This window comes from Cyprinus carpio, chromosome A8 (assembly GCF_018340385.1).
Source record: "Cyprinus carpio isolate SPL01 chromosome A8, ASM1834038v1, whole genome shotgun sequence".
In the NCBI taxonomy this organism is placed as follows: domain Eukaryota; kingdom Metazoa; phylum Chordata; class Actinopteri; order Cypriniformes; family Cyprinidae; genus Cyprinus; species Cyprinus carpio.
Window position 1 is genome coordinate 11,417,975 of NC_056579.1, and position 101,436 is coordinate 11,519,410.

Sequence of the window (101,436 nt, forward strand, 5' to 3'; positions counted from 1 at the left end):
GAGCATATGGGTCAGTATTTAGCATCCATATGAAAAATGTTTTTTTAATCAGATTTTAAAGTGACAGCTCAGAAGATCGCTGTGAAATTTACTTTTCATATTACCTTATACATTTTACAATTTGAATATATATTTAATGAAGCCATATTTATGTGAATTTGTTTTTTGTTGTTTAATGTTCTGCAGGTTGTTCAGTGTGGTATTGGAGACAGTTACCCATAAGTCTGGTGAAACAACATTCCCACATGCCAGGCGAGGGAAAACCTACTGGAGGTCTGGATGTGTCAAAGCTCTCCGAGCCTCAGAGTCTTACGGACCCCTCAGACTGGTTTCAGGAGTGCCCAGTGAGTTTGTGTTTGTAATAGAAATAAAATGAACACAAGTTAGTTAAATTTGATGCCTGATTTAATCTGGTTTACATTGCTTATGAACTATTCAGTAATGGATTTTAATAGAAAACAGTCATGGAGATTTTGTATGGAGTGATGCACCAGTGTTTTGAACAGTTAATAGTTAATAACAGTTAATCAGAGGGGCTGATGTAGATCAAGCTCTCTAGCGTCATGATAATTTAGGCCTGCAGATACATTCAGCATCCTCAGTAGTTTAGCTTGACTCATGATTGCAACCTGAGGCTGTGCTGTTCTGCAGTCATTTCAAAATCAGACCCACTGCCACACACTCCTGAATCACTAAAAAAACCAACTAAATTGCTTGTCTTTACAATATTAAGATGATTATTTTCTAAGAGCACTGTCCATGGTGCTGAAAACCCCCACAGTTCCATTTGCTACTGTAACAACTAGGCTGGTCAAGATGGCAGAAAAAAAACAAGATCATGTAAACCATTGACTTATTCCAACTACAGTACATTTAGAAAGCTGTGGTGTGGATCTTTCCTGCCCTACCGGCATTGAATGATGGTATTTCTCCCTCATTGTGTTCGCCTGCACGTTTAATAACTGGCAGTTCTCCCAGTGAGGGCAAAGATTGACATTGGAAAACGAGGACACTTCTTCTTCATTGTTCAAAATACCCATTACATTTACTGGGGGGAAAACACCATTAAAAAAAAATTCCTCAACTATTCGGAACGGAAATGCTGTTAGGTTCTTGCTGTCATTGTCTTGATCAAGATAATCAAAATGACAAGACAACACATTTTGCATTTTTAACATTATTTTCAAATAAAAAAAATGTTTTTGTTTGATGTTTGGAATCAGTAAAAATAATTTTTTGAAGCGAAATTAATATTTTTATATTCAGCAAGGCTGCATTCAAATTGCTAAAAAGTGTGACAAAAGCAACTTTTACATTGTTACAAAAAATGTTCTGTTTTCAAAATCTCTTTTTGGAACTTTTATTCATTCAAATATTTTAAACATTGTTTTTAATAAATCTGAAGATGTTACAATGATTTCTGAAGGATCATGTGACTCTTAAGACAGTAGTAATAGCTGCATAAAAAACAGCATTGCATAACATGAATAAGTTTTAGATTTTAAATATATTAAAATAGACAAAATATTTAAAATTGTAATAATATTTCACAATATTACTGTTTGTATTTTTGATCAAATGAATGCAGTCTGAGTAAACTAAGGTGACAGGGAAAAATCTTACCGATCCCTGACTTTTTGAACATATAATAGTATGCCATGTTAGTATTAGAAAAAATTGGCCTAAAACGTAAAATAAACAAAATGTCTTACTGAAAATGCTGACTATTTTAAAATAAATTATTTGCAAAAAAAAAAAAAATAAAAATACTAAATTGATATAATGGACATAAAAAACAGTCAGAATGGGAATGTTTCGTTTCTTATGCCCAAAAAGTACAACGTTTTTTATATAAAGTTTTGGGTTTACAGATTGTGCTCCATTATGATCATTCTATGCTCTGTGTGTGTGGCAGGCCTGGCAGATGTGTTTAAAACAAAACTCCATCATGAAGGCATGGTTACCCCCTGTTGCACATTTCTCTGCTTGTCCTCTTTGTTCATCATCAATCTATGCCATCATTGGAACTGGAGCTCTTCATCGGACACGAATGCAATCGCACCTGTGTATTATATAGGCACCAGTAACCACACATACTCTCATAAAATATTTATGTGCATTTCTTGTCACTCTCTTTCTTATTCCATCGGGTCTCTCTCTTATCTTTCTCAGATAATTATTGCAGACGATGATCCAGTCTCCATGTGCGTTTGCTGGTCACGGTCGCGCCAGTGCACTGCCAAATGGCTCAGAGGTGCAGGGGGGGGGGGGAAAATGGGGGGAGGGACCAAACGGGCGGGCATCACTAACTTTGATAAACTTCTTATTTGCCATGTTAACAGTGTTCCAGTGCATCCAAATTGGGGGGCTGGGACAGACGTTTTGTACTGGGTAACTACGGTAAGCTGTGTCTTCAGATGGGGGGGGGGGGGACTGTAAATGGTTCATAACTTTCTCTTTTAAGGACATGATTGTGGTTTGTGACACTGAGACAGTTGCTTTGCCTGTGTGTTTTTCATCTCTGTAGATGGGGAATGATTGCAATTGGTTTTTTGAGCTGCCCGTGGGTTTACTTTGTCAGTCTGGTCATTTTTGGATCCTTCTGCTTGTTCTCAACCTTGTGTTGGGGGTGTTGATGCGGGGTGAGTTATAGGATAGATGGGTGTTTGGTGGGCAAGTAGTTTGGCCATGCCTGATTTGTCCCTACCACTTTATTTACCATTCTACCACTTTTTGTAATGTTTAATGTTATTGTGTTTACATTTCAGTTTTGGGACTTTGATACCATGATACTGTAGATACATCATGTGACAATTCATGTAATTAAAACATTTAGTACATAATGCAATTAAAACAATTATGAGCTAAGACTTTGTCATTTCATGACCTGTGCATTCTAATTTGTTGCATGTCTGTGTGTGAGTGATTGTTTAACAGAGGACAGCAGTAGATGAGCAAGGATAGCAGATATTTTACAATCCCCAGTTGCTGATTAGTAGCAGTTTTGATTTTCCTGCAGACTGTATGATTCCCCAAAGATTCTTTTCCTCGTGCTGCTTACCTCTCTGTGAAAAAACAGAGTATGAAAGTCCACAGTGTGTGTTTGCCTCTGTATTGTGCGTGTGTGCTTTTGTTGTTTAGCTGGTCCTACACAGGCCATTACTTGTGTGGTAGAGAATTCTCTAAGGAGAGAGAGCAAGGCGAAAGCTCGCGGAGATTTCCAGAAGCTTCGTGAGAAACAGCAGATGCAGGAGGATCTGTGTGGATATATGGACTGGATCACTCAGGCTGAGGACATTGATGAGTTTGATGAGGGGATGGGAACAGACGTGAGATCTCTTCCTCTGTTTAATCATCTAGACCACCCTTTGTCCTTGATATCACTTGTTAATTTTTAATCACACGTTTCTCCTATACTAGTTTACCATACAGAGACAATTAATTATAGACAGGGTTTTTGCAAACGTTTTGATCCCAAGGGCCCCAAATATGTTGAACCCTTTCTGAGGGCCCCCTAACTAAAATGTAATGGCATGTAATGGTTATATAAAATGTAATGGTTATATAATTTATAATTACTCATTCACATCAAATGAGAGAAGGATTAAGCATCTTTTTATAAAGACTAAGACAAAAGCAAGTTATTAAAATATTATCTGTAGAATATTTACTTTGCAACATATTTTAACCACTATTAATGTTAGATATAATATTTTTTCTTGCTGTTTAAAACTATGGTTGTCAATAAAATAAAATAATTGTGATTAATCTCATGATTTCTGACCAGAGTTTTGAAAGCAAAATGAGCAATAATAGAAATATTCTAGATATGAAAAAAATTTGTGCATGTTTAATTAAAATGTAAAGTAAAAATGTTAACCTACGTTTTTTAATTTTTATCACCTCAAAAATGTAATTAAAAATGTAATGTAAAGTAAAAATGTTAACTACGTTTTAAATTTTTCAGCACATCAAAGAACCCTCTTACAAATAGTTTTTTGTTAATAGAAATAAAGCTGAAATAATTTAAAATAAAATGTAAATATTAAATGAAAAAACTTAAACTTAAAAACATTTGGAAAACAGAATTTAAAAAAAACTAATAAAAATGATAAAAGTAAATAACAAAACGACTGAAACTTAAAGTAAAATAAAAATAAAAATTGAAAAATGTAAAACAAAAAAAAAACTATTTAAAATAATAAATAAATACTATTGTATTAGATAAAAATACTACTAAAATAACTCTGCCATGGACCCCAAAAAGATGAATCATTATTTTTTTGCAGTTCAGTTTGGAGTCGTTAGTGGCAGAAAATGACACATTTTACCTTCAACAGAGTACTCTATATACTATTAATAAATTAAACATCTCATCTCACTATTGACGTTTGAGGTAAAGATTTCCCCCCAACCACATGTATGTGTAATATAAGATGTAAGACATGTACAAACATCTTCAGACAGAACCATGGCCATTTTTCTCCCTAACCTGCTTTTCCATCTGTTCTCATTTTGTTCTATTCTGTGTCTTTCACTCTTTTTATCTCTCCATCTTTCAATCTCCCCTCAGGTGTGACCTTGCGTGACCTAGCTGATAAGAAGAGGGGGAAATTCGGGGCTGGTTCAGCCACTCAAACGAAACCCATGGTACGGCCAATCAGAACGAGACACATGACCCCTTCACTCCCCCACTATTCTATATATAGCCCCCACAACTTAGTCTGGTCTGATTGTGTAATTTACATCTGGGGCTAGAAATTACATCTCTCAGCTGGACCCATATTAAGTGCTTTGACCCTATTTCAAAAAGATTGCGTTTCTGCAAAACTGTGTCAATGTGTGGCCGACATTTTCCTTTCTCTTTGTCTCTCTTATACCTATCTTTTTTACTGTCCTTTCCTGTCTCTGTGTGTATTTTTTGCTCTCTTTCCTCCTGTTTTTCACTCGCTATAGCAAGTCTTCCAGCCAGTGAAACAGCTTCCGTGAACACTGAAAACATAGATGAGGAGCACACAGATTGTTGTGCTGCTTGCTGGTAATAATATACGCACACATACATACCCATTATAATTAGAAACAGCATAAGACACTACAGTACATTTGTCATTGTGTTGTCCTGCCGGCTTACTAATGAAAGTTGTTATCAGCTATAATGGAGAGTCATCCTTTAATTTCTCAGTTGCAGCTCCTTATGTTCTCTTTTCTTTATATTCTTTGTGCTCTTACAAGTCAGTTTATTACTCTGAGTTCTTTGGCTGTCTCTGTTTCAGTATCTGAACAGGATCTTTTCATTTTGCCATAATTTTGCCAATTGCTCTGTGTTGTGATTGTCTTTGAGCTCACTGTCATTTTGTTATGTTTTGTTCACTGTCCTTTGACTTCAGTGCTCGCATTATGAAGATCCCGTGCTGGTGAGTCACTGTGAGGAAAAACTAGTAGTTCAGGGTCCACCAACTGGATATATAAACTTTGCTTTTTGTTTAAAGCATAAATCTAGCAAAATTTACCCTTGCTTAAAGGTTTATGCTTAAAACAAAACAAGAAATTTGTCATTGGGGCAGTAAAAATTTAAATGATTAGTTCACCTAAAAATTGAAATTAGCTAGAAATGTATTCATCCTCAGGTCATCCAGGATGTAAATGAGCTTGTTTCTTCATCACAACAGATTTGGAGAAATGTATCAAGTAACTTTATATCATTTGCTCACCCATAAATCCTCTGAGGTGAATGGGTGCCGTCAGAATAAGACTTGAAAATTTCTATAAATTTGTTCCAATGAAGAAACAAACTTATCTACATCTTGGATGACCTGAAGTTGAGTAACATTTCAGCAAATTTTCATTTTTGTGGGGAAGTATTCCTTCAATAAACTTAAGATATACTCTCTGAAATAATTCTTATCTTATGCAGTTTTGCTTTTCAAGTACATTTCTTTTGTTTTAAAGATATTTAGATATTTTTACCAAAATAAAATATCTGTATGTACGATACATCGCCTCAAGACGATGTATCTTACAGATAATTTATTCAGGCATAAAGGACAAAAATACAGATTATGTAAATCATTTTTTGCAGTACATGTCCTTTATAACAGCTTTGATCACTCGGTTCATGACATATTGTTCTGGACTTTATGTATATCCATAACATATATTTTGGTAAATATACATACATATCATTTACAATAATATATACATGTGTATAATGGAATTTTTTATTTAACTGTAAAAAAAAAAATCTATACAGTGATTAGTACTTTTGTGTGTGTTTGCTTAGTCGTGCCCTGCGCCGCTGGAACCGTTGCATCCGTAGAAACTGTCGTACAGCAGTGAAATCTGTGACATTCTATTGGTTGGTCCTGATCCTGGTCTTCCTCAATACGGCTCTCAGTGCTTCAGAACATTATAACCAACCAGACTGGCTCACAGATGTTCAGGGTATGTAGGGTGTTTCCAAACATCACTTTTTACTGACATGGCATGTGTACTGTCTCACAGCATCGGCCACACTTTTATTTATAAAACTCTATTAGCTGATGTTTTCTTACTGCTGTGTCTCTCCTGAGGTTTAAAGAAGGAGTCCATTATGGTGTTACCAATTACATACATGTTGACAAAAAGGTTGGGCTGTGATCACGTCTATATACTATATCCGCCTCTTTCTTTTTCTGTCTCTCTCATAGATATTGCCAATAAGGTTCTTCTCTCGTTGTTCACGGTGGAGATGTTGTTGAAAATGTACAGTCTGGGGTTGCAGGGATATTTTGTGGCATTTTTCAACCGTTTTGACTGTTTTGTCGTGTGCGGTGGGATTCTGGAGACAGTTCTTGTGGAGATGGAGATCATGCCACCTCTCGGCATCTCAGTGTTGCGCTGCGTCCGCCTGCTTCGGATCTTCAAAGTCACACGGTACTCAGGCCTCCTAAACAATTTTGCCACTTCCTTTAATAGGGTGCAAATAAGCTAACTCTTTAAAATGCCTTTTTTCTTTTTCAGGAAACTGAATATCATATAAGCTGTTTTATTTTCTATTGATTTTTTTTTTAGGTTTCTAATGTTTGCAACTCTGTCAAATATAGAGCATGTCTAAAAACTATGTGTGATTTTGTTATTTTCTAGAAGAAAAAATTAATTCCGCTTTTCTTCTGGTGACTTTTTGTGTTGTTCCTGTTGTTTCTCTCCTTCCCTATCACATTTCCACCCTGCTAATTCTTGCCCCTCTTGTCCTCCTCAGCCATTGGACGGCTTTGTCCAATCTGGTGGCCTCGCTACTGAATTCAATGAAGTCCATTGCCTCCCTGCTGCTGTTGCTTTTCCTCTTCCTCATCATCTTCGCTTTGCTTGGCATGCAGTTATTTGGAGGGAAGTTCAACTTTGATGAGACACAAACCAAGAGAAGTACCTTTGATTCCTTCCCTCAGGCCCTGCTCACCTGCTTTCAGGTAATAAACTCCCCTACAATTGTGAAAACATCATGTTGTGTTATTTAATAATCAGAAAAATAATTAAAAATCTGTAATGTACAATGCTTTTTAAAGAAGCATGATGCATTTAAAGTATAAAGTTAAGGAAGTCTTTTGTTATTAAGGTTTTTATGCTAAATGTAGGTCTTTTTTTCTCTACAGATATTAACAGGTGAAGACTGGAATGTAGTAATGTATGATGGTATCATGGCATACGGCGGCCCAGTTTTCCCTGGAATGATCGTCTGTCTTTACTTTGTGATTTTGTTCATTTGTGGTAATTGTATCCTTTTCTATCTGAAACCAGTTTCACTTGCTTATTTATTAGGCTTTCATTTTGTTTATCTGATATTATCAATGAAACACCAACAGTTTTATTCATTTAAATTTATTACATTCATCATATACATTGGATTGATTAAAGCATTCCCCGGGAATCAAACCCACAGCCTTTGCATCATTAGTTTCATGCTTTACTGTTTGAGTTACCAAAATGCAGTTATCTACTAGGTTTCCAACTTAACACTATTTCAACAACGTTGTTCTTTGATTGAAAAGCAAACATATCTTTCCATCCTTAGTGCAAATGCTGATTTCTGTTTTTGTTGTTGATGTTGGTCTTGGTTTGTTATCTTTCTGTTTGTATGGTTGTTGGATCTTAACCTCTGCTTTCTAAGATATCCTGCTGAACGTCTTCTTGGCCATTGCTGTCGACAACTTAGCAGGAGGGGATGGAGACAATAAGAAGATTGAGTGTGTTTTTAAACCATCTCAGATCATATTAAATCTCACCTCATCTATCTTTCTAAATATAACAGAATATGCATTTATCATTCTTAAACATACACTATGGGGTACAAAGGTACACACTCAAAATCTAAGATACTAAAATCCCATTTAAACATAGAAAAAGAAAAAAAGAAAAGGTTTAAAAGAAAAAAAATCTATAACAGACACCTTACGAACTTTCATTAAAGCAAAAGGGAGATAAACCAAATGCTAAGACATTCTGACATTCATGTTAAATTTTCATTTCAACATTTTACTGAAATTGTTATGCTGATAATGTTTTTTGCAAAAGTGCAAAATAGAAGCATTTTCACCCACTGTACTGTATATGCAAAAACCAACTAAAATTATGACATGCGGTTCTGTTGATCCTGACAGAGAAAAAAAAGAGGGACAGGGTGAAGGTGAAATAGAGAACAAAGAGGTGAAGGTATGGAAATCAAACTCCTCCGTCTTTGTTGTTGTTGAAGAATTGTCACACTGAGGTCTTTCTTGAATTCTGCTTTCAACAGGTGGACATAGATGATGAGTATGAGGAAGAGGAGGAGCCTAAAGAGGGAGATGATGGAGGTAAAGTCCACAGACATTAGTCAGCATATTGCATTGGAACAGTTTGTTCATTCTGAAAAGTTTTGTAATGATTTAGAAGACATTTGTGACCATGGTTACTCATCTTACAGCACATACTCATTGCACTAACAGTCCCTCTTGTTGAGTGTTCTGTTCTTCTCTGCTAGAAGAAGGGATAACTCAGCTCAATGTTGCTGACTTTGCTCCTCCTAAAGAGAAAGTTCTACCAATCCCAGAGGGCAGTGCATTCTTCTGCCTCAGCAAGACCAACAAGTGGTTGGTGTGCACTTTGAACCACTCACACACTATTACAAGACAATGCTTGTCCATTATCCCCCCAAAAATAAATTCTGTCATAATTTACTTGTGTCATTCCAAACCTGTAGATTTTCTTTTCTTCAGAACACAAAAAGAAATATTTTTTTGTTTCTGTTTTTCGTCCATACAATGGAAGTCAGTGGTTATCAAAACTGTTTGGTTACATTCTTCAAAATGTCTTCTTTAGTGCTGAAGAAAGTAGGTCATACAGGTTTGGAATGACTTGAGGGTGAGTAAACAAAATACATTTTGGGTGAACTCTGATTAAATCTTTGTTACTATGTTATATAAATATATATTTGTGTAAATATTTTCTTTATGTAAAATACTTTATGCAAGGATTCCAGGTATTCCACAACTATTCCAAAATACTTTTGGGGGGAAAAAACACTTCTTTTTTTTTTTAAACCAGTCATATAACAGGATTTTGCGTTATGGCACAGAAATTACTTTGCCTTTTTTCCCATATAGACTACTATATTTTTGCCACTCACTCCACCTTAAACATATAAATAGTATTTCCACATATTTTCACCAGGAATGTGTCAGGACAAAGATCTGGAGTTATTTGTCAATAAAATAAAATGTTTGGCTTCTCAGATAAATTTCACCCTATGTTCAGTAAACAAGTCAAATCTCTTTAACTTTGTTAAGATAAATAGTAAAATCATATCTTATTCAAATCTGTTTTATTTTTGTAGTTTAAACAGCAAGAATACAAGTTTTCCCTCTGTTTACAAACTCAATTGCAAAATCTGGAATTATTTGGGATGCAACACATATGTACCATAATTCAAAATATATGATAATGTATGGAAATGTATCCAAATACACTAATCTTCACTCACTCATATAATGATATTGATATAATATTTACTGAGTGGTTGTGGACACAGCATGTTCATGTTTTATCATTTAAAATTTTGGACCATGTAGACAACACACAGCTAAGCTAACCACAATTCTCTTTGTGCCTTCCTCCAGAATAAGAGTGGGCTGCCATACCGTGATCCATCACCACATCTTCACTAATCTCATCCTGGTCTTCATCATTCTCAGCAGCATTTCTCTGGCTGCAGAGGACCCTATCAGAGCTCACTCCTTCAGGAATAATGTGAGTTTCCTGCTCGCACACAAGCAGCATCGTAAGTATCTATTTACTGCAGCTGTCCCGATTGGCATATTGGACGAGCTCTTTATTGCCAGCTGGGGAACGCTATCCCTAAATCAGCTGACCATCAAACACACACACACACACACACACACACACACACACACACACACACACACACACACGCTTGATTTACCTAAGTAGGAAATGTTCTTTGATCAGCATCCTTGTTAGTCCTGGAACAACACTGGGATCAAGCAATCAGAATTGGGATTTGGGGTCAGGACTGGGGTCAAAGGGCCTGAACAAATGGCTATCAAGCTATTATTTCCCTGAAGGTTTCAGAAGACATTATGGAGAGGGTTCAGACCATGATTGTTTGGTAGGAATCTTCAACAGCAATGGATGCAACAAATCTGTCACCATACATCATACATGCGAGTGATAATTTTTTTATATATATCAGGGGAACTGATTTTTTGCTCTCTACAGGTGTTGGGTTATGCTGATTATGCTTTTACTTCTATATTCACTGTGGAGATCTTACTGAAGGTACCGATCAATCAATCAAATATTTTTGTAAACAACTGAAGTGTTGTAATGCCCTCATGTTTTTTCAAATATCCCTTCCCTTTTCTCTCTGTAGATGACCGTGCATGGCGCTTTCCTCCATCAGGGTTCCTTCTGTAGAAACTGGTTTAATTTGTTGGATCTTTTGGTGGTCAGTGTGTCTCTGGTCTCCTTCTTCTTACAGTAAGTCCACTACACTCATATATCAAAAGTTCCCTATTCATAATTAGTGTGAATCTGTGAGATATCTGATGTATGGATCAGTGTCTCTAAGTGTATGCATCGCCCTCTGGTGGATAAATGAAGATGGCTCCTATATCCAGCTTTGAATGCAATGCAAATGTGAAAATAAATAAATACATAAAAATCTGATGTACAAATGTTTTTAACTATTAATTTAAATATTGATAATATTTACTTTGGCGCATAATTGTATGAAAAAGGTGAAATACCTGTATTCACTCTGACAAGGTGAAAGGGGTAATGACTTGATTGCTTATGAAACCATATGAATCACACTGTTAAGAGACATTGATGAAGATATGAATACCAGTCTATGCTTTATGCGTCCACACATACAAATTTTAAAACCTCTCTTTCATTTTCTCTCTACTAGTTCAAGTGCCATCTCTGTAGTGAAGATCCTAAGGGTGCTCAGAGTTCTGAGGCCTCTTCGAGCGATCAACAGAGCCAAAGGACTCAAGGTACATCTTTTAGTGTGTTTGTGTCTGTGCTTTATCTGCACATGTAGTTGTCGGCAAAGGTTTTAAAGGCAGGAATATATGTAATTATTTGCCAATTATGACAATATTTCATTGGCAGTTGTATTTCTTACCTTTTTCCTTTTCTTTGCCTCCTTTATCTTCATATTTACATACTCTAATCTTTAGTACATGCAAAAGTTTGGGCTCTGTAAGTTTTTTTGTTTTGTGTTTGAAAGTAGTCCCTTATGTTCACTAAGGCTGAATTTATTTGTAAAAATACAGTAAAATATAGCAGTATAAAATACAGTCATATTGTATTATTATTACAGTTTTAAATGTAAATTGAAAAAATTAAAAAAATAAATAAATAAAATAAATTTAAAAAATGCTGATTTGGTGCTCATGAAACATTTGTACGGATTAATATTGCTGTGGAAACCATAATACATTTATTTTAGGATTATTTGATTAATAGATAGTTCAATAGAACAAAATTAATTTGAAATAGAAGTATTTTGTAACATACATCTTTACTGTTACTTTTGATGAATTTAAAACGTCCTTAATTAAACAACAGTCTTACTGACCCCATACTTTTGAATGTTAGTGTAATTCAAATTCACAAAATAGTTTGAGTGTTTCTCTGCCATTGTTATTGTGCAAACTCCATTTCTCTCTCTCTCTCTCTCTCTCTCTCTCTCTCTGTGTGTACTGTATGTAGCATGTGGTACAGTGTGTGTTTGTGGCTATAAGGACCATCGGGAACATCATGATCGTCACCACTCTACTACAGTTCATGTTTGCCTGCATCGGTGTTCAGCTTTTCAAGGTAAAACGCACACAGAAAAAGGCTGTCTACATCCTGTGTTCCCACAAGTTTAACATTAGCATATATATATATACTAATATGTACTAATGTACTTTGTAATGCATTATTACTGTTGTATTTTGTAGGGGAAATTTTATCGTTGCACAGATGAAGCTAAAAACACTCCAGAACAGTGCAAGTATGCCATATTTCTGCATCTATCATTACTGTTTAATTCTGTTCTTACATTAACCACATGTGTGCGCATTTGGGTAACATGTTGTGCCTACAAATTGGTTGTGTGTGTTCGTGTGACACAGGGGCACATTTGTGGTGTATAAAGATGGAGATGTGAGTCATCCAATGGTGAGAGAGAGGATCTGGATCAACAGTGAATTCAACTTCGATAATGTACTGATGGGAATGATGGCCCTGTTTACAGTCTCCACTTTTGAGGGTTGGCCAGCGTGAGTCTGCTCTTCTGACATCTTCCTCCATATGTCACTGAAGGTCACCATGACCATGTTTGTACAATATGCTCCACATCCTGTTTTTCCTTGCTCAGGCTGCTCTACAAAGCCATTGATGCCAATGCAGAGAATCACGGCCCCATTTACAACTACCGTGTGGAGATCTCTATATTCTTCATCGTCTACATCATCATCATCGCCTTCTTCATGATGAACATCTTCGTGGGTTTTGTCATCATCACTTTTCGTGAGCAAGGAGAGGCTGAGTTCAAGAACTGTGAGCTGGACAAAAATCAGGTTGGAAGAAAGGCTATTTTAAAGAATATTTTACATGTTCCAGTATTTTACATTTTGCAGTTAGGTTCACAACCAACTTCACCTCTGTAATAATGTGACATACTATTTTTCAAAGGTTTGGGGTCAGTATGATTTTTTGTAATAATTACTGTAATAAAAATTTTTTTTTTGAGCATCAAATCAGCACATAAGAAGGATTTCTGAAGGATCATGTGACACTGAAGACTAGAGTAATGGCCGCTGAAAATTTAGCTTTGCCACAACAAGAATAAATTACATTTTATAATATATTATAATAGTAATGGTGTAATAATATTTCACAATATGACCATATTTTTGTTTAAAAAAATGCAACTTTGATGAGTGTAAAATACTTTTTTCATAAACATTAAAAATTTTACCAACCCCAAACCTTTAAATAGTATTGTATATCTAAGTAAAATGGATTATTCAATTAAAAAAAAAGGCTTTTATTCATCAGAAACAAACAGTGGGTGTTTCAGACCAGAATGGAGTCAAAACAAATGCATGTTTGAATAAATAGCATTTTGCTATTGCAGTCTAAGTGTTATGATGCACAGATAAATCGTTCATAATATGAACTGAAACTTGTATTAAGAGCAAGTATATAAGATTTCATGTTGACTTTTCATTTTGAATAATAGCCCGTTTGAGATGAGTTGTGCACTATTGCAGTCCAGTGTGTATTTTTCACATTACGTCTGCTTCTTTTTGTTACTTACAGAGACAGTGTGTGGAATATGCCCTAAAGGCCCAGCCACTGAAGCTGTACATCCCCAAAAACCCAGTGCAGTACAAGTTCTGGTCTATAATCAACTCCACAGGGTTTGAGTACATCATGTTTGTGCTGATTCTCCTCAACACTGTTACTCTGGCTGTGCAGGTAAACAGCTGAGTCTGAAAAGTCTTACAAAAGCAGTATAATCAGCATGTAGAACCACAGACAAAGTCATTTTAGTCTATTTTGGTATTGTGAATCTGAGCTTATATGAGCATACTTAAACTCCAACATGAACTCTGAGGCCAGTGCTGAAATAGTATTGAGAATTAAAATAGTATTGAGTAGCACCATTTGAGAAAGAAGTCAGCTGCACTGAAACATTTGAAGAAGGCCTCCATAAATTAACATAAATCTAAACATATAAGTCAAATGCTGAATGTAGTATCACACTCTTTCTGGATTCCTCCACAGCACTATGACCAGTCCAAATTTTTTAGCTATGTGATGGACATCCTCAATATGGTTTTCACCGGCCTTTTCACTGTGGAGATGATTATTAAACTGATGGCTCTCAGACTCAGGGTCAGTCATTTCACTTGCAGATGTGATATGTGTTTACCATTCATTCTGAAGCTTTATTTCATCTTGAACATGTCAAAGTATGTTCTTCTTAATATCTGGTTGATTTTTAATCATTTTTTTCTGTTCTTCAGCATTACTTTGTCGACGCATGGAATTCTTTTGATGCTCTGATTGTGGTGGGAAGTGTGGTGGACATTGTGGTTACAGAGTTCAGTGTGAGTTTCTCTTTTCCTTATGCAACCAACAAGACAGGAATAGATATGGTTCTATAATATACGCTAAATGTGCACAGATTACTTGCCATAGTGTGCAGTTCAAGTTAAAATCAGTGGTAATTTTTTTTCTGTCTCAACTATCATTTCAGTCTTATTAAATTCTAATAATGTGTTTAATGCAGACATTAGTTAACGTATACAGTAGTTCATTTTCTCTTTTCTTTCTCCTTAGAGCTCAGAGGACAGCTCTCGTGTGTCCATTACTTTCTTCCGCCTGTTTCGGGTAATGCGACTGGTGAAGTTGCTCAGCAAGGGAGAGGGCATTCGTACCCTGCTCTGGACTTTTGTGAAATCACTCCAGGTCAGAGGACAATGATTACTAAAACATTTTTTCATATTTTGAGCAAATGTTGTAGTCTAACTGTTCTTGTTGTCCTTCAGGCCCTGCCGTATGTTGCTCTTCTGATCGCTATGATCTTCTTCATCTATGCTGTGATTGGAATGCAGGTAATTGAAGGCTGGGAAAATGTATATATATATTTTTTTTGTTATATTTTTAGTTTATACTATTTCTATTATTGTTAAAGAAACAAGTAAACCATTTAAAATATAATAAATGCTTTATTCATCAGACATTCGGAAAGATCGCCATGCATGACCACACACAAATTAACAGGAACAACAATTTTCAGACTTTTCTTCAGGCTGTACTGCTTCTTTTCAGGTGAGAGAGTGTGCTTTTCTGTCACTCAAAGTCAGAACAGAAGAGCATGGTACTAGCCACATCAAGTTCACGGATTTGATTCCTAGAAAATGTATACCTTGAATGCAATGTAAGTTGTTTTGGATAAAAGCATCTGTGCTCTTCATGTGCAGGTGTGCAACAGGTGAAGCATGGCAGGAGATCATGTTGGCCAGTCTTCCGGGAAAGCGCTGTGACCCAGAGTCAGACTGTGAACCCGGGGAAGAATTCTCCTGCGGCAGCAACATTGCCATTGTCTACTTTATCAGTTTCTTTATGCTCTGCGCCTTCTTGGTAAAACGCTGTTGTTTATTAAATTAACTCTATTCTTCATAACTTTCCCTTTATAACTCCTGTCATGCAGTTACATTGTGGATGTATGATTTCCCAGCTTTATTAAAAATTAAAAACCTAATGAAGTTTTTTTTTTGATCTTAACTTGTTAATTTTTTTTAAGAAAACTCTACATTTTAACTTTTTTTCTAACAAATGAAACTATAAATAAATATTTATACAGAAAAAAAATCATTGTTAATCTCTGTTAGTTATTATTATGCAAGGCACGATAGCCTTTTGTTGGCTGAAATGTTTTCAGTGTGATTTGCATGATGAAATGCAAATGTTTGTCTTTGTTTTGCTTTTTTTCAGATTATTAATCTGTTTGTTGCTGTCATTATGGACAATTTCGACTATCTGACCCGTGATTGGTCAATTCTCGGGCCACATCACCTGGATGAATTTAAAAGAATCTGGTCAGAGTATGACCCTGAAGCCAAGTAAGATTATCAGTCTCTCTCTAATGGTTTTTTATTTATTTTTTAGTTTAATTAAATGTGTGTTTGTTTTCCAGGGGTCGTATAAAACATTTGGATGTAGTGGCTTTGCTCAGGAGAATCCAGCCGCCACTTGGATTTGGAAAGCTGTGTCCTCACCGTGTGGCTTGCAAGGTACAGATACACACACAAAATCCACTTGGTCTGTTCACTTTCCTTTCTTTCTCTCTCGCTATATCTCCCTCTATCTTTCTGTTAGAGGCTGGTTGCCATGAATATGCCCCTGAACAGTGATGGTACGGTGACCTTCAATGCCACCCTGTTTGCCCTGGTCAGAACTGCTCTGAAAATTAAAACTGAGGGTCAGTATGGGTATACACACAAACACACACACCCTTTGCATACTCATCCACTTCACCTCTCTGTTTGAAGTACAGGTGATTCATATGAAGGTGTGCTTTGCATATAAACACTGGAGGTTTTATTTCATTGTCACATTTTTTCCTTTTAAATTAAACATCACTGAATTCAACCACATACAGCCATACAGGTTACCATGCAGAATAACAATATGCAGTTAAACTGTTTGAAAATGAATAAAACAATCTGTGTGTAGAGGGTGATGGTCTTAGGTAGCTGTGTAAGCTGATGTGGCTGTCGTGTTGTTCTCAGGGAACCCTGATCAAGAGAACGAAGAGTTGAGAATCATCATTAAGAAGATTTGGAAGAGAACAAAACCCAAAATTTTGGATGAGGTTATTCCTCCCCCTACTGGTAAATTCTTTCTGGATTACATTTACTTTATCTAGTTCTTTAAATCAGTACAATTACCACAATGCACCAGGGTTTGGCAAAATTCAGAATTTATGAATTGTCTCCCATTTAAGTGTGAATTTGAATTCATTTTCTATAGCCTACAGAATTTTGAATTTTAAATGGAATAAGGAACTTACTAAATTGCAATTCCTATTTAACTGTGATTTAAAAACCATCCTCAATTCAGTTCTGAATGCTGCAAAACCCAAACAACACAGTTACACAAATCAGAAACATTTTTCAACTTTTTGTGCTGTTTTATTTGCAACATTCTTATGTTGGTTATTTTACAGAGGAGGAAGTGACTGTGGGTAAATTCTATGCCACATTCTTGATCCAGGACTATTTCAGGAAGTTCCGGAAAAGGAAAGAGATAGTGGGTCTGGGAGAGTCAGAGAATGGTAACCCTTTAGCTCTACAGGTAGATCTCTATCCCAGCTTCTGCATTTTATTTCTGGAGAGTCTTTATCTGGATACAATAATACCATTGTATTTGTTAAATCACACATTTTAGCAAAATGCCGGAGGCTGATGCCTTGTCCATTAGGCCACTGGGCCCCCTTTAGTTGCTGTAAACTCTGTTGAACTGCTGGGCCAAAATGTAGCCGTGTCTGTTTGTTTTTTTTTATTTATTTATTTATATATATATTTTTTTTACATAAATTGGTGTCTGGAGCCTGATTGTCTGTGCTGTATGTATTGTGCCTGATTGTATGTATTGTATATCTCAGCTGTATGGTGAGCTGCATATATATACTGTGGCATCTGTCTCTTTCCGTGTGCATCTGTGTCAGGCGGGGCTGAGAACTCTGCAGGACCTGGGGCCAGAAATGAGACTGGCCATGAACGAAGATCTGGAGGAGGAAGAGGAGGGCCTGGAGGAGGAGCAAGATGAAGATGATCCCTGTTATAAGGTGCTTATCACTTGGACCATTAATCTTATTTTGGAGCACATTTCTGAAAGTGTAATTAAGCTGTTTTTCAATCAATTAACTGAAGCACACTAAATTCATCTTATAAATGTGCTGAATAGAAAATAGCCCATTATATCCAAATGGTGAGAGACAGAAGGATTAGATCATCATTCAGAGTAATGAGGCACTTGCTCTATTGAGATGGATGGTAATTTGAGTACCAGACAGGAGCAGATATAAGGTAATGTATAGAAGTTTGGACTGAGGATTTTGTGGTGCAGGTGTAGATGTTGTGGTTTGGTTGGATGCATGAAATTAGTATATAAACTATTGCATTCCCTTCCCTTAGACATTGGAGTTGCCAGCATTCATCATATACTGTATCTAGGTGCATAATTTGTTTACACGTCAATCATAGAGTGTTTGATTGATGTAGTTGGTTTATTTAGTAAAAGTTAGACGTCTGTAGTGTAGTTTGAGTGATTTGTGATCTGTGGGGTAATTTGAGTAATTTGTGCTCAAAGGAAAATAATTTTTGCATGAAATTTTAGCAACATCAAAAGGCTGGGGACCCAAGTGGCACTTGAACCCACAATCTCCAGCTCCAGAGACTGATGCCTTATCCATTAGGCCACTGTTTGGTTTTGTTTTTGCATAGGTTCAACCACATTCATTCTAATACGCTGATTTGGTGACCAAGAAACATTTCTTGTTGCAAACAGAATGCAAATAGGATGTTTAAAAAAAAAAACAGCATTTATTTGAAATATTAAGTTTTTTTACATTATAAATGTCTTTGCTGTCACATTTGATTAATTTTATGTAATTTTTTCCAAAACAAATTGTACTGAAACTTTGTACAATTGTATAAACTTTGAACAGTAGTGTAAATATAATTTATAAATATAATTTAAAAAATGTCTCTGATTTGGATATCCATAACAATACAAAATTCTGTTGTTGTTTTTCTCTCTCATATTGCTGGCTTCTTAGAACGAAAATGGCTATGCAGGCCACACTGAGCCCTCAAGCAAAAGCCGGCGCTCCTCTTTGGCCACTACTCCCAGCGGTGCTCCTGTTCCTGTCTCAGGAGATGGCATCCTAAATGGGGGACTGGGACGTAGGAGCTCCTTAGCAAAAACACCAAATGGGAACGGCACTCTGGAGCACGAGAACTTTAGAAGAAGAGACAGCATGCGTTCCTCCTCTCATTACCAACACAAGAATGGTGTGATTGACCAGCTGCCCAGGAGGTAAATCTAGTTGTTTGTACTGTATTTATTTATATTATACCTCATATTAGTTATGGAATTTATTGGTAATTTATTTTACATACTGTTTTTTTGTTTGTTTGTTTGACTGTGTGTGTGTTTGATAGACCATCATACTACAAATACCCAAGGTAAGCATTCAGCACAGTCTGCAGAACCACCCATTACCCTTCTCTGTTCCTGTCTGCTGTTCTCTCAATCTCCTGCTGACGACTGGTTTCCTTTTTTCTCCCTCAGGAGAGACTCCAGGGACAGATTCTCTTCTCCGCTATCTCGGAGAGAGGAAGATGGTGAGTACCCTGGAGAGCAGCGCTTCTATGGAAAAGATGAGGACAGTGAGAGTGTCATCTCCAGAGAAAGGTACTCATAAAGTCTCACCTGTGCCTGAATGAATCAATTCATATTTGGAGGCTGATTAATTTCATGGATTATAATCTATAAAATCTTTTTTGTCCTCAGGCACGGTTATCCAGAGGACAGCACAATGTTCCCGGGACATAGAGACATGTATGATGGACACTCTATGAGGCACCCTGTCTATGGTAATCATTATGGAAACAGTTATGGTGAAGGCAGGAGGACAGCACGGAGACGCCTGCTGCCAGCAACACCTACTGGTAAAATTATCAGTTGTGATTTATTTATTTAATAATTGTTATTTATAATATTGTGTGTTTGTAATAAAGGCTTGTACTGAACTCGTAGAAGTAATCTGTAAATTTCACTGCTTTTCATTATTTTTTGTCTGTGTCTCAGCGAGAAAGGCTTCATTTAACATACAGTGTTTAAGAAGGCAAGGTAGCAGCGATGATCTGCCCATCCCAGGAACGTACCATCAGAACTCCCCACCCTGCAGAGTGCGTTCACAGGTAATATTACTTTATAGCATTTCTTGTCCATGACACACTATCAAATAATTGTGTTTATCTTCTCCAACGTTACATCTTTTCCGTTTTTAAGTTCACACATGGATTTTATTTATTACATTGTATTTATGTTTTATTCGCTGAGTAAGGTGGCATGGATTATAAAATAAAACATTAAAATAAATTACATGAAAATAATTCCGTTTTTGTCAAATGAAGATCACATTAAAACCTTTTTTTTTTTTTTTGATTTTCATTTGATTTTATAGTTTGTTCCCTTTTCCCAGACCCAGGCTTTCAATTGAAATATTAATTAAATAGTAATTATTTTAACAACTATGAAAACAATCAAACTGCTAAATAAATGTACTTATCTTAATATGCATTGTGTAAAAATTATTTTTTATATATTACATATTACATTTCGCATATCAATCTCAAGTATGTGCTTCACTAACACTGCTCAGTAAATACATTTTTGAAAAAAGTTTATTATGGGCTAATTGTTGTGAATATATGTGACCATATGTGAGATGTGTGTGTGAAAATATTAAATTATGTATTTATTTATTTATTATGAAATTAGTCTTAGCAGAAGAATTCAACATGCTTAAAAATGTTCTACAAGGATTTTATTTTCCAGAAGTCCACAGGGTCTAAACTGCCTGTAGATGAAGAAACAACTTATCTTCATACAGTTCTCAGTTCTTGTTTGTCAACTGCTTTTATCAACTGAAGCGACTCCCTTGAATATTAATGAGTCACAACATTATGAAAGTGAGTTTGAACAGAATCTATGTAACTCAGTCTTCCTTTGTTTCTTTCTCTCCCTTTTAGGGATACGGGAGCTACGATTCTCGTCAAAGCAGCGCTAGATCGTCTACGGGTTCAACAGCATCCTGGGCAAACACCAGCCCTCGACGGGGTCATCTCCTCTACGCTCCCCTTATCCTGGTAGAGGAGGAGGGAGCAGGAGAGGCATCTGTGGGCATCTGGGACAAAAAGGCCAGTGCCGTCGGAGTGCCTGCGTCGGTTCGGCATCCCGGTATGGGATGGTACTCGGGACCCTCTACAGGTGGAGGAGGGCAGCCATATAGAGCTTACACTACCCTCAGAGTCCCCACCCAACTCAGTCCTCAATACAGTGAGAAGAGAGGCAGCGCTGACAGTCTGGTGGAAGCGGTATGAGCAGAGAAACACTAAAGCTGAGAGCAACATTACAAAAATATCAAAATAACATTACAGACAAATTACATTTTGACTACATCAATATTACAGTAACATTCTAACATGTTACAACGTCAAGGGAACATTACTTAACAACATCTAAGCAAACACAGGAGCTCCTCATAAAATAAGTAATGCTGCTGTATTAGATGTATAATATAATATAATACAGTATAATGTAATATAATTATGTTATATTAATATATGTGTATGTATGTGTGTGTATATAGATTATATATGGACTTTATATTAAAGAAAATTATCTAGTAAAATAATGGAATGTAATATATTTAATAAAACAATTTTAAAATATAAAATCGAATACAATAACATTCATATATTATGAAATATAATTTATTCCTGTGACGGCAAACCTGAATTTTCAGCAGTCATTATTCCAGATCCTTCAGAAATCATTCTCATATGCTGATATGATATTTGGAACATTATAAATGTCTTTACTGTCACTTTTGATCAATTTGATTAATTTTTGCTTAGTAAACATATTAACCTCTTTAAAAAAAAAACTTACAGACCACAAACGTTTGAACAGTAACATATATGTCCTCTGAGTTTGACATGTATAGGGACATTAGTCACTCCAGATCTTTCTCTTTTTGTCTTCCTCAGGTCTTGATCTCTGAGGGTTTGGGGTTGTATGCCAAGGACCCAAAATTTGTAGCCTTTGCCAAGCGTGAGATTGCAGATGCCTGTCACATGACCATAGATGAGATGGAAAGTGCTGCAAGTGATCTCTTGAGTCGTGGGGGCCCTGGGGAGAGCCAAGGCTTCCTGAACCACACAGACATGTGTAGTTCAGCCATATACAGTGATGAGGAGCCGATCAGGAGCCACGAGGAAGAGGAACTGGCTGACGAGATGACTTGTGTTACATCTTTTTGAATAACATAAAAAGAGCCAATCAGGTCATCAGTAGGTGGAGCAACAGTATCCTGACTGACCAATCAAGCTGTTCTGAGTCACAGAAAGACTGGTGAGAAAAAGAAGGTTTTGCTCTGAAATATTGTGACCAGTTCATGCTCAATATGTGAAAGAGACAAGTTCCAATTTACCCTGTCAACATGGCAGTTTTAAATTCTTTCTTTAAATTCAGATATCTGAAAGGACTTGTTTTATAAACAGCTTATCATGTTGAACATGTTTTATATATGTAAATGTGTTTTTACTCCATCATTCATGTCTATGGTTGTCTGTTTACTTTTAAACATCATTTACAGATGGATTCTCCCACCTAAAACATATAAACAGTATTTTAAATTATTCAAATAAATATTTTAAGAACTGTATTAATAAATAATTGAAATATTAACACTTATAATCATTGTTCAGGTTTGTCTGGCATTTTGTGTAAACAGTATGTGTGTATTTTTTTCCAGTTTTTTTCCATGATAGGCTCCAGGATTGCTTAATCGTCTTTGAACATGGTTTCAGTCTTTAAGTGGTGTTTGCTCCAATTCCAGCTTAATATTACACTTTAAAATAAAAACATGATGTTGTTTTTTAGAAGAAGATTATTTGTTTTGTTTTGTTGAGAACCTGGCCAGAATTTCAAGGACACTTTTTAAGACAGTAAAATAAAAACAAAAAGTTATTTAATTTTCTATTTTGCTACTATTATTTAATAGTTTAATTTTTTTTTTATTCCAGTTTTATACATGTGGTTGATTTTGTCATATTGCTGATATGCCTAGCCACTTTAGTTGGATTCCTTTTACTGATCACAATACCCATATAGGAGAGCCAAAGCAACAGTGATCTTCTCAGAAGGAGAACACTGTGTCCTATCCATGGGTCTCATAAAGTAAAAATGAAAAATTACTGAACATTTTCTAAAAATAAATTACCACAGATTGCAACTGTGAACTTGTCTGTCATACCACATCTCTATGTTATCTCCAGCATTTGCTCCCTTTCCCAACAACTTTATTTCATTAGTTTAAATATGCAGAACATTATTAATATAACCACTTCACATGGAATATTCTATTAACTAAAGATTTATATGTGGGATTGAATGAGAGTTTTATGAAATTCTGAATGATGTTTGTAAACAAATATAAAGATGAAATGTTTCCACACTTTGCACGCTGTCATTTTTATAATATCTGAGAATTGTGGCCATTTTAAATTCGATACTAAGCTATGAAGGCCCAGTGGCCTAATGGAGAAGGCATCAACCTCTGGAGCTGGGGATTATGGGTTCAAGTCCCACCTGGGTCACTTTATACGCTATATGTGTTTATTAAATATGTGCCCAAATTGTTTGAGGAAAAATAATTGCCAGATGTTTCTCTGACCTCAAAAAATTATAGAAGGCACATTTATGTGCAGGCTGTTTATGGTTAGCATTCATAACCTACAGCAGGGATGGGTAACTTTGGTCGTGGAGTGCCACTGTCCTGCAGAGTTTAGCTCCAACCCTATAATCAAATACACCTGTCTGTAGCTTTCTAGTGATCTTGAAGACACTGATTAACTTGTTCAGGTGTGTTTGATTAGGGCTAGGGAGCTAAACTCTTCAGGACAGTGGCCCTCCAGGACCAAAGATGCCCATCACTGACCTACAATTTACATTTTTTCTGTTAAATATAAGCTGTGCTGATGCATTGTATTGTTACTTCTACACTGATTTGAGACAACTTCAGACCACTTTGCAAGCCACAGGCTTGAATTATAGTGGTGCACTGTGGGGGAGGACACTTTAAGCCCAACTGGCCTTCGAGCGCAACTGTCCCACCCCTTCTTCCAGACATCTGGATCTATAAAAAATGTTCTGCATCATTACTTCTTTATCAAAATTAAGCATTTCTCAGTCTCATTTACAATAGTGAGGCTATATTGAAGCACATCGGTTTTGCAATGAGACTCATAACATACATAGAGAACCTTTATTTAGGGTTTTTATTAGCAATCAGTAAAACACAGCTGCAGTGCTTTGGGCTTCAAAAGGAGGAAGTAGGGAGTGAGGAAATGATGCTCACTCTGGAAGCCATGATCTTTACTTTTGTGCTTATGTCACTTTCTAAGACTCTAAAGAGAAAATTTCACAGTTATGTATCACACCAAAAACAATTTGCTCTAGATATTACATACATATACTGTAATTGTGTGCGTGTGTGTATATACACACACACACACACACATATATACACATGTGGTCAAAATTGTTGGTACCCATGGTAAATATGATCAAAGAAGGCTGGTGAAAATAAATCTGCATTTTTAATTATTTTGATCTTTTATTTTAGAAATTCACATACACCTAACCTTTCACTGGAGAATAAGAATTAAAATGGTGGGGAAATATCATTACGAAATATTTTTTTTTCTCTAATACACATTGGACACAATTAACGGTACCCTTTTATTCAATACTTCTTGAAACCTCCATTTGCCAATGTTTATTTTTTGAAACTTCTTTTGTAGTGCCTGATGAGGTTAGAGAACACCTGACAAGAGATCAAAGACGATTCCTTTATCCAGAATCTCTCCAGACCCTTCAGATTCCCAGCTCCATGATGGTAATTCTCCTCTTCAGTTCACCCAACTCATTTTCTATAGGCTTCAAGTCAGGAAAGCTGGGTTTTGTGCCCAGTGACCCACGTTTGTGTTGTTTTTAAGGTTTGTTTTTGGATTATTGTCTGGTTGAAAGATTCAAACACAGCCCATTATAAGATTTCTAACAGTGTCAGTCACTTTTTGATTTTTATCTGTTGGAATTTGATAGAATCAAAGATGCCAGGTATCTAAACAAGATGTCCAGGACCTCCGGCAAAAATATAGGCCCACAACATCAAAAATACCAGTGGCGGATTGTGGTTTTTAAAATAGCATTCTTGGGTCTGGCATATCGCATCTTCCTCTTCATAATAAGGTCAGGCGAGTTTGCTGGCCAATTAAGAACAGGGATACCATGGTCCTTAAACCAGGTACTGGTAGCTTTGGCACTGTGTGCAGGTGCCAAGTCCTGTTGGAAAATGAAATTCTGCAACTCCATAAAGTTGGTCAGCAGCAGGAAGCATGAAGTGCTCTAAAAACTTCCTGGTATACGGCTGCGTTGACCTTGGACCTCAGAAAAACACAGTGGACCATCACCAGCAGATGACATGGCACCCCAAACCATGACTGACTGTGGAAACTTTACACTGGACCTCAAGCAATGTGGATTGTGTGCCTTTCCTCTCTTCCTCCAGACTCTGGGACCCTGTTTTCCAAAGGAAATGCAAAATTTACTTTCATCAGAGAACATAACTTTGGACCACTCAGCAGCAGTCCAGTCATTTTTGTCTTTAGCCCATTCTGAAGCTGTCTGTTGTTCAAGAGTGGCTTGACACAAGGAATGCGACAGCTGAAACCCATGTCTTGCATACGTCTGTGCGCAGTGATTCTTGAAGCACTGACTCCAGCAGCAGTCCACTCTTTGTGAATCTCCCCCACATTTTTGAATGGGTTTTGTTTCACAATCTTCTCTAGGGTGCGGTTATATCCCTATTGCTTGTACACTTTTTTTTCTACCACATCTTTTCCTTCCCTTCGCCTCTCTATTAATGTGCTTGGACACAGAGCTCTGTGAACAGCCAGCCCCTTTTGTAATGACCTTTTGTGTCTTGCCCTCCTTGTGCAAGGTGTCAGTGGTCATCTTTTGGACAACTGTCAAGTCAGCAGTCTTCCCCATGATTGTGTAGCCTACGGAACTAGACTGAGAGACCATTTAAAGGCCTTTGCAGGTGTTTTGAGTTAATTAGCTGATTAGAGCGTGGCACCAGGTGTCTTCAATATTAAACCTTTTCACAATATTCTAATTTTCTGAGATACTGAATTTGGGATTTTCCTTAGTTGTCCGTTATAATCATCAAAATTAAAGGAAATAAACATTTGAAATATATCAGTCTGTTTGTAATAAATGAATGTAATATACAAGATTCACTTTTTGAATGGAATTAGTGAAATCAACTTTTTGATGATATTCTAATTATATGACCAGCACCTGTAATTGTAATGGTCTGGGATCCCTGCCTATTATTATTATTATTTGCTTAACCACTTTAAAATGGCTTTTTGGTTGCTTTTAGTCAGAAAACGTAAAGAAAACGACACACATACAACAATATAATATAATTTCACTGACCTGTCCTATCACTTGAAGCAAACATCCATCCCTTCTTAAAAGTCTGTGTTAAAAGAGAGCTGTCTGTTGTGCAATTTAATTAAGCCGACTGCTGTAGCCTATATCCAGCTTAGACGTGTTTTCCCTTTTTCAAATGTGTATATATACTGTTTGAATGACAGCTTGGCAAATCTGTTGGCGATCAAACATTCAATATCGCTGCTCATCATAATACTTGGTAGCCTACATTATCAGCGCAGCGCGAGACGTTCAAACCTCAAACTAATATCACGTAATTTACGTCTCTATGATGATTGGTTTGGTTGATATACCAGAAGGGAGGCTAGCCGCCTCTACGAGGTTTCTTTTCTCAACACTCTATGCTGATTGGCTACAACGGAGGCAGGAGCGCTCAGCTCTCCCCCGGCCTCCCCCTCCTCTTCTATAACATTAGCGGTTGTAATTAAGTTACATCAGCGAATTCGGCACATTCGCGATAGAAATGCAGCGCTTTCCAACCTCAATAACATTTTATGGTATTACAACTGGGAAATTACAAACAAAAAATCCACATTCTGAGACATGAACTGAAATTTATTGTGAATTTTATTAACATTAAATAGTCCTCCTCCCATTTTCACCTCAAAATTTTGGGGAGACTTTGCCTCTCCTGACGAGCCGCCACTGAAAAATACAGCAGTATATTTCATTGTACACATGGGGTACTTTTTATCCCTGTGTTCACCAAACCATAGAAATCAGTCCCATTTGAAGTTCCAGTCGTGTCTGACAACCGAATATGCTGGGGACTGTTTTTGGATGAGAGCACTGAAACACTCCCAAACAACATGTGGTGTAGGTGCTGTCTGATATATATTTTTTAAGGTTTTCTGACACCGAGACACAACTATTTTCTGCAATTCTCCAGCTGTGGTCCTTGGAGAGTCTTAAACCACTCAAACTCTCTGTCTCACCGCACATTAGGACGATATAGACACACGTCCTTTTCAAGGCAGATTTGTAACATTTTCTGTTGATTGGAAATTATTAATTATTCCCATGATGGCGGAAATGGGAATTTTCACTGCTCTAGCTCTTTTCTTAAAGCCACTTTCTAACTTGTGAAACTCAGTTATCTTTTGCTGCACATCAGAAATATATTTTTTGTTTCTTGTTTTTCATTGTGATGGATGATTCAGGGAATTTGGCCTTTGTTTTCCCTCCTATTTATATTCCTGTGAAACAGGAAGCCATGGCTGGATAATTTCATGTTCATAATCACCCTGGTATGCTCAAAATTGTAAATATGAATGGGAATATACTTCACAGTTATTTTACTAATTTCTCACAGAATTTCTAGGGGTACCAATAATTGTGTCCAACGTGTATTTGAGAAAAACATTTTTTTCATAATGAGATTTTCCCCCATTTTCAGTTGCTTTAGTTCAGTGAAAGGTAAGATATTTGTGATTTTTTTTTTTAAATAAAAGATCAAAAGGATTAATAACGCAGGTTTACCAACATTTCTGACCACGTATATACACTGTATGTGGGTGTTATTTAAATAATAATATTATTCCATATAAAACATAACATAAAATTTAATATATAAAATATATTATGGATATTAAAAAATCTCCAAAACTTTCACAACTGTATCCATAATATATGACATGCTCTTGAGGATCAACCATTTTAATACTTTTAGCTGAGATGTATGATGAAATATTTTCGTGTTTTAGGGGTGTTTATTTTTTTCCATTTCTAAAAATAGTGTATGAGTCATCTTCAACTCTGTATGGTTCACACAAAGAGAACATTCTATTCACAGCTTCCTTAGTCTGTGAAATATCTTAATCAATATAGTATGGGTTCATTGTGAATTTTTTATTTTTTTGAAAAGATATAGTTGAAGATATTAAGTATATACTAAGTACTTAGGCCTACAGCTTGCCATCTTCTTTAGTCCACACTGTAAAAAAAAGTCTGTAGTTTTTACAAAATAATTTTGGCAGCTGTGGTTGCCAGAATACTTTTGTAAAAAATACAGAAAAACTGTAAACACAATTACGGCCAAAAACTGTAAATTTTACAGTGAAATCCTTAGTTAGCAACTGTCGCTCCAGAAACAGTCCTACATCATCTCATGTAGAAGTTATTCATAACTGTGATGTTTTTGTTCTCGTTTAAGACTCTCATGAATAGTTATTATTTCCCAAATGGCATATTAGCGTTCCATCGAACCACTGCAAAATGAAACGATCTAATTCAATCTCAGCACTTAACGTTAATGGATTTTTGTGTGATCAATCACATTCATAATTTACGGCCTCTGCAGCGCGAGCAGACTGCCATCGAAACAACAACTCATTAGAAGGGGAAATATCATATTTGAGAGCATCACTGAAGATAGAGCTAGAAGAAGCACGTAAATTATGACAGGTTAATGATCTCATTGCTCTCTTGCGATCAGCGTCGGTCGATTCATCCGCTCTGGGCGCAACAAAAAAACGCCTTCTCGAAGCGCGTGACGCAACTGAAGCTGTTCTGTCGATTTTCCCTCCCTCCGTGGGCTGTTCCGCCTCCATCGCTCGCCTCCCACCGATTATAGCTGTTTCTCCTATCTACGAGCAGGCGACTAACATGGATATTGTAAATCAGGTAGGGCATTTGGGTACAAAATGATTTTAGTATATTTTTGCCATGTTTATTATCTACATGTTTTTCGTTTGTCTTTCTGTCAGGCATTCAGATAAAGATGCGCTTACAAATGGTGGTGGAAAATTCTTATAGGGAGAGGTGCCCTGCTGATGCTGTCCGTCTGTTCACTGATGCAGTATTTCAAGGGGCTTTCTTTCGTGACTTCCTACATTTTTGTTTTTATAGTATAGTATAGTATTTAAAATAGATCTGATGAAGGGCTAGATTTGTTAGACGTATAGACGTATTCGTAGAGGGTTGTGATACATGCAATTATACATTTACTAAATGCACATTTATTGGTATGATATCAAATTATATTTTGCAATTTAACATTTTGTACAGTGCAAAAGCGTAACATCAATCCAAAGCGAATGCACTAGGCCCTTTATCACATGCAGATGCGCAGATTGCAGTGAATGATTAAATTGCGTAAAGAGGAGCTCTAAATCGTTGTATTGATCGATTTATTTATTTGCATGGTGTTTAAAGGAGGACCATCCTCACGGGCAAACAATGCTGTCGTGTGAAACCGCACCTTCCTACGTCATTCATGTCCGAATAAAATCGGTATCAAATACTACAGGTCTGATGAGCAAATATTTCCCAATATCATAATAATGCCGTCATGAAAAAAAGCTGTCACATTTAAGCGCAACATTTAATATGTTTGCCCTCTATTAAGGGCCTTGCAATTTTCCAACTTGCTAGAATCATTTTCGCCATCATTTTCTTTTTTTCTGTTAGATTTTGGCGTTGAAAATGGTTTGAGAAATCTCTGTCTTGAGCTCGGGTATGGCGGTGACGCGCGCGCAGGCAGTCTGGCCGTGGCTCAAGGTCCTCGCGACTCACCTTCCCTTTTTTTTCTTTATCCTGATGCTGCTTTGATACAGGTTTTTGTACTGTTTTTCGACGATGCTTTACATTAGCGGGCTAGCAGCAGATGCTATGCGTAGGTTTCACTATCAATTCAAAATAAATAGCGAAGAGGCCTGTTTGTGTTATGATTCATCGTGGTGAAGGCACATCATCCACAGCGTCTATCTATCTATCTATCTATCTATCTATCTATCTATCTATCTATCTATCTATCTATCTATCTATCTGCCTAACGTCTTTTAGTTTTTGTTCTTTTGACAGTTGGTTGCCGGTGGACAGTTCAGGGTGCTGAAAGTCCCATTGGGCTTCATCAAAGTCTTAGAATGGGTAAGTTTTTATATATATATATATATATATATATATATAATATATATATATATATATATATATATATATGTATATGTATATGTATATGTGTGTGTGTGTGTGTGTGTGTATGTGTGTGCGTGCTATATAAGATGGTGTGTTAAGTTAATTAGTTTTAGTCCATATATGATTTTCAGCCATTAATTTACTTAGACCTGGATCTAGATGCCACCCGCCCGACGTTTTCCGCTCTTTATTTGCATAAAATTGAGTATTTCTCACGCTCTCAATGCTTTCTGTCCCCGAAGGAATGAGTTGAGAACGCCCACTCTGCGCGACTCTGCGCCAGGGTAAACGCATCGTATACACACCGTGAACGCACCGTTACCTAGATGCACGTGGGAGAACACGCACAATTGCAGAGTATTAGTGCCCTCTATTGGACACACAGTGCTTCTTCACTTTGTACATAGTGGAAAATGGCATCAAATAACAGGCTACTAGTAAAATGCTGAACAAGGGCACATTTGTATCCTGTCTGCACTATTCTAATTATACAAACAAAGCACTTATAATTCTTCAAATTGCTTTCTGTGTATAATAAGCTCACTTAATAAACTTATTTATTTAATAAACTTACGTTTGATACATTTGCTCAGTTTAATTGATTCACTGAATCACAAAACTCAGTTTAGTTTATTTGATAGACAGATCAGTCTTTTCTGGGCTTGGTAATGTGAGCTGATCTAATTTTGTTTGATTTTATCAGATTTGATTTGTTTGGTCTGTCTTGGATGGTGTTTTTTTTTTTTTTTTTTTTTTTTTTTTTTGGTCTGTTGTAGCTTGTGTGGCCTGACTAATTATTTAATAGTCTCGCTTGGACCTTGTCTGGTCTGGTGGTTAGGCTATGCGATTTGTTTTTTCAAATACAGTTTGTTTAGGCCTTTTTGTTTGTTTGTACAATAACTGCATTAGTACGTCTTGTTATGGTTCCTCAGTCTTTGGTTTGTCAGTCTTTGTTGAGATGTTTTTGTTCTCTTTGCCTCATTTGATTTGTTAGGTTTGCCTGTGTTTAGGATGGTTTACTGTGGCTTGATGTGTGTCTATTGTTTTGGTCTCCTGTGATGTTTCCTGGGTTCATAACACAGCCCAGCTCAGCGATATGACAGATGGCAGAGTATCTCAGTGAAATTTAATAGCTTCATTCACCATTCAGTCTTTCACCAGCCATCAGTCTATAAGTAATCTCTATGACTCTAAATCCTGAAAGGAAAAATAATGTGGTTATGTCCATGTCAGGATGTTGGCGTCACATGGTGTAAGATGCTTTCATTTGGTTTATTTAGTCTGTATTTTAATTGCATTCATACACACCTCCTACAGTGAATAATTTTAATATTGAAAATATTTAATATTTTCACCAATCTTCAAAAATTTGTGAATGTGAGTGTTCAGATGAAAATGTATAGAAAGCATTATATTTTAATTCAGTATTTTCTCCAGTCACTAAAATATATGAAACACTTGTTAACCTTCGTGTAGCTCAAATAGAAAAGCATGGTTCAAGCAATGGGAAGTTCATGGGCTTGATTCCTAAATGCAGGAACTGATAAAATGTATAACTTGAATGCTTTTGAACGTCTGCCAAATGCATAAAAATAAACTTTTTTTTTTCTCCAGGTGTTTGCCATCTTTGCATTTTCCACCTGTGGGAGCTACTCCGGCTCCTTCAGGATGAGCGTGGAGTGCAGAAACAGATCAGACAGTGACCTGAAAATAGATGTGGATTTTGAGTATCCCTTCAGGTAGCACTGTCTTTTTAGACCTGTGTGGACATATCAAAGTTGTACTTGTTCATCAGTATGCATTTACTTTTTCAAGAACAGCTTTTAATGCAGTAGGGTAGAATGGGGGGAAAGCCCCCCCCACACACACACACACACACACTGTTTTTCCCAAAATAACCAGTAGGTAAAGTCAAGATAAATTTTTGTTGTAACTATAGACTACGTTGACAAGAGTGATGTAGAAGTATTCACCATGAAGCTTACACTGGTGATGTACCTGAGAGAAAACAGATTTCACAGTAAGTGATCTAATTTTCAGCAGTAAGAAAAAAAGTTTTAAAGCTTGTTGTTTTGTAGAACATCACAGTTACAGTGGGTATAGAAAAGAATCACCCCCTTAAAAATAATTTTAAAAAAAATTGCTTTGCAGCCTGAAATGAAGATGGACACTGTTTATTTTATCACAGTTGTTTTAGTCTGTTGGGATATGTCTCTGCTAACTTTGTACATCCAGACTTTGCAATATTTGCCCACTCTTCTTTGCAGAACTGCTCAAGTTCAGTTAAATTTGATGGAGACTGTTTGTGGACTGCCGTTTTCAAGTCATTCCACAGATTTTCAATAGGGTTTAAGTCTGGGCTCTGACTACAGTAGGTCATGCAAAGACATTCACCTTTTTCTCCTTCAACCACTGTGTGGTCAGTTTTGCTGTGTGTTTTGGGTCATTGTCATGTTGGAAGGTAAACCTTCTTCCCATGGACAAGCAGCTAATTTTCCTCAAGAATTTGATGATATTATGCCACATCCATTTTTCCATCTATCCTGACAAGTGCTCCAGTTCCTGCTGCAGAGGAACACTCCCATAACAGGATATGACCACCTCCATGCTTTACGGTAGCAATGCTGTTATTTGAATGGTGAGCTATATTGGATTTCCACCAGACATATCGTTTGGTGTTGAGGCCAAATAATTCACCTTTAATAACACCTTTTTCCATGTGGCCTCAGAATTTTCAAGCCGCGTTTTGGCAAAGCTCAGTCATGACTGCATGTGCCCTTTCTTGAGGAGTGTTTTTTTTCTTGCAACTCTCCCATACAAGCCACATTTGAGGAGAATTTGTGATATTGTTGTCACATGCACACAATGACCACTCTTTGTCATCAATTCCTGCAGCTGCGTCAGAGTTGTTGTATGCCTCTTGGTCGCCTCTCTGAGCAGTTTCCTCCTGACTCTTTCATCCAGTTTGGAGCCACATCCTGATCCAGGGAGGGTCATACAAAATACCTTCCACTTCTTAATAACAGACTTCACTGTGCTTCTAGGCATTGATAAAGTCTTTTTTTGTATCCATCTCCTGACTTGGGCCTGTCTACAACTTTATCCTGGAGATCTTTTGACAGTGCCTTAGCACCCATAGTTGATTCTTTGGTTCAGTTGCACTACCAAGGACTCAAATGCTCCAGGAGAGCTCTTTTAATGCTGAGCTATTTAAAATGACCACAGCTCATCACAGGTGAGGTGAAGTCAAATGTCTTTGTTTGCCATTGAGAAGGTGATTAGCTACTGTACACCTGTCATTTTTAGGAGGGGGGATCCTTTTTCCAACTCAGTGATTCTGTTTTTTTTATTTTATTATTTTTTTTCTGACATGTTGTTGTTATATCTTTCAATTGGAAGATAAGTTGCACTGAGTAAATACAGCTGGATAAAACAAAAACTCTGTCTGCCTTCAGTTAAGGCAAATGTGATTATTTTAAAGGGTGGTGATTCTTTTCTATAACCACTGTATATATGATATGAGAATAGTAAGGCCTGTAACAAAAACTCTGTCTGTATTGAGTTTGTGGTTATGTGATTAATAATTATATTTTCAGAATTATTATTTTTTTTAAACCTAGTCTATGGGGTAAAATGCCTGCAGGGGACATGGCTTAGTTGCTGTAGTTACTCTGTTCTGAACATCAGATCCTTCATATGTATTTTAACTAGGTGTTTGAATAAACTTAACAATTTTCTTAAATTAGCATCAGGTAGCTAGTTAGCTAGCCAGTTATCATCAGCTAACAATATTTTTCAAATAGGCTATTATAATTTTGTTATTCATAATTATTGATTATATTCTTTTTTAATGTTATGCCCAAACTGCATGTACTCTGATTTTGCTGTAAATATAATAAACAAATTGCTATGTCAGACTGGGGGCATTTTACCCCACCTGTGGGGCAAAATGCTCCCTTGGTTACAAATTAAATTTTTATTAAAAATCTAATAACATGAAAACTCTGGACATTTTTCATACATGGTTTTTAATTTATGTCAAATTTCACTAAAACTATGATAACTATTCTGGACACATTTAACTTTTGTTAAGGGGGGGTGTTTTCCCCCAATCTACTGTACCCTACAAACCCTCTGGTGTTTTACTTGGCAGGGTTTTCAAATGATCAAATGCCAAAGCCCCCCCACTCTATTTTTATTATTATTATTATTATTAAAATATATAGTATTTTTCTCGGAAACCCGTTTTGAAACCTGTTTTATTAAATTCTAGTACTTCTGTGCAATTGTTTGTGATCCCAGGTACCCTAACCCTAACCCTAACCCTAAATATGTAATTTCTCCTTTTCCTTTTGGTTCATAATCCAAGCTCAGCTGTTTCTCTAGCCCACTGAGATGTGGTATAATCACTCTAAATCAGGTTAAGTTATAAATGTGCTGAGATGTTCAACGTTGAAGGTATTATGGTTCTCTCAGTAACCCTGTTCCCCTGTATCTCCTCCAGGCTTCATCAAGTGTATTTTGATGCCCCCACCTGCAAGAATGGCCAAAGTGACCGTTTCTTCCTGATTGGGGATTACTCATCCTCAGCAGAGTTCTTTGTTACCATAGGCGTTTTTGCATTCCTGTATTCCATGGCAGCTCTCAGCATCTATATCTTTGCCTTTGAGAAGTACCGTGAGAACAATAAAGGACCACTGATTGTGAGTTTTCTTCAATGATACATGAGCACTAAGGTAGCAGTTTGTTAAAAGGCTTGGTTCACCCAAAAATTAAAAATCTGCTATTATTTACTCACCTTATACCACCATAGTCTTTGTATAATTAGAAATGGCCAAATTGTCCCCCCAAATATTTGAAGTTTTTGCACTCTGTTTATTTAGAATAAAAGGGTTTAAAAATGATATTTTTAGGCTGGTCTGCCTCAGTGATCTAACAGAGCTCGCCACTGTCAAAATGATTGAGATGGCCAATCAAATCAAAGTAAGCAGTCTTACCTGTTCACAGAAGAAGAGCTTGAATTCTAGAGCGAAGCATCGGTTTTAACGTTGAAAGAGAGCAAGATTAAGATGGAAGTAGTAAAACATTTAATTTTGAACAAATGTTTTACAACAGGAATGTTAAACAACCAACGGTAATATCTAGCGACCCAAACTATTGAATTGTTTATTTTTATTTTTACAAACATGGCAGTTTTGAATTGAAGATATATCATTTACACGATTTATGATATTCCTAACTGAATGTGATGAGACAAGAAATGCATTTTTGACATATTAAGGCATACAAATAAGAGTGAATGTGTATTTTAAAATATTATCAAAATGATTGCTTCCATACTATAATTAGACTTAGCATTTCCTTCACTTTTCTGTTCTATTGTAAAAATCTTCAAGACGTGGTTATGGCCTTGATATGGACCTTTTTTTTATTATCTCGGATCGTATTGGCCCCTGGTCATTATGAACTAATAATAAAAATAATTAGCATGTGTTTTTTTTTTTTAATGGAATGAGGGTGAGTAAATAAAGATAGAATTTTGGTTATTATTGACATACTGTAGCAGCTCAGTGTTTCATACAACACAAGCCTATATATTTTCATATAATTCTAAATAAATAATATCATTGCAGGATTTTGGTGTGACGTGTGTATTCACCTTCATGTGGCTGGTGAGCTCAGCAGCATGGGCGAAGGGTTTGTCTGATGTCAAGACAGCTACAGACCCAAAGGAGGTTCAAGAGCTTATCCCCGCTTGTGACCAGGAAGGCAACCACTGCCGTGAAGTTTACGACCCCGTCATGTCTGGTCTTAATACTTCTGTGGTGAGTCAATTCTACTTGGCCGTACAGGAAATTCTCTTATCTCTATGCAGTTCTTCTAATATCTCTGGAGATTAGAACAAACCTTTACAAAGAATTAACTTTTTTTTTTTCCTCCAGGTCTTTGGCTTCCTCAACATGATTTTGTGGACGGGTAACCTGTGGTTTGTATTCAAGGAGACTGGGATCATCGCACCATTTATGCGTCAACAGCCTGCCCAGGAGAAGCAACCCGCCCCAGATTCCTACGCCCAGGGGGGTTATGAGCAGCGGGACCCATACGCCGGCTCCCAGGGTGGCTACCAGCCCGATTACAGCCAGCAAGGCTACAATCAGGGTGGAGACTACAGTCAGGGCGGATATGAGCAGCAGGGGGCACCCACCTCCTTTTCCAACCAGATGTGAGTGAAGAAATATCTGAGGAAGCAGGAGATGGCAGGTGAGTGGAGATGTGATGCTTTGATATTGATGATTTAGTACTGGCCGATATTAGATATTTAATCGTGCCTGACCCCATTTTTTTGCTTTTGGCTCACCTAAAGTTAATCTTTAAAAACACAACTAATTTGTTTAATTGTTAAATTAAAATTTTGATGTTTTAAATTTAAATACTCCAGTTTTTTATACTGTATATAATAATGTTGTGATGTCTAAAATCACTTGTAGCATTTTAAACATTTGATTTTAGATTTTACTATTTAATTTCCTATTTATTTACACAAAATAGTATATCATTTATCCGTTATTGACCAGGATTTTAATATCAGCATCATCTCAAATGGTGTGTCTCTCTGTCTCCCCACAGAAAGAAGTTGATCGTGTGACTCTAGCAGTGTGGTGCCTGAACCCTACCCACAACCCCACACCTCTCCCAGTTTGTGCGTCTGTGCTTACGTCTGTGAAAGATAAGAGGGGTGGGAGGGAGGGAAAGGGACAGGGTCTAATCTCAAATCACATATAGATGGGAGGGGGATAGAGAGGAGGGATTTTAATGTGCTGTTTATTATTGTGACGTATACAAAAAAAGTTTGACCAAATTTCAAAACACTTGAATACTGTACCAAAACATGAAAAAGAATATGGATCCTATTGCTATATGAATTTTGAATTAATGATGTTGACAATAGTAATGCTAAACTTGAGAGAATGTATTTGTCTGTGCTGTATAGATATCATTATAAATTAATATATACATATATATATAAAATATAAATATCTCCTAAAGATATCAATGAGATTATTCCACTGTAGTCTAATCAAATTTAGAGACCCTAAATAAATATAATAATAATAATAATAATAATAATAATAATGTGAAAAAATTCACAAAGCCCCACATAATTTGTTCCTTGGAATTGTTTACCTCTGGTTGGTCGAGGTTTGGTAGAGTTTGTTCCATTTCTATGTTGACCTCTTTTATTTGGTATTTTGTTGGTTTTTATTTCTTCATGGGTGGGATGGAGTTGGTGGGGGGGCGTCCAGGGCTACATTGGGCAGAATCATTCCCAAACTCATGGAGGGACCACATTATTTCAACCAGCAAGCAAAACGGTCAAGTGTATCTTAAAGCATTTCACATTTCCTGACTGAAAATGTTGACTTTGTTTAGTTCTCTCTCTCAAATCTTTGTCTTTTAAAAAGCACATGCGTTCTCAGTGCAGAAATAGCATGGTTGTTCATGACGCAATGCCTCTGAGTTCTGTGTTGATGTAGTGCTGTTTAAGTTAGAGGATACTAAAAATAGATTCATGAATATATATATATATATATATATATATATATATATATATATATATGGACTGGGGTCCTGTGTGTGGAGATGTCAGTAATGTAGATATACGTGCCAGTTTCAAATGCATCAATATTTTCCTTTTTCCCTCTCTCAAAAGCATATACAATATTACAGGATTTAAGCCTGTGATATCGAGGTATATTTTCAGATGTAAATATAATATATATATATATAAAGTACCTGCACATTCTTTAACGGATATCATGAACTGCTGTAATGTGAACTTTCCATGATTTGCATCAAAACAACACCCAAAAGCCGGTTTAGATTACTTTTCTGCTTGATCAATCATTCAAAATGCAGGTGATCAGAAATATCTGGTGTATATGATAGCTTGACCTCTCGGCCGGAATCAATGGGGTCATTTAAATGAGCTATGAAATTCATATTTATCATTTGAACCGTGTTTATGGCAGGTAACTGATGCAATAAAGTCTTTAAAGTTATTGTTTTGTATAGTATTCAAACAGTATTTATTAAAGTCTAGCACTTTCAGATGCAAGGATGCTGAGTAAACATCTTATTAATCTAGTAAATGCACCAGATTAGTTTTTGCCCTGAGTTGATCATTATTTCATTTAGGGCTGATGCAGCAGATGTTGTTAAGATGAGATCCTTTATATTATTGCATGATCAGATGCTCATAATGCAAGCTTACCCAGACTTATAACTATCTATTTAATATTTTTCAGACTGTTTAATTTGCCTGCGACTTTGAGGAAAACCAGGTTTTGCTTTTGGGTAGAAGGCCGTTGGCCTGCTAAATGTATTAGCGTGTCTCTCCCTCCCTCCCCTCCCTCCCTCATTCTCTCTCTCTTTCTCTCTCTTTCTCTTCCATTCTCTGCTCTGGCCCACTCTTCTCCTCCTCCAAATGAATATGCTACTCAACTTCTCCGTTGTTAGTGGTGTTTGATATGTCTTGTGAAACTCTCGATGCCTTTGGGTTGTGCTGTATTTAATGTGTATGATATATTCTTAGCGTTTATGAAGATATTGATGAAAATGGTTATGACCATGCTGAAAACTCAATCACCAAAATTATCCAGAAATTCTGTTGTATTGTTCTATGGAATCCATGAAGGAAAAATTCAATAAAGAATAAATTATCCTGTTGAAAGAAAGTTTTTAGTTGTTGTTGTTGCTTCTATGATTCAATAATTACAATTAAATAGAATGTTTTCTATTTTACTGAAAAAAAAAATCAACATATTCCTCTCTTGCAGTTTAAATCTAGATTAAAGACCTATCTCTTTAACCTGGCTTACACATAACACATTAATACGCTTCTAATATCCAAATCCATTAAAGGATTTTAGGCTGAATTAATTAGGTAAACCGGAACCGGGAACACTTCCCATAACACCAGATGTACTTGCTACATCATTAGAAGAATGGCATCTACGCTAATATTAGTCTGTTTCTCTCTTATTCCGAGGTCACCGTAGCCACCAGATCCAGTCTGTATCCAGGTCAGATGGTCACTGCAGTCACCCGAATCCAGTACGTATCCAGCCCAGATGGTGGATCAGCACCTAGAAAGGACCTCTAAAGCCCTGAAAGACAGTGGAGACCAGATGAGCCCCAGATACAGATCCCCTGTAAAGACCTTGTCTCAGACGACCACCGAGACAAGACCACAGGAACCAGTTGAGTTCTCTGCACAATCTGACTTTGCTGCAGCCTGGAAAAGAACTGCTGGTTTTGTCTGGCCAGAGGAGAACTGGCCCCCCAACTGAGCCTGGTTTCTCCCAAGGTTTTTTCTCCATTCTGTCACCGATGGAGTTTTGGTTCCTTGCCGCTGTCGCCTCTGGCTTAGTAGGGGACACCTCATTTACAGCGATATCGTTGACTTGATTGCAAATGATAGCACAGATACTATTTAAACTGAACTAAGCTGCATGATGACATCACTGAATTCAATGATGAACTGCCATTAACTGTCATTTTGCATTATTGACACACTGTATTCCTAATTAATGTTGTTCAGTTGCTTTGACACAATCTGTTTTGTATAAAGCGCTATATAAATAAAGGTGACTTGACTTGACTTGACTCTCTTGAAACAAAAATCACACATTCTAATATATAACTATCAAAACAAAAGAGAATCTGTAATATCTTCTGTTTTACTCACGGGATTTGTGTTTTATTTAATTTTATTTATTTTAATTGTTATTTATTTTTTAGTTTTATAGTTGTTGTCTTATCTAGTGGTTGAGAGAACACTTACTGTCACTTACTAGTAGGATTGACAGGTCTGCGTATCAAAACCAGCCCAATTGCTAATCAAAACTAGTTGTGTACACACACCAGGATCATATATCATATATTTATTAGATTTATCTGTATTTTTTTTATGTCAAATACTTAAATATTTAATAAATATTATAAAAATTAACTTAAATCATTCATAATAACAAAAGCTCAACAGAAACGTGTTTAATCGGTTATGATGAAGCTCAAGTACACCAAGTAAAAATAACCTGCAGCAACAGTGTAAAGCAGACCAATTTAGCTGGAAACCGTGGACTTGGCAACAGGAAACACTGCTTACTGGTAGCAAAAGTAGCAGAGATGGGTGTAAGTGTATTATGTTGTACAGTTATGTAGGTTACTGAATGAATGTGATAAGTTTCGCCTCTGCTTGCTGCGGTTGTCAGGGCCATTGTCAAGTTCATCATCTATGTTATGGACCTACCTCCCTATCGTGTGTTATGATTGATTTATTTTGATTTGTTTGTAGTGGATGGTATTAATGTATTAGTTTTTTGGTTATTTGGTTTTTTTGTTTTTTTATTTTTTATTACTTGGCCAACATGTTATATGTGAAGCTTACTTAATATATTTTATTCTCAAATTCTTCCTTTACATTTTTTTTTTTTTTTTACTGAAAAATACATTTAAAAAGGAAAAGAAAAAAGTCATGTTCTCCTTCGTCTTGTAGGACTTATTCAGAGCAACCGCAGACTCGCTCCTCCTTGTTAATTCTCTTGTCTGTCTTAGCTGGGGATGGGCAAGTTCTGGGGAAGTTGCTGGTTAAGTGAGTAAATTAACAAATACTAAGTTTGTGGCTGAAAGGATAATCTTAAAAGATGATATAATAAAGGTTTTCAGTTACTCTGCCCCAAAATGGATATCTAATGGTGTTGCTGTCAAACTCTGTTAACACGCTTTACAAAATGAGATCATGTACTTTTTAGTGATTATAAGATGTGGCATGTATATGAATGATTGCTTTTCTCATTCCCTTTTTTGCATTTTATGACCCTTGTGCTTTCACCACAGTTTCTTTCACACTTTTTTCATTCTTGCTCTTTCTTTTACGATTTTTTGGTTTGCTGGAAGCAGCAGTGCTTGGATATGATGCCTTTTGGCATAATCAAATACATTAAAAAACTGAAACAGCAGGGAGGACTGTTAGTAACTATCAGCACCAACATACCTAAATAATCACTATAAAGTTATATGCTATGGTTTTTAAGTGTCCTTTTCAAATTTACTGTAAATGTTAGAAACCATTAAATAAAGAAATCATCTTAGATGTTGATTAAAAATTACACATTTTCAAATGTGCTTTATGTTATGCCATTAAAGAGTGCAATTATTAGCCTGTTGCCTTTTTGATATATTTCTGTTGGAGATTAAAAATACACAGTAACATGCAAACCTCATAAATGTAAAAAATGAAGTGAGATTTCAACATTTTATTAAGAACCAGCTTTCACAAACCATACATTAAGGTACAAACACACGCACGCATGCACGCACACACACACACACACACACACACACACACACACACACACACACACACACACACACACACACACACAAACGAGTTAAAAAAAAGTTCCAGAAATGTTGAATCACCTATATGAAAACAACAGTCTCTCTAATTTAAAAAGTCCTACAATAAAAAAGACAGGCATCCAACTCATATAAAAATATTTAAAAGAACACAGTGAGACATTTAATACATTTAACCCTAAGTAAAAACACTAAGTAAAAGTTAAAGGTAAAAAACAAACAAAAAAACAAATACAAAGCAGTACCAGTGAATTTCAACACTGATCATAATAGATGTTGGTCAGAAAAGAGTCTCCTCAGAAAGACACTATATAATAGCTTCTGTAATTTAAGACTGTCTGCACATTATAAAGTGCACTTGAATTACTAGTCATCTCATACTTTGTGAGGACTGCAAACTGGTCTCCTCTGGGATGGGTCGGTTCTGTTGTGTGTTATTCTGCCGTTTGTTGTGTTGCAGCTGAATTGTCCCCAGCTAGCCTAGAAGACCCAGATGGTCCAGTGCAGTTCTGGATGCTATCTCTGAGTTCGGACAGCTGGTGAGAATGTTTAACAAGGGTGATATTTACATGAGAAAGATACCCATCAGAGTGTCTCTCCAGCTCTCCACGAATTCTTTCTAGGTCATCAGCCAGGTGCGCCAGGCCTCCACACTGACCCTCCACGCGAGCAACACGACCCCCGAATTCAGTCACCTCCTTCTGGACACCCAGTGCAGTGGAACGACAACCCTGGAGCTCTCCAGCCACTCTGCTCCTCAGATCCTGGAGTTCCCCTTTCAAACGGGTCAACTTTCGCTCCCCAGTACCCAACATAGATGCCTGTCGTCCCACCAGCTGAACCACACCCTTCACCTGCTGTGCAAGCCTTTCTTCTCTTTCTTGCCAGGTGAGGTTGGTTTGGCCAATCTCCCTGATCACAGAGCCAAGAGACTCTTGCAAGCCACAGAGAGACCTGTTAACGGAGTTCACACTAATTTTCAGCAGGGTTACCTCACCCTGAAGACCTACCCCGTCCTGTTTCTCTGCGAACTGGACAAGAAGATTATGTAGAGTGGCACTGAGGTTGTTCAGTCTCTCTACTTGTAAATCAAGTTTCCCAGTCATTTCCTTGTGGCTGTCCTCACTTCCCTCCTCCTCAGTTCCCAAAGGAGCTACATATCCTGTAAGAACAGGCTGTGGAACACAAGATGAAGTACACATGACCTCTATGGATTTGAGCTGTTTCTGTAAACGGTCCAAATCATCCTCCACTCTTCTTCTGAGCGATTCTACGTCTGTCTCCAGTGTGGGCACATCCTGACCCTCTAGCAAAGTTGGTGCTGTGACATTACCTAGCTCCTCCACTGCAGCCAAAAGACGTCTTTCAAGAGCCTTAAGCTTCTCCTCCAAATGCGCCTCCAGGTTGCTAGGCACTCTTTTGTTAATGCTTGCTTCCTCTTGATTTAATGCAATGCTCATCTTAGATTCCACATAGCCCAGCCGACCTTCCAACATGCCCTCAATATGGTCCTTGTGTCCACCAAGTTCGACACGTAGATGTATTTGGGACTCATTCAAGCCACCCACTGACTGCTCCACATGAATTAGCCTTTCAGTTAGACCTGATACGGCCATGCAGCAACCCTCTTCAGGCTCCAGGTCTTGAAGCTGAGCCTGCAGTTTGTGGAGTTCTGTCGTCAATCCTATGGCCCTTATGTCTAGGACTTGCTCAATTTGCTCTTGTCCATCCAAAAGTTCCTCCTTGCACTGGAGCCGCACCTCTGCCATATGACCCTCGCATTGCTCCTCAGCACTCTTCACACGCTTTTCAAAGCCATCTAAGATGGCCACCCGAGCTTCACTCATTTTGGACTCCACCATTGTCTCCAGGGCCTTTTGAAAATCAGTTTGTGTAAGGTTCACTGAACCATTTGACAGTCTTTGAAGGGTGTTGTTGTGACCTGCGACTACTCCTCTCAACTCATCAAGCTCAGATACCTTTGCCATGAGATCTGCTTGTAGCTCTGAAACCTTTTCAGCCAAATCAACCAAGTTTGAGAACTGCCCCACCAAATCTGAACCGTTAATATCCAGTGCACCTCCAGGTAGATCTCCGAAACCCACAGAAGAGTCCCTGGACTGGGAACGAGCAGGGAGAGGGCTGGGTCCTGCAGAAATGAGAGCAGTCAACATTCGATTTGCGTCTTCATAGAGGGAAGCACGCAAGCTGTCCTCCAGGCCTGTCACTGTACCACGGAGATTGTCAAGACCAAGAAAGAGTCGCTGCACATCCTCTTCTATCCTATCCAAACGCTCATCTTCTATACTGTTGTCATCATGATCTGTGAATACATTATATTTATTTATTTAGTTAGTCTCGACACATTTAAAGCTTTATTTTGTACAAAGAAGTGCTGACTCCAAAAAATAATTATATACTAGTGTGTGTAACTGTAACTTATAGCTCATTTACCTTGGTTTGTTTCACTACCACCAGAGGGCACCTGTGCATTGGGAACAGGCTCTGTCTCACTATGTTCTAGTATAGAACTTTGATGATCTGGCTGAGGATCCTGGTAGTCTGTGATTGGCTCATTGTCTTCTGGGATTAAATCATGGCCTAGATCTTGAGGCTCTGGCACCAGTTCAGCATAATCTACTTCGGGTTCCTGTTGGTCTGGATAAGGTTCAACTGAGGTATCTTGGGAAGAGGCCCCAGTATTAGGGCTTGGGTATTCATTCATGCCATTAGATGCTGCTTGAGGTTGATTCCAGGGGATTCCATTGAAGATGGGATGTGGAAACTGGTTTTTAATTAAAGGCACTGGACCCTTTTGAGAGGGATTGGGACCTTTAAATGAAGGCATTGGGCCCTTCTGCATAGGCATGGGACGTTTAAAAGAAGGCACAGGACTCTTCTGTGCAGACATAGGGCCTTTAAAGGAAGGCATAGGACCCTTCTGTGCAGACATGGGCCCTTTAAAAGGAGGCATAGGACCCTTCTGCATTGGCATAGGTCTTTTAAAAGGAGGCATTGGACCCTTCTGGATTGGCATAGGTCTTTTAAAAGGAGGCATTGGACCCTTCTGCATTGGCATGGGCCCTTTAAAATGAGGCATAGGACCCTTCTGCATTGGCACGGGCCCTTTAAAACGAGGCATAGGACCCTTTTGAGGAGACGGTGGTTCTTTGAATAGGGGCCTTGCTTTCATTCCATATGCTGCAGTACAACCAACACCTGCATATCCAGGACAACATTTCCACTCCAGCTCTGTCAGAGTCTTATATGCAACTTTATACATGGGTTTGTAGTACATGCGATACCTTTAAGAACAGACAGGGTGACCAAATGAACTAAAATGTAACAAATGCATTTTTTCAGTTAAACAATTATAAATAGATGTCTTACTTTATAGTTGGGCATTTCTGTCCTCAAGCACACTTGTTGTATTCTGCTTTCATGAATGGAGCTGCTCCATCCTGAACAGTGAATGAAACAGTCTTCTCCACAACATATGCACACTGGTTTCTAAAGATATATATGGGGGGATTTAACTTTCAATAATTGAAGTGGTCAATAGCAAGAAAAACAAATATTCCCTCTCTCTCAACAGATAGAATCAGCCTTTTACTGTGCTGTACTCAATATTTTAACTAAATCTTTATATCAGATACAAACAATAAATAAATAAAAATACAGAATCTTTTAACAATAAAGTTTTACATTTTAACATTAGCCAACCAGTAGTTAAAACAAGCTAGCAATAAACATAATTTTAACAGCATTTATTAATCTTTAACATTTATTTGTACATATACATTTTAACATTAAAAATGCAATACATTACCATTATTTTATAGTTCTAGTAACAGTTATTTACACATGCTGTATAAATGATCTTTTGTTGTTGATGATAAATAATGCATTAACTAATGTTAATATATAAAACCTTGTTGTAAACATTTTATTCTCTATGAATTCACTGAATTTGAGATTGATGAACCACACAGATTAAACCCAACAGTAACACCAAACTAGAAAATGTTAACTCCACATGTATTAAGTGTCTACAGGAAGAGTTGGACAAGTGGTCTTACGTCATATTCTCTAAACTACAATCTTAAACAGTATCTTACTTGATACTGGAATGGAAGTCTTTTTTATTGCTTCCTAGATGTGTCTGAAATTATTTAGTAACATCCAACAGCGTTTTGGCCACCTGTGCCATCAATTAAGAGAATTAACATTTTGCTCATGGATACTCACTTATGCCTGGCTGTCGGTTTTGCTGAGTTGTACTGTGGATGAGATCCAGTGTAGAGGCTGTATCGGTTTGGTGCAGGTTGAAATGCTGCCACAGTCAGAAAATAACTCCAAAAAAGGAGAAAACAGGGAAAGTTTATCTCCAATAACATAATGTTTGTATATTATCAATGCTGGCGGGACAAAAACTATGAAACTAGAGAGGGAAATCACTCTATCCCACCAGAACAGAAGCTGGAAAATTGAGCATAGACCTAAAAACGGACATATGCCTTATATTAGCTAGTGTCACATCTGTCAATTTTGGTCTTCGTCAATATAAAAAAAATCTCAGTGTCTAAAAAGGACACTACGTGCTCCAGTTGTGGTGGTGATGCTGAGATTCCTGCAAACTGCTGGGACTGAGAGTTCTAGGCAACTCATAAAACACAGGACCACCTCATTTACATAGATCCACCTACTATGCCACCTATCACAGTTTACACAAAGGTGCTATTTTTGAGACCTGATCCATTCAGTACAACAGTGATGTTCAGAAGTTTGTTGGCTTAGTTCAAAGACTTAAAGATGGATAATGATAATGAATTGTGACTATAAAGGAAATAATTGTGACTATAAAGGAAATAAAGTCTGGTGTCATGATGTTAACATTTGACTTTGTTGATAATCTAGTTATGGGAATGTGTTTTAAAAACCCTAGGTCTGATGTAAAGTGTCTGATTATTGGCCATTTTCTGAACACTCAATGATACATGAACATACGGCTTTGTACATAAGTTAAGAAAACATATGGACTCACTAGCTGCAGGCTGCAGTCACATGCTCACACACACAAACACAGACACAGCCATGTGGAACAAATACAGTTTTACTCAGATAAACACTGAGAGCCGGACTTTAAATACTAACGATTACTTGGCAATAGCAAAATAGCTCTAGTGAAAAATATATACAATGTGAAAGTGAATCTTTCCTGTTGACCATGCTTGTTGTCCCATATAGGATTAATTGCAAGGCTGAACAAACAATCATTTATGTAACCACTCCTTTCTCTTTATCGCTATGACATCTGTCCACAGTACTTGCATCCATGGCTGTCCCTATGGTAGTGGTTGATGACTGTGACTGTGTTGCAATCCTTGAACTACAGGTCTGGGGATAAAGTGAGAATTCCAAACACTCTTTACTAATCATAGACCTTAAATGTGCACGGCCCAAAAAAGTCACCTATAACACACCACCACAAAACACACACAAACTACCTCAAACCACCCCTCTAAAAAACCACAAGGGCAAAACACACCATGCCTTTGTTTATTTGCAGTGACTAATTAGCCAACAATGATTACTCTGATTCCAAGGGCTGCGCTGCTCTAATGTGGAGGGTCAGGAATCTGTATAAACAGGCATCTTTTTTCACTTTTCCATATTTACAAAGGCCTTGCTGATGTGGTCATACAGGTCTGAAATAATGAAATCTGTAAATCACTGTTAGCATGAAAAGTGTGTAAAAGAAAATTAAATAAACAGAATGGGTTTCTTCAAGTTTTGACACTTTTGACTAAAAAAAATTGCAGATTGATTAAAATTAAGTTTGGAAGTGATATTTAGTTTAGTTTAGTTTAGTTTAGTTTATAATAATGTGGACAGTCTCCTTTCATAAAAAGAACAGCTTTAGCCTCTACGGCTAATTTCCAGCTGTAGTCCCCGGCCAGTTGTTAATAGACATACATCAAATAAATACATTACAATTATATTCATATTTACAGCATAGCTAGACAAGAATGAGTTAGACATATGAGCAAAGTGGCACATAATTAAGAAAAGCACAGACGAGCAAGCACAAATTGCAAAAGCATAAAAGCAGTTCAAGCAATAAAACAGTACAAATCGACACAAAGAATTATCACACAGAGGCCACATTGTAGCACATACAGGACATAACATTGAGGCAGGCAGCAGATATCGAGTGGCAGAAGCATGACCATGTCACATCTAATACACATTACATCTATCAGATTAATGTGTGCAGTTATAATTGTCAGACAGGCAGTTTTTAACGTGTGTAGTAAAAGTAGAGTATGTATGTATGTTTTTGTTTGTAGTGGGCAATGTGTTCCAGTTTTGTATTGCTGTAACAGAAAATGATAATTGGCCAAACGTGCTTTTCCTGAATGGGATTAGAAGGTCGCCTCGTGTGGTGCTTCTGGTATTCTGACTGCTATTATTACGTTGGATTATGAATGAATTAAAAAGAGCAGGAGCAGTATTATGTAAAATTTTGTAGACCAGACAGATGTTTTTGTATTTGATTACATCTTCCCAGCTTAGCAATTTATGGTTATTGAGGATAATACAATGATGTGAACTGTTAGGCTTCTTGTCCAAAACCTTGAGAGTTTTTTTATAAAGAAGCTAATGGCTTTAGTGATGAGCTATTAATTTGTCCCCAGCTTGTCAGACAATATGTTAGATGTGACATAATCATTGCGTCCATAAATAATTTAGCAGCATTAAAAGTAAGTGCATTTCTAATATATCTAAAATTATCAAAGTTAAACTTGACCCTATTGCACACTTTCTTAATATGTGCTTTAAAAGAAAGATTCGAATCAATAATAACGCCCAAATACTTAAATTGTGGCACAATACTAATGTTTTGACCTGAAATCGTTATGTTTGACACAATGTTACATTGGCTTTTTGTGAAAAACATTCCCACAGTTTTATCTACATTTAGTTGAAGGCATGAACGATTTAGCCAACCTGTGATCTGGTCCATAGCTGTAGTCAGTTTGTCAGCAGCCAGATGTTTTGTCTTGGCATGCACATAAATTACAGTGTCATCTGCATACATTATTGGATTGATATCAGGGCAAACTGATGGCAGATCATTGATATATAGGCTAAACAAAAGCGGGCCAAGTATTGATCCTTGTGGCACCCCGGTGCATAAATTAAGAGCTAATGAGCGATGGGTGTTCACAGAAACATATTGAGTTCTACCAGCTAAGTATGACTCAAACCATTTGATTGCAGAATGAGAGAAATTACAAGTAGAGAGTTTGGCAATAAGGACCTGATGGTTGACTGTGTCAAAAGCTTTACGAAGATCTAAAAACACAGCACCAACAACACCTCCCTTGTCCACCATTGCTCGAACAGTCTCTAAAAAGAAACAGTTTGCCGTTTCTGCAGAGTGATGGGCCCTGGAGCCAAACTGCATCGGATGAAGAGTGAATGGACTATTATTAAAAAAGGATAGAAGCTGCTCTGATACACATTTTTCAGCAACCTTAGAGACCACAGGTAAAATACTAATTGGGCGGTAGTTAGATATGTTCAGAGGGTAATTTGACTTAAATATGGGAGTTACAATTGCAGCCTTCCAGGTAGTTGGAAATATCCCCTCAAATACTGACTGATTTACAATTTGTGTAATAGGGTAGGCTAGATGTTCTTTCAGGAATTTAACCATTTTGGAGTCCATTCCATAAATATCTTTTGCTGATGAGATTTTAAGAGAATTAATAATTGCCTGGGTTTTAATTTCAGAGATAGGTTGAATGCTAAAAGAAGGCTTTGCCCTTTTTCTCGGAGAAGGGTTAAACGCTAACATTTATTCATAAGAAAATTTGAAAAGTAGAATTAAAAGCTGCAAGCAGCGTTGAAAGGGCCCTCGCACCCGGGCTCACCACCTCCTGGTGGTTTTAGGAAAACAGCAAACAGTGGGCAATATGCATTTAAAGTGGTAAATATAGGAGAAATATGTCAAAGTCATTAATAAATGCCAAACTTCCTGCTGACAGCTGGAGGCGCTATGACTATAAACTGAATATTGGCATGTATTGGCCAGGATTTTTATCAAAAGTGAAATTTGGTGCAGAATGAACATGGTGAGTTAGTGTAAAACATGACATATCCTGTTGCCAACAGGTGGCGTTGTTATTCTAACTGAATATTGACCGTGTTGAATGAAGGTGGTGTTTTTGTTTTAAATGTGTATTGTCCTATTTTTTTAGATGTAAAATCATTTCCTGTTGCCAACAGTGGCGCTGTAAATTTACCTGAAATCGGCATGCAGAAGTTTTCAGGCAGACTCTTGAACTTTGTATTGACGTGAAGTTTGATGCAGATTGAACTTTGCATGTTTAAGTTAGGGCATGGGCATGTGTTCAGGCCATGACTCTTTTCAAACGTGTTAAGTTTTGGACAGATCGAACATTGTATGTCTGAGTTATAACAACTTCCTGTTTCAAACATCAAAATTTGTCCAGCCACAACGCACATGCCCTACAATGAAGACTCAAGATCTTCGCAATTTAACATCGCAAAGACCTTTAGATAACACTGACCAAATTTAGTGTGCTCTGATTAAAACTCTAGGAGTTTGTTAAAATACAATGCCTGAAAATGGCAAAAATGACAAAAGAATTGCTGAGAAAATTCGAAATAACTGACTTCCTGTTGGGTTTTGGATTTTGCTCCAAAAAACACCAATTTTTGTAGATATTGGTGTGTTACATGTGTCTACCAAAGGTGTATAGGTGGTGCTATCAAACCATTTTGCCACACAGATTTCCGAAAACTATCATCAGACGCAAATTTTCACCACTTCTGGCATGTGTGCAAAGTTTCATGAGTTTTCAAGCATTTTTTGGCCCTCAGTACTATTGGAGAATAATAATAAGAAGAAGAACAATAAACTGATCAATTCCAAGAGGGTCCTCGCACCATGGTGCTCTGGCCCTTAAAATGATAAAGACAGAAAAAAAGTTACCTGTACCATTTATTAATATGACGTTCATATAAAAAGATCATTGAAACCTCTCCTTCACATTGGTGTGCTGATCATCCTGTCTTGGTTTATTATGTGATAGTGACTCTCTGACTGCACAATATCCTTTAAAAATGTACATTTAATGTTTGTGAGTTCTTTTTAAAAGACCACATGCCATAGGTCTGACTTGTTTCAATGACTTTCTAAAGAAATGACTCCCGAATGTTAAGTATGTTTGTCTGTATGACACCACCCTCATATTATTCACAAACTGTTTGACAAAACATGCACAGTATGTTGTCGGCACTGGCTTTCCACTACCACACCGGACACACATACACTATTCTTCTTAACCACCTCCACCCAGGAAGTTCACAGGAGATGACATCACAATGAACCAGCTGTTCAGGCCTCAAACTCTCATAATGCTGTTCTGTATTCAGTAGTGGGCAGAACCTGCGTTCATCAGGTGTAATGATGTGTTACACCTTAAGTAGGGTGGAGCCCTTTTTCATTTCAATCACAATTTGCACTTTGTAGAAGCCAAAACTAGTGAATGATTTAAAGAATGCAAAACATGGTAAATAGGCTATGGGGTGTGTGCGGGGTCAAATGTTCATTATAAAGAGTACAGAAACCATGGCCTGTGACATGGATAAAGATGTGTTATTCCTCTTTCATTCTCTAGAATTTATTCTGTTGACTTTGTCTGTCAAGAAATTAGCACCAACCATCCACATTCAACTCCTAATGGTGAATTAGTCAAGTCAACTGTGTATTTGTCTGCTCAAGACTGTTGTGTTTGTTGTGAAGTGTGGCTGATCCCTGGCACCTTTCCACTACACTGAAACTTACGGAAACAAGACTGAGAATGTTTGTTCTCTTTCCAGAACCAAGAGTGACCATCAGTTTCTTCTCTTTTCACCAAAACTGCAAGAATATATAGAACTCAGTAAAGAGCTTGATGTAAAACTTTCTTAGCACATTACATATAAATTTGGCCTACATTTTATTAAAGATTTCTTTTCAAAGAAACTGCAAGAATATATAGAACTCAGTAAATACAGCCATTATAAAGATCTCCAGTGTGGCAAAATAGAGAGACATACTTTAGTGAAGGGCTTATTTTCAAATCAATTCCTCAGTATGTTACTTCACTTTCATGCATGACCTACGTAGTATGCCATTTATTCCCCATAACCCCCCCCTTTCTTTCTCCACACAAAATATAAATTCAGTATTGGATGACATACTATCACCATTTTCATTTTAACAGTGATTGATGAAATGATTTATATTTGTTTGTGAAGGGAATTTTTTTTTTGTGGTGTTCAGGACCATCACTTGAACTCCCAGGGCCCAGGACAAGCCTTTATAGATGAAACCCCCATGGCCCAGCAAGTAGGCTTATACTGTAACTTCCAATCCCACAAACATAACGTTTCAAGTTTCCCACAGTTTTAGTCAATTATCCTTATTAAATACACTTCAAATGTGTGTACTTCACATGACTTACATTTATTAATTTAGAAGATGGTTTTTATTTAAAGCAAATGTGTCAATGCACAAGTTAGGTACACTGATGGTAAATTTAGATTTTCTGAATTCTATTTTTTGAGAGTCTGATTTAAGCTAATATGTTTTGGAATTTTAACAGTAAGGTGTTTTAAATGCAGTGCCAGTATAGTCTGCAAACAACACATTGATGTCGAATGGTGTCTGAATGGTTTGAGTACTGTATGTACAGTAAAGTACCTACTTCTAGACATTTAGTGCTTTAAGTCCTTTAAGTATTTTCTTCTGGCCCGGATGTTGACGGATAACGTGCAAACAACTGCGAGGCTAATTTACATGTGCGTTATTAATTAATAGTGTAACCACGAGGCACGATTTAGCTGTATTACCTGCACTTGAAAAGAGTTCCGTCTTACAGTTGCCCGCGATTTCTTATATTTTTAAACTTTTCAAATCGAACAGTCCCAGAAAAATATTCACCGGCTGAACACTTCAAAATCTCTCTTCAGAAGCGAATGCAGCTGTTTATGACGTGTGTATTGTTTACTGTTTATTTATTAATGCATATGCTAATGTAATTTAGGCCCTATTCTCACAGGATATACTGTTTTTTGCAAACTCGTAAGCGGATGCGCTCCTCTGCTCAGGACCCGTATTCTAGCAGCAGAATGGAGTTTAGGTGAGGTCTTGTTGAAGATTTTCTGGGAGATTTGAGGTGAAATGCCTCCCTCTGGTGTTTATAATGTAATAAGAAAATATCGTCTATTTGTTAGGATTTTCAAATCTTTTTGTAAACATTATGTAGTAGGCTATAATACAGCCTGTCATTCACTATTAAGTAAATAAAGCTAACGATATAATGATTTTAATGAATTTTCATAACTTTGATGACATTTTTGAAGGGTCACAGAAATACATTCCATAAAGCGCATGCTGCAGTTCACAGACTAATTACAGGCTTCGCGTTCTGCCGCGGGGACGTGAGAGAGAATCAGACGACCGTTTCTCACGAAACACCCCGTTGGTTACAAATATCATGACTGGAAAGAAAGTAGCGAATACACCATGCTAGGGGGTTTCCACATGATTTGCACATTTTAATTACTTTTTAAATATGTAGATTTAAGAGGCAATCATCAAAGCCCATTTCTGTCATTAAACAATCATATATTTTATTTATTTATGATATATATTAGATTTTAATTATTTTATTTAAGAGATAGTACAATTTAAATATATTACATAAATTACTTAATAAAGAGGCGGTTTCTTAACAAATATGAAAAGGCTTCATAACAGAGCTGGTTGAGGTGAGCAGTGTGCGCGGGAGGAGGCGTCAGTCTGAGAATGAGCAGCTCGCGATGTGTGTAGCCTGCTCTCATATTTTACACTGTGACGCGCGTGAGTCGAGCACTACACACTGGATGTACCTGCTAAAGATACAATTTTCAAGTCGCAAAGGGCGGAAAATGGGAGACCTCAGTTTCCAACTTTTAATCTAACAGGAGTAGTGTTGCTTGTTGCAGAGTCTGGATTATTGACATGGCAGTAGACGGTAATTATATTATTTATTTTTTTATTCATAAAGATGATCGTAGTAGTTATTACGTTGCAAGCTTGATGTATCTTTTTTAAAATTCCAATTAGATATTGTTTTCAGTTAAAGACATATCTGCTCAGGATAAAACATCCTTGTACAGAGTGAGATGGTTGGTTTTAAAGAATGAAGTATGTTTATAGTCTCCTAATTAATGTGTGTATGCTGTTATTGAATTTACAGAACTTACAAACAAACAAAAACTCAAACCCTTATAAGCAAGCAATAATGTTTTTATTTTCGCCTTCTCTCCAATATGAGCATAAAGTGCTAAAATACTGGTATACTGATATTTTGTGAGGTCTGAGTAGAATTACTAGCTGTCTGTTTCTTTGAACATTTTATGATTTTCTTTGTGTAAACTGAAAGGTGTTGACATGACTTGTAATCGTGGCTTCTCATTGACAAAACCCTGCACACCATTCCTCGTCTCAACATGTCCTTCAAAACCTCAAAAGAAAGCTCTCTCTTTTTCCTTTTCCCTCACACATTCAAACCTAGAACTGTTTGAAATCACAGGACACAATACAACTATCTCTAATTTCCGTAGTTTTTTAGTGAACCAGTTACCTGTTGAGCGGTTTGTGTGCTACACCACTTTAATAAAGGCTTGCATATTCATTATCACATTCATCAGCATAGCTAATGAGGCCAAACAGATCTGAAGCAGCTTCTGCTCCACATTTCTCTATCTTTCAGTCTGTAGCTCATTACTCCACACAGATGTTGTGTTTCTCTCCCTTCCCAAAGTCCAGACCCCTCATGCTGTTCAGAGATCTCTGGCACACTTGCTTGGTTTCTCACAAGAGACCACATCGTTAGTTCAGTCCAGTGGGTGCAGCAGGTGAGAAAAACACCTTGGTCTGGATTTAATTATGTGCTTCAGGGAATGAAGAGCTGTCATGGATGATGGATATCTAGATATAATATAGATTTAGATTAATTTTTTTTATTGACACATGCAATGAAATGGGCCACATGTGCTTGGCCATGAAGCCTGGCTGTAACCATATATACAAGACTTTCAAATGTAATAGTTTAAAGTAATAGTAAAACCTAAAAGAATTGTGTCATCATGTACTCACACTCGTGTCATTCTGAACTTTTTGCCATTTTATTTCTTCTGTAGACCACAAATGGAGGTGGTGATGCTGCTTTTTTCCATTCACTGAATCAGAATGACACACACATTTTGCTCATTTTGTGTTTTACAAAATAAAAGAAAGTCTTACAAGTTTGGAACTACATGATTGTTTTAATAAATAAATTACTCTTTTTACAAATCAGCCATGGACAAACTTTACTGTTATAATACTATATATATATATTAATCTAAGAATATTATAATTTAAGATGGTTACGGCCTTGAACATAGATACGTTTTTAATACAAGAGACGCATACACTTTTATTCAAAAGTTTGGGGTCAATATATATATATATATAATATATTAATAAATAACATTATTCAGCAAGGAAAATCAGTATTGCCACCACAGGAGTAAATTATATTTAAAATTATATTCAAATAGAAAACAGTTATTTTAAAATTGTAATATTTCACAATATAAAATAAAAATATTTCACATCATATTACAAATATTACTGTTTTACTGTATTTCTGTTCAAATAAATGCAGCCCTGTTGAGCATAAAAACTTCTTTCAAAAAGAAAAAATCACACAAATCTGAAACTTCTGAACACAAATGTACATATAAAACTCTGCTGCCTATAGATATATATATACCTTTCCATTTTCCCTTTAGTGGGTCAAGCATAAGTTTTCAGGAGTATATACTGTTTCTAGATTTAGGAGCACATATTTTTGTGCACAAATAAATACAAAATAAGGGCAACATCTGTCCAGGACTAACAGGCCTTGACGTGTTTTCACCCTCCAGCCACAGTAGTGCCACATCTCTCTAATGTCTGCTTCAGAGGCACTGTGATGAAAGACTGTGTTCATCTATGACTCCATCCCAAATGCATTCATACAGGCAGACATCCCCCATGCACTCTTGATGAGGACAGCCTTTGTAGCCGCCTGTGAGGCTGCAGGGAACGAGAGCAAAAGACATCCCTTTTATTTCATCCAGGCCTCCACCTTCCAACACACACAAACTTATAGTCTCTCCCTCTCATTTGTGCAAAGGCTAAAGTGGTTATTAGAAGTGTGAGGTTTTAATGAGCACAAATGCACACCGTCTCCCTGTCTATGTCTGTTATGCACTGCCCTCTTTTAGCTTCTGGAAAAAAATCTGCTTATGCTGCCCACTGACTCATTTACAGTCACCAGTTGAGTGAAACTATGCTGTGTTGGTCTGCTGTATTGTTTTTAGAAATATGCAAATTTTTTAACAGGTTTACTCTCACAGCTAAATGTATGTATACTGTCTTTTGTGTGTGTGTGTGTGTGTGTGTTTGTGTGTGTGTGTTAAGGGGACAAATGAAAATTCTGTCATCATTTACTCATGTTGTTCCAGACCTGTATGATTCACATTCTTTTGTTGAACACAAAGATATTTAGAAGAATTTCAATGGTTTAGTTCATATAACGAATGACAGTGGGGTCCAAAAACATTTATTATTTTAGTATCACTGAGATTCTTTTATTTCAGTTTTAGTTACTTTTTTAAACTAAAGTGTGAGATATTGCCTTGGCAACCACCTGAAATAAAACTTTTATATTATTAGATTTTTTTTAGTTTTAGTTAACTATAAAACCCTGCCAAAAACAACACTGAAACATTTTTCAAAAATATCTTCTTTGGTGTTCCAAAAAAATTCCTTTAAAGCATATTTTATACCAGGACGATCCTTGAAGATGTCTTTGTTAATTAGTTTTTCTGTTAGCTGTTTCATGAATTGCAAATGCTAGTTTTGTCTAGCTCAGCAAGAACTGATGTTTCTGAGGTGTTCGGTATTTAGGAGCACTTAAAGCTTTCCTTCCTGGAAATCTGGAGCCTCATATGCTTTTTGTTAGATTACCCCACAGGCTACCAATATTCTGCTTTTTTATCACCCTCTGACACGCTAATGCATAATTTTCCCAATTAGTTTTGCTGACTAGCGTCTTTAGGAATTATTCTGGGAAGAATCCAATCCACCCAGTCAGCCGCAGGAGATATGGGTCATTCAGACATTTCTTATTTGCTTTTACTTAAGCCTAAACCTTAAACCTTAAACTCTTTGAACCACCAAAACCCTGATGACAAATGCAGTCCTCAAACTGAATCTCCTACAAGGCTAGGTTGCTGCATGACTGATAACTGACAATGAACAGTGCTGCTGCACATCTTAATAGTCTGTGTCTTTCTGAAGAGGGAAGTGAAAATGTAAGTAAGAAGGATGGAATGTGTGTGTGTGTGTGTTTAAATGAATGAATAAATGCCAAATTTCTCTGTTTCTATCGCAGCGGCCTCTAGTTTTACTTTTTGTCGTCCTGCGGTGGAGTACAGGGCACTTCCAGAGGACTTTAAGTACCAGCTGAGTCGTTGTGCAGGTGGAAACCTTACCTGGCATGAGGGGCACAGCCGCAAAACAGCCGGTGGCCGAACGGTCAAACTACTCCAGCAGCCTGGAACGGAAGGACTGCAGGTGAAACCAAGAAGGAAATCTTTAACAAAACGTCTCAGTCCATCTGAATATGAGCCTTTTCCCATTTCCGGGGATTTCAGAAGCAGAAGTCATCATAGTTGGGTTAGCTTCTTTAGTTGTGAACAGGAGCTTAACAAATATATATAATTTTTTATTCCAATTTGCTCCAATAGCAAAAGAAAACACTTCACAATAGCATTTTCATGACTTTCCAAAAGAGAAAAAAAAAATAGAGATTGATTATGGAAGTCCGAACAGAGAAAGATGTCTTAATTTATGGGCAGTATTTCAGTCATTATTTTAGAAACACACTTGCAACTATTTTTTTGTAATTTGATGCCAATATATGTGTAATTTGGCAATACAATATGTGATTTGATGGTAATATAACATAGAATTATAAATGTATTTTTGAAAAAAATTAACAATATCATCGCAATCTGTGATAAGAGTCTTTTGTCTTTAAAAGTCACATTGATCATAAGAAAGACACACATTACTCTTCTTTAGATCAAATAATAAAGGATAAGAATGAAGCAAAATGGTTTTTTATGTATTCCCTGTATCAGCTTCAAAGGATCATCATTTTGTATCTCATTAACATGACTTAATTATACAAACTAAAGCTCTTTCTAGTGCACTTTCACACTATGTTGAAACTGGTCTTAAGAGGACATTGAGAAAGACCAGTGTTGGGCAAGCTACTCAAAAATGTAGCCAGCTGATTACCATATTCATATATCATATGAAAGGATAAGTAACTAGTAACTTCACTATTTGCAGTGAAAATGTATGTGCTAGCTGTGAAAAATTGCAAAGTAGGCAGTAGAAGCTATAGTTTTGTACAGCAGAGCTAATGGCATGGTGCTTTTAGTTATTCCATACTTTAGTCTTTAAAGATGTCATTTGTGCACTAATATCATGTATGTATGGCTGTCCGTTGTTGCATTATTAATAGTGGGAATTTTTTTTCGCCTTTCAGAAATGCACTTGTATGAAAACCTGTGCATTAAAAAAAGGTGGAGGAGGGGGTCTGGCAACAAAACACTTCCTTTCTCTCTTTAGCCATCCATCTAAAAGCGTGTTTAGTTTGTAGAGAATGAGTAAGATGCTGTTAGGCCAGTGGGTAGAGAAGAGAGAGACCACTCTCCACATGGCTTGTGGGCCTCAGGTCACATGGGCACTGCTGATTTAAGCACTGAAAGCAAAGATATGGGTCGTAATGTGTGTTTTTAACTTCATTTGATCTTCTGCATTAGCATATTAACGAAGTAAGTGCTTCTTGTCGGGTCTGGAGAGCTTTGCGGGTCAAAGCAGTCTCGCCCGCACAATTAGACTAATCTTAGATTTTACAACAGGTTTGCACATACTTCTAAGACCCAAACCTGATTTTGTTAAACTGAGATAGATATTATCTTAATGAGTTTGTGTTCTGCATTTAAATTAATAGTATTCAAAAGTAATTACTTGAGGCAAATCCAGTGTTCTGTGGTCATTTCCATTTACTTTTACATTTCTGTTTTTCTAGTGCTAAATTAGTTTTTATCTTCTCAGTGAAATTAGCAGAGGTACTGTTCATTTGTAAATTTTGTGTTTAGTGGATTAAATAGAGGGTTTAAACATTTTTGCTAAATTAAAATGTTACTAAGACATTAAATAGAAGCTGCCTTTAATTTATTTTATTTAACATATAGCGTAGTATAATTTTTATATAGTATAGTACACAATGTATATACTTTGGGGTCACTAAGTTTTGAAAATATTTTTAAAAGTCTCTTCAGAAATCATTGTAATATGCTGATTTGGAGCTCAAGTAACAATTCTTATTACTATCAATTTTGAAAATGGTTGTGCTGCTTAATAGTTTTGTAAAAAAAAATATTATACTTATGATACAAAGATCAAAATAACATCAACTATATATTATTATATATTATTATTTTGTAATGGATAAGAAATGTCATCTGTTTTTATCATCTCATCTGTTTTATTTCAAGTCTTAAACACCAATATTCAGTAGTTTCTAAATCGTTCACAAATCTTGCTTTTTGCCAGAGTAATTGGAAGAGGAACACCAGACTTAAGGTGAATCTTCTGAACTTGGGTTTAAATTTGTTGCATTTTGCTGAACCGGATCAGAGGGCGAAGGTTCAGACTGTTTGCCTTTGATTTTCCAAAAAGTGAATTTATGATCAAAAGCTTGTGCGATCAGATGTCCATGTTCATTTATTCCTCATGAAAACCCCAAACAGGAGCTGATGAGACCCTAACTAACCTCTGCACTTTTTTGGCCTTATAATTTAAACTATCGTTAATGAATACAGTGACAGGAGAGATAAACAGCTCTGTTTTATCTCTTCCCCTTATGGCTTCATACACAAATCCTTTGTTCAGCCCAGCTACACTTGTTAGTATTTTTCTCAACAATGCAGGTTTGTGTATGTCAGAACATGAAAGGCACACTGACATCTCACCACATACAGAGTGAACAAAGAAGAGAAAACAGAAAACGTCACTTTTATCACATATCTTTTCTCACTTTCATCAGCGCTGTTGTGATTGTCTATAAACTTTGCCAAGACACCACTTTCCACAGACATATCATCGCAGAATGATCAAAGAAGAAATGAGGAACTCAAGTGCCTATTGACTAATTGTAGTCAAAAATGTGACTGTTATGTATGCATTTGTGTAATGGGGAACACTTTTCATGGTTGGTGTTTGTATTTTCTCATTATTGTGCTTACACTGATCCTCTGAGTTCTGTGTGAATGGAACTCATACTGTAAATAATTAATGTTGTACATTTTATTGGTGTGAATTCCTCTCTCACTGACAGATTCTGTAATCTATACCATTGCGTATAGGGACATTGCAGAGTAAGAAGGATTGCATCAGCTTGTCTCCATTTTATATCACAGAGTGCAATCTCAAATATTGGGCATTAAAATAGGGAAAGTTTGACAGCTACTTAGACAGATCCATTTATAAGCCACAAACAAAATGATGTTCATGGTTTATAGTGAGATAAGGTACTTAAAAAGATGTAAATGTGACAGTGACATGCCTAATAATCTCATCTAGAAGGGCTTAAAGGAATAGTTTACCCAATAATGAAAATTTGCTGAAACAATTACTGACCCACAGGCCATCCAAGATGTAGATGAGTTTGTATTTTTCTTTTTGATTTGGATTTGGAAATATATTTTTTCTCAAATGTGTATTTTTTTTTGTGTGTGTGTGGTGTGAGTGTGTGAGCAAAAAGATGTTATAAAATTTTGGATGGAAATCTGTTAATCTGTTCCGAAAAAGAAACAAACTCATCTACATCTTGGATAGGGAGAATACATTTTCAGAAAATTTTCATTTTTTGAATGAACTAGTATTTAAGAGGGGTTCTACAGCCATGGAGGGACCACAGTGTTTTTATGCCCTACAGAGACAGTTGCTGGAGAAATGTGCATCCTGCCCAAGACCAGCTGAGTGGAACAGTCACTTATGCAGCCTATATGTGTGCATGCATGCATGTATGTGCACGTGCAAGAATGTATGTGTGTGATTTCCTGCAGTTGCTGAAGAAAGAATTCCCCACTGCCCTCAAGGGCAAACACAGCAAAGGCATAAAGTAGAAAGCTGCCTTAGGGAGAAAGAGAGAGAGAGAGCAGTAGAGATGGGGCAAAAACTGTGAAGGAGAAAGAAAATTGAAGATGAACTTGAGGGATGTGGTACAGATGGCGGCAAATGGCTTAGAAAAACAAATCAAATAGAGGGAGATGTGGGAAAATGGAGGGTGATTTTGTGAGGATAAATGACTGTTAATGAAATGGAACACCAAAGAAAGGGAAGAAAATATGCAAAGCAGGGAATGAAACTTAGTTATATTATGAGATGAGTTTTGTTTTAGTACCCAGAATTTACAGCGACCTATAGCACATTAGAAAATAGTAAAATATAATATGAAAATAATATATTTATTATATAAGAGTCAGATTGAATACACAGTCTCTGGTGTCAACACTAATGGACAAGGGCACATAATATTTATTAGTAGCACATGGCATTGTTTTCTTTTCCTGCTATCAGACCCCATTTATTGGGTCACTTTGGAAGTTTTATGATACTGCTTTTAATCCTGTACAGTACCATTCAAAAGTTTGAGGTCAGAAAGATTTTTTTTTTAATGTTTTTTAAAAAAGTCTCTGATTTTCATCTCAAGAAACTATTATTATTGTCAATGGTGACAACAGTTGTGCTGCTAAATATTTTTGTAAAAACCAGAATACCTTTTTTCAGGATTCTTTAATGAATCGAAAGCATTTATTTTAAATAAAAATCTTTTGTAATCTTATAAAATCTATTGCAACCCTATAAATGTCTTCACTGTCACTTTTGATCAATTGATTGTGTCCTTGCTAAATAAAAAAATTTATTTCTTTAAAAAAAAAAAAATCTTTCTGACCCCAAACTTCTGAACTGTAGTTTAAATATTAGCAATGCTTTTTTGGTGTCACTGTAAACAAACATAATAATATTATATGTCAAAGATACATTAAACTCAGTTTCATTAGCCCTCATAAACTCTCACTCGCTCTAAATGTGGATGATTTGCTGGAATTATCTTTGCAGGATGATTTTGTGTAATTAGTCTGTGATCATATGAAAGTGTGATGAAGGTCAAGCGAGTGTTATTGTGGCTCATGTCACTAGTGCAGCCATTGTAACGAATGCTAATCATTCTAGAATAGCCTTCATTTATACAGCTCAGTGTGCAGAATCACGGCCGCATCCGTTAGGCAGCCAATCAGGTGGCTGTGTAAGATGAAAGCATCCATCTTAATCACTGCCGGTGCATGACATGGAACACAGTTATTTAAAAAAAAAATAATAATAATTCTTAGCAGGAGGGAGAGCTATTTATCTGTTTATATACTTCTTTTTTTAATTCTGCTAGAGAATGGTTTCAAATTAGAAGTGCTATAAAACGTTGTGCATTCATGCGTGGTAGGACTCCAGAAGGATACATACAGTTCCGTCACAATTTGATATTTGTTTTTCTATGCCACTTCACTGTGAAATGCATATTTAAATTAGTTTCCCTGTCTCTTCCTTTCTCATGCTCTATTTCTTTCTCTTTCAGTTACATTCAGGTGAATCTTACTCTGTTTACCACACCAGCCCCACCTTGCCGTGTCTCTCCAGGCCAGTGGTTCTGTGGTCTCAGCAGGATGTGTGCAGATGGTTGAAGAAGCACTGTCCACACAACTATTTGACCTATGTTGAAGTCTTCTCCCACCACGCCATTACAGGTGTGTTAACCAATGTAAAACAAAAGAACTGTTGTAGTTATTGTATATAATTAAATATATCCCCAATTGATTTTAACCTGTAAGCCATTATTCATATGGAATTGCATTCTGTGTAAAATCTCACATCACAGTGACCTTGCACAAAATCACCTTTATGTACTGCATGCCAACACAGCACAAAAATTCAGCTTTGCCATCACAGGAATACATTATCAAAATATATTAAAATAGAAAAATTTTCAAATTGTAATAATATTTCACAATATTATAATTTTTGCTGTATTTTTGATCAAATTATTGCAACCTTAGTGAGCATAAAAACCTTTCAAAAACATTTTATTTTACTGACACAAACTTTTGAAAGAAATTAGTATTTTCTATTGGCCATCAATGGGGAAAGCTGCAGCCAGGACTCGCTGGCCATAATGATATCCTTCTTTATTATTTTACCATGTTTTTCTAGGGTTTGTAGAATTATAGTGTGAATATACGACTCACACTTGTTCACTAGGGTCTCGTTTGTCTTCACGTCCCCCACAAATTCTCTTTTCTCTCTCGGTGGACACAAAGCATCAAGATCACAGACACCCTGGGTGAGATCCATAGAAAAGGAAATTGAGAAAAAGGAATATAGGTAGATAAAAAAACATATGGCCAAAAGACAGGTGCATTGTTTCATCTGCAAGGCTGTGGACTGAAGTGTTTAGAGTCACAGCACGAGAGGCTCAGTTGGAAACAAAGTGGGAAATGAACCCGGGGCGGCCTATGTCCTCAGGCAGCAGTTCCACACAGCATGTTACCATAGTTACATATGCAAAGATCACTGGGAACATGGAGATAATAACTTAGAGGGATTTGCAATGCTGTAATTTGTTTATAGCTGCCAGCAAAACTGTGCATACATAATGCAGAGACTGCAGAGCTTGTGTGTTTCCAAAGAGCTCATGTCTACTGAAATTGTCTCTCTCTCTGTCACTTTGTCTTTGTCAGGTCGTGCTCTCTTGAGATTGAATGGAGAGAAGTTAGAGCGGATGGGTTTGGTTCAGGAGACTCTGAGACAAGAGCTTCTCCAGCAGGTTCTACAACTACAAGTACAAGAGGAAGGGCGCAACTTACAGCTGCTAAGCAGAGGTGTGTGTGTGTGTGAGAATAAAGCACAAATATGAGGAAGAAATATTCTGCAGCAGGTGACAGGACCTAAAAGCAATAAAGTTTGCATAATGGAAAATGAAAGTTATGAAAGTTGGTGTATTTGTGCCTACTTATGTTTCCCTAGCAGCTTTATTTTATGCTTTAGTGCAGGGGAGTTTACATTTTTTGATAACAGGGATGCCCAAATATGTTGATCCTCTTGCAAGGGACACCCTTTCCAACAACGTAAGACAAAAGAAGTGATTAAAATAATATTTAGGAAACATTTACATTGTGTTTAGTTGACTACATCTTTTTTCTACCCACTATTGGAGTTATGTCAGATGAATAAACCTGAAGGAAAATATAAAACTAGGGCAGTCATTGGAACAAAATAACCATTGTGCTTACAGTATGAAATTTATGTATTTATTTATTTATTTATAAACATTTATGACTGTAATATGATGAACAGTTAGTTGCGACAAATAAAAATTCTAAGAAATTGGTTGCTTGTTGATAGTCTCAAGTTTGGGGTCGGTAAAATTTATATTTTTAATGTTTTTGAAAGAAGTCTCTTATGCTTGCCAAGTCTGCATTTATTTGATCAAAAATATAGCAAAAACAGTAAAATTGTGAAATATTATTGCCATTTAAAACAACTCTTTTCTGTTTTATTATATATTTTAAAAATATTATTTTATTCCTGTAATGGCAAAACAGAAATCATTCCAAGATGCTGATTTTGTGTTCAAGAAACATTTCTTATTATTATCAATGCTGAAACAGTTTTGTTTTGTTTTTTTTTTTTTAATTTTATTTTGATTATTTGTTTTTATTTGGAATTTGTTTTTATTTGAAATAGTTTTTATTTTTATTATTGTATTTGTTTTCTGTCACTTCAGATCAATTCAATGCATCCTTCAAGTATACATTTAAAGACAAAATCTTATTGACCCCAGACTTTTGAAACATGGTGTATATTAAAATCCCAAACCCAGAGAGAAAACTGATTCCTCAATTTTGATGTCCACCATAGCACTGATATGTGTGTAGGTTGCCACTGGAGAGCTACTATGAGACATTTTAGATTCATTCACTCATTCATGCTTTTTCTCTCCATCCCTCACTTTCCTTCTGTTTTCCAGGGCTATCTGGAAACCTGTCATAGCTTCAACCATGCGTAGGGCAGTTCTACCAGACTGACTGCACTGAAGGGACATCAGTGTGTTTGGTCAGGCTGAGGCCAGAGACATTTGACTGGAGCTGTCATGGGCTGGGACACGGGGACAGGTTTCAGTTATACAGCTCAACCCCCACATTCTCACTACGCTTAAAGAAAACACATACCAAAGGAGATCTACACAAGGAGCTTTCATGTTGTGCACCCATGATTTATCAATCCCAAATCTGCTTCGAAATGCAAACAAACTGCAGACGAATCTTGAATCTTTATTCCTGATAAAGGCAGACCCAGCTGGCTGTACCAAAGCTCTATGGATTTTGTAAAAACTCAGTTCCACTTTAAAGTCTACAAGACCTTCTACAATTATGTCTGGTAACACTGTCAGAAATTGCTATATTAAAAGCTATATTGTGAACTTTCAACCACAGAAACAAGCTTGCTAACTATTTTCTGCTGGAATGTGACTTTGCCAGATGTGCCCTCAAACGTGCCGGTCAAGATTGTGGTTCTACGTAAGCAAAATGTGTCCATTTCTTAGGTGTTCCAGGACTCATTTCACGTTAGATGTAAACCTAAATGATTCAAACCTGCATTTGTACTGTGAATCCAACTAGACTGCCTGTTTTAGATTTGTGACAGCTGTTGTTGTTTTTTAACTTAAGATGATTTTGTCTCTGGGAACAAAAGTTAAAATGTGTCCAAACTAGTTCCCCATGTGACAATGACGACAGCATTTACAATGAAATGATAAGTATCTTTGGCCACAAAAGCTGTGTTTATGTTGTGTAAATTATAAAGCTCTTTAAGTGTCTGAGAGAACTGTAGATGACAGATGTAAAAAAAACAAAGATGACATGCTGCATTGGAGCCTAAAAAAGTCTCAAGAGTGGACTTGCCCAAAAGACCATTCAAAAAACCCACAACAAAACATCAAGATGATACGGTGTGAGAACCTGAAAGTGGTTTGGGACATGCAAAACTGCATAAAACTATTCATACATTATTTTGTGAAGAGTTTGATGTATTATTTCAAGTAAAGCAAGGAGTCTGATTCCTTAATTTGGATTAAGTGTTGTGACACCATGACTCAGCTTGTGATATATTAGATTTGAGTATACGTTTTCTGTCAAGGTTAGGCAGAAACATTCTTCTAATACTGTAGGAAGTGCACTGGCATTTAAAATGTTTTAAAAGATACTTTCCAGGCAACAGCTCCGCAGAAAAAGAAGAGCGGGCCGAAACTACATTCCCCATAATTCGTTTCGTGAGGTATTGACCGCTGAGAGTGCAGCTTCATGGCGATCGGATATGAGTGGAGAGTTATGTGTGAGATAAAGTTCAGAAGGAAAAACTCGTGCCGATTGAACAGGTATCACAATACAGCTGTATGCGGTCCACCCATTCTACATAGGCTATGGCCTAGATAAATTATAGGAGAAAGAGTCAATGCGTTTTGACACAGGTGCACCTCTGACATTACTATCTGTTGATCCCACATCGAGCCAATTAATAATCATTTTTGGCATGTTATGGAACGATTATTCATACTGTGGAATGCAACGTTTCATCTTTCTGATGATGAAAAATAAAATCATTATAGGAACTTAAATCATAGTTAACCTCCTTCCTTCTTCCCTCCTGCCCCAGTTTCAGCATGCGGCTGCTGCGCGCTAATGGCGCGTTATTACTATAATGAAATGAACTATAGACTGAGGTCTCCCTCCTGACGCTGACGCTGCATGTGTTCCCATTAGTGCACAATGGGAGAGATCACATCCTAACTGATCACAAACCGAGATTTAAACTTTGAGATGTCTATTTAATAGACTCGGGCATTTAAACATATTGTGGTGTATGTAATAATTCTTTACAATACCAGGTCCTATGACCTATATTTTAATTGATCATACACATTCTTTTTGTAATTAATTGAGTTATATTTTGCTTTTAAAGAGTTTCAGAGAAGAGGTGTCTTGCAGGTGGCCAGCTCAAAGATTGTTTTTTTTCTCTTTCTTAATCTCTCTTTCAAATTGAAAGAAAGTCACAAATGATATCTCTTTAGTTTCTCCTTTACCTCAACAAGAATAGATTTTTTTTAATAACCAAACGCTACTGTAAATTATGACTTGTTGCTTGCATTCAGTAGTATTAGGGAGCGTATGCTCTTTTTCTAAAGCAATTGTACCAAAAATTGGATATGGCCCTGTGGTCAAGGTGATATATTTTGGGTATTTTTTCAGACAGAAATATGAAAACTTTTGTCAGTCAACCTCCTTTGATGTTCAAATATCTTTTGCTATCCACTGGGTTTTGGATCTGTATTTTTTTTTTACTTACAAATTTATTTAACTAAGGAATTTTATGAGAAACACCTAATTAAATGATTCCAATGAATGGAAAAAAATACTATGGAAGTCAATGGCAACCACCAACTGTTTGATTACCAGCAATCTTCAAAATATCTTCTTTTATGTTTAACATATGAAAGCAACTCATATATGTTTTGATTGTGAAGAGGGTGAGTAAATGATGACAGAATTTTCATTTTTGGGTGAACTATCCCTTTAACTAGATTTGGATAAATGTGAATGTTTGAATGAAGTAATCATGTTATTATAGGTTTGTGTGGTGGCAGTGCCTCTGGAAAAACTACTGTAGCCAATAAAATCATTGAAGCTTTGGATGTTCCTTGGGTGGTTTTGCTGTCTATGGACTCATTTTATAAGGTGAGATCTGAAAGAGTGATTGGTCCACCATGTGAAGTTAATCTGGTAAATCGAGTGCTTCTGAAAGTTTTTGTAATCCCTCTCCTTCCTTCTTCAACTCAACAATAAACAAAAACAGCAACAATATAAAGGTTTGATACAACATGAGTAAATAACAGAATTTTCATATTTGGACGAACTGTGTCTTTTTATTTTTATTTTAATTTTATGTAGCCCCTGACATGTTTTCACAAATACTCACATATTAATAACAGCCTCAGATGCCATGATGTATGTGATCAGAATAAAATGGTATCCCTTGCATTGCTGTTAAAGCACATATGGTGATAGGGCAGGATTGTGATCTTTCTGGTGTCTGTGCCGCCCTCACCAGTGATCAGACATGCAACCTTTATGTTCCCCATCTGCAGGTCCTGTCTCCAGAGGAACAAGCTCTGGCTGCCAGCAATGACTATAACTTTGACCATCCAGGAGCTTTCGACTTTGAGCTGCTTGTGACCACGCTGCGGAAACTTAAACAGGGTCAAAGTGTAAAAATCCCAGTCTATGACTTCACTACACATGGACGCCAGAAAGACTGGGTGAGTGTGTGTGGGAGATGTTTCACATACTTTCCAGAAGTATATAAAAAATTTACACCCCAGATACAGTCATAATTTATAATAGTGGCATGGAAAATATTTCAGTTTGTTTGATGGTCTTTGCTTTTTCATTTCAAACTCTTCCAGAAAAATGTCTATGGTGCTAGCGTCATTATCTTTGAAGGCATCTTGTCCTTTGCAGACAAAGAGCTCTTGCAGGTATGATGAAATGTTGCGGTTTCTGAATGTTTCGTAAATACTGATAAAAATTAAAAGCAAAGTAAGTGATAAAAATTTTTTGGCGATGAAGTAAGGGAGATATTGAGGAGGGACCATTTATCACAGATTTATCTTAAAGGGATCACATGAAATTAAAATTTGGCTTTTGTGGCTTTTAGTCCAATATAGAATAGAATAGGGATAGGATCTATATGCTAATGTGCTCCTAAAAGTTGACTAAATTAAAAAATTTTCTAGTAAATGCATTTAAAATGTACACATTTCTTATTTTGTTTATATTGACTATTAAAGTAATATTGATTACTTACACTTTGATCTTGGTCTGAGTGTAAAAATATCTGTCACTATATCCTACAACTGAAAGCATAATATTTCTTCAGCCTTAAACTTTCTGTTGGTAAGTCATCTCTCTCTCTCTCTCTCTCTCTCTCTCTCTCTCTCTTTTTTGCAGCTGATGGACATGAAGATTTTTGTAGATACAGATTCATATATTCGGCTGGTACGGCGGCTGAGGAGGGACATCACAGAGAGAGGATGCGACATTGAGGGTGTCATTATACAATGAATTTGTAAAACCAGCCTTTGAGCAGTATATCGAACCCACCATGAGACTTGCAGACATTGTAGTGCCACGTGTTGAGTTCAGCATATATGCATTTCTGCAGTGAATAATTGCAGTTCGCAGATGTTACAATTATTAATTTCTCTCCTTCACACACAGGTGGAGGCAACATGGTGGCCATTGACCTGATCGTACAGCATGTTCACAGCCAGCTAGAAGAGGTGAGTGAAAAAGGGCATTACGTTGAGTATGTTCACAGCCAGCTAGAAGAGGTGAGTGAAAAAGGGCATTACGGTATGTCCTGTGAAATAATCTTATACATTTTTCCAGCCCTTTATTTACTGGTTAGTTCTTTCTTTTCATAAGGACTCAAAGTCTCTGACAAAAACTCATTTACATTTAGTTCTTAAAATATTACAATATAAGCATTCCAGTCAAGTCCAATTAATGCAATATGCCAAACTCTTTGTGGCATGTTGAATAGACTTCAGCATCCTTCATATTTTTGCACACTACACATCAAAACGGCGCCCTCTGCCTGTGAATTTACGGAAAATGTAAGTAAATGGTTCTCCTTGTGGTACTTACTCAAGACAGATCATTTCTCTCACACTCTCAGCCTTCTCACTCGTTCTCTTTCACTGGTTTTCACTGATCAATCATCTCTGTTCTGTTGCATGCATTCTCTCTGCAGCGTGAGATTAGTGTCAGATAGAGAAGCCTATCCTCTTTCTCTCACACACCCTCATATATAAACACATTTACGCTCTATGAAGAAATGTACTTTTTTAAAAATATAAAAATATTCTCTGGGCTAGTCTTTTTATAGAGTACTATAACCCATGATTATGTTTTCAAATGAAGACAAACTGCCCACGTAGATCCTTTAGTGACAGTGTTAGAAATGTCATGGACTTGTTTACAAGTGGCTTTCATTTGGATTTGATTCATCTTTTTCTCTTTGAGAGTGCTGATTAGCTCTATGTCTCTTCTCTTTCATATGCACGCACACACAGGGCGCTCCTGGCCATGGCCCATCAGTCCCAGCCGCTTCCTCAGTCTCTCAGTGTGTTGGAAAGCACACCACAGGTCCGTGGTCTTCACACCATCATTAGGTGAGTGTCATATGAATAAGTTCTAAGAAGCACATCAAAAGAAATCTTACTTTTAAATGTTAATGTTTGTTGTTGAAATGTGTTTTGGAATCCATTCATCTGTTCCGGCTGCCATTCAGAATTCCTCACATGTGTGAATCAGGCTAATGACTCACTGGCCTGCTTTACTCTTTTCTCTGCGTCTCTTATGTACTCCTCCTCAATTTTTCTGTTTGTTTTTAGGAACAAAGACGCTAGCCGTGATGAGTTCATCTTCTACTCAAAGAGACTTATGCGGTTGCTTATTGAACACGCGCTGTCTTTCTTTCCCTCCAAGGTGTGTGTGTGTGTGTGCCACTCATTGTATTTTTTGCCAAAGTTTGATATTATAGAGCAATTAAAGCTGAATCTGTGATTTAAATTATAACTAAGGCTTGATTAAATTTTTTATGGAAATAATTACATGGCCTTCATGTCAGTTAATTAATCTAATTAATTGCTAATAACACATATCAATACAAATTTTAATTGAATTAAGTATATATGCCAGTTAATTAATCAAATGAGTAACAATTAGTCACACATATATCAATAGAATTTAGTTAATTCATTTAATTAATTTCTAATAATCACTTCAACAAAAATTTTAACTGAACTAATTATATAGGCCTGTTGATTAATCACACTGCAATATTTAATTACAGTTTTTATTTGAATGAATTACGTGATATGCCAGTTAATTAATCAAACTAACTGCAATGAGTAACACTTATATGATTGTTAAATTTTAAATGAATTAATTACATTAAATGCCATTGAATTAAGTCGGTTGGCACGAAAAATTATTTTAAAAAATGATTCACTTTATATTTCATTTTTTATAATTAATCATACTAAATTTGCCTGTTAATTTGAAAGTACTTTTTAAAATAAATATAAATATATGGTTTATGGTTAAGTATTAATGTAAATATTACTGCTTTAATATAAATATTTTGATGACCTTTTGTCATCCCTCTCAATAAATACAGAGCAAAATATTTTCTTCTCAGCTGTACTGTGTGGATCATCACATAAATATCTGTTCTTTTCACAGGCCTGTTTCGTCCAGACACTGCAAGGCCAAAAGTATGAGGGCCGCAGATTTAGTGGGAAAGGGTTAAATTGTGTGTCTGTTCATTAAAACATTCAATTCCACAATTAGGAGTATTTTTCATAAAATATTTGTTTGAAATCATATTGGTTTTGAAGCAGCGCTTGTCCTCCTGTGTCCTAGATCACAGGTGTGTCCATTCTTCGGGCCGGTGAGACCATGGAACCTGCTCTGAGAGCTGTGTGGAAAGACGTCTGTATTGGCAAGATTCTGATCCAGACTAATCTGGATTCAGGAGAACCAGAGGTAAAACAGGAAATACAATGAGGCAAATACAATGAAGCCTGTCTTTATTGTTTAATGTACTATAAGAAAGATCTTACTGATAAATCCCAGTCTGACTAATTCTAGCAACATTCTAGAAAAAATATATTTTCTAGAAAAAAATGTATGGCCTTTTCTCTGTTATTTTCTCAGCTCTTAGCAAACCCTTTTTGTCCATTTTGCCTGTTGGTCTCTGTCTCCATGGTAACGGAGATCTCCTGACTCCTCAGTTTCATTCTTTTTGGTGGCTGTGGCTCCCTCTTTCTCACTTTGTTTCCGTGGTAACTAAGACCCCCCCCCCCCCCCCCCCCCCACACACACACACACATTTAGCTGCACTACCTGCGACTGCCCAGAGACATCAGTGAGGACCATGTGATATTGATGGTAGCCATGATGGCAGTGAGGGTGTTGCTGGTACAGTATGTGGCTATCGACCTCATTCCTTCCAAAATGTAAAAAAAAACACAAAAAAACGTTGCAAACCCTGGATGGCTGTACAGTTCACACTTTTACACAAGACGTATTTGATACGGTTCTATGGTAATAAAGTAATTAGGTACCACAATTCATTGTAAAAATGATACCATGTATGCTTTTTTAAATAAAGAAATTAAAACTTTTATTTAGCAAGGATGTATTAAATTGCTCAAAAGTGGCAATAAAGACATTTACAATTTATTGTAAATTTCAAATAAATTCTGTTCTTTTGAACTTCTGTCCATCAAAGAATTCTGAAAAAGTGTTTAACTGTTTCCACAAAAATATTAAGCAGCATAACTGTTTTCAAAATTGATAATAAAAATGTTTATTGAGCAGCAAATTAGATTATTAACTATTGTTAACAAAGATTAATAAATACTGTATTCAAATATTGCTCATTGTTAGTTAATGCATTAAAAAATGTCAAATAATAGGACCTTATTGAAAAGTTTTACCAAAAATTCTTACTGACCAAAATTTTTAAAGGGTAATGTACCTAAATATAAGAATGAAAAAATTACACTATGTACTGAAATCTTGTGGGTGTATATTTGCTGTCCTTGAAGGGGACTTTGGTGACCGTTACTTTGGGACAGATGGGTTTTCATCATGGAGTGATCAAGAACCACATAGCTGCTCATCAGAGGTTAGACACTTTGTTCAAGCAATTCAGGCAGTTGTGACTAGCGAGGATCAACACTTACTGTAATTTCATAAAACCAGCCAGGAACAAAAAATAGATTTGCCAGCACACTCATGAGGCACAGTATTCTGTAGCACTTAATTTTATGACCATATGTTCATGATAGGATCTAAAACAGTAAAATGTTTTATCAGTAAATATAACTATGTTTTGATATCTTATTTTAGAAGACAGTTTGTTCCTTAAACACTGTCACAACAGTTCAAAATGTTCAAACTCGACATTAATAAGAATTAATTTGTACATTTGTATAAATATACAAATGAATGAATGGCTGGACTCATTTGGCTGTTTATTGGTTTTACAAATTCAACATATTTTTTTTTAAACACTTGATAATGCCTTAATCATTTCAATGCATTGTTTATTTCCCTCAATTTAACTTAAATTCTACAATTTCAAGAGAAATTTCTATTTGATCATTCTTGAGGTAGCTCCAAAGGAGCAGGGAGGATGTTTTTTTTTCATATGTGCTGCTGCAGCATTAACACCAGGGGGCAGTACTTTACTCCTCCTGTCTAACTGTGATTTTGCTGGTTAAGTAAGCACATTCAAAATCCAACTATGGAACGAAAATAAATTTGGGAAACATTTGTTGCTCACTTAAGAGTTTAGAGACAGTCGACCTAAACTGTTTTTTTTTTACAATCTTAATAAAAGATCAGATGAAGAATAGAAAAAAAAAATGTTGGAATGGAATAATGAATGACCAAGTACAGGAAAAGTGCAGAAATAGTTAGAAGTTGTTAAAGCAAAAAGCCATGGAAGGTTAGAAAAGATAGATGTGACATCTATTTCAACAAAATGGAGGAAACTTGGCATAAACGTTTTTTTTTTTTTTTTGTCTGTTTTACCAAATTAGGCAACTGGAATCAAAGGGCTATCAAAGACTTAACCTTGAATCTTTGGCTGAAATTAACCAGACATCATCAATCTCTTAAGCATTTCACAGATATGACCTAATTGGCTTGAGAATGGCCTGAATCTGACCATCTACACTTAGGGCAAATATCAGCAACTTTAATTTCCAGTAAACCCACAGCTATGAAGTAGTTCCAGGTATATCGACCACATCACAGTGCAGTATCAATTTGCCAAACTATTTAAGTTATTTCAAAGGTCCTTATGGCCTACAACAGCAGATGGAAATCCACAGACACTGACCAAGGAAACAAATATGACAAACAAAAGGATAAAAATGACAATTTCCATGTTTTTACATTACCTTTTATTGCCTATAGAAAACATGCTTTTTTCTGTGCACGCACCCGCATATAGACACGCCCTCAGATGGAAAATGCTTCAGTTACTTATGTAAACTCTGTTCCCTGAGATAACGGAATGAGCTTTGCATTAACATGCTTTGGGGAAGATCCTGTTTACTCTGATACTGAAGCCTGATTTATCACATTCGTGTAGCTGCAAGATTGTGTTGGTGTCTGGACCAAGCCCAGGAGGAGGACACTGTAAGCCTACTGAGGTGTAAGCCAAGGCTATAGCATCCATTATCCAGTGAGATCTGCTCCATGACTGGCAACCCTTTAGAGTGGCCTCCGAAGCATACAAAGAGCTGCTCTGAGTGCCGAAACGAGCCAGAGTGCTCAACATACACTATAAGGACCCAAACTAGGCAGAGTGGATTAGGACCCTGCTCACCTTCTTAATTGGGGACCGCTAGAAGGGTGATGACTTGTCCTCTAAATGGAGTGGAGAGCACTTTTGGCATGTAGACTTGTCTTGGCTTGAGGATGACTCTACAGTCGTTAGGCCCAAACTCAAGACATGAAGCACTTACTGACAGTGCTTGCATGTCACCCACTCACTTGATTGATGCTAAAGCCAAAAAAAGGGCGGTCTTAAGTGACAGGGGCCTCAAGTCGCCTGACTGGAGTAGCTCAAAGGGAGGGCCCCATAGGGGCCTGAGGACTATAGATAAGTCCCAAGTTGGAATAGCATGAGGGCGAGGCAGATTCAATCTCCGAGCCCCCCTCAGAAACTCCCCTCAGAGACCACGTCGTTTATGCTGATTGGCCAGCCAAGAGAGAATGATTTGCCGTGATAGCTTCCACATATACTCTGAGCATGGGAGGGGTGCACCCCTTGTCCAACAGATCTTGTAGAAAAGTTAACATGTAGGACAAGTCACTGGAGGATGACTAGAGCCATCTTGTAGATGGAGCTCTAGCCTCCAAAATGGTATTAGCTACACTCGCGGAGAGCTTCAAAGACTCCTGTCCAGGGGCTGAATCAACTTGGGGAATCACGTCTGATTCCTATAGAGTGGGACTTTACTGACTTTACTGACCTGTCTGATGACCTGAGGAAGCAGGGCAACCAGGAGGAAGGAATACGGGCGAGCACTGGGCCAATTGTGGGCCAGGGCATCTTGCTGCTTTGAAAAAAAAATTGGCAGTGAAAGTTGTCTTCTGAGGCAAAGAGGTCCAGCTCTGCCCTCCCAAAGATAGACCAGATAATTTGCACCATTTGGTGATGTTGTCTCCATTCTCGTCGAGCTACAATGCCCCTGGACAGCATGTCTGCTCCCTGGTTTAGTCTGCCCGGCACATGAACTGCTCTCAGCAGGAGGAGTTTGCCCATAAAAGGAGGCATCAAGCCAACCTGTAGAGGGAACATGACCTGAGACCACCGTGGCAATTTATAAAGGCTACCGCCATCATGTTGTCCGAACGGACCAGGATGTGGTGCCCCTTTAAGGCCGACAGGAAGGGTTTAGGGCTAGAAAAACTGCCATTGTCTCGATGCAGTTGATGTGTAAGCATTGCCCCAGGTTTGACCAAGAGTTGAACGTTGGTCTGCCCTTGTACAGAGCTCCCCAACCTGAGTTGGAGGCATATGTTGTGACCATCTTCCTCCTGGAGGTCACTTCCAACAGGACGCCTGATTGAAACAGGCGAGGACTTTTCCAAGAGGCCACAGCTCTGATGTAGCAGTGGGTTACCCTGAGATGAAAACATCCCAGAAACCAAGCATGGGGAGGGACATGGGCTTTGAGCCAATACTGGAGGGGCTGCATGTGAAGCAGGTCCAGAGGAATCACAGAGGAATGGCCGACATGTGGTTGGATGGCAAGTGGTCAGAATTTTTCGAGTGGCAGTTCGCAGGATCCCCTTCATGGAAAAAGGCGATCCTCAAGCAGAAAAGGGCGAGACTCATGTTCTCGCAGTGAGAACATTCTACCTCGGTGAGAGCAACCTCTGCGTGCTCAGACAATATGCTCTTTTAAAAGCCAGATGGCCGCAGGTGAAGGCATCAAGCTTCTTCCGCTGCCAGTGGCTTCTTCTCACAGTGGTGAGCAGGAGGCTGAGCTTCTTTCTTCTCTTTGGCTTCTTGCTTGCAGAGCCAGTGAGGAGATGAACAATTAAGGAGAAAATTTTGACAAAATGGCACTCAGATATGACTTATATAGCAATTGGCTATACCCCTTTTGGTAGGTTGAAGCACCATTGGTTCGTGCAACAGGAGTTACCCCATAGCGTGTTAATGCTGCTGTAAAAATTACATTATGGAATCAGCAACGGAGGCTCGGGCTGAGAATGCATAAGAAATTTCACACACAAGAGCATTTAAGGACAGAAACGGCATATCAGGAAATAATTTCTCAATGTATTTGTAAATATCTGGCATAATTTTTATGGTTTAATGTTAATAAGAACAGCACTTGATCCTTATGGGGCTCTGGGAGTACCTAAGACAAAAAAGTGTGGAAACGCTGCATGAAAAATTTCCCCTCTCCACATTTTGAAATGGCAGTACAATACATGTTGTGTTACATATGAGAACCTAATGTACCATTTCCACAAAAATATTCAATGTGGAATAATTCAAAGAGGGTGAATACTTTTTGAATTCACTGTACAATGCTGACATGGTAAAGACTCCTATGTGTTGTACTCTCACTAGGTTGCTACAACATGCAGACCCTTTCTTCAGTGTTGCTGGAGATCTAAAACATGGGTGACATCTTGACTTAGCAGAGCTTTTCATACATGCTGGATTCGCCTAGACAACAAACTGGTCTGCAACTGCAGCCTCAAGGTTAACTTGTTACTATGGAAACAAGTCAGCCAATAAAAAAACAGCAGACGGTTGCTATGTTGACTGCACCCTTTTTTGTTTTAAGGATGACCTATTTTTTTTCAGAGCAAGTCAGTTGCAAGCTTGTGACACTCTCACAGATAAACACATGCAGGGACACAGTAAGAGAGGTAGGAAAACAGGTTACACTTTTACAAACACAAGTTCATATGTTCTAGTGGAGGATTTGAATGAAATAAAAAAATCCTATGACCTCCTCCATCTGTTTGTAATGTAATCTTACTGTGAAATGCAATGAGATTTTGTCTCAATGGAGGGGAATTCTTAAATACCATACCATGACAGTGAGGCAGTTGTCATAGGAACAGCATGTACCACAGTGAAAGGCTGATGTGACTGCAGCTTCAATGGCTAATTAGGGTAAACAAAGAACTCTAATGCAATCCCTCATCTACCTGAGTGTATAAACTAATCAAAACTGGTTTAATCAGAGACTAATCACATCCAGATTTAAAATGAGAAATGTCCTCTGGAATATTTGCTGAACCTTTTGCATTGATGCCTACAGACATCACAAAATGCAAATCGAATGCAGGCACACATCTGTTTCTTTTTTAAGTAAGCCAGAGAAGCAAGACTTTTGCCTATGTCAGATCTCATGTCTTTGTTGCTGTTAAAATCCATAGTTCTTTTTAAATATCCTTATTAATACTGAACTAAGAAATATTTCATTCAGGTTTAGTTCCTCTTTTGCCATTCATATGTCCCCAGAGACATAAATATTTACTGTAAACAAATCTGCAAGTTTTTACAGATAACAGAAAAACTATATTTTTACATCTATTTATTTTAATTTTTCTTAACATGCAAAACACCAGAAATCGAATTAAAATGAGATTGTAATGCTTCTCAATATGAGTGATCATAGCAGATCACAAGGTTAACTTAACTGTAGTAGTTGCAAATAAATATAGCAAGTTCCACCCTTTCTGATTTTTAATGGGATTGTCTGTGACAAATGTTTTCAGATGAGTATGAAAAACCGTAGAGAAACATCCATTACTAAAATCTTGTGCATGGTGTTTGTTGTTACTCTGACAACCAATGTGGATGCACACTTGTAAGTATCATGTTACTGTAGTTAGCACTAAAAATGTGTTTACCAAAAAATTAATTGTTTCCGTTAAGTGTCCACCACAATCTAATTAGAATACATAAGTATTTCAAACTATAATTTATATGAATTCATACAATCTCATTCATATGTTTTCATAAGATCTGCTTAAATCCCATTTATAGTTAGGTTTAGAGACAGGTTTGGGGTGAATCTTCATGCTTACTTTTTCAAAAGTATACGTTTTCATACAATTCACATTATACAAATTCATACATAATCAGCACCATGTAAAATTGTTAAATTATTCCGTGAGATCAGACTGTCTGAGCACGTCTCTTTAGAAAATTAATAGATGGCTTATTGCGAGAAAACACTATGTAAATGCTATATGCTTTGTGTTTTTTGAAGTGCTACTTTATTTAAAAAAGTATAAACTTGACCCGACATTTTATGAATAGTCATTTTGATATAAAAACATTACAATATTTTGCACATTAGTACTTAATTACAGAGCTTTAATACACACCACCCTGTTGTTTGATAAGCAAACGCACAACATTAGCTGCCACACTAAACTCAACTGGTCTTTGAGATACACAGTATAGCTAAAATGATGTGGACAACAAAAAATCCCAAAGCACATAATCATAACTCACAGAGATACTGCTGAGATAATTTTTCACCAGAGAAAAATCATTCCAAAAGGACAACTGGAAAGAAACACATACTTTCAGGAACACCAAGAGCAAATCAACCCCCCCCCCACCCCCACACTTTTATGCATATTCTTTTGTAATTCTTCTTGTATTATATTTACAACATTGCACCAACGTTTGATAGCAACGAGGGCTTAGACAAGCGGTTTGATTATATTTGGTTGACCTGAGCCCCTTTATGTACGCTCCGGTCATTTGGGATAATTTAATCCAGATCACATTAGAATCCGATTCAAAGACATCAAGAGACAGCGGCTAAAGTCCACATATCATAGATAGTTTGACATTGTCCACTGGTGAAGCTTGTCATTATCTGGCCATAAACTGCCAACTCCCATAGACTTACAGGGCGACATACACTCATTTTAAATCGCTTAGTCATTGTACCTTTTTAAATCTCCCATTATTTCCATAAAACATAGTTGCAATTTTCGCAACAATCTAATGTATGTGATTCCATTCAATCTGATCTGGACATACAGTACATGGACATCCTGACTGTTTCTGAAATGATGGGGGAAAGGGATTGTCTATGATACATTTCTTCTGACCAATTGTGTTATATTCCTAACTTTCCAGTTTTTCATTTAGAGAGTCCTCCTCGAGTCCTCATTGGTCTCCCCAGTCCTGAAGCAATTCACTTTGTGCTCTTTCTCAGATGAAGAAAAAGGCATATAAATCAAACAATCCACCAACAACAGCAAGAAATAAACCATTCTCTGATACCACAGGACAGTGCTAGTTTCATTTTTCTTTCTTTTCTTTTTTTTTATCCCTTTACAAGGGTATTTTTTTTCTTGAAAGCATGCATCTTTTTAATCAGGCAAAGTGCATAAACAGTATTGACAAAGAAAAACACTTACTTTACCGCATTGAAGTGCTGTGGTGACTTATGTGACAGTTTGAATTGATGTATGACCAAAACAAGAAAATAACATGAAAAGACATTGGGGGTCTCTTGTGAGATATGTCATAACATTTTGTGTGCAATTATTTTATATTTTTGTTCACTGTCCCTGAGCTTTTTCTTATTCTCTCAATGATCTTGCTTTATTGACAATTGCAATTTACAATCTATTAATTTTAACAGATTTTAAATCTACTATTCAATTTCATAAGGGCACTGTCTCAGACAGATGACATGCTAAGCATGAGATATTTGTGCTTAAGAAAATACTTTCTTGGCATACAGGATCTGTTTGGCTAATTGAATTAGAATCTTTATTGTAGTTCTAAAATTATTATTATTATTTTACATAAATAGAGGCTGTGACATTACAAAAATAGGGCCATGTGTTTCCTAAAGCTTTTCGGTAATAGATAGTGTTTTGCCATTTTAAAATAGGACTCTTCTATGAACAGATTAAATAAAGGATTTTTGTCGATATAAGATATTTTGCTTTGCAATAACTTTTGATGGTACTTTGCCATCTAACCAAATTGTTTTTGTTTTTTTCTTCTCAGAGGGCCACGGGAACACAATTAAACTGTGCTTCTTATCAAGTTACTTTTTTTATTTATAGACTTGTGCTCTATTTTTTTCTACTTTGGAATTTTCTAGGCATCAAATACAAGTTTGACCCTCAATTCCGATGGTCACTTTGTCCTTAACTACAGCATGTAATGACAAAAAAATAAGAATTTTCTCTACAGGAATGCTACTGTCGGTTATGATATGTTGTGTCCGTTGTGATATGTCGTGGCTGGTGACTATTTCTTCATCGTGATGGAGGCGTGAGACTAATCGAAATCATTTTGTTTGTATTTTCACGTAAGCATTTCTTGTCGTTTTGTGCTGCAAGAATACTGACCTTTAACTAGACTTACAAAACTCAATTAATGCTCAACTAATACTTGAAACCCATGTAAAATATTCCATTGGGTTACAACACGCATACGTCTCCCTATTCAAGATTCAAGCCCCAGAGAGGAACGTTCCCTTCCCCAGAGCACCCCCTACAGACCAGTGACATACATCTCCATGCCATCATTAAAAGTAAAGATGGTGGTTGTGCTGGAGGTGGCCGAGCCCTGTTTTAGGTCAGGTATGCTCTCGTACAAGCTCTCCCCGGGAATCAGCATTGTTTTGGCTGGGAGATTCTGCAGTTTGGGGGTCTGCTGGGGGGGTGGAGGGGGTGGAGGGTGGGGTGGAGGGGGTGGCGGTGGTTGTTGCAAAGGTTGCTGGGGCCGCTTCCGCTTGGGCCGCAAGGTGGCACTGGCATTGGGTGGAGGCCTGTCGCGTCTCCAGCCTCCCCCACCCTCCATGGTCTCATAAGCCAGTTCTGTTTCCTCAGTGCTGATGGCTTCATAGCAGTGGTCCTCCATGGAGCCGGGTGGAGCTCTTGTGCCTTTGCCCTCCTGCGGGGCCCACGTTTGGGGTTTGACTACCACGCTGAAACCCCCGTCACGCTCACCGCGGTCACCTCGAGCCAAGGTCCTAAAGCCGCTGATGTCTCTCGCGGCGGTGGGTGAGCCAGGCATGCCTCGCTTCTTTTTGCCTGGTTTGCAAACTTTCGAATACATCTCTGTGATCTACATGATAATAGAGAGACCAAACATCTGAAACATATTCATGAGTGGAAAATCTGTGTATATATCTTTTACTCCAAAAGTTTGTTTTTCCAGTTTCCGCTGTCTAATAGGCAACAAAAACAATCCAGCCTTTTAAGAATACACATTTTGGGTTTACAGCTGTTTCTGGTTAACCCTGAAATAGTGTTTAGGGGTAAGGAAGTATTCTGGGATCATTCACAGACAATGTTTCAAGAACGTATAATGCCAACAAGACATTGTGACTGCATAGAATGAGAAATGGAGGATATGTCTCAGGACTGTGGAAAACTTAGTGCACACTCACCCCTGCTGCAGATGCTGCCATATTCTCTCCAGCATGAGAGCTCAGAATACCCATCTGCTTGTGCTGGAAGATGATGTCATCTTCTTCCGGAGGTTTCCATATGTACTGTTCTCCATTTCCCATAAACACTGCCTCCTGATTTATTAAAAACAATTGACTAGAATAAATATTATATTACAGTGTAAGGGGCCATCTTAAACAATATACACTGGAGAATAGAGCTGAGTAGAACAGTATCATGAAACAGCATCAACAATGCCCTCCAAGGACAGTTCATGGGTTTAAAGCAGTAGTTTTAAAAGAATGGTTTACCCATAAAATGAATTCTGTCATCATTTACTCACCCTCGTGTTTATTCAAATCAGTACGTCTTTATTTCTTCTGTGGAAGACTAAAGGAGCTTTCAAAGGGGAGCTTCAAAAGGTGCAAAAGCAGCATGAAAATACCATAAAATTGTCCATACAACCTGTGTGCAATATTAAGTCTTCTTAATGTCTTTGTGTGAGAAACAGATTGAATTTTAAGTCATTAGTCACTCATAATAGTCACCTCCAGTGAGCTAAGCTCAAGAAGTGGATGAGTCCAATTTGTGAACGAAGCATTCAGGTTTTATGGTTTTCTGAACCAAATCAAGAGATTCACTCATTTACTTCCCTTATACTACAAAAGAGATGCCAAATTTTTATCTTTGATGATAGCTTGACAGAATGTTAGATAGAATAACAAAACATTAGATCAGACTCTTCTCCATGAAAATAAGCCTATGTAGAATAATCAGGCTATGGTCTGCCCTCATGTCTAACTATCTTCTGCATCTAATGATATTGGGCTTAATGTGTTTCCTGTACTCGGGCTGTAAGGGAACAGATTGATGCTTGCTGTGCATGTTCTCCTCATTGTTATTCAGGAGAAACGGAAGGTGGGCAATGGGGTGTGTCACATTGCCATTTTTAAGACAGGGATTAGCATGTTGTTGTAGGTTCTTTTGTTCACCATAGCAATTTCCTTTGTCTCCCATTAGCACTGGCCCATTTTCTGGGTCTGGCTGTTTGCCTGGATTTCGGTGATTGAGAGGTTTCACTCTGCATTTCCGCTGGTTGCATCATCCTCATAGTAAAGTAGCTGTGAGTGTGCAACACCCCGAATGCTGTGGACGGACCACTAAACGCTCATTGATTTGGACAGTGTTCTCACAGAGAAAATAATGAAGTATACTTGCGGTGTACTTAATTGCAGACCCACTTTAGTTGCAAGTCTACACTAGCACTGAGGCACACAAAAATAGGGGACGCCATTCCCAGCATGCTTCTATTTATAATATGTTCCATTTTAAGATACAATTTAAAACACAATTGGAAATTACAGTGAGTCAAAGGCTTTTAGTAGCTATGAAACAACAAACAGTTTCCATCAGAAACAATGCTCTCATGTACTACAGTAGTGCTTTTTACATTTTTAGCCTCGACTAAATCCTTGTGCTTGCAGTGCTAAATTACTTACTGAATATGTGTGTAGAAGTGCGCCATTCAGAATAGGATACAGAAATGTATCCAATTTGAATTTCAATGTAAGGAAGTCAAATTAAAATGAAAATAAATTCATATTTTGGTCATTTTTAAACAGATAAATTTGTGTAACAATAAACTTTGAATGTTTAAATCTTGTTTGAAGGTTTTGAAAAAACATTTATAAAGCTTTATAGGTCTTACAGAATATAGATAGATAGACAGACAGCCAGACAGACAGACAGATAGATAGATAGATAGATAGATAGATAGATAGATAGATAGATAGATAGATAGATAGATAGATAGATAGAAAATACCTTAGGGAAAGACGGAAGATTGAAGGTGTCCATGTTTTTCCGTGGAATTTTCTGACTGTGTGGGTGCGTTGGAGGCGGGGCTGGGTGAGTGGGCGGAGCATTCCGTATTTCCCCACTGCTGTGTCGTTGTTGTTGTCCGAGCCCCTCCTCGGTCTCGGTCCCATTGTCCCTCTTCTGTGCTGCTTTGTCCACTCTCCGGACCTTTCTGATGCAGGCGTACTCCACTGTTTCCTGTGGTTGAGGGGGCGTGTTTACCACTTGGGGGAGGGTCTCCGACTCCGGAATCCCACCTTCCAAGCAGTCCCCGTCAGGATCAGGTGGAGCAGGGGTATTAGCAGGGACCGCCGGTGGGGCAGGTGTGTCCGTCTCTCCAGCTCGACCTCCGACGCCATAGCGCGCATCCTCAGAACCGCGGGTGGGAGAAGAGCGGCGGCCCACCTCAGCGTACGTGTGTTCCCCGTCCTCACCAGAAGGGATCTGAGGCAGCTGGCGGCCCTGAGAACGCAGGTCGGAGTTTGAGCGACGGCTAGGAAGTAAGAGCAGATCCATGCTGGCGGGACGGTTCTTCTTAGAAGATTCTACAGAGAGCAGCATGATATTAACTGAAGAGCTTAACATCTGAGAAGCAAAACCATGTTTTTTCAAAGACACAAAAAGATTTGCTCGAAACTGCAGAGGCAAAGGGCAGCAGACACATGCCAATCACTATAGAGTAAAAGTCATTACATCTACTAATAGCCCCTATGGAAACTCTTGGAACATAGCTAGTACCATGCTCAGACCTTCCCCCGAACTGCAGGTATGTGTGAAGAACTAGAGACTATCAAGCTTTAAGAGATGTGATTGTACAGTACATACTCTTGCCATTGCAGTTGAGTCTGTTCATCTCATGAAGCTTGGTGTCTGACTTACTGATGGAGGTCAGCTTGGACTGTCGCAGTATACTCTGAAAACAGATGCACAGATAAACTGCTTAAATTGTATTCAAAAAAATAATAAAACAGTATAACCAGTACAGCAACAACAACAAAAATCAGTGGACCAAATCCTTTTGTTTTAGATTCAAAGCTTAAGTGATCCATTCAAAGTTTAGGTAAGATCTATTTCCACTGAGCCTGTTAAGAAGATTAATTAAATTCAGAAGGAGTCTTCAATTTGTTACTTGAAAACTAGTGTGAGGGAAGAATTTAAATCCTGAAACAAAACCATGAACTGCTTGAACTGACATGGAACTAAGCCCAGACCTGGGTTCCTTACAAAAACAAGTTATATATATAGTGTGTGCGTGTGTGTGTGCGTGTGTGTGTGTGTGCGTGTGTGTGTGTGTGTGTGTGTGTGTGTGTGTGTGTGTGTGTGTGTGTGTGTGTGACTGTGTGTGTGTGTGTGTGTGTGTGTGTGTGACTGTGTGTATACTAATTGATAACTTGGTGGATAAGGATATGTTTGATAAATGGCTGTACAAGTTGTGTGCAATTATTAGTGAATGACACCCAATGAGAAAAAAAAATATAGCAGGAGAGAAGAGACTTAGAAATGCTCACCATGTCCATGAGCCTGTGCTTCCTCTCCTCTCCAGGGCCATTGTGTGTCTTTCCCTTCCTGCAAGACACAGTCGCCAAGATGTAAATCATGCTGTTCCAAATCCAAAATTTTAGAATGTCAGGTTCAAACTGCAAATGCTCTGTTTATCCACTGATTTATGGAGACCGAATGTGCTGACTCATTTGAGCCCCTGATTCAATTTACTTTAGTAGCTCCAACTGTTTATCTTGTGCAGAAAGAAAATGCACATTTCAATTCAGTTAGGCCAGTTGTTTTTATAAACTTTGACTGAAGTCATTTGATCAGAAGTAACTGTGCAAGTGCTTTCAAGTTTCACTATCCTCGAAATGAGCCCAGATTGGCATTTGAAACAACAGAAGGCTTTCACTGGATGATTAACAGGCCTCTGAGTAACTGCGGTGCAATGGTGTTCAGGCCAAAACTCAGCCACAAAGAAAATCAATCAAACAATCAATATAATACAATCGAAACATCACTAACATAGCTAAATGGATGCTGCAGATTATTTTCTTCATGAAAAGACAAGAAGCACACAGTCCTGTCTGTCATTGAATCTAAACTTTCCTCTCTCACACATACACAGGACCCTGATCCAGACCCATTGCCTGGAAACATCTGTTTATTCTTGAAAAAACCATGTCAGTCGTTCACTTCTGATTGCTTGCATTGCTTTGATAAGATTACAGGAATCTGAAATCTGAAATCTGCCTACCAGCAGAGCAAAATGGATACAAAGTAGATTTTGTAATGTACTAAAGCTATTACTGAGATTCCCATGAATCACTGATATTTGTTTTTAAGACATAACAGAATAAAAAAAACATTAGTATAATATCACACAAGAACATCTAACCTTCTCAAAAACCTTTTGAAATAAATATGTTGTATACAAGTACAGGTTCTTAAACCCATTAGTAAATAAACTATAATGAATATTTCAGATTTAATTAATGTGATGAATGATGTGGAGAATTGCTTCCCTTCAGTGGTCTGGAAAAGAATCACTGAATAAGTCTGAATCAGTCTGATTTGTCAGATAATCATTGCAGCAGGTTTTGTGAACTGTATCAACTTTATTATTTTTTTTATTTCTTTAAGAGTACGTCTTCAAATGTACATCAAAGTAAATGTAAATGTATTTTAGGTTTATCTTTGACTGTAGTGTTCAGTATTCATTTGCAAGCTATAAATAATATTTTGTCCAACAAGCTTGACCTAAAGAGGTGATGTTTATCAGAAGTATCTCAAAGAAAACTGAAAATACCTGCAACATCTTCTTTAATTTTCTCATTTACTTTTTCCCCGCAATGTCTTTCTCATCTGTATTTCCTTCAACCCTTGTTCTTGTATTTCTCACTTCTTTTCCTCCATCTCTCATTCCTCTAATACTTTTTCTTTGTCCTCCCACTACCAGATGCATTATGTGCTTTGATAAAATGAGACATTAGCATTCACACAGTGTGCTCTGTGCTATCATCAGTGGAACAAGAGAGACAGAGATGGAAAAGAAAAAAACAGCTACTTCCTGTTTAAACATCACTGCCATGTCAAAAGTACGTTCTCAACATTACACAGTGAGCATGAAAGAGGTGAGGGTGAACGTCAATGACATTTTTGAATAAGTTCTATTAAAGGCCTTAGTGAGTGATGGGTGAAGACAGATGATCTCTGGCTTTCATCCTGGAACTCACACACAGCAGCAGTGGGATATGTGGCTTCATATTACAAGAGCATTTTCTGTAATGTTGACGATATGAAAATTTACAGTACAAAGCACTGTTATACACAGACGTGGAACAAATTATTATTTTGTGTGCACGATTTACTTAAAATGAGGAAACGAATTAGTAAATCGTGTGCATGAATTACTTTTTTTCCCTTGCATATCATGTGAGGGGCTGCGTACGTAGGTTCTAGCATGGAATGAAAATACATAAAATATTGTCAATTGTATACAGAAGTTGAAGGCTGGTTTTAATTAGTGAAAAAACTGAGTGGTGCTTGCCTGTGCAAGGCTCAACGCCACTATGCTAGAGTGTTATGGGTCTTTTCCAGGGCGTTGCTATGCGTTTGCTATGGTGTTCTGAGTATTTTTTAGCACACTGCTGTGCAGTTGCTAGAGTGTTCTGAGAGAATGCTTACTAAAAGAGAACTGTTAGTTTGCATATTGAATTAAGATCAAAATATTGTTAAAATATATTTAATATTTTTTCTTGGGTATTATCCTCAATTTGAGTGCTATATGTGTATGTACACTACTGTTTTAATTTTTTTTTTTGTTTTTTTTTTGAGAAATTACATTTATTTTTCCAAATGAATGCTGTTTTTTTTTTTACTTTCTATTCATTAAAGAATCCTAAAAAACACAGTTTCCACAAAAAATACTAGGAACAAACCACAATGTTTTTTAAAACACTAATTATAATAAGAAATGTTACTTAAGGATCAAATAAGTATATTAGAATGGCTTCTGAAGGATGCCCCAAAGAAACAAAAAAATAAACAGATTTCTTAATATTACTGTGATTTTACTGTATTTTACAGTAAGCATAAGAGATTTCTTTCAAAAACATTCAAACAACTTACAGACCATACAGTTTTTCACAGTACTGTATGAAAGAGCTATATTATCAATATCAACTAGGGGCTTTTCTGAGTTTACCCGGGTGCTGCTGTATGGTTGCTATGGTGTTCTGAGTGGTTGTTAGCCTGTTGCTACTGTATGTGATTTCTTTGATGTTCTGGGTGGTTGCTAAGGCATTTCTAGACGATTGCTATTATGATTGGGGTTAATCCTTCAGGGTAAGTCTATGAAAGTCTTTCACCAATTTGCCTTTTTTTTGTTGGTTTGTTTGTTTGTTCTTGTGTGTGTACACCGGGAGAAATCATAAGCCTCTCATCAGTAGTAAGCTGCAAGATTTGAGGTATTATGTCTGCAGGATGAGTTAGCACTTTAGGTTTGGGGTTTGAACAAGCAAGCTGCCCAGAATATGAATCTAAACAAATAAAAACCAAAGAAACACCAACCAACCAAAGAGGGCAAGCAGTTAGAGCATTTTATATATGATCATATGTGTTTGTGTGTGCAACTCACCTCTGGCAGCCCACACATAGCACAACGATGAGGATGGTGACAACGAAGGCTGAGGCAGCGGCGATGGCCCCCAGCAGCAGTACTTTGCCGTAGGGATGAGCAGAGAAGTTCACCCCGTCCTGCATGGAGGCCATGTGGAAGTGCTAACATACACACTTTCACGCTCGCCCTCACACACGCACACACATATGCACACACACTCTCAAACAATGTCCACAATATCTGAAAGAGAAAAGGGAAGGTGCTAGAATCAGTTCCTTTGCTTTGTAAAACGAGTTTTTTTCACCCGTCTATGGGATAACAAAAATGAATCATACTCTTTCATTCCTCCCTGCAGCCCTTCTCTAGAGTGTGAATGAATGACAGACAGTGAATCCTCCACACTTTCTTGTTCTCTCTCTGTCTCACTCTTGTACTTGTACTTTTATTTTGTCTTTCTCCTTCTGTGTGTCTCCTGCAGGTCTCTCTCTCTTCTCTCCCACAGTGTGTCATTTTCTGCCCACTGACTGTCACTCAGCATTTGTGTAGAATCATTTGGCTCATACTGGGGGGCATTTTTCATTTTTCATGCAAAGATTCATGAGCATCAGGTACCTCACCTGTCTGTCGCCGCAAACAAAGTCACAGAAAATGCAGTTGCTGAAAGCCTGAGCTTTTACACTTCACTTTAAAGCCCCTTTCTAAACAGTTACAGTGCTTGGGGAAAAACCCACTATATTTTGCTCTAATGTACATGACAGTACACTCATGGTCTTGGCCCTCGCTCTGCCAATTGTTAAACAACATTGGTTTTAAAAACGCTTGATTTAGTAGAATAACATTAGATGACTAAAATAGTAGCAGGGTGCCCTCATAGTAAGCTCACACAGAAAGTGTCGTGGGGCCCGGGGGTCCAAGTGGTCAGCTACTGCTAAATGCGCCATGGGTCCCAGGGGCCAATGTGGTCAGCTTGTGCTGTATTTGCCAGAAGCCCAAGTGTTAAACTTCATTTGACAGTGTCAGGACACACAGCTTGAGGCTTTGGAGGCCCCTGGCAATCCAAGAGAGACACATAGAAACTAATGGCAACAATGTCCAACCTGCTACAGTGCATCCTAATGAGCCAAGTTTGAATTTGCACAGACGTGAATACAATCACACACTGGTGTATTGCAATACACTATTATGCATTACAATGAAATTGTGTATATGTTTTACATATTGCATAAACAAACTTACACATATATACACTATCTATGTTATATACTGAATATATAATTATATACTAAAACTAAAACCATAAAACAACACTGAAATAAAAATAATGTTAACTAAATAACATTAAATATTAACACTTGCAGCTTGCTTTATTTAGCTAGTTTGTCAGTTTCATTTTGTTTAACTTGATGTACTAAAATAACTAAAACAAATAAAATGAATAAAAACTATATTGACATTTCTTAAAAAAGTAATAAAAATGAAAACTTTCAAATTAAAATGGAAAATATAAAATAAAGTAATGGTATATATATATATATATATATATATATATATATATATATATATATATAGATAGATAGATAGATAGACAGACAGACAGTTCTAAAATTGTAAAATGTAATTTAAAGCAGACATAACACACAGAGTTTCTGCCAGTCTCATAGAGTACCTATAGAGTAGTATTGCATGATTCATATCTCCGAAGAATCTTAGTTTTATCAGATTTCTAAAAGACAGATAAAGCAGACAGATGTACCGCTTCTCACTGAAAACAGTCGAGCTCCTGGAGGCGTGCCGTGGGCAGAGCTAAAGAGTCACAAGTATATATATTAAGTATATAAATATATTAAGTAGAAATACATTAAGTATATGAGTATATATAGAGTCTACACACTTGATTGCATTTTTGCATACACTTCTCCAATTGTTGTCCATTAAATCAGAAATCTTCTGATGGGCTAGTGGCTCAGAATGGAGAGTGAGTCCTGAATCATTCAATCACCTTTTTGCATGCACAACCCAATCTTTATTTTTCAGTGTGAAGACTTGTACTGCTGGTGGCGGTACAAGGAATTCTATGGCTATTTCTGATTTACACCTTACAGGCATCATGCATGAGCTAAAGTGCGTGGATTTCATCAGATAAGGAATTAGCCTGTTTTTAATTATTTTGGCTCTTGGTTTAGTACTATCAAAGGGAAGTGAGTCATGATAAAAGCTAAAAATACCTCACAAGCACAAGCAAACAACAGCGTGTCGAAATACTAGGACAATGCTGGGGAAAACAAATGTCCTTTTTATTGTGTCTTGCTCTTTGTCCACCTGAAAAAAGGCCTTTTTACTATAATGCAGTTGTCAGAAGTGTAGTACGCATGCATACTTGTCCTGAGTTGCACCTGAATTCTTGTGACACCTTTTAAACTGTACACAGGTCTCTTGAGTATGCATCAGTGAAAGAACATGCCTGAAGATTAATCCATCATCCATCATGCACAGACTCCCTGTTTATACACAGAAAATAGAGTCTGTGTTTGTCAAAGGCTGCCAGCTAAAAGTAGGGAAAACTGCTGTGCTAGGCTAAGGCACACATCCAGACTCTCACATTCCAGATATTTAAGAATATTACGATAGGATCACCACTGGAGCCAAATAAAAACCTAAATTACTCACTATGACCAGAACAACCTAGTCATGATCTACACTTAATGCGATTTCCTATGAACTAATATATAAACCAACAACTAACCACGGTGGCAGTAAGTAACACCATTAGGACTGGAAGTTTACTTTTATCAACTTCAACTCAAATACATAATTTTATTTCAGTTAGTTGCAAAGGCAACATTTCTAATTTTTATGTAAGCTTTTTAAATTAGGTTTATAATTTTTACTTAATATTAATTTTTTATTTTAGAAAAGTATTTTTAACCATTTTGTCTTAATTATTAGTTTTACTTGACAGAAACACGCAGATACACTTTGTGTATGTGTGTGTGTGTGTGTGTGTGTGTGTGTAGGCCTTTATATCAAAACTATATAAATTATAAAAGGAAAAAGGAATATATACACTGTGGACAGCACAACAATGTAGTTTTTTTGGTACTAGCACCATATTTCCCAACAACTCTGTGTGTGTTTTGTGTTAATGAAGCTCTTGCTGTCTCTCACCTTCACTTTTTCAATCTTTCCATTCCAACTCTTGCGGTGCATCATGGTTTTAATGATCTGTTTTAACAGGATCTCCTCAGTGGGTGAGCAGGGACACACAGCATTAGGTGTTAGCAGCTTGGTTTCTGAACAGCTCGAGTCCTTTATGTGGTTCCTTTTTAATTCTCACGCATATTATAACCAACTAAAGGTGTGATCACATTTACCATACAGCAACTTAATTCAGTCTTTTTAACAGATCTTAATTAACAATAGGTATTCTGATTAAATACAGTTTTTCAAGCAACATATCTATTGTCAGTCTTTAATCATAGTACCCTATAATGATGTTCTACTCAAAATTTGTCCAGAGTGCCCATGGCATATTTCAAATCTCACTGATTTATTGCAAATGACATCTTAAATACCTTATGTCTTTAATGCCTAAACAAATTAAATGCAAAATGACTGAAAGCTTATCTTTCTCCAGATCCATTTGAGTTACTCAAAATAAACAGACAGTCAGGATACTGAAACACTGACTATAATAAAAGCCATTGTGATTTTAATTGGAGGTGATTCTAAATTTTGCTCTAAATTTAGGTTGAAGTGGTATGACAGAATTTGCTAGTGGCAGCCTAATGGCTTATGAACTGAGCTTTCTTGGTTTCTGGTTTCCCAATCACATGTGAGAGTACCTGATGAACTGCAGATTTACAAAAAGAAAAAGCATCTGAAATCATCTCCATAATGCCCATCAGCCCTAGAGCACTGTGTCCTAACTAGATCTGATGCAACCAATTTTGTCTGTCCACATTGAACATGAAACTGCTGTGCGGTGTGAGACAATCACAATCAATTTGAACATAATTCAGAGATTGCAGAATTGCTAGCCAATGTCCAACAGGGCTATTGTGTTTTCCAGACAGGCTACCAAAATGTATCACTCATTTAATAGGCCTAAATATTAGCACTGCATGTTTCAAAGTAAAAACGGGTGTTTTTATGTGAATGAATTTCTGAAGGGACTCGACTGTCTTCACAGAAATATTTTGAGGGCATTTTCATTTCATCTTACCTAATGCCTGATAAAGCGTATTCTATCGGCAAAGAATGAATTTGCATTTTTAGTAAGCGCATCTGCTATCTAAATGAATGGGGGAATCCTGCAATTTCCAAATCTGCACTATGAACTCAGCAAATAAGCAACAAAATCTGAAATGAACTACCACATGAATGTTGTTTCTCATGCTCAAATAGCGTTAAAAAAGCTTCTTTTTTTTAAGACTAGACCAGCCAATGTGCATGCACAGTTATAACGTTTCTAAGGGTACCTGAGCTTCTAACGGCCGTGCAGTGATGCAATGACTTTACCAATCAGCGATTGGCTCTTTCAAGAAGAATGCGGGACTATTCCGCCATATTGCGCGTTACAGTTTCTCCCATTCATAGGAGTGAATGGTCTTTGTATTTCTATAGTCTTTGGCATCTCTCTACTATGGCGAAACCAGAAAGAATATGCTGCAACATTTAATTGAATGCAAAAAAATACTTCTAGAACCAATTCGGACCAATGAGATGTCACAGTGGGCGGGGCTTCCCAACTTGATGCAGCAAAACTAGACACCAAACACTCATCAAAATATGCTGTCACAACATGTTTATAGCTAGGACAAAATTTTTGATTTTCATTGAAGTTTTTTTCATGATTTAGATGTCAATTATTTGCTAAATCACGACTAATATACAAAAACAGTACAATCCTTCATATTGCAAACATGTAGGCCTACTGTGTTGTCTTGTGTGTATCTGGAAAGAAAGGGGCGAAGACAATGCTGAAACCAAGTGCTCCATCAAGGATAGTTCTGTCATGAGCACAGATGGAGCTTGATGTAACTGTGTTTCACCCCACCGAATGGCCGAATCACATGTTAGTCCTATTGATTTGTGAAGTCATTCCCTATAATGATGTTTTTTATGCAGAGAACTAGGCAAACGTGAGCTGGGTGAATAATATTCTCCCAGTCACTGTCAATAGGTGCAGTTGCTGTTTAGTCCATATGAATATGTGACTAAACTAGACTGTTACATAACCCCAATCAAAGGTATTATAGATGCTGAATTTTCTGACATATTGACATATTCTGGATCTACAGAACATAAGCAGCATTTCAGTATGATTTATGGCTTACTATATTGAGTCTTTCCTTTAATAACGGCCATAAATTATAAAACCGTTATTATTTTCTAGTCTGAAACTAAGAGGGCATTATTATTGTGGTGTAATTGATACGTGTTGTCTCTTCCTATCTAAGTGGGTGGTTCTTGGCCAGAATAATCTGCAATGTGGACTGGACCTTATGTTGTTTATGAGGGTTCTTTTAGAAATCACACACACATATATATGCACACACATATGTGCTCTGTCAAAGTTCAAATTCAACTATCTCTCAAAAATAGCACAGTTAAACCCCCATCACACTTTTTGGACCGAGTTGAATTTGGCAAGTGTTAGGAGTTTGTGGCTAAATCTACATGTTGTCTTAGCTGGGCTAATTAAACAGTAAAGAGTAAGGAGTGTTTCCTGTGTAATTATACAGATACTGTTTGGGAAGAAGCAGAGCCTGTCTCTGATACTGAGTCCCTGTCTTTATTCTCAGACTGATTAATTTGCCTTTCTGAAAACCTACTCACTAGAGCAAGACAAAATCCTATTTAACTGGTAAAATCAGCTAATATTGCTCTATTATTTAGGATACCCAGGACGATCCCCTTAAAATTATTACCACTTCATATTTGATTAATGTGACCAAGCAAAACGAAAACATCCTGTTTGTTTTTATTTTGATTGTTTAATTTCAGCATACAATTTAAAATTAAACAAAAATTAAACAAACCCTCCAGACTTGAGAGCTACTGGTCTATTAGTGCAAGAAATGATTACGTACAACTTCATGACTACAGTGTAACTTAATTTAGCCAGTAAAAATGTCTAACATGTTTCTAAAAGGTGTTAAAAAATTCCAGATTAAGTTGAAGTACTAAAATTACTAAAACCTACAGTAAAATTAAAATGACAAATATAAAAATAAAATCTAATTCAAATTAAGTATTTATTAATTATAGTACATAATACTTAAAGTGCCTCTATTATACTATTTGAAAGGTTATTTCTCAATGACTCTCAAATGATTAGTTAGAAGAATCATCTTTCCAAACCCTTCCTTTTAGTAAGGCTGCTCTGATTGGTCAGATGACCCAGTCTGTTGTGATTGGTCTACTGTGTACAGCGCATGTCGGAAACGGAACGCACATCACCAGTACTGGAATAATATCAATAATACATCCTGTTATAATAATAATAGTGCTCCACTCTGTTCTAAAAAGAAAGATTTAGAGGGGAAAAAGTTGTTTTACACTTATGTAAGCAAACCAGACCCACAGCTCAGTAGTAAAAACCCAAACAATAATGATATATGCGTTAGCCGAACCGGAGTACTGATAAGTTTGTAAACCAAAGTATTGCTCCATCCTTTATCATGACTGCAAGTAATAAGAACGACAGACATTCTAAATTAGTTGACACATTTCTAGACAATAGCGGGCCCAGAACTGATTAGCAGAACTATAACGTGAGTTAGCCAGAGACCCACAGCTGCACTGACTGTATACACAACACAATATACAAAATGACAGATTTTGCACGCTCGACAGAACATCAAATCAACAATTATTAATCACACTTACAGGTTGTGATTCAGAGGAGCAAACTGATCTAAACAAACTGGGCACTGACCCATCTTTCAAGGACAACCGGTTTACGAATCCCGTGTTGAACTCACATAGATTGGGAAAGCAGTTATATGTGAAATGACAGGAACACAGCAAAAATTTGGGATTATACTGCTAGGGTATCATTGTAAATATGAATTTTAACCACTGATTCTTCACAGCCTCATCCTTTGGAAGTGAAAATTAACTGAATTCACTTTCACAGCGCAGAGCACAACATCTTCTTGACATTATGTTATCCACACAAACCAGCTACAGCATTTGAGGCGGGTTTAAGTTTTTGCGGGATGTCCACACTGAACGTTGGTGGGCATTGTGCAAATGTGTTAACATGTGACATGTAAACTTCACGAAAATGGGATTCTAATTACAAACAACTCGTTTCAGCAGTTCAGAGTCGACTGTTTCTTTTGAGAGACAATAACTGCATTTATGATGCACTTTCAGCTTTACAACTTTGCAGACTGTTTACATTGACATACAGCTGCATTACACACTGGTCAAAATCCATAACAGGGGCAGTTTAAAAATCACATTGATACTGTTAAGCCAATAATCATTTTCATGATATGGCAGACAACCATTGCATATACAATGTTGGATTGCGTCTCCATGCCAGGAAATTGGATCCAGTCACTTTACTAGAATATAAAGTCCAGTCTCTCTACCATCAGAAGATATCAGTTTTGTCTGCTATCCAAAGCCAGCCAGCAGAGTTTTGTAACTGTAGCAGGAACAACTTCTGTCGCGGATGTTCAAGTCGTCAGAAATCACCAACTCTCATTGAAAATGAATGGCTTCCTGCTGCTTTGTTGCTGTAAATCTCTGTATGTGTGAACAGCCCTGAAGTCTCCTCTGAGCAGCATGTTAGCATGAGGGATGTTAAATGATTTATTTGTGAGCAAGTTGTAAAACAGGGTGTCCTCTGTCACCTCATCTTGGGTTTGCAACAAACTCCTCAGTGCCACCTTTACATAACTGCTTTGTTCTAAGATTATAATCTGTTTTAGAACTAAGAATAATTGACTGTTGAAACTATTAGCTACAGCAGTATTGCTGCAACTATTTGCATCCTATAGGACTAACAGCTAATGCAACTAAAACTCACTTCAGAGAACAGCTGCACTGTGTGTTCATATTTACAGCTACAGTGTCTACTGGACTGCCTGTAGTTGTATTTGTATGTGTCTGTTACATGTTCTGTTATCTGTTCTGCACTGTGACTCCAGGGGTCACTGTATTTTGTTTCATTTCCTACCAAGGGGAAGATAAATAACAATAAACATTTGACTTAATTTTGCTTAGTAGAGAATAAAAAAATTATGAAAAATATCCTATTGAGGGCACCATATAAAATGATCAAACTTGAGGGTCAGCTCTTTTGACCTGGAGCAGTAAGCAACCATCTAAAGATGACCTAGCAACCACCCAGTACACCCTAACAATCATCCAGCAATCCAATAAAAACACATTAGTAACACCCTGGGAACCACCCACTTCATCTGTCATCTTGATAGTGAAGGAAAGTTTTGCACAAGCCAACATCACTCAGATTTTATTCAGAAAATGTAATGTAAATTCATCACTGTAAAAACGTAAACAAAACACCCATTAACTGTAGCTTAGAGCAACATACTGTAACTCTACTCATGAAATTTCCCTAAATGGGTTACAGGAAACGACTGTCTCGGCTCAATTACGTTGCTGGAGTGAATTCACTTGTTTATCTGACACTTTCCATGAATGGGTAAAAAATAAGGTCTGAAACTCTTTCTTTCGTTTTAAGCAAATGAATGGTGAAAGGATGTGTGTAACCTTGAGATTTATTTGTTATTTTCTACCCTGTTATAAAAAATACTGCCACTTAAATGTAGTTGAAAACCCTGATTGGTGTGATTTTGCTATTTTCTAGCAATAAACCAACATCAAATTTAAAAAAAAATTATAAAAAAAAAACTACTCTTCATCCATGCTTTAAAAATATAAATGGTTACCAAATTATATTATTTTTGGAAAGTGCCATCAGTGTTTTTTTAGCATTATTAATGTTATTATTTATATACTAAAAGCATTTATGATTCTTTTGTCATTTTAAAAACCTGTTCAGTTAATTAGAAAATAACAATGTGGACAAATGACTGGTGTCATGAAAAGTCTCTGGACTGTGAGAGAACCAAAACCCAATGACTCAAAATAACACATTTTAAGGTCACCAGAGATTCCTGGCCTCACAACCTTTGTTTGGAGGAGACAAGGACCTCTTGACCTCTCGCTAAGAAAATGATGAAATGTTTTGCTAGTAGCTGAATCATACTGGTTTGATCAAAAAGGGTCTCTTCCATAGGATATCACTGTAAAGCTAAGTCAGAAAACATTCACCCTTACAATCTGTAACTATAGGTTATTTAATTGGGGAGAAATAATTAGGATTTGGATTTGGCAGATATTGCATGTATAAAAACCCCACAGACAAAAATACACACATGCACACACACACACACACAACACTCAGGTTCAAGGACAGATATAGGCTGTATGTTTCCTCCTGTGAGGAGCTATGACCACTCATCTGCTCCACGATAAGGCTGAGAGAAGGAACTCCTCTACATTTCACAGTATCATCAGTAGAGCTTCAAGTTTAAAGGATGTCTGCCTGCGGGGCCTTATCACACCGTCACAGACCTACTGCAAATCTCTGATGGTTCTATCAAAATCTGAAGACTCTGTTCACTTAGTAGGCCACCCCAGGATAAACAGGAGGTTCAGGAAATTGAGTACAGCGGAAACACATTTCAGATGTGACAAAACAAAGTGTGTGATTCATGTAAGATGTTTCCAGAACAGAAGAACTGAACATAATGCTTTTCTAAAAGATTAAATTTGAAAGTTGAACTTATATATTATAACCTGTAATAATAGGGATTCCAACCAGTCCAGCTATTTTCTATTTTAAATCAAAAACAGTTCTTCACCCCTTCTGACTCCAGACGTACAGTACACTAATCACATGTGAGCCAGTGTGGGATTTCTCTTTCATTGATTGGACATGACAGAACATTCTGCTTGCATTCTCTGATGCCCATGGTTGGAGACATCGTATCTATTCCATTCTCCACCGATCAACAGGACACTTATATCAGTTTGGCCCAAGTGGTCTGATTCAATGGAGCCACTTTCAAAAACTCACATGCTTGACAAACTCAGAACCTTCATCTGTCTGTTGTATGACATGTACATTGTCAAGCCTTCCCTCTACGGTGTTGGTGATTTAATTCATTTCAGTGAAATTATTCTTCTGAATCTGATCACAAAAAGATTCATTCAGATAGCACCAAGTGCCTTGTGTTATGAGTGAGTCAATGAACCATTTAATTAGGAAAACACACACACATACACATTTACGACTGAAAGAAATCTTATTATCCTATGCTTTATTGGGCTATATTTTGCGTCTAAATATCTACTTAAATATTCCAGAAAGTGTTTGGAATCATTAAACGCGTTATCTGATAGAAAGTGACTCACATTATCTCATGAAATTATTCCAGTAGTTTCGATTCAAAGCAGCGAATCGTTTAGGAGGCGTGTTTGTTCAGTAAATTCGACCAATGATATTCTCTTTCACAAGCCACACTCGAATGCTATTGGCTAGTATTATAGTCAGTCAGGAAAGCACTAAGAAATTAAGTTAACAAAATTAGTCAATGGATTGCTGTAAGGGTAAACAAACAGATCGTTCACTTAAAATATTCACTTACGGACTGTACAGAAAAATTCAAAATCATTATGCTCTGTTTAGACTCTGTTTAGATTTTATCTGACATACGCGACATTAAACCAGTGCGCGTCGCCCTCAACTATTCAGTGCATTTATTGATTCGTCTCGTGCCCAAATTATACATCATATTGAAGTACTGCGCCTTTTCTGCAGACAGGAGCTCAGTCAGCTTTTACTGCGACGGTTTAATCAGACACACAACAGGTTAGCTGAATAAACAATATTTTGTTTCGACCTGGCCGGTATGAATTTTAAAACGTGAGCTGTTAGAACTGAAATAATACTGTATTTATCAAGTATACCAGTATGCAACACCATTGTTTTTCCAGCTCGCATATGGGATGTGTAGCGCGGATGCATGATATGTTATGGCCCGCAGCGGTCGACCTCTTATTCAGCACGAGTGAATCGTTGCTCCTGTGGGTATTGTCCCGCCAATCACCGATACACTCAGGAAATAATCTGGCAAAATCAAAGTGGAAATGCACGCGCAGTGCAGGCGCGTCCTTGAGGCCAGCTCCCACAGCAGACGGGAAGAGGTTTCCATCGAAATCCCTTTTAATTGAGGGGCAACAAATAAACGAGCGGCCATGTCGCTGTTCTCTTAATTGATTCCATAATTCACTGTATTAAATGTGATATCGAGCAGTGCTTGTTTCCGCTGAGTGAGAGAGTGTGCCACAACCTGCTTATAAATCGTTTAATTAAGCGTCGAATCACAAAGGGTAATGCGGCTACACTGAAGCTGTTGCACACGTGTCGTCTGACTTCAATGATGCGAGTCATTATCTCATACAAACCAGACGTGTATTACTCCAACATACAACAGCTTTAGATCCTGATATACATTATGATATGCGTTTAATAAAGGATTCCGTTGTGTGGTCAGCACGGAGGCAGAAGTGCATGGCAATGAGACTCGTATACAGATGCTGTTAAGATACTCACTCAGTTTAGGGATTCAGGGGGCGCGTCGCCGCGCAGCATCCACCTCGCTGCACTCTCTCGGCTGCTGCTGCTGAAACGTCTGGCTCCCTGTTCGAACCCCTCAATCATAATCAATAACCTGCGTTGAGCCTGGATTCGTATGTAAGGGGGGACATGTGTGCGGTATGGCATCTGGCGTCCTCAGCGCAACCTCTGACCATCCCCATTGTTCCTGTGCATGCCGCGTCGCTCACAAGGCGAAGGGTGCAAACACTCAGCTGGGTTATTCCAAGTCTAGGGTCGGCTATGATATCAAGAGCACGTCACGACTGCCTACGTTGAGCCTCAGAGCATCCTCAACCCTCAATCCTGTCTCGAGCATCGGCGACAGTACCATATGACAGCGCGGTGCCCACTCCATTTGCATCTGGAGCTCGCGTTTTGCGGCGCTGCGCGGACACTTTGGGAATGACAGCCAGTGTGTGAACTAAAGAAAGTAATAGTATCATTCTACTTTTATTATATATGTACCCTGACGGCCAAAAGTTTGGAATAATTCAGATTTTTAATGCTTTTGAAAGTCTCACAAAGTCTGAATTAAGTGAAGTCTCACTTGCTCACCAAGGCTACATTTATCTAATCAAAAATACTGTAAAATCAGTAATATTAATAACAAATATTTCATAATATTACTGTTCATACTGTATTTTTGATCAAATAATAAGCATAATAAACCTCTTTAAAACATTAAAAAAAATCTGTATTGTTCAAAACTTTTTGCCACCAGTGTATATAAGTAATAACCATTTTCACATATGATCGTATCATGACACTTTAATATAATTTGAACTTTTTTTTCACCATGGTGTTTATGGATGACATTATAAAATGAATTATACAACAACAACGAAAATTAGTTTCTAGACAACATTTATATTAAAAAATAAAAATGTAATTTATAGGTATTGATAAACATGTTTTATTAATGATATATATATTTTTCATAATTCTTACTACAATAATTTGGGTAACAGGATTAAATAGTTCAGTTTTAACAATATTTGACCAATATAATCAACAATTACAGTCTTAAAATTAAAGGTTCCAAAAGAGGGTTTTTGCAGCGAGAACACATTTGTGGGTTCCCAAAAAGCCTTTCAGTGAACAGTTCTTAAAAGAGCCATTAAAAGAATTTTAAGAACCATTAAAAGAAGTGTGAAGACCATTTGAATAATCTAGAGAACACTTCTCCATTATGAAAATACATACAATCTAAAAATTTGCATGCATGTTAAAGATTCTTAAAGGGATACTCCACCCCAAAATAAAATTTTTGTCATTAATCACTTACCCCCATGTCATTCCGAACCCATAAAAGCTTTGTTCATCATCAGAACACAATTTAAGATATTTTGGATGAAAACCGGGAGTCCTGTGACTGTTCCATAGACTGCCAAGTAAATAACAATGTCAAGGTCCATAAAAGGTATGAAAGTCGTCGTCAGAATACTCCATCTGCCATCAGACGTGCAATCTGAGTTATATGAAGTGACGGGAACACTTTTTGTAAGCAAAGAAAACAAAAATAATGACTTTATTCAACTTTATTTAACTATTCCTTTGTCAACAGTCTCCTCTGTGTCTCTCCATTTCACCATATGCTGCGTATGCT

General features: G+C 37.1%; 5 protein-coding genes, 1 non-coding gene and 1 pseudogene across 7 annotated transcripts; 5 read left to right on the top strand and 2 right to left on the bottom strand.

The window, feature by feature from the left end:
• Positions 1-245: 245 nt before the first annotated feature.
• LOC109087149 (voltage-dependent L-type calcium channel subunit alpha-1F-like) lies at positions 246-22,776 on the top strand. The gene is made up of 42 exons (XM_042763032.1): positions 246-344; positions 2,528-2,642; positions 3,142-3,329; positions 4,608-4,650; positions 4,957-5,038; positions 5,388-5,414; positions 6,281-6,441; positions 6,687-6,912; positions 7,238-7,445; positions 7,629-7,749; positions 8,144-8,219; positions 8,634-8,685; positions 8,768-8,825; positions 8,993-9,098; positions 10,128-10,257; positions 10,747-10,806; positions 10,901-11,007; positions 11,441-11,528; positions 12,250-12,357; positions 12,483-12,535; positions 12,657-12,803; positions 12,902-13,103; positions 13,849-14,007; positions 14,317-14,427; positions 14,559-14,642; positions 14,875-15,003; positions 15,084-15,149; positions 15,275-15,366; positions 15,519-15,678; positions 16,033-16,160; positions 16,235-16,331; positions 16,417-16,519; positions 16,830-16,931; positions 17,267-17,394; positions 17,768-17,887; positions 18,881-19,140; positions 19,266-19,289; positions 19,396-19,518; positions 19,618-19,775; positions 19,915-20,027; positions 20,862-21,206; positions 21,882-22,776. Exons 1-42 carry the CDS (start codon positions 246-248, stop codon positions 22,152-22,154), a joined length of 5,232 nt encoding a protein of 1,743 aa, XP_042618966.1. The 3' UTR covers positions 22,155-22,776.
• A 643-nt stretch (positions 22,777-23,419) lies between these two features.
• Positions 23,420-23,492, top strand: trnaq-cug. The gene has a single exon. It is a non-coding gene; the product is annotated as a tRNA-Gln (tRNA).
• Positions 23,493-28,929: 5,437 nt separating this feature from the next.
• Positions 28,930-39,123, top strand: LOC109077894 (synaptophysin-like). Its single transcript, XM_042762171.1, has 7 exons — positions 28,930-29,040; positions 30,220-30,285; positions 31,945-32,069; positions 34,835-35,033; positions 35,964-36,155; positions 36,273-36,591; positions 36,958-39,123. The coding sequence occupies exons 1-6, from the start codon at positions 29,023-29,025 to the stop codon at positions 36,555-36,557; spliced, it is 885 nt and encodes a 294-aa protein (XP_042618105.1). The 5' UTR covers positions 28,930-29,022; the 3' UTR covers positions 36,558-36,591; positions 36,958-39,123.
• A 1,654-nt stretch (positions 39,124-40,777) lies between these two features.
• On the bottom strand, positions 40,778-46,642 carry LOC109078037 (EMILIN-3-like). The gene is given in 4 exon segments (XM_042762172.1): positions 40,778-44,074; positions 44,206-45,056; positions 45,142-45,261; positions 46,000-46,642. Coding segments are annotated over 4 exon segments (3,009 nt in total). The 5' UTR covers positions 46,149-46,642; the 3' UTR covers positions 40,778-42,185.
• Positions 46,643-53,652: 7,010 nt separating this feature from the next.
• On the top strand, positions 53,653-67,089 carry LOC109072775 (sterile alpha motif domain-containing protein 10-like). Its single transcript, XM_019088986.2, has 5 exons — positions 53,653-53,846; positions 57,303-57,484; positions 62,622-62,790; positions 63,781-63,921; positions 65,070-67,089. Exons 1-5 carry the CDS (start codon positions 53,834-53,836, stop codon positions 65,090-65,092), a joined length of 528 nt encoding a protein of 175 aa, XP_018944531.1. The 5' UTR covers positions 53,653-53,833; the 3' UTR covers positions 65,093-67,089.
• Positions 67,090-67,304: 215 nt separating this feature from the next.
• On the top strand, positions 67,305-72,356 carry LOC122145994 (annotated as a pseudogene).
• Positions 72,357-74,124: 1,768 nt separating this feature from the next.
• LOC109095290 (WAS/WASL-interacting protein family member 2-like) lies at positions 74,125-100,218 on the bottom strand. Of its 2 annotated transcripts, none has more exons than XM_042762175.1 (7): positions 99,786-100,218; positions 88,142-88,363; positions 85,026-85,083; positions 84,397-84,430; positions 83,485-84,062; positions 81,660-81,794; positions 74,125-81,334 (listed from the first exon to the last, which is right to left on the bottom strand). In XM_042762175.1, the coding sequence occupies exons 2-7, from the start codon at positions 88,273-88,275 to the stop codon at positions 80,759-80,761; spliced, it is 1,515 nt and encodes a 504-aa protein (XP_042618109.1). In that variant the 5' UTR covers positions 88,276-88,363; positions 99,786-100,218; the 3' UTR covers positions 74,125-80,758. The 2 variants fall into 2 exon arrangements, with proteins under 2 accessions (XP_042618109.1, XP_042618108.1); XM_042762174.1 differs by having other exon boundaries at positions 84,343-84,430.
• Positions 100,219-101,436: the final 1,218 nt, after the last annotated feature.

Excerpts from the sequence above, each read along its gene's own strand:
- LOC109087149 (XM_042763032.1), top strand. The coding sequence starts at position 246 with ATGCCAGGCGAGGGAAAACCTACTGGAGGTCTGGATGTGTCAAAGCTC. Across the intron at positions 3,330-4,607 it reads ATGAGGGGATGGGAACAGAC|GGGGAAATTCGGGGCTGGTT; the intron begins GTGAGATCTCTT and ends TGATAAGAAGAG. Across the intron at positions 12,804-12,901 it reads ACTTTTGAGGGTTGGCCAGC|GCTGCTCTACAAAGCCATTG; the intron begins GTGAGTCTGCTC and ends TTCCTTGCTCAG.
- LOC109077894 (XM_042762171.1), top strand. Across the intron at positions 32,070-34,834 it reads GATTTTGAGTATCCCTTCAG|GCTTCATCAAGTGTATTTTG; the intron begins GTAGCACTGTCT and ends TATCTCCTCCAG. Across the intron at positions 35,034-35,963 it reads ACAATAAAGGACCACTGATT|GATTTTGGTGTGACGTGTGT; the intron begins GTGAGTTTTCTT and ends ATATCATTGCAG.
- LOC109072775 (XM_019088986.2), top strand. Across the intron at positions 57,485-62,621 it reads CTGGAACGGAAGGACTGCAG|TTACATTCAGGTGAATCTTA; the intron begins GTGAAACCAAGA and ends TTTCTCTTTCAG. Across the intron at positions 62,791-63,780 it reads CTCCCACCACGCCATTACAG|GTCGTGCTCTCTTGAGATTG; the intron begins GTGTGTTAACCA and ends TGTCTTTGTCAG.
- LOC109095290 (XM_042762174.1), bottom strand. The coding sequence starts at position 88,275 with ATGGCCTCCATGCAGGACGGGGTGAACTTCTCTGCTCATCCCTACGGC. Across the intron at positions 81,795-83,484 it reads ATCTTCCGTCTTTCCCTAAG|GAGGCAGTGTTTATGGGAAA; the intron begins GTATTTTCTATC and ends TTAATAAATCAG. Across the intron at positions 81,335-81,659 it reads TGGCAGCATCTGCAGCAGGG|ATCACAGAGATGTATTCGAA; the intron begins GTGAGTGTGCAC and ends ATTATCATGTAG.